The sequence below is a fragment of the Lygodium microphyllum genome, chromosome 13, assembly GCF_053477565.2.
Source record: "Lygodium microphyllum isolate KBCC chromosome 13, Lygodium_microphyllum_v1.1.10, whole genome shotgun sequence".
Taxonomy (NCBI): domain Eukaryota; kingdom Viridiplantae; phylum Streptophyta; class Polypodiopsida; order Schizaeales; family Lygodiaceae; genus Lygodium; species Lygodium microphyllum.
In genome coordinates, this window is record NC_141147.1 from 45,753,584 (window position 1) to 45,897,762 (window position 144,179).

Below are 144,179 nucleotides of genomic sequence, written 5' to 3' on the forward strand. Positions count from 1 at the left end.
CTCTCTCTCTCTCTCTCTCTCTCTCTCTCTCTCTCTCTAGGTTCTCCTTCCCTCTCTTTCCTTCTCTCTTCCTTTCCTTCACTACCTCTCCCTCTCCTTCTCTTTTCTCCAATTGGCAACAAGGGGGGGAAGAGAAGGATAATGATCCTGCTAAAAGGAAAGGGGGAAAATTATAAGGGAAGGGTGGTAATAGTAGGGGAGAAAGAAGAGGAATTGTCCACCCCCTTTAGGGGGGGGAGGGGCAATTTATATAGGGGGGCAGAAGGGTGTTATTGGGGAAGAAGGCACTATGATGAGGAGGCATTAACTCCACTCTCATGGCCATTATGATCATTGCCATGCAGCCGATCAAGAAGGGGTATTGGGGTTCTCATTATCATCATCATGTTGTTGTGATCATCAGCCTCCTGTGTTGCCATGTCACTCCTTGTGCCATCATGATCTCCTCCTCCACCCCCGTCGCATGCTAATTACCATTTCCCTTCTCCTTAGTTTTCTCCTAGTTTAACTCCCCCTCCCTCTGCCATACGACGGCGTTGACAGGGGGGAGGAGATGCATAATTAACTTAAAACATATTTCATTTTTATTTCAAAGTCCAAAAAAGGGGGGGAATTGACGGCGACGGCATTAGAATAAAAAGGGGGGCAACGTTATCTTGGTGGTGAGACGACATGATATTATAGTACTTGTGAATGTAGAGAATATTGAACAACCTAAAATGGCCTTAGATCGCCCTTTATTAAATAACCTTCTCATAGAGGAGGAATTGCACATTTCTAACCAATTGAGCCAAGGAAATATAGTACTCAACATCACTACATATATATAGTTATTTGAAAAAGGACTACAACTCATTGATGCTATTAGTACCATTTAAAACAATGTAGATCTCTATAAATGACTTGTCCCTAAGAAGAATAACACTATACCATAGTTTGTTACCTTGTATTAAAATCAATTCATTATTATACAGAATAGGATCAATCATATTAATTTAAATATTAAAGAACATCGTGCACACCAAAACAACAATACTCTTGCAATGCTCAATAGCAATTTTACATTTTCACATGGGGAGAGAGCACTTGACTACTAAATAAGTGAAAACCAACAAGTAGTACTACTAAAATAGGTAGCAAGTGATACGCTTGAGCTTCGAGTGAACATTAAGGAAGAACCTTTAAAGAGCTCATGAACATAAGATGGCTCAAGACAAGGATAATAGGGCAAAATCCACTTCGGCTCTGTTATCTCAAGTCTTCTATCACTCTAACATGAAGTGTAATGGCCCTCTAGGAATATTAATTATCTCTCAAACTAAAGTTCTTCCAACAACTAATTTTCCAACATTAAGGCTTGGTCATCACCAAGTAATTTTTTGCAACAAGAAGCCAATTTTTTTATCATGGTCACATTTCAAACTCTCAACTCTAAACCATTCTATTCTCTTTTGTGAGGCTAGAAGCCTCATTATATGGCATTGGAATCTTTCTTCAAAAATAAAAGAAGAAGAAAATAAAAGAAAAATAAATATGTATTCACAATCATGACATCGCACTTAGGGGTCATTAAGTTGGGTACACTTGGTAGCCTTAATTGGCAAGGTAACCCCCTAGCCTTCCTTTCAATTCCCCACATTTGCTTAGGGCACATTAAGGACATGACACAACTAGGGAGCTTGTATCGTCAATGGTTAGACATGTCATCATGAGTCATTTGCACTCTTTTCTCCCTAATTTTCAATCACTTTAGTACCATCAATCAAAAGCAAGACAAGAAGGTACTCAAAGAAGAAACCAACCCCTCTAACTACCACAAGCAACTACAACCATTGGAAACCTTGATTTTCAAAATCATTAAACTTCAATATCATGCCTTGTCCAACATACTAATGGTATCTCCATGATCTTCTTTAAATAGTTTTTTCCTCAACATTGATACTTCTACCCATCTATTGAGTCCTCTTACTTCATCAACTACACAACTAAAAAGAACTAGTGGAGCAATCTTCTAAGTAGTACCTAAGTATGTACATGCACTCACATAATATTTGCATAATAACCTATGCATGATTTGGACCTCAACTATGGGGCAATACTTCAAGATCATTTGGATTTTGACCAATCTCCCAAAACAACAATAGAAGTCCTATGCATAGAATAAAGATTGGCAATTCCCCCTAGGGAGAGTTTTCCAATTGTACGTACTCAAGATTGCAAGAATCGATACATCATCGGCTCTTTTTTAATCCTTCTCCAACCTTCAAATATGTTCTTTAAGTCACCATACTAGCACAGAATTCAAGAAGTATCTACCATCAACAACCAAAAGGACTCCTCCAATGATAGCACACGAATATTCCTAGCATCCATGTCTTTGGTGCAAACTAGAGCATGCCACCTAAGATAATGAGTGCTATGGGATTGGTACTTATCTAGGAAGGGGTTAATGTTAGCCACAAGAAGCAACACACAAAAGAAATAGTTGCTAAATCATGAAAAAGTGCAATAAATAATGGATTATATTTTTGCCAAAAACGGTGGCACTATTATTTTGTAAATCACAAAGTGGTTGCATCACTTACATTATTACCTTTAAATAATCATATAATAAGGGATGATCAATCATGTGACCACAAAAGTGGATTGGATACCCGAGAGGAATGGGGAAACCGTAACCCCAAAAATCATGTATAAAGAGGATAAGAAAGAATAGAACAAGCTATTCTTATATGTGCTAACTTTATTTCCTATCTCTCTTGTTGCTCTATTATCTAAGTGTAAGAGAGTGATGGAGAGGTAGCGAGGGAGAGTGTGAGTGGAGTAAGGGATGTGTAAATAATGAAGCTTATCTATTCTCTTCTTTCCTCTTCATCTCCATCCCTTCATGGTGAGTTGTGAGCTTGAGCTAGAGTGTTGGTGTTAGGCTTGTGAGAGAGTGAGGGACATGTAATATGAAGCTCCTCTCTATCTCTTTGTCTCCTCTTGTTCATGGCATCAACTTCTCTCACATGCATGGATAACAATGGAAGCTAGGAGACAAGCAAGCAAGTATGTGCACATGTCATGGACTGTAGCTTATTGATATAAATGGCAACAATTTGGTGAGTATTTGTAAGAGAGTTCAAATATGTTCATCAAGTCATTTAGATTTATCTAAGCATGTGAGTAGGTTAGATGAGAGGAAACCATGTACTTAGTGTATTGAAATCCTTAAAAAAATAAGGATATGTCTAATGGCCTTGACACACTTGTAGAGCTCAACAAATCCACTTTCAATGTCCAAGTAATGTAGACTCAATAAGCTGCTAAAGCACAAATGCTAGAATTTTTGTCATATCTCATGTGGGAGAAAAGGTCTCATCAAAGTCAATGCCCTTCTATTGAGCATAACATTTTTGCCACAATTCTAGCCTTATAGTAATCAGCATTACCATTTGGTTTATGTTGCAACTCATAAGTCCACTTAGTATCAATGTTTTGCTAGGAGGAAAGTCACACAAGAACCAAGTGCCATTTTTGGCAAAAGCATAATACTTAGATTGCATGGTAGCCATTGAATTTTTTAACTTTTGTCCCTCTTCAAAGGAAACACATTCATCCTCATCAGACATACTAGAAGCAACCATTGCATAGCAATATGATGTATAAGGGATACTATAAGAGCCAAAACAAGTAGAACTAGACAAAGATGCATCCAATTTACCATTGTGTAACATTTGCACCAACCACTTTGACATAGTCCCATATTTCTCAATCTCTGCTCTCTCATCGAGAAGTGCATCATTCACATTTTCATTAAAAATAGTTGATTGGTGAACTCATTAAAAACCTACATAGGTTGAAAAACTACCTCCTTTGGTGCTACATTTGATAGTTCACTCCTAAAAAGAGGTAACAAAGTGTCACACAAAGTGAGACATTGCAATGCTTTGATCAGACACCTATTTAGTGCATAAGATATGTATAAAATAGTTGCAAGCTAGAAAGCATGAGGTACAACTTAGCATTTGATTGCACATTGTCCCATATCAATGAGAGATCTATTCTTTATCTCAACTACACAATTTTGTTGTGGTATATACAACATTGTGCATTGGCATTTTATTCCATGTCTAGCTAGACATGCATTAAATTCGATAGACATATACTCCTCCCCTCGATCAAAATAGAGAGTCTCCACTTTAGGGATATACTCTACTCCCTCTATGAGAATGAAGTATTCACTTTAGATCTTGAAAGAGTCTCAACAATATACATTCACTATTTGAATCATGAAAACACTTTGACTTAGCTATATTTGAATATCATAATGTACAAGTTGCATTGGACTTCAAATATCATAATGTACAAGTTGTATTATGTGAATATCTCTCGTTGTGAACCATCATTTGGAAAGAATGAATGCTATATTATGACCCAATACAAACCCTCACAATTTTGTTTTGTAGGTGCCTTAAGAGTAGTTATTAATGAATCATGTTCCATTTCTATAGGTATAGCAAACTAGCAAATTTTAAATAACCAATATGTGCACACTAAAGTTTTGCATTTGAAACAATTTGCAAATCTGCAAGTGGATATCCCATATCTTCCACACACTTATGGCAACTGGTGCACAGATCGGGTGTCGTAAGCGCGCGTAGTGAACACCGGAAGGTCCCCAAGAACAAAATAACTCTACTTTTTGCACAAAACTCAAGGTAGAAAGCATGCACGACATGAACAAGAGACCAATTGGGTGCAATCTCCCCCCATGCCTTGCGTGAGCACTCCACAAATCATGTATTTTATGTATTAATCATCTTCAAGCTCAAATAATAGCCCTTGGCTTTTGAGTTTGCTTTAGTGCCAAATAGAAATAAAGCTAATGGGGGGGCGCCCAAAGAGTCAGGCATACCCAATACAATGTCCAAATACAAATATCATAATTGTGCGCCCATGAGCATACAAAAATAATAAATAAATATCCAACGCCTTAATAAATAGGCGCGACAAAATATAGGTGATAACTTGAATACATGCTATCCTCCAATGCTTTCCTCCGCCACTACTGCTATCTCTACACATCAACTGAAGCATTCACAATCGTTAGTAAAATAAAGGTTAGAAATCAATCCTAACCTTAATTTATCACGAGTGTGTACTCTAAACTCATAAATGTTTATTAATTTAATATGCATTTTGCGGAATCACCCGCTATGGAATCACCCATGTACACACTAAATTAACGAAACGCCCGAAAAGGATAGGCGTTCCCATCGACTTCTCGCACAAAGAATCCACTTTGTGTATGAGCCCCGGTAATCAAAGTTTACGGAATCCACCGTAAAACCTCACGAAATCCACGGTGAAATATGCCTCCTGGCATCATATCCCCGGGGTGGGATAGCAATTGTCCTCAATTGCTATTAGCTCAATGTGGAGCTAACAGAGTGGGAAAAGCATTTAGGTCTCTAGCGTGCATCCATTGGGCCTCTTCAATAGGATGGTTTTTAAACTTAACCAAATATCTAGAATATCTACAGCCAGTTCTAGTGGTCATAAAGTCAGTATCTATGATAGCTTCAGGCTCAAGGATTTCAGTCTCTTTATCTAGCAAAGGTGGGTTTTCATAAACAGGGTGTACAGGTAATTGGCCTCTAAAGGGTCGTAATAAACTAATGTGAAAGGTGTTGTGAATTTTTCAATGTGGTGGTAGTTCTAACTTAAATGCATTGTCATTGATTTTGTGAATGATTTTAAATGGTCCATAGAATCTAGGTGCTAATTTCACAACTGGGTGTTTAACTACACTTTGTAATCTACGTTTTTCTATTCTCAACCAAACATAGTCATCAACTTTAAAATTCATGGCCTGTCTTTTCTTATTGGCTTGTTTTGTATATGATTGCTGGACTTTGGCAATCATGTCTTTAACCTCATCAAAAATAGTAGCATGCATGTTAGCAATATCATTAGCACTTTGAATCTTATTTGATAAAGATGCAACAGGTGTAGACAATCTATAACCATAAATCACTTCAAACGGTACTTTCTTTGTAGCTGTGTGTGGTGTATTATTATATGCAAACTGAAGTAAATGTAGATGTGTATCCCATGTCTGTGGTTTTGAAATAGTGAAAGCACGTAAAAGATGTAAAATAGTACTGTTAGTTGCTTCTATTTGTCCATTTGTTTCAGGATGAAATGCAGATGAAAAATCAATATTTGTTTCTAAGTTAGCAAACAAAGTAATCCAAAAATTATTACAGAATCTAGAATCACGATCAGAAATAATAACTTCTCGTAAACCATGATTAGTGAAAATAATTTTCAAAAACAACTGAGCTGCTTGAGATGCTGTTAGAGTTTTCTTGCATGGAATGAAATATGCTTGTCTACTAAACCTGTCTACAATAGTCCAAATCATATCATGGTTAGCTTTAGTATTAGGTAAACCAGTAATAAATGTTCAAAGAGTAGAGAGAGAGAAAGGGAAAAAACTCCATATCCATGAGCCTTCAGGCTCTCAAGCTCATTCCTTCATTTCCACACACTCTACTGAAAAGCACACACTAAAACTACAAGATAAAGTAACCTAGTGTAAATGTAGACTAGACTGACTAACTCTAGTCAGGTCACTGACTGACTACTAACCCGACTTATTTAATGTAGTCACATGTAGACAGCTATACACACTAGCTGTCATAGATGTCGGTCATAGATGAAGACACATTGACGGTAAGCTTGATTTCTAACACTCCCCCTCAAGCTCAAAAACAAAACTCAAATCATCTGCATCACTCCAAGTAGCTATCTAAAGTGAATGAACTTATCTTTACCAAGTGATTTGGTAAAGATGTCCACTACCTGGTCTTCAGTCTTCACATGCTCCAAGTCAATCTGATCTGCTAAAACCATTTCCCTGATGAAATGGTAGTGAACCTCAATGTATTTTGATCTTGCATGATAAACATGATTGCTTGCTAACATAACACTGCTCAAATTGTCACAGTACAGCTTGACTTTGCTGTCCAAGTGTACTCCCAAGTCATTTAGTAACTTCTGTAACCACTTAGCTTCACAGGCCGCTAAGGCCGCACCACGATACTCTGCTTCCGTACTGGACAATGCAACTGTAGGCTGTTTCTTACTCTGCCAACTGATCATGCTACTACCCAATCCAAATGCATAGCCACTGGTTGACCTCCTGTCATATGTGCAACCAGCCCAGTCAGCATCAGTGTACCCCATCAAGTCAAGGGGTTTCCCATATGCATAAAACGACCCATGATCTGTGGTACCCTTTACATATCTCAGAATTCTTCTGACTGCATCCAAGTGTGGTTTGCGAGGCTTCTACATGAATTGACTAATCAGCCCCACAGCATAACTCAAGTCAAGTCTAGTGATCGTGAGATAGATCAAGCTGCCCACCATCTATCTGTACATAGTAACATTCTCAATCTCTGTCCCAACATCAATCTGTAGCTTGACATTCTGCTCCAAAGGTGTATCCATAGGCTTGCAATCAACCATACTATATTTTTGTAACATGTCATGAGCATACTGCTTCTGTAGCAGCAATATGCCTCGAGGTGTAGAGACAACCTCAATCCCCAAAAAATATTTCAACTCTCCAAGATCCTTGACCTTAAACTCAGCCTGTAAACATGTCTTTATTTCTGCAATCCCATTTTCATCATCTCCTGTAATGATTAAGTCATCAACATAGACAACTAGAAAAACATAGCCACTGTCTGTCTTCTTCGCAAACAGACTATGATCAGCATCTCCCAATCGGAAACCATGTTGCTGTAAATAACTGTTGATGCGAGCATTCCATGCTCTGGGTGCCTGTTTCAACCCATATAATGCCTTTTTCAGCCGACATACATGTGCTGGAAATTCTAGATGTACATAGCCTTCAAGCTGTTCCATGTAAACCTCTTCCTGTAATTCTCCATTGAGAAATGAATTCTTTACATCCATCTGCCATAGTTTCCAGCCTCTAACTGTTGCCAAAGCAATCACAGTTCTAACTGTAGCCATCTTTGCTACAGGGCTGAAAGTCTCCTCATAATCAAGACCATACTGCTGCGCATACCCTTTTGCAACCAGCCTGGCCTTATATCTTTCCAATTATCCATCTGATTTACATTTTACCTTATACACCCACTTGTATCCAATAGGTGTTTTGCCCTCAGGCAACTGTACCAAATCCCATGTACAAGTTTCAGCCAAAGCTGAATATTCCTCATCCATAGCAGCACGCCAATTCTCATCTAAAACTGCCTCATCAAACTTGGTTCTCTAAAACCTGTTACTTTCGTCATATAAGCATAATGACGGGCTGAATATCCAGTGTAAGTATACCTATCAGCAGGTCGTCTGACCCTGTCTGATCTCCTAAACTGTGGCTCACTGTGAGCTTGCCTCTCATGAGGTGGCACATAACGGCTCTGTCTAGCACCTGGCGTCATAACAGACGGAATCCCCAATTCACTATCTAAGCTGTCACTACTAGATGAATCATAACCTGCAGTGAGTGGACCTGTTACATCTTCAAAAACCTTTTCTTTTCCCTTATCTGTTCTCCCCCTCACTGACATATCCATGTAAGTGGATGCAGTAGTGCGACTTCGTAATCGTCCTGTCCAAGGACTCACTGTAGATGATACATAACCTGTGTGACCAGTCATGGAAGTACTCTCTGCAGGAGTATTTTCAGCATGACTCATACTGGGTGAGCCATCAGTAGGCACTGCAATAGGATTCCCATACCAAGATGCTAACTCATCAAATACCACATCTCTGCCTATGAGTGTCTCATGCATAGAAGGTATATAACACTTATAAGCTTTCCCTTCCTGTGCATATCCAATAAACACACTTTTCACTACCTTAGGATCCAATTTCTTCCTCTTCTCATCCGGTATATGCACATATGTAATGCTGCCAAATACCTTCAAGTGTGAAATATCAGGTTTATGGCCATACAGCCGTTCATACGGAGTGACATCATGAATCCTGCTGTAGGGGTTCGATTCAGCACATATACAGCAGTCACCACTGCTTCAGCCCAATAACCATTTGACAGACATTTTTCATTCAGCATAGCTCTAGCTGACTCCATCAAAACCCTGTTTTTCCTCTCTGCAACGCCGTTTTGCTGCGGTGTATAACTGCATGTGAGCTATCTTCTGATCCCATGTTTAGCAAGATACCTGTCAAAGTAGTTTGAGACATATTCACCTCCTCCATCTGATCTCAAACATGGTATGTAACAGCCCAATTCATTTTCAGCATGTTTCTTGAAGTCTTTGAATGCATCAAACACATCATCCTTATGTTTCAAGATATAAAGCCAAGTGTACCTGCTGAAATCATCAATAAATGAGACATAATATCGTGCACCGCCAAAGGAAGCATTATGTGAAGGACCCCAGACATCAGAGTGTACCAACTGTAAAGGCCTAGTGCTGTTTTTTACATGTCTCATGAAAGGAAACCGTGCTTGCTTCCCAAACTGACATAAAGGGCATACATGACCAAAATCATTATACTTGAATTTAGGTAATCCAAGTACTACTTCTTTCTGCTGCATAGATTTCAGCTTTTGTACATTGACATGTCCGATTCTCTTGTGCCAGATCTCTACATCTCTGATGGCACTCTCATCATGAGCAAACATAGCTGCTTTAAGTCCAGGAATGGTTGCTTCCAAAGTAAACATCCTGCCATCCCTTCTGCCTTTGGAAATTAGCTTGCAGCCATTTCCATACTCCTCAATGAAACATCCATCCTTGTTAAACCTCACTTGCAGATCTGTTCTGCCATTTGACCCACAGACAACAAATTCTTTGTTATGGTCGGTACATGTAAGACATCATGCAGGCCTTTCTTCTTGTCATCAGGCATCATCAATGGAACAATCCCTTTATGCTTTATGTCATGTTGGGTATCATCCCCAGTATATACATGACCATGTGTACCTGCAACCATCTCATCAAACCACTCTCCATGCGGGGTCATGTGGTTTGATGCTCCAGAGTCAATGTACCATCTGTCATCTCTATTCTACCTTAGCGCAGTCTTGGACACATGCTACATGGCAAAGAGTCTATCAACCTGATCATCTCGACCACCACTAGAGGATGCATAATGCCCATGCTGTTTCCCTTTTGTCTTCATGACATTCTGCTTTTTGTAACATTCCTTCACTATGTGCCCATACTTACCACAATAATGACAATCCTTGTCCTTGTTGGACTGATCAGTAGACTGCCAAGATCCAGATCCACCTCCTCTTCCTCGAGGTGATCTCCCCCTGCCTCTAAACCCACCAGATCCACGCTAGTTTTGTGTATTTGCACCATGCCAATTACTTTGCTGTTGCTGCTGTCCATAAGTATTACGAGTGTCACCACGACCTCGAAATGAACCACAACCTCTAGATCCTCTGCTACGCTGGCTAGAGTACAACACAGTGTCTCTACTCTGAGATGCACTAAAACCTATATTCAAACCAAGTTTGACTTCCTCATGCAGCAACAAAGCAACTAGCTCTTCCCAGCTAGGGGGCTCTTCTTTGACAGAAATAGAAGTGTCAAAAGCTTTGTACTCTTTGCCTAAGCCATTCAAAGCAACAGCAATCATATCATCTTCTAATACACTTGAGCCAATAGTAGCAAATTGATCAGCTATGGTCTTAATCTCCGTGGTATACGTCTGGATGCTCTTGCCATTCCTAGACATGTTGTTGAAATGCTGTTTCAACTGGATCTTTCTTGCATGTGTCATGGTTCCATAATTTTTCATCAGTATGTCCCAAGCATCCTTCGGAGTCTCACATCCATTGATTTGAATTACCATAGCATCAGATATACATAAGGAAAACTAATGCAGTACCTTGCATGCTCTTTCATTCCATAGCATGTAGGCTCTTTTCTGTTCATTTGTTGCATTGTGTGCAGGCAACTCAGGAACAACTTCATCTCCTGTACATAAATCCCAATAACCTCTACCATCCAGAAAGTTTTTCATTCTGAATTTCCATAATGTAAAGTTCTTATTATCCAACTTCTCTCCAACTATCTAAGTGATATTGTCAGTCCCATGTGCATTAAGGAATTCTTTATGCCTAGGGTGCATATGTTTTTCTTTAGCTTGAAGTTCATTCACCCAAATTAGATAAGATTTACTACTTTTACGTAATGCACGTTTAGCTTGAGTATGAGTAAGCAGTGGAAAATTATTAGATGTGTGTATACCATGCAATATAATCTGTTTTCCTTGAAAATGAATTTTAATTGAATGCGTAGAATAATCTATGTCAGGATTATATTAATGACGCCAAGGCATACCTAGAATAATATCACTGGACTGTAAAGGTACAACTAGGAAATTCCTTCTTTTAGTGTATTCACCAATTTTAATTTCTAAGTCATGCACCTCTTGTGTTCCATTATACCTTGTGCCTAAGAATGCTGTTTTAATGCGATAATGCGTAGAAATAGTTTGTAAATTCAATTCTTTCACTAACTTTGCAGAAATAAAATCATGTGTACTTCCATCATCATGCAAAATAATCTTTTCTTTTCCATGCACTAAACATTTCATTGTCAACAAAGAATGTGGAGTTGGCATACCTGGTAAAGTATCTGAAGGAGTAGCAATGTCGTCCTCATCTTCCATAAAGTCAAGCATTTCCTCACGTTCTTCATCTTCCATTGCTCCAAGATAATTGATATGGACAGGTGGTTTCTTCGATTGGCAATTGGCTGCTAGATGTCCAGGTTGATGGCATTTGATACATTGTTGGCAATGGCAGGAAGTCTAGGAATATTAGGATTTGGCTGTGAGGATGGCTTAGGATTTTGACTGGTATTTGATGGCAAAGCATGTGGTTTTGTCCAAGACTTACGGAAAGATTATGAAGGAAAACGACTTTGATTGAATCTTCTAAAATTTGAATTGAATTGCTTGGAACCATAGTTACCACTTGCTTGAAATTGTTGTGGACGCTTGTCTCTTCCTCGAATCTTGTGTTCAGTGTCATGAGCCAAAGAAATTGCATCTTCAAGAGTTGCAGGCTTGAACATATTGACTTCAGCGTAGTAATGTCCAAGTAATCCAGACATAAACTTGCACTTGTGAGTCGCTTCAGGTACGTCTTCAAGCATTCGAAGTTGCAGTAAGGCATTCCAAAAACGTTCGGTGTATTGGGAAATAGGCTCACGATCTCTTTGCTGAAGAAGATCCCATTGCTTTATGGCTTTTTCATGGAATTGAGGAGGAAGGAAATTCTACAAAAACTTCTTTTTGAAACTCTCCCAAGTAGTGGGACAATCTATGCTCTTACGAACCACGGTCCACCAAAGAGATACTCGATCGACTAAGTGATTAGTGACACATTTAATTTTGTCTTTTTCAGTGTATATCTCTTCATGAAGGTAATCATCAAACTGACTGATGAATGCAAGGACAGTCTTTCCATCTCGAGTTCCATTGAAAGTACGGAATTTGAAATTTCTTTTACTTATCTTTGTTTCTTTGCGAATGGATTGAGCTTCGAGAGTCGCATCGATGGTTCGTCGGATAAGATCTTCGAGTTGTGGTCCATCTTTGTCGGTGGTAGATCATTGTAAATTGGCCAATTGAACTTGCAAAGCTTGTCAGGCTCTTCGTTCTTCATCAAGCTGCATCATTATTAAATCCAATTTTTGTTCCATGGTAGGTTCAGGAAGATTGCCCTCAACAATTAAATCATCCATATTTTGTTCTGTCATCTTGTAAAAATTCAAAAGGCCATCTTGTAAAAATTCAAAAGGCCTCACTCTCTCAAAATCCAATTAGCGGGATGAGCATAGCTCAAAGTCGAGTATACAAGGCTTATAGATTTTTGTTTGGCTTTCACGGTCTTTGACTTTTGAGGTTGCGGGATTTGTAGTCTTCTTAGAAATTGTGTATGACCTTCTGCGTGTGCTAAAACTGGTTCAGTAAGTCTGTGTATGCGAACAGAGTCTTCCAGAGAACAACTTTGTAGTTCTGTACTTCTGCATAGGAACAGTCCTTATAGGAGTAATTGAGATAAGTCAGATTTGATCTCTGTGGACTTCGTGAACTTGCAGAAGATGTAGACTTGCAGAACTTGTATAATGAACTTTGGTGAAACTTGAATGACTTAGGCTTAAGAGAACTTAAGCCAACTAAATGAATCGTCGAAATTTGAGGGGGGGGGGGGGGGAGGGGGGGGGCAATTTTTCCGTCGCCGAATCCATTTTGAAGGTGCTGCAGCCACAGACATCGAAATTTATGGGCTTAAGCTCTTAAATAAGCTTTTTTAGGCTTACTTAAGCTTTTGAATTAAGCTTAAACCTTTGAAGTTATGGGAGCTTATCTGTTATTGTCTGTGGAAAAAGGACTTGCAAAGGGAGATATTGACGTGGTCCTCCGCTCCCTTAGGCTGGTCCTTCGCGATCAGAGACTGTAGACAGAGGTCCTTGACCACCAGGAGTCCACCCGTATCGACCGTTCGCGATGAAACTAACTGTAGAGCTCAATCGTTCTAGGAGCTCCGCCTTCGCACAAGGTGGGTAGCGATTGGAAGCTCTCGATTTCACCTTCACTTTGATACCACTGGTGCACATATCGGATGCCATAAGCGCACGTAGTGAATGTCGGAAGGTCCCCAAGAACAAAAGAACTCTACTTTTTGCACAAAACTCAAGGTAGAAAGCATGCACGACATGAACAAGAGACCAATTGGGTGCAATCTCCCCCCATGCCTTGTGTGAGCGCTCCACAAAGCATGTATTAATCATCTTCAAGCTCAAATAATAGCCCAAATTACAAAATAGCACGCTTTTGGCTTTTGAGTTTGCTTTAGTGCCAAATAGAAATAAAGCTAATGGGCGGGCGCCCAAAGAGTCAGGCATACCCAATACAATGTCCAAATACAAATATCATAATCATGCGCCCATGCGCATACAAAAATAATAAATAAATATCCAATGTCTTAATAAATAGGTGCGACAAAATATAGGTGATAACTCGAATACACACTATCCTCCAATGCTTTCCTCCACCACTGCTGCTATCTCTACACATCAACTGAAGCATTCACAATCGTTAGTAAAATAATACAATTAAACCAACAAAAGTGAATACCTAGCAGTCTTCAGCTACATAAATAAATCAATTGGTTAGAAATCAATTGTAACCTTAATTTATCACGAGTGCGCACTCTAAACTCATAAACGTTTATTAATTTAATATGTATTTTGCGGAATCACCCACTATGGAATCACCCATGTACACACTAAATTAACGAAACCCCCGAAAAGGATAGGCATCCCCATCGACTTCTCGCACAAAGAATCCACTTTGTGTATGAGCCCCGGTAATCAAAGTTTACGGAATCCACCGTAAAACCTCACGGAATCCATCATGAAATATGCCTCCTAGCATCAACAACCAAATATAATAATTATATCATGAATAGTAGATCTATCATCCACAAATTTGAAAATTAAGCTAATCTTGCACAGCATAGAAAATGACATCGAATTCTTTTTTATCTCTAGCATATACAAAGCTTTTAAAAGTGTGAAAGTATTGCAATTAGAAACAATACAATTTTACCCAACTCCTTTAATAGGATAAAAGGTGAGTTACTAGCACATATGATAGTACTTCAATAAATGAAAGCCAACAAGGAAGGAAAATAAAATGTGAGAATGTTCATTGATACCTTTGCTTCTTCACTATAGTCCAAATTCTAAAGGTGAAACTTTGATGATTGCCTAAGCTAAGATGCACAAAACAATCAAAACCTGCCTTACTATGCTCATTATTTTGATATCCTCCAAGTGGAAGAAGAAAAAGAAAAAGAAGAAGAAGAGATGAGGGAAAGGAAGGAAGATGAAACACACACACACACACACTCTCTCTCTCTCTCTCTCTCTCTCTCTCTCTCTCTCTCTCTCTCTCTCTCTCTCTCTCTCTCTCTCTCTCTCTCTCTCTCTCTCTCTCTCTCTCTCTCTCTCTCTCTCTCTCTCTCTAAGCTATGGATTTAGGAAGAAGTAGAAGAATATAAGAAAAGAAGGGCTCCCCAAAGTTTCCACAACCAAGAATCACATCTCTATTCATTTTATACAATATATACATAGGGTTTCTTTTTGGGCATGAATACTCAAACTGTTAGTCCCTCTTTTGTCTGGTTACGATGCTAGATTTGTGCAATTCGCCTACAAGATTTTGAAATGTATGCAAGGAATTCTCCTATTTAGACCGAGAAATATTTTAATACAATGAGCTTGATAGAATGTTTATTTCTAGTAGTGAGTTTATAAAATTAGTATGCAAATTAGTCTAATGCTCAAATTTTGTAATAAAATTTCTTTGCATACTGTGAATTTTCTAAACTAGCTCTAAAATATTGTGCACTAGTTACGAGACCAAAAATATGAGCTTTTTTCTTTTGTGGTGTGTGTGTGTGTGTGTGTGTGTGTGTGTGTGTGTGTGTGTGTGTGTGTGTGTGTGTGTGTGTGTGTGTGTGTGTGTGTGTGTGTGTGTGTGTGTGTGTGTGTGTGTGTGTGTGTGTGTGTGTGTGTGTGTGTGTGTGTGTGTGTGTGTGTGTGTGTGTGTGTGTGTGTGTGTGTGTGTGTGTGTGTGTGTGTGTGTGTGTGTGTGTGTGTGTGTGTGTGTGTGTGTGACTTAAGTTGTTACTTTTCTAGCTTCCTTATTAGTCCTTTCTTACTATTTCCAACTACCAACCCTCAATCAGTAGTCTTAATAGTTACTCTTTTGGTAACTTCTAAAAGTGGTGCTTTTATTGACTTATGATACCTTTGGTAGCTTCTTTAAAGTTTTGGCAATTTCTAACCTAGGTTATCAAGTTCTTTCAAGAGTAAAAATTAAGGCTAGAGCTTGTGAGCTAATATGTAACATACTCTTGAAATTTAAAGCTAGAGCTTGTCAACCATGTAATTTTGTGCTCTAGATGGTCACTTTTTGAGGGCTTATACTCTCAAATATTGTCATTTATAGCAAAATTGTTCTAGTGTAAAAATTGTGTCAAAATAATGAAATCATCTCATAATTCTCATATTAGTCTTACTTGCATCTCTTTAGATGCAATGGGTAGCTTGTGAAAAGCTTAAAACTTAATGGAGGAGAGTCAACCTCTTTCTCTTTATTCTTCTTTCATTGGTGATTCTAAAGTGAGAATTTCAATTCAACCTTCAACTACTTGGGATATATGTTATTTGAAAGTTATCTTACTCATAGCTCTTCTTAAAAATATAGATATGACTAGAAATCATTTTATAAAAATTGGGGGGAGTATAACATTTACCTCACATTCTCACATATTTGTGGTAATCCATCTTTATAAAAAAGAAAGAGAAAATTTTCTCAATAGAGGGCTTCTATTTAACATCAAGAATTTCTCCAAAGTTTTCATTCTCTAAAGGATTTGCAAGTGATGATTGTTGGAGAAAATGATAGGACAAATGTATCAATACAAGCATTATCCATTAGGAATGTAGTGTGATATCAATAGTACCAAACTAATGAAGACACCGTACACATTTATGATCTAGGATCAAAATAAAGGGAGATAGATGGTTCTTTCTTGTGAGTGGACTTAAAAAGTTCTTTCTATATATTAAGTCTCATTCTCAAGGAGAGATGGCCTTGGATGATTCTCCTTTGAGTGGAGAGTTGATGCTAACATTTGTCTTTTTGAAGAGTGACACTCGCTAGTGTGCACATCGGTGATACCACTAGTGGGTCATCCCAAAATACATATGGTTACTAGTATTACATTGGTGATACCACTAGTGGGTCATCCCAAAATACATATGGTGACTAGTATTAGCATTACATGTATTGAGAAGTTATGACCATAATACTCCTTTGATAGTCGAGTACTTACTAGTTATTTTTTGGCTATTCATTAATTATGGCCGACTTACTTTTTATTACCACATAATTTTAGTGACCATGAAAAGGATTTATTTTATATTGCTTCTCATACTAGGTTAAGTGAATTGTTTGATTGTGGATTTGAGTTGACCAATTAGCAAGTTTAGATTATCATATTGATACCTCTATTTTACATGCCACCAAAATTATTTATTTTGGACATGTGTTGATGTTTATTTTTTTAACAACATCACTAGATATTTATCCTTTTGACATCAACAATTATCTACATGCCTAAAGCACCAAGCCTTCGATATTTATTTAGATGTGAAAATATATATTAATAAAAAATGATTAATCAAACTAGTCCTTCTCTCACCTTTTTCTCTCTCAATCCAAAATACAAGTAAGAAGAGATAAAATCAAGAGAGCACAATATTGGATGCAATCTCTCCCCATAAATATCCAGTTTATTATTAGTAATAGTTAAGAGATAAGCATTCAACCATATTTTAAAATAACATGCACTGTTTTTATGTAAAATAGCTATTTTGGGCATAAGGATCAATAGACTAAATACATGCTAAAGGGAGAGGCCTCCTTCATTTATGGGGAGAGATTCCATCCAATATTTTGCTCTCTTGATTTTATCTCTTCTTACTTGTATTTTGGATTGAGAGAGAGAAAGGTGAAAGAAGGACTAGTTTGAAACTTTTGTTAAATGCTTGGTTGGATTTATAATTCTCTTGGTTCTAGAATAAATGCTTTTGGAATAAGGGATCCAAAGAAAACTTGCTATGTGCTCACAATCATATATTGTTCTTTGTCAATTTGAGGTAATGTCACATAGGCCTATTTTTTAGGTATAGTAACTTTTGACACATGCAAAATGTGAAATCATTGTAAATTAAAAGTTTTAGAAGAGTGATAACCTCTAGAATTTTATTATAGATGTGATTTGCTAGATGTTAGCATGTTTGAAAGCTATAATTAGTCATATATCACTTTTGATTGCAATTCTTGTAAATTGTGTAGGGTGTTGGTTTTTAGAATTGCTCAATTTCATGTTTAGGACAACTTTGATGATTAAATCATTAAATAAGATCTAGTTTGCCTTTGTTTTGAATTGACCCATGTACACACCATTAATATTCAAGGATCTTAATGGGGTGTCCTTTGACTATTTATCGATCATGGGTAATAAATTATTTAATATCTTTAATAATCCTATTGTTGATCAAAGTGATCTATCTATATTCATTCTAAACTAACTTTTTTTTTTTGTTTGGTTCAGTTCATGTATAGAGATAGGTGGTTTGACTTTATTCTAGAGTCAAGATGGCCATTTAACTAGTTTTTTGTAATTATATTTGATACTTCAATTTTAGAGCATTGTTAGGGTTATTTAATTTTAGAGGTGCATCAATGGTCTCATTTTTACACCATCACTCTATGTGTGTTTATGTAAGTGTGTTTGTATCCACACACACGCGCGCGCATGCACGCACGCACGCATACACACACACAATACACTTATACATATGTACATAAATACAAGTTGTTGGGAGTTGGATGTCGAATGGTTCAAATGTATAGTCTAAGATCGCAAGATCCAAATAGTCATATATTAATGGTTATGTCTTTTGGGATCTACTAATTGGTAATGCGGCTTTAACCACAATGCATTTTAATGTATTCATGAGTATTCAATATGGAAATGGATACAACAATGATGTTCTATCTCACTCTATCTTCCTTTCTGTTTTTCCAATAATGCAATATGGTGCTCTATTCTTTATGTTCTTATAATCATTATTTTGTATCAAATGGATATGGTATTTCATTGTGTTCTATCATGATATCTATACACTCGACAGCCAAGATGAGTTGTTCTCAAACCGTGAGTATGCATGTGTATGGGATCTCAAGGAGTTTCACCTTTACCACTTACTCCAATTTGTGGTTGGTGAACCTAGCATGAGTTGTAGTGTTTGGCATCTCCTAAGCATGTGACACCTTTGACTTCTTTTGGTGATGATGCTCACACTATTGATTCCAATGGTTTTTTTGGGTAATCGCATACTCTTTGATAATGTTTTCAACCTCTTGTTTTCAAGATGGGCCCAAAATCGGTGATCACTCCTTCTAAACCATTAAATCTTTCCCATCAGTTGTTTCCATCCTTCATTTCAACAATTCTTTTGCCTATCCCACCTTTACTGCCCTTGTTTTCTCTCCTCCTATCCCTTTGATGGCTACTGCATGTGTTTCTTTTCCAAATTTTGATGGTACCATAGTGCAAGATTTGAATGCTCACATCTGGCAATTCGGGGTGGTTTATGGGCCCAACTATTCAGATTAGGTGGATAAGGCTCAATAGGCCCTCTGTGTTCAAAACTATTGCACACAAGGATGCTACCACATGGTTGGAAAAGAAACAAGGATTGAACACCTATGCAAATGCTAAGAAACCTTTATTGAGTCAATTTTAGCAAGATTGTACTACGCATCAGAAATTGGAGTCTTTTCAGAGCTTGAGGCAAGGTGATTAGGATGTTCAAACCTATACATCTCGATTATGCATTTTGCTTCATGGGATTGTCAATAGTAAACCTATTGGTAAATGCTTCATTCTATTTGTATTCAAGGTTTGTCCTATACTTTGTGGATAGCTCTAGCTACTAAATAGATAGCGAGAGTCATGATTTGGATCATTTTCTAAAAGTAGCACTTCAAACAAAACACACCTTGATGGATCATTGTAACAAGAAGACTAAGGGATCTCCCAAATCCCTTAACAAAGCCCAAAATCTTGGGACAATGACTCAACTCATTTATGGACCCAGACGATGATAGCAATAGTGATGAGGAGGATTCGGATTTGGATTCAAATGGTGAAAAGAAGTCCTCGAAGTCCAAAAGGAAGGACAAAGGCACAAAATCCTCAAATGGTAGTTGCAAATTTGCTATGATGACCACTTGGTAGTAGCTTGTGGTCTCAATCAATAGTGGTATTGTATTTGTAAAACTACCACTTGTAATACGAACAAGCTTGTGGTCTCAATCAATAGTGGTATTGTATTTGTAAAACTACCACTTGTAATACGAACAAGTGCCAATACAATGTGCATAGTTTTGATGGCCCATACTAGGGGTTGGCAAGGCATGAGAATGAATGCACCTACCACCTAGAATTCACCAAAGCCATATAGGGTATCTACACAATTAGTCTCTTATGCACAACATGATTTCCCCACCTCAAGCCTACGAACATGGCCAAGGCAACCAATAAGCACATTGATTATCAAGAAAACAATGCTTCTTTTAGATGCAAGAAGGCCACTACTAGGCAGAATGTCTGAAGGCACAAGCATATGATTCTAAGAAGAAGAAAGAGCAAGAAAAGAAACCCATGCCTTTATTTATTACAATGGAATTGGAAGAACTTCTTGACCCTACTATGTGTTTATCCATTCTAGGAAAAGAGTGAAGTTAGTTCTAGACAAACTCACTGGAGCTTCCTGAGCTAATTAAGAAGCAGTTTGGTGTCAAGTGGTGGAGTGGCCCCCACATCAGCTTTGACTACCATGCTCAATCTGTAGAATATTTTGCTTCTAGAAGTAGAAGATAGGCTATATCGGTATGGGGAATTATGGCTTTCTGTGGAACGTCACATCCCACCAATAAAGCTGGCTATGATATCCTATTATATTGGTATTGTGTTGGGTCAACTCTTGGATTTGACTCAAACATTTTAAGATCGTATTCCCAATGTTTTGCAACCCAATTGGCCTACTTCTCTAATGCCTAAGGTGGCAACTATGACAAAAATAGTCTTGAAAAAAGAAGTAAATAAAGCTTAAGGTAAGCCAGTGTCACTTGGACATTCCATCCTACTATTCCAATGATTTCAATGCAGTACTAGGGTTGAGATGAAATGGAAACCATCTCCCTTTCTTGTCCAAATGGCTAATTAGAAATGGGTTCAACTACTTGGAAGTGCTTCATTCTGTGTTGATTGAGGTGGCAAGTATTCCTTTTTTTGTATCCTTGGTGGTTTTAAATATGGAGCAAGCATGTAACAATCGTCACCTCTTATTGGATTGTCCCTAGCTTCACAAGTCCATGTCACCCACAATTGGGATCAAGATTGCTCAACTCTAAGTTTAGGCCATCACAAAGTGTAGTTTGCCATCAACTATTTACATCCTCTACCATCTACATATTGACTAGTGACTGTAGAGATAGTGAACATGGTCCAGGGACTGGTGATGATAAAGAATCTAAATTTTTGTGGCCATTTCCAATTTGGTCTCCCTTTTCTTAATTGATGTATTTTAGATTGGCTGGTAGCACTAAAGCAAAGATTTGGATTTTCCCCTCCTTTTGTATTGAGAAAGTCAGGTACTATAGCTACATAACATTTGGAGGAAAATGTAGATGTAATGGACATTGTAGCGTTTGATGTGGTTGAAGTTCTCTACCAAAAGTGGGAGTTTGAGGTGCAATTACAAAAAGTAATGCATCTTGGTTTTAAGGAGACCAAGTCTATCAAAAAATCTTGGTTTGAGGTGCAATTGCAAAAAGTAATGCATCTTGGTTTTAAGGAGACCAAGTCTATCAAAAAATCTAAAAAAGTAGATTTAGCATTTCAAAGCTTTTGATTAATGATGTCCAAAGATCCCATATTTATTTCTCTTGATTGGTCTAAAGAGTTTCATGTTTTCATGGATGCATTGGATAGTACCATTGGGGGGGTTACCTAATGCAAGAGGATTCTAAGGGCTAGCTCTGGCCAATCTATTATGCTAGCCAACACTTATCTCTACTTGAGAAGAATGATTCTATAACCAAATGAGACTAGTTAGGCATGGCATACTTTATGACGAAATTTTAACACTACCTTTCGAGCCACCCTTTGTGTTTAATATTAATGATTCGGCCTTAGTGTACTTGATAAAGCAAAAAAATGTGGTAGACTTTTCGACTCAATGGATCTTGCTATTGCAAGAGTTTGATTTTTGGGTGGTATACAAGATAAGAGTCTAGCAAGTGGTGGCTTATTTTCTCTCACGTTGGATATGGGTGAAGTTCCGGGTGGGATGGAAGATGACTTCCCAGATGCACAATTGTTTATAGAAGCTACCTCCCTAGCTACTAACACCTCTCATTCTACTCTTGGCATGAAGAGGTCTTCATTTTTCCTTCTATGCTTTGTTGATGAGAATTCTAATCGTTTTTCCACAAGAGACAATTAATCCTTTAGATTCATAATTTTAGAGTCATTTTAGGGAAGCTTTATCATTCGACCTTGTTTGAAGTTTTGGAAAGGAGTAGTGCAACTATGGAGGATGAGGAAGCTATGATAATAGTTGAAGCTCATTAGGGATTCTTAGGAGGACTTTCCTGGGGAAGTTATTATTCCCAAAATCCAATAGCTAGGTTTGCGGTGGCCAACTACGTATGTTGATGTTCTAAACTGGGGTGATTCCTATCAAATATTGGGTCAACCACTTACTTCTTCATCCTATCCTAACCTTGGAGCTATTTCATAAGTTAGTTGGCTTAGACTTTATGGATCCAATTAAACACGTTGCAACTCGCACCTAAAGTTAGTATATCCTGATAGAAACTTATTATTTTACTAATAAGTGGGTCGAGGCATGGCCTCTTAAGGTCAACATTGGTCACTCTATGGTGGAAAAATGTCTTTCAAAAGATATTCTCACCTAGTAAGTCTATCTGGTGGAATTGTTCAAATGACTTGGGTGGTCACTTCTTCTTGAAATAATTAACAATGACCTTCTTCATGATCCTTCATAAGAAATCTTCATTGTACTATCCTTAGGCCAATGGTTTGGCCAAATCTACCAATAGAACCTTATGCAAAATTTTGATGAAGTTTGTGGAGCTCCATCATATAGACTTGGATATTAAGAGAGGTGATCATCATCCACATTGAAATGCAAACTGGCATGACCAATTTAACACAATATAGGACAAGTAAATAGCATGGAGGAGTCTTATCATGTTTGGCTTTTCCTCTCTTTCACTATTCAAATCCTATATGTTTTCCAAAATGGCATCGTTAAATATCCCTAGAGACATGGTGACCATTGATGCATGTTTAATAAAATCTTGGAATTTGTGGCCTCACTAACCAAATGCAATTAGATATGCAACCTTCTTGAAATGTATGCCACTCCACTTTTCTTAATAACATGACTTTCTCCAAGGAAATGTGGATACAATCCTCTTAACATAGTCTCAATGAAACTCCTTAATTGCTTAGCAAGACCATGATGACCTTTATGACATGAACTCCTTCGTGTTCTTAACAAATTTTTAACGTTAAACATTGTGATCATGATTCACTTTGATGTCATAATATGATATAGATATGCTATGCATCATACATGTGGCAATCATCAAAGTCTTGAAATCAGTCGCTCTCTTTCTCTCGCTTCCCCCTCCCTCCCTCCCTCCCTCCCTCCCTCTCTCTCTCTCTCTCTCTCTCTCTCTCTCTCTCTCTCTCTCTCTCTCTCTCTCTCTCTCTCTCTCTCTCTCTCTCTCTCTCTACCAATATGTGTACGAGTCTATGTTTTTAATTTGGTATAAATATCATCACAAAACACTATCAAATACCATATCCATACTCTACATGGAATGATGAGTATCAAAATACAAAGAAGAGTGCAAGATTAAGAAGAAGATAGCATAATCATTGCTATATTCATTACCACTTCTTATCAAAGGGCTTGATGTGATGAGATGAACACCGTTTCGAACTCTTGGAAGCTAGGACCCAATCAAAAGAACTAGAAGGGAGAATAGCTCGTGGAGATGTTTGCATGCAAGGAGCCAAATAATCTTGCATTGACTTCAAGTAGTGCTTAAATAAATACTTGATCTTTTCTTCAAAAACAGCATGATAGTAGAGCTCATCCACTTTGGGGACTTTAACCACTTATGTAGATTGGCATTCTATGCCTGCAAGACATGGCAATGCTAAAAAAGTAGCTCCATCTTAGCATTAGCTACAAAAGTACCTCCAAAAGTACTGCAAAGTAGCTCTATCTTAGGATTAGTTGAATTGCTTCCTAAAGTTGTGCATAGGACATCAAGATACACTATTGGAGTGTGTAGGGTTGAAGGTCTACCATAGGGATATGAGATAGAAGGGTGTAGGGAGATTTAGAGATGGAACAATGAGAGAGAGAAAAGATTTAGAAGATGGGGAAAATCAATTGAGACAAAGAGAGTGAATCTGGTGTTTTCATTCATATGCTCAGCAAAACAATCATCTTGCAATACATCTAATACATACACTAATTCATGAATAATCTCTATTGAACATAATCCAATATCTATAGGTTTCACCTCAAATTCTCGTACATACTTCAACCTTTTGTCTTGGTAGACAATAGGTAGCATCCATTGTTGATCAAACACATGAAGAAGAATGCATAAAACCCTGAAGATACGCTATAAAAGCCTTTAGTAGCACTTTAGCCTTGTAATTATTGATTTATTATAGCAACATATCATGGTACATATGATGCCCCAAATCCTAGAAAAACTTGGTCTTTATAACCTAAACTATATCTACCAATGATAGAGACCATGTATCTTGCTTTTGACATTCAAAGGAACCATGTAGGTGTTTCAAAACTCCATTTCTAGCATGTTGTCTTGCTTGTTACTGTTATGCACAATCCAAATATAGCCCACATAAAGAGCATAAACCCATCAAAACTCGTCTTTAATGTCCAAGGAAGCTTCCTTCCCCCACTAACCAAGACCAAGATTCAATGAATAGACCACATAAAGAGCTTGAAAGATATGAAGAAGTTGAAGGACAATGTGCTACCCTATTTTCCCCTATTTTCCCTACCATAGAATAGTCCATATAAAGCTCTTAAGCCACTCAAAGTATTCCTTTAGTGATCCACAAGATATTCCCCAATGATAGGGAGGACGAATCAAGTCATAGACCTCATGAAAAGCTCAAAGAGAGATGCAAGCCATAAGAAGATCTCATTGGCCTAATTTTTCCTGTCACAACCTATTTATACATCCCACTATAGACTCCACACCACCCTCCAATGCATGAACAAAAGTCACCTTTACCTTCCTGAGATGATCCTCTACTATTCCTTTTATTCTCACTTGAATTAGCATGTCGGGAACTTCCACTTTGATGATCGTGATTGCAATAGGTCCACACAACCAACATGGACCCCAAATCTTCTTGAACACTCCTTCTTAATCTTATACTTCATTCTCCACCACATAGCCCACAAAACAAGTCATTTAAGTGACTACTAATCACTACTCAAAGTCACATGGTCATTAACTCCCAAGATTCCACTTGACTAACTCATATTAACATGACGATGAGCAAGATGGAGAAGTCTACTAGCTTAGAAGCATGTCATTCACCATTCAGTAGACAAAGCATGAACTATTCCACACGATAGAGAATATCCCATTTTCACACTTTATGCCAAAAATTCCATGATATCCAGCCCCTCCAAACTTGCACATCCTCCAACATGTGCTAGAGTATTAGTGTTTAGCCAGATTCAAAATCCTCCTCATCCATATCCACATCATCCTCCTCCTCTTCTTCCACATTGTCAAGGACAATACATGTATCCAACTCATCTGTTGTAGATCTCCTTTTCTAAAAGAGTTTGATTCATTTACTTGTAATAGGAATGTTCAATGTTGCCCCATCCATCTCACTAAGTGAATAGGTAGCATTGTCATGTACTTGCCTTACAACATATGGACCAAACCACATCTTAGAGACCTTTTGACTGGTGCTATGCTAATTTTCCAAGCCACTATCATAAATCAACACCTAGTCCCCTTCCTATGCAGCTCTTGGCTGGAGTCTATGTCTCTTATCAAACCACTTCTTGTTCTGGAGCCTAATTGCCTTCAACTTTTCCACTGCTGCTTGAATGTCATTTGGCCTTCCTTCTAGTTGTCTTATGCATAAAACCAACAACTAATCTCTACTCATGTCCTCTTCCCGAGGCAATACACTCCAAGTAGTAGCCATATCCTCTATTGGCATGACGGGCTTGTGACCATACATCACTTCAATTGGCATACATCATGTGATAGCACTATGAGTTGTTCTATCAGCCCACAAAGCATATGGAAGCAACCATGGCCAATCTTTCATCTTTCCTCCACATGACTTGGCTAAGACCTTAATGGTATGTAGATGGCCACATTTAATTTTGCCATTGCCTTATGGATTGTACGCTGAAGTAAGAGCTAGCTTTATCCCTAATCGAGAGAAGAACTATTGTGCTTCATCTGCATCCAATTCTTTCCTTTCTATTGTAATCTTTCCCACACATGCATATCTACAATAGATCTCTTCTAAGAGAAATGTACACGTTGCTTGGTAGACTTCATCCTTAATCCTTCCACTTGATTTGGCAAGTACTCTTGTGCATGCACAAGGTACTGCATCTGCTAGAGACCTTGGTAAGCATAGTCACCAAATCCAATACCCACTTAAAATGAAGAAACTATGGATAAGTTAGCTGCAACCCATCTTGATGCCTCATTACCGAATACATCTAATAGGTAGTACAAGACTCCACAAATTGTGAAATATCTTTATTTATCCTTGCCACCAGTATCTCTCTTTTATCTTCTCAAAGGTGCCCCACACACCTCTATGACTAACCCACAAGCTCTCATGAAACTCTCGCATAGCATGTACCTATGTGGCTATATCTCCAAGTACTCGTAGTGGAGCTCCCCATTTCTTCTTAGCATACTTCCATATATAGCCATCTTTCATGAAGAATCCACATGTCTTCCTCTTTATCCTTTTGAACTCCTCTTCTATCCAATCTTTCCTCTTGGATAGAGTTCTAAGATATTGTCTTATATAGAAATCACACGATGCAATGGACACAATTTGAGAGCTAAAATTTAGAGTCGAATTTAAAGTTCAAAAATGGCCCAAGATCCATAAAAGAGGCGTTTTTGGTGAAAAATGTGTCAATCACAGATCAAGGAGTTGGAGTATTCCTAGGTGCATTTCGATGCTGAGAACCTAACGCAAGTGTTTGTTCGTCGAGATCAAAGTACATTTGACCCCCTTTTTAATGGCCATAAGGTTTGAAGATATGAAGCAACTACTTGATCCAGAAGCCAAAAATCAAGTGACGGAGGCCAATCAAGATAATAGATTTCGATGCCAGAAAGCCACCCGTCTAGTCGAATTGTGAGTTTGAGGTCGTTTGCCTCTCCGTTCAGCCCAAAACCACTTATTGCAAGAGAGTGTGAATGCAACAAGATGAACTAGTTATTTTAAAGGTTAAGTTTCAATGAGGCTTAAAATAAACCCAAAACCAAGAAATCATGTCATGAGGAGGGAGGGGGTGTAAAAAATGCACCCCTTTTTTTTGGGGATAATGGAGTTTTATAATTATTAGAATCATGCCTCCTCCTCCTGGTTGCCCATGGATTCATATAATTCTTGGTTGTAGACCACACGTGATTTGGTGCAGTAAATAAAAGTTCAAATTCCAATCTTTCTCTTTCCTATTTCTCTCCTATCATAATCGCTATTCATATGGGCTGAGAGGATAAGAGGAAATAGGTACCAATTCGTGACAAGATGTGAGGAATCAAATAAGGAAGCACAAAGGAGAACTCAACAAATGTAAAAGAGCATCAACATCTTCTTGTTTTTAAAATATAATGGGATGCGTATGTAGTTTATTAAGGGGTCTTTTATCAATTTTTATGACGAATCTTTCGTTCACGATGGAAAATGATTGTTGGAAATGTTTGAATATTTTTGAAATTATAGAATAATCAGTAATTTTCAACATTTCATGTAATAAAAAGTAAAATTGAAAAATCTATAATATGAGATTTAGTAGAAAAATGGAAACTTTATGGATTTTTATGGTTCAAATGGTATTCCTATGGAGTTAATTTGAATATAATGTTGAATCACAATCCACATAAGCTTTATAAATATAAAAGTTGTAAAAAATAGGAATTAATATTAAAATCAATAGAAAAGCCATTAAAATAATTTTTAAATAAGAAAATTTAGTTTTTATACATAAAAATTTACAATAAAGTATGTATATGTGTATGGATGTATGGTGAAGGTAGGGCATGGGGATTGGTCTCAACCTACCTCCATCTTTATGTGAAAGTGTGAAAAGCATGTGTGTGTTAAGATAAAGTTGTGGATAAGGATAAAAGTTGGATAAGATAAGGACAAGTCAATATGTGGACAAAAGGATCTCATAGATATCCACTTTGTAAATATCTCAGATATTTAGAGATAAGGCTCACCTACTTCATTTAATGTACCATGTATATATACAACCACTAGAAATGAAATCCTCAACTGCAGTTCACTACCTTTTCTATATTGTCTCTATCTCTATCTCTCATTGTGCACATTATCTTCTTATCTTCAAGTTCCTAGTTTTCACTACATGGTATCAGAGCACCAGGTCCTATCTTTCTACCTTATCATATTCTCCTAAAATTCACAAACTACTTGTCCTCCTTTACTCTCATTCTTCCAATGGCTCTCGTTAATGCCACCACTTCCTACAACCGACACATCAAGATCGACAAACTCAATGGCAACAACTATCAAGTGTGGAAGCTAAGGATGGAACTTTACCTATCTCAAGCAAATCTATGGAATATTATCTTTGGCAAGGAAGACTGCCATGAACAAGAAGGAGCAGATAAGGAAGATTGGATGCAAAGAGATGCAGCTACGAGAATGAAAATACTTGTCCATTGTGGAGATCATCAAGTACAACCAGTAATAACAATACCCACTGCAAAAGGTGTTACAATACATATGAACACACATATATTGTTTATCAAATGACCATGTTTAGAAAACTATCTACTGCTATTATGCATGAAGAGCAATCTGCCACTAAGTTCTTAGAACAGTGGCAATCTTTGCTAGATGACACCATAATATCTGGTCTAGTCATCTTAGAAGAATTACAAGCCATGTTTCTACTCTCTTCTTTGCCTCTATCTTGGAGAGCCTTTATTACTACTCAAACTTCCATTGATAAACTCAAGCTTCAGCCCCACTGATCAATAGAATCGAGCAAGAGCAAGTCATGAGAGATACCCTTTCTACTTCTTCAAATCAAGAATCCAAGGCTCTAGCTGTAACTGCTTATAACCCAAAACATTTTCACAAAAGAGGTCAATACTTTCAACAAAAGCCTAAGTTTTCTTCTCGGTCTAACTTCAAAGGGATTCTTGGCAATCCACAACATAAGCCCAACTCTTGTCAGTCTTCTCAATCCCTATCCTTAGCAAGAAACCCACATTATCATCTCATATGTAATGTTTGCAAAACACAAGGTCATATTGAAAAGGATTGTCGTCAAAAAAATAGATTCAATAAATATCAATCAAAAGGTCAGGCTCACTTTGTTAGTATCGGCAATTATGACATAGAAGAGGAACTTGAAACAATCATCAGCCTAGCCACCAGTGTTTGGGCAACTTCATCAAACTCCAAAGAGGAATATACATGGTTTCTAGATTCTGGAGCTACTCATCATATGACTTTTCATAAGGAATGTCTAGGCAACTTCAAAGAGATCTCTACTCCACTCTGTGTTGCCATGGGGGACAACAACATTCAACAAGCTCAGGGCTACGGCACAATTCAAGTGGAGCTTCCCTCCAATCACATCATCAAGGTACATAGAGTCTATTATGTTCCCAATCTCAAGAAAAATCTCTTAAGTATCAGTGAGCTCACTTCTCAATCCTCTCTAACTGCTCATGGTGCACAGATCGGATGTTGTATGCTCGCGTAGTAAGCACCGGAAGGTCCCCAAGAACAAAATAACTCTACTTTTTGCACAAAACTCAAGGTCGAAAGCATGCACGACATGAACAAGAGACCAATTGGGTGCAATCTCCCCCCATGCCTTGTGTGAGCGCTCCATAAAGCATGTATTTTTATGTATTAATCATCTTCAAGCTCAAATAATAGCCCAAATTACAAAATAGCATGCTTTTGGCTTTTGAGTTTGCTTTAGTACAAAATAGAAATAAAGCTAATGGGCGGGCACCCAAAGAGTCAGGCATACCCAATACAATGTCCAAATACAAATATCATAATCGTGCGCCCATGCGCATACAAAATAATAAATAAATATCCAACGCCTTAATAAATAGGCTCGATAAAATATAGGCGCCATGCCTAAGGTTGCCCCCATCAAAATATAAGTAATAACTCGAATACACGCTATCCTCCAATGCTTTCCTCTGCCATTGCGGCTATCTCTACACATCAACTGAAGCATTCACAATCGTTAGTAAAATAATACAATTAAACTGACAAAAATGAATACCTAGCATTCTTCAGCTACATAAATAAATCAACTGGTTAGAAATCAATCCTAACCTTAATTTATCACGAGTGCGCACTCTAAACTCATAAACGTTTATTAATTTAATATGTATTTTGCAGAATCACCCATGTACACACTAAATTAACAAAACGCCCGAAAAGGATAGACATCCCCATCGACTTCTCGCACAAAGAATCCACTTTGTGTATAAGCCCCGATCAACAAAGTTTACGGAATCCACCGTAAAACCTCACGGAATCCACCGTGTAATATGCCTCATGGCATCATACCCCCGAGGTGGAATAGCAATTGTCCTCCATTGCTATTAGCTCAATGTGGAGCTAACAGAGTGGGGAAAGCATTTAAGTCTCTAGCGTGCATCCATTGGGCCTCTTCAACAGGATGGTTTTTAAATTTAACCAAATATCTAGAATATCTACGGCCAATTCTAGTGGTCATAAAGTTAGTATCTATGATAGCTTCAGGCATAAGGATTTCAGTCTCTTCATCTACAAAGGTGGGTTTTCGTAAACAGGGTGTACAAGTAATTGGCCTCTAAAGGGTCGTAATAAACTAATATGAAAGGTGTTGTGAATTTTCCAATGTGGTGGTAGTTCTAACTTAAATGCATTGTCATTGATTTTGTGAATGATTTTAAATAGTCCATAGAATCTAGGTGCTAATTTCACAACTGGGTGTTTATCTGCACTTTGTAATCTACGTTTTTCTATTCTTAACCAAACATAGTCATCAACTTTGAAACTCATGGCCTATCTTTTCTTATTGGCTTGTTTTTTGCTAGGCTTTGGCAATCGTGTCTTTAACCTCATAAAAAATAGTAGCGTGCATGTTAGCAATATCATCAGCACTCTGAATTCTATTTGATAAAGATGCAACAGGTGTAGACAATCTATAACCATAAATCACTTCAAACGGTACTTTCTTTGTAGCTGTGTGTGGAGTATTGTTATATGCAAACTGCAGTAAATGTAAATGTGTATCCCATGTCTGTGGTTTAGAAATAGTGTAAGTACGTAAAAGATCTAAAATAGTACTATTAGTGGCTTCCGTTTGTCCATTAGTTTCAGGATGAAATACAAATGAGAAATCAATCTTTGTTCTTAGGTTAGCAAACAAAGTAATCCAAAAATTATTACAGAATCTAGAATCACGATTAGAAATAATAAATTTTGGTAAACTATGATTAGTGAAAACAGTTTTAAAAAATAATTGAGCTACTTGAGATGCAGTTAAAATTTTCTTGCATGGAATGAAATATGCTTGTTTACTAAACCTGTCTCTACAATAGTCCAAATCATGTCATGGTTAGCTTTAGTGTTAGGCAAACCAGTAATAAAATCCATAGAAATCTGTTCCCATGGTCATGATGGAATAGATAAAGGCATTAGTAAACCATACTGTTTACCATGATGTCTCTTAACTCTTTGACAAACCAAACATTCAGAAACAAAGTTAGATACATCAGTGTCCATATGTGGCCAATAAAAATCTTCAGTCAATGTACGCAAAGTAGATATGATACCTCTATGACCTTGATATGGAGGACAATGAATTTCATTCAAAACAAAAGATCTAAATGGAACTGCAACACATAATCTCTTTTCATAAAACATGAATCCATCATTGTAAGACAGTGAATCAATAGGAATCCAGTTATTTCCAACTAATTTATTCCAATCAGCATGAAAAGTAATGTCCTAATGATAAGTATCTTTCATATGAGTTAGAGAATCAAATGATATGATAGAGATATTATAAACAGTCGGTCTTCTACTTAAAGCATCGGCTACTATATTTTCGTTACCTGGTTGATGCTGTATAAGGGGATGAAAACTCTGAATAAAAGCTGCCCATTTGATATGTCGGTCAGATATTTGGGGTTGACTAAGAAGATTTCTAATACTTTGTTGGTCAGTCTTAATCATAAACTCAGAACCCATTAAGTAATGTTTACATTGTCTTAAAGCTTGTACAACAGCTAATAATTCTTTATCATATGTAGAATATTTAAGTTCGGATGGTTTCAGTTTACAGCTAGAGTAGGCTATGGGATGATTATCTTGCATAAGTACAGCTCCTATTCCAGATCCGCTAGCATCAGTAACTACTAAAAAGAATGGTCTATTGAAATCAGGTAGTTGTAATACAGGAGCATGGGTTAATGCATGTTTCAATAAATCAAAAGATTTTTGTTGATTATCATACCAACAATAAACAATACCTTTCTTTAAAAGTTTAGTCAAAGGCAAAGTAAATAATGAAAAATTCCGCACAAACTTCCTGTAAAAACTAGCAAGACCTAGAAAGGAACGTAACTCATGCATATTTTTAGGTATGGGCCAGTTCAATATTGCTTCTATCTTCTTAGGGTCAACCTTAATACCTTCTGATGATACAATATGACCTAGATATTCAATTTCTGTTTGAAAGAACTCATTCTTTTCCGGATTAGCATACAATTGATTATCTTTCAACAACTTGAAAACCAAAGATAGATGTTCATAATGTTCTTTCTCATTTTTACTGAATACCAATATATCGTTTAAAAATACTATAATACATTGTTGATATTTCAAAAATATGCGATTCATCATTCTACTAAATGTAGCAGATGCATTAGTCAATCCAAAAGGCATCACTAGAAATTCATAATGACCAAATTGTGTTCTAAATGCAGTTTTAAATGTATCAGATTTATCTAATCTAACTTAATGATAACCAGATTTAATATCTATTTTACTAAATATGGCAGAACCTTGAGGTTTATCCATAAGATCATCTACCTTAGGAATTGAATATCTATTCTTTACAGTAATCTTATTTAGGGCACAATAATCAATGCACATACGATAAGTACTATTATTCTTCTTTACCAACAAAACAGGTGCGCCAAATAGAGAACTACTAGGTCTAATTAATCCTCTGTTTAATAATTCCTCAATTTGATTTTGAATTTCTTTATGTTCAATCTGGTTATGCCTATATGGTGCTTTACAGGGTGGTTGTGTACCAGGAATTAAATCTATTTTATGATCTTCAGGTCGTGAAGGAGGTAGTCCAGGTGGTAAATCTTCAGCAAAACAATCTTTAAATTGTGCAATGAATTCTTTATGCCTAGGGTGCATATGTTTTTCTTTAGCTTGAAGTTCATTCACCCAAATTAGATAAGATTTACTACTTTTGCATAATGCATGTTTAGCTTGAGTATGAGTAAGCAGTGGAAAATTATTGGATGCGTGCATACCATACAATGTAATGTGTTTTCCTTGAAAATGAATTTTAATTGAATGCGTGGAATAATCTATGTCAGGATTATGCTGATGGCACCAAGGCATACCTAGGATAATATCACTAGACTATAATGGTACAACTAGGAAATTCCTTCTTTCAGTGTATTTACCAATTTTAATTTCTAAGTCATGCACCTCTTGTGTTCCATTATATCTTGTGCCTAAGAATGTTGCTTTAATGCGATAATGCGTAGTAAGAGTTTGTAATTTCAATTCTTTCACTAACTTTGCAGAAATAAAATCCTGTGTACTACCATCATCATGCAAAATAATCTTTTCTTTTCCATACACTAAACATTTCATTATCAACAAAGAATGTGGAGTTGGCATACCCGGTAAAGTATCCGAAGGAGTAGCAATGTCGTTCTCATCTTCCGTAAAGTCATGCATTTCCTCATGTTCTTCATCTTCCATTGCTCCAAGATAGTTAATATGGACAGGTGGTTTCTTCGATTGGCAATTGGCTGCTAGATATCCAGGTTGATGGCATTTGTAACACACTATAGGTTTGGCTTTAGATACATTGTTTGCAATGGCAGGAAGTCTAGGAATATTAGGATTTGGCTGTGAGGATGGCTTAGGGTTTTGATTGGTATTTGATGGCAAAGGAGGTGGTTTTGTCCAAGACTTATGGAAAGATGATGAAGGAAATCGACATTGATTGAATCTTCTAAAATTTGAATTGAATTGCTTGGAACCATAGTTACCATTTGCTTGAAATTGTTGTGGACGCTTGTCTCTTCCTCGAATCTTGTCTTCAGTGTCATGAACTAAAGAAATTGCATCTTCAAGGGTTGCAGGCTTGAACATATTGACTTCAGCGTAGTAATGCCCAAGTAATCCAGACATAAACTTGCGCTTGTGAGTCGCTTCAGGTGCGTCTTCAAGCATGCGTAGTTGCAGTAAGGCATTCCAAAAACGTTCGGTGTATTGGAAAATAGGCTCACGATCTCTTTGCTGAAGAAGGTCCCATTGCTTTATGGCTTTTTCATGGAATTGTGGAGGAAGGAAATTCTGCATAAACTTCTTTTTGAAACTCTCCCAGGTAGTGGGATAATCTATGCTCTTACGAACCACGGTCCATCAAAGAGATGCTCAATCCACTAAATGATTAGTGACACATTTAATTTTGTCTTTTTCAGCGTATATCTCTTCATGAAAGTAATCATCAAACAGCGTATATCTCTTCATGAAAGTAATCATCAAACTGACTGATGAATGCAAGAATAGTCTTTCCATCTCGAGTTCCATTGAAAGTACGGAATTTGAAATTTCTTTTACTTATCTTTGTTTCTTTGCGGATGGATTGAGCTTCGAGAGTCGCATCAATGGTTCGTTGGATAAGATCTTCGGGTTGTGGTCCATCTTTGTCGGTAGTCGATTGTTGTAAATTGGCCAATTGAACTTGCAAAGCTTGTCGGGCTCTTCGTTCTTCGTCCAGCTGCATCATAATTAAATCCAATTTTTGTTCCATCGTAGGTTCAGGAAGATCGCCTTCAGCCATTAAATCGTCCATATTTTGTTCCGTCATCCTGTAAAAATTCAAAAGACCTCACACTCTCAAAATCCAATTAGTGGGATGAGCGTAGCTCAAAGTCGGGTATACAAGGCTTATAGATTTTTGTTTGGCTTTTACGGTCTTCGACTTTTGCGGTTGCGGGATTTGAAGTCTTCGTAAAATCTGCGTATGACCTTTTGCATGTGCTGAAACTGGTTTAGCAAGTCTGCGAATGCGAACAGAGTCTTCTAGGGAACAACTTTGCAGTTCAGTGCTTCTACGCAGGAACAGTACTTATGGGAGTTTTTTGAATAAGTCAGTTTTGACGTCTGGCAACTTGATGGACCTTGGTGACTTGTAGAGTAACAAAAGTTACAGAACTTGACAGACTTTGTAAAGTAGTGACTTGTAGCTTAATCTGAACCTCACATCGAATTTTTTGGGGGGGGGGGGTATTTTCAACCGCGAAATTTACGGCGAGTATATACTCATGCCGCCGGATCAAAAATTTGATTAAGTAAGCTTTATTTACTCTTACTATTAAGCCTTTTAAACTTTCAAATAAGCTTTTTAAGCTTTTGGGCTATGGAGTTACTGTCAGACTGATTGAAAAGAAAATGACTTGTAGAAGGAGCTTTCCTTGTGGTCCTCTGCCTCCTCAGGCCAGTCCTTCGCGATCAGAGGTTGTAGATAGAGGTTCTTGATTGCCAGGAATCCACCCGTATCGACCATTCGCGATGAAATTGACTGTAGAGCTCGATCGTTCCAGGAGCTCCGCCTTCGTTCAAGATGGGTAGCGATTGGAAGCTCTCGATCTCAGCTTCGCTCTGATACCACTGGTGCACAAATCGGATGCTATATGCTCGCATAGTAAGCGCCGGAAGGTCCCTAAGAATAAAAGAACTCTACTTTTTGCACAAAACTCAAGGTAGAAAGCATGCACAACATGAACAAGAGACCAATTGGGTGCAATCTCCCCCCATGCCTTGTGTGAGCGCTCCACAAAGCATGTATTTTTATGTATTAATCATCTTTAAGCTTAAATAATAGCCCAAATTACAAAATAGCACACTTTTGGCTTTTGAGATTGCTTTAATACAAAATAGAAATAAAGCTAATGAGCGGGCGCCCAAAGAGTCAGGCATACCCAGTACAATGTCCAAATACAAATATCATAATCGTGCGCCCATGTGCATACAAAATAATAAATAAATATCCAACGCCTTAATAAATAGGTGTGACAAAATATAGGCGCCATGCCTAAGGTATGCGCCCATCAAAATATAAGTGATAACTCGAATACACGCTATCCTCCAATGCTTTCCTCCGCCATTGCTGCTATCTCTACACATCAACTGAAGCATTCACAATCGTTAGTAAATAATACAATTAAACCGACAAAAGTGAATACCTAGCAGTCTTCAGCTACATAAATAAATCAACTGGTTAGAAATCAATCCTAATCTTAATTTATCACGAGTGCGCATTCTAAACTCATAAACATTCATTAATTTAATATGTATTTTGCGAAATTACCCGCTATGGAATCACCCATGTACACACTAAATTAACGAAACGCCCGAAAAGGATAGGCGTCCCCATCGACTTTTCGCACAAAGAATCCACTTTGTGTATGAGCCTCGGTCAACAAAGTTTACGGAATCTACCGTAAAACCTCACGGAATCCACCGTGTAATATGCCTCTTGGCATCAGCTCACTTCTATAAAGACCACTGCATCTTACAGCTACTCTCAGCCTCTCTCAAACTTACCTGCCCCAAAGAAGGCCAGCTTTATACACGAGTATTCACTACTACAACCTTCTTCAAATGCTTCATCTAACTCCACTTCACTCACAAGTCTACCACAGAATGCTCTCCTATGGCACTCTAGGCTTGGTCATGCCTCTCAGAATGTTCTCCAATAACTTATTCACAAAAAGCTTGTCCGCAGCATTACACCTTCTCTCTCTCAACTTCCATTTTGTCAAGCTTGTGCTCTCAGTAAGGCCACAAATCTTCATTATCCCAAATCTTACACCATTACGACTCAACCACTTCAATTAGTACACTCAGACATTTGTGGTCCAATAAATCCTGTATCTCTCACTGTAGCAAAATACTTTATGGTACTTATTGATGATTATTCAAGATATACTGTTGTATATTTTCTCATGAGGAAGTTGCAAGTCTTCCCCAAGTTTCAAGAATATAAAGAAGCAATTGAAAATAAGCACGAGTTACAACTCAAAGCTCTTCGTACCTACAACTGAGGAGAATATACCTCAAATGACTTCGAAGATTATTGCAAGGCCTTTGGCATTCAACATGAGCTTACCATACCACATCACCCATAGCAAAATGGAGTTGCCGAAAGAAAGAATTGTACACTACTCAATCTGCAAGAGCTATGCTATCACTAGCTCGTCTGGGAAAAGACTACTGGGAGGAAGCAATTGCTACTGCAACATATCTCCAAAGCCAACTCCCTACAAAATAACACTCCTTACGGGTTGTGGTTTGGTCACTCTCTTGACTTATCACATCTTAACGTCTTTGGATGCATTGCATTTCTAGTGAATCAAGATCACAAATCCAAGTTTTCTCCTAGAGCCACACAACTGAACTTTACAGGATATGGAGAGCCACATGGCCCCAAGGCCTATCGCTTCTATGATCCAACTGATAAAGTCTTTATTTATGGCCGCAATGCCATCTTTTATGAAGAAAATCTTGTGACGTATAACACCAAAACATGTCCATCTCTCACACTTATTCTAGTTGTAGAATCTCCGACATTAGATACACCCTATCTAGATCCAAACTTTGCTTCTACAAACTCCTCTCCATCCAGTTCTAGTCACAATCACTCTTCACCACCTTCATCGGCTTCTACTTCTCATACAGAATGCAAACCTCTCAACACGTGTGAACATCCCTTATCTAAAAGGTATTCAAACCTTAAACCTTTGAAGCTTACAATGGATAAAGCTCAAAAGGCTGCAGATAATCCATCGACGCATTTTTCACTAGCTCACGACTCCATGTGTACCTCTGAATTTGGCGCAGTACAAACGACTGTAGCATTGTGTTTGATGGTTGCTGCTGCTCACGATAAAAGGTAGCCATTATCCATGGCTTTGAAGTCGATTGCAGCAGGCCATCACTCAGCACATTTGATGGCTGCTGCAAACGACAACCATCAATTCCCACCTCCTGCCACACAGCTGGCCCATGCTGCCCCTACAGATAATGCACTGCCCAATCATGGACCTGCAAACAAGGCCACCATTAATCAAAAGCAAACAACCATCATTGCCGATATTAGATCCAAATCTGATACTCTTAATACTCCACAATTTGAAAATTCCCAAGGCCATCTATATAAAGGTCAAGCTTCCATTCAATAGTTCTCATTTCCTCATGAACACTTGCCTCTTCTCCATGCCCCTACTCACAACTTAGCCCCATCCACCAATGAACAAAAACCTCGAAGGCCTGCTCGCATAGCCGCAATGTCGTCGACATTAAGTGATACTTCTTCTACGACTCTCATTGTTACGACTCTACGGCCTCCATCTCCAGTTTCTCCATCAATGCCAATTACTCTATTCAGTACATCTGACTCTGACAGTGAGAGGTACAATCACAATCACCTCCAATCACTATTCCCGAAGCTCCAATTTGTCCTACTATTACTCAAGTACTTCAAAGTACTGAAGCATCTCAATGACAAGCTATAATGCTTGAAGAATACAAAGCTCTACTTCAAAATAACACTTGGAAATTGGTAGTCCTTCCTCCTAGAGAGTCTACAATAAGTTGCAAATGGGTACTTCGCAAAAAGCTCAAACCAGACCTCTCCATCAACAAGTACAAAGATCGACTTGTGGCTCGTGGTTTTGAAGAAGTTGAAGGCCTCCATTACGCAAGTACATTCTCTCATGTATTTTCTTTGTCATCTTTACATGTATTACTCTCCATGGCAGCTCATTTTAAATTAATTCTTCATCACATTGATGTTAAGACTGCCTTCTTGCATGGCCACTTAGAAGAAAAAATCTATATGTCTCAACCACCAAACTTTGTTGATCCCAAATATCCTACACACGTCTATCTACTACATAAAGCTCTTTATGGTCTAAAATAATGCAACATTATCATTATCTTAGGTCTCTATGTTGATGGCATTCCTATTCTTGCCAACACTTCTCATGCAATGCCCAAAGCCAAATCTATCATATCTTCACAGTTTGCTATAACAGACTATGGTCCTATGCATAACTGTCTTGGCATAGAAATTGAACAATCAACTACATCCATCAAAATGCATAAGCATACCTACATTATGTCTATTCTCTCCCATTATTCCATGCTAAAATGTAATCCCATGGTCACTCCACTTGCCCAAAATCTACAATTGAATCCATCCTCCTCCCATTCTCTTTCTACTGATCAGGCTCATGAAATGGAGACTATTCCTTACATGGAAGCACTTGGATATCTCCGATATCTAATTACTTGTACTCGTCCAGACTTATCTTATGCAGGACACATTCTCTCCAAATCCATGCATCAACCCACTTATGAACATTGGAAGCAGCTCAAACGGGTCTTGCGATATCTAAAAGCAAGATCACATGTGGGAATTTGTTTTACAAAAGATAGCAATAATTTTCTCTTACGAGCCTATTTCGATGCAGATTGGGGTGGTGATCTTGTTACCCAAAAATCTCTCACTGGTTTTATCATTACTTTAGCAGGAGGTCCTATCTCTTGGAGTACCAAACAACAACACCCCGTTGCACTTTCTACTAATGAAACCAAATATGTGACATGTAGCATGGCCGCCCAGGAAATAATTTATCTAAAGAAACTCTTGGAAGACATCAGTTTTGGGTATCAGCCTCAGCAAATTCCAATCTTCACCGACAATAAAGCATCAATCTCTGTAATTCAAGGACCAAAATTAAGCATTAAACTCTGCCATATTGATATGAGATATCATTTTGTACGTGAATTAGTTGAAAGTTCCCATATCAACCTTCAATATGTTCCATCATGTGACAATGCTGCTGATTTCCTCACCAAATCATTTCCTCACTTGAAGCACCAAATTGCCATGCAAATCCTTTGCATGATTTGATCGAGAGGGAAAAACATTTAGCTGAATTGATGAATTGAATGTAATCTTTTTTTATTTCTCTACAGATACCTATGGAATCCTTTTCGAGGGGGGATGTTAAGATAAAGTTGTGGATAAGGATAAAAGTTGGATAATATAAGGACGATTCAATATGTGGACAAAAGGATATCATAGATATGCACTTTGTAAATATCTTAGATATTTAGAGATAAGGATCACCTACCTCATTTAATGTACCTTGTATATATACAACCGCTAGCAATGAAATGCTCAACTGCAGTTCACTACCTTTTCTATATTGTCTCTATCTCTATCTCTTATTGTGCACATTATCCTCTTATCTTCAAGTTCCTGGTTTTCACTACAGTGTGTTCAACAAGGTGTTAGTTACCTGTATGTGTGGAATACTCCCTCTATTGGAGTTGGGATGGAAAAATTCATTGGACTGCAAATCAATATAAGCGCATGATTTAGTTACATTAGTATATAGCCTCCACACGCTCCTAGTCACGAGACCGTGAGGGTGGTTTGGTGAGCATAGGAGTGTGGCCAGAGCCTGAGAGCTAATGCCAGGCCAACAGGTGGTGCATTTGCCGGGATCTCACTGATAAGTGGTAGTTTTTGAATCTTGGTTAATAGGAACCGGTTTTTCAGTGTATGCCAAAGAGCATTGAAGTAGATCCACTATGTCTTCATAGACAATGTCAAAGCTGAGATCCAACACCAAGAAAGAGATGAAAGGGCTAGATGGCGAGCTGAGATCCTTGAGAGATATTCTTTTTAGTGTGATAGTCTGATATCCTTCAGAAAGAGAGGTCTTATTAACCCTACTGTCCCAAATAGCCCATTAGGGGGAGGGAAAAGCTCTAGCATGCCTCTTACCCCGACAAGTTAGCTAACTTCGAGTGTGGGGGTATATCACCATCGATGTCGACCCCTATAGCAAATCCAGTCATCCTTATCACGCAACCCATTGCAATACCTATAGGAACACCAAATTTACCAACCCCAGATTTCCCTCTACCTATTTTTAATGGGTTAGTAGAAGAAGATGTGGAGCTCCACATTAGTGAGTTCTAGAAATTAATGTTCAATTACCGAATTCTAGATGAAGGATATCTTATGATGTTTTTCAACATGGCTCTGAAAGGAAGAGCTGCAATGCGGTATTATGGCTTAGAAGCCAGAACCATAACCACAATTGACCTATTCTTTATGGTCTTTCAAAGAGAGTTTGCCCCTGAGAGAGGTGGTCAGTATTGACTATGTATTCTAAATGTGGCACATCAAAAGCCCATGAGAATGCTTGAGTGTATGCCAAAAGAAACTGAAAGTGGTGTTTTGTAAATTGCAAACCTCTATTTCTATTTCACCTGATATCCAACTATAGTACTTTTTACATGGATTAGTCTTCAATATCCAAGTGTAGTTGAGTAGTGTTACTCTTACTAATATAGACACTGCTATTACATGAGTAAAGGAGGTAGAGTTGCGCTTACAAGTAGCCTATGCATCTAGGTCTAATCTAAAATCGAGTCTAAGTCCTTGAAATAATTTGTTATTAATAAGTGGAAATCAAGGTGTGACTAGTACACCTATGACCAATTCGAATAGAATAGAAGGCATATGTAGAACGTGCCCATGTTATTGGCTCCTCCTAATATTGTTATGCCAATGGGTAGCCAAATGACTCCACTAAATAATGGAAGCCAAATGAAACCCTAATGTCATGTCAACTAATCAACGGCCTAATTAGGTAGTTAGACTAGTTGAACGACAAGTGGATGATCATGACTATGAGTCTATGTGTCTCATTAGAACCATTGAGTAGCATGTCATTAACATAAACCATAATGATTAGAGACACATCACCCTCATGTCTAGCATAAAATGTGCTCTCAATAGGACTATTTTGAAAACCACATGCAATCTCAAGTATACATGTATCTTTTGAATACCAAGCCCGAAGTGCTTGCTTCACATCATACAAAGCCTTTTTCAATTTGCACACTTTGTTTTCTTGCCCCTTTCAACAAAACTGTGAGGTTGAAAATCATACACTTCCTCGTGTAAATCACCATTCAAAAATGCAGTTTCGATGTCCAAGTAATGTACAATCCAATCATTATGAGCTGCTAATGCGCAAATGCTATGAATAGTTGTTATACGCCAAGTGGGAGCAAAGGTCTCATCAAAATCAATGCCCTTTTGCTAAGTGTAACCCTTTGCTACAAGTCTAGCTTTGTAGTGATCAACACTACTATGTGGCTTACGTTTTTAGCTTGTAAACCCACATGGTACCAATGGCCTTCTTGGCAAGAGGCTAATTGCATAATAACGAAGTACCATTTTTAATAATAGCATCATGCTTGAATTGCATAGCAGCCATCCAAATTTTTGAATTTTGTGTCTCTTTGAAAATCATAGGATCATCCTCATCACACAAACTAGAAATAGTCAATGCATAATAATTTGATGCATAAGAGGCACTATGAGAGCCTAAATGAGTACAACCGAATCTCATCAAGATATGCAAGGGAAGTGAGCCTTTCTTGTAATGCTTCCTCTTCACCCAAAGGATAGTTTAGAGCAAACCTTAATGTAGGCAACTCAATCTCCAAAGGTAAAACACACTCTTCTCCATATACTAATTTAGACGGGGTGTGGCATGTAGCTCTCTTGAATGTCATATTGTAAAGCCAAACAGCCACATACAACTTCTTATCTCAATCACACTTACCTTCGAATACAGTCTTGGATAAAATTCCCACAAGCTACTTATTAGTACTCTCTACTTGCCCATTAGCTTGGGGGTTGTAAGGAATGGTCTTATTATGTTTAATACTCAAAGCTTCCATCAAAGCCTTAATCACTTTATTCAAAAAATGTGTCCTATGGTCAAACATAAGCTCCTTAGGTGAACCAAAACGGCAAACAATCTACTCCAAAATAAAACTAGCCGTTTCTTTAGCATTGTTTGTCATCGTAGCACAGGCTTCACACTCATTCGTATAACACTTTTGTATAGTTGACGAAGGATGTACAGGTCCAACGAAATCAGTGCCCCACCTCTCAAATGGTAATATAGACATTATAGGAGTCTTGGGCACTTTCTATTCTCCTCATTATCATGTCTCTGACATGTATCACATCTCTTGACATACTGCATCGTGAAAAATGGATGGCCACCAATATCTAGCTCTCAAAGATTTCTGTGCAGCCAACCATACAACAAAGTGCCCTCCGCAAGTGGATTCATGACACTCTTCTAAGATAAACAAAATCTCATCAAGCATGACATATCGGTGATAAATATCATTGACCCCTTAGTGATACAATATTCTTGAAATCAATGTAAATTTCAAGGCTTGCTCCCTAATTTTCCTCTTTTCAACCTTCAATAAAGCGGCTCTACCCTCTCATCTAGATAGAGTGTGTTATGGTAGTATATCAAGATGGAACGGAGTCTGTATTGATTTTGAATAGACCCTCAAGGTCGCTATCTTTAGCCACAAACTTCCTTCAACTCCTTGAAATCCACAATACATTCAATGATACCCTACAAGTTCAACGACTTACTCCTAATTTCATAGTCTAACTCCTGCAAAGTGATCAACCACTTCGCTAGGCGGTTAGGTGGCTGCAACTTATTCATCAATAGCCTCAATCCCTCTTCCTTCATATAAAATAGTAATTTTTCATACAAGATGTAGTGCCTGAATTTATTTGTTGCAAAGACCAATCCCAATGCAATATAATTTCTCCATATAGGTATAATTATTCTCGAGCACACATGTTCAAACCAGGCATATCCCACATTGGCTATTCCCAAGGGTTCGCCAATATATCTAGTGTGAAGGTTCTTCTTAAACTCTTTACGCACTCCTAGAGATAACTTGATCAGCTGGAAGGAGATTCACATCAGGCTTTACCTCACAAAGAGAATTGGCTAAGTCAAATTCATGATAATTAATAATGATTCCTTCTCCCACTGGACCATTCTTTCTCTTGGTCATCATAAACATGCTTAGGTGTCTCTTTCTTGGCTTTTATCATTTTCTTTGTTGGTAGCTCCATATTAGAGTTAGCTTTGCCATCAGTAGCTTTTAGAGGAATGGCTTCCACATCACGGTTAAGGACTTGCGTCCCCTTATCATCGTGTTTAGGGTTTGCCTCAACAAGTTTTACATTATCCCTATTGTCTTCTTTAACCTTCTATCCTCTTGTAATGGCTCGTAAATTGGAAGCCTCAGTGGTGTTAACACACATCTTTGATAAGGCTAACACCACTACCACTAAGTAGCTCTTCTATGATACCTTTTTCTCTCTGCAATATTTGATTTGGTGTCTCATCTTGTTTAAGGTTATTCCTTTGTGCTCGATGATTAATCAGACTTGGCTAGCTACTCCCTTGCTAAAAACAGTTGATTTTACTCTAGTAAGTACTAGCTAGATGAATGGATTTTCCACATATGTCACATTTGACATTTTGTTGAATTTAAGGCCGAGTTGAATTCAACTTTTAACATGTCAGATTTGGGCTTATTGCATCATTATTTGGGCATTTAGTTTAAGGAGTGTAATGGAGGTATTATTTAGTGTCAAACAAAGTATGTTGAGATATAACTAGAGGGATTTGGTTTAGAAGACTACAAACCCATTGCTAGTCCTTTGGAGATAGGTTTGAAGTTGAGCCTTCATGATGTTGAATATATTTGATGTCTTTCTCTAATAGTAGGCTATTGGATGCTTGATTTATGTATGCATTATGAGGCATGCCATTCAGTTTGCAGTCTCGTAGATGAGCACATTCATAAATAGCCTAGGCACTAATCATTTGATATAAGGTGAAGTGGATCTTTCACTACTTGAGTGTGGTACTCGGCACCTTAGACTATCTTATCACAATGGAAGATCATTACCACTATATTTATATACTTTTTCAATTTTAGATTGGGCCCGTTGCTATAATACTCATTTATCCCCAAGTGGTTTTTACTTCATGCTTGGCTACTCATGCATGTCATGGTTGGTCCATTGTGGTGGCCACTTCTAGTTGTGAAGCTTGAATATATGATAACTTTCACAACAACGGTTGCGTGTGTTTAGCTCAAACACCTCTTGGTGGTGGCTATTTTGGGTATTGAACAATTGCCTACCATTGACATCTTCATTGAACAATTAGAGTGTATTGGCACTTGCACCCAATCTAGCACATTGAGATGTGTTGTCATTATGTCAAGGAGAGACTCTCTACAAGAGAGATTAGCTTTGCCTATGTGTGAACATAAGACAACCTTATAGATCTTTTCACGAAGGCTTTGCCTTATGAGAAGTTTGAAGTTTTCCACAAAGCTTTAGGCTTCCTCCCCTTTGTGGATTGACCTAGTCCACTGGGCATGTCACTTTCTTATACGCGAGTGCCTGTTCTTATTCACTACATCACTTGCAAGGGGGATTTGTTATTATATTTTGGTAATAATGTGTTTCATTACACATAACATTGTTGGGGCACTTTTTTCTCTCTTCAAGAGGTTTTTTTCCCTTAACCTTGTATATATGCCTATTTCTTGCGATCCTAAATCCAATAGTTTTGACTCATGGTGAGTCTAATTCCAATTGGACATGCAAGATACTACATGATTTCTCTTGATCAAACCATCCTAACACCATAATCTTGCACCCAAGGCTCAAGGTCCTTTTAGGAGAGGAACAAGAGCTTGCTTGGGTTATCTTAGATGTTGAGAGAGGTACAAATTCATTGTAGACTTCTAGAAGACCATCTCTCAATTGCTTATTAGCAACCACGATGTCCACATTGTTTTGCAAAAAATTGTGTTGCCACCTGTGATCCATTAGTGAGTGGAAGTCGTGTAATCACCCCACCTTGGACCCTCTTGTCAATTTTCCAAAGCGGAGGATTTGTAATGGGTTCAGATGAGTGGGGGCAAATATATATCAAAGGGGCATGCTTTTGACATGGCATGCCCCAATTGGCTGAGAATTCCCTCCTCTTTCTTCCAAGCCCCCCCTCTTTTTATTGGCCCCCCTCCTTTGGAAGAGCCATGTCACTAAGAAAAAAGCTTTCTTACATTCTTATAGCACACATTGCCTATGGCTTCATAGTTCACAGAGAGGAAGTGGAAGGCTGGTCATGATTTACATTGCTACCGCCTCCATGTGAACCTAGCCTCCCTCAAGCTTCGACCAAACTATTTGAATTTTGCGATGGCACTTGTCTTGAATGCAAAATCTAGAAGGAAAACAGCCGTCAAATTTATTTTATTTATTGTTTTTGAGGGAAGCTTCAAATAAATTTACCCTCTTTATAATATACATAATACAGCCGCCAAATTTAGGCACGAGACTCGAGAGTTTGGACAGTTATGACGGCCGACCAACTTCCAAGGGTCTTAGGGTCGGCTGATCGTTGACCGTGGTCCCTTGTAGGTTGTCAGCGGACGCAAGCCCGGGAAAAGAATTGGATTAGAATTTAAATTTTAGCGCACGGGCTTGGGTCACGGTGTAAAACTGTAGATAATAATAATAATAATAATGCTGACAGAGTCTACAGACAGTGCGTACAATCATGTGCCAATTTTGTTGGTGGTGGGGCCCGGATTGTCACCTTACCGCACCTGACACTAAAATTACCGTCCTGACCTACCCTGCCTACGGAAAGAAGGGTGTCCTGTCTTTGTGGGTTCGGGAATCGGGCTCCTTACTGTCTAGACAGAGAAAGGCGGGCCTTGCATAATGCCTCGTGCGCAGCCACCCCATGAGCCTTTCCTTCCGAACTCCATATGGGAATGCTACAAAGTCCAAACCCATTCCTGGCCCGCTTCCCAGAACTGCTCTGCTTGGCAGCTTCTTCTCAGTAGGCACACCCTTGCTCGAGCCTCTGACGACCAGTTTCTGAGTTTAACCTGGCATGGAAGCTGAATCAGAAACACGCAGGGTCTAAATTTTGGCTCAAGCTGGGTTTTTTTCAGCTCGAGCTTAGCAGGTCTCCTCCATTGTTCCACTCGTCATGGACTGCAGGAGCCTGTGCTGGTGCCTTCCTCTCTGCACCGTCGTCCTCTGCCTCTGGCTCTGTCAAACTTCAACAACGAATGCCATTGCTCCTCCGGAAATAAACATTGGCGCCTTACTTGCTGAAAACACAATCATTGGAGGGATTGCAAAGTCTGCAATAGAGCTAGCGGTCTCTGAAATCAACAAGGACAGTAGATTGCTGAACCGATCAAAGATCGTCCTTCATATCCTGGACTCCAATTGCAGTGCCTTTTTAGGCGCTGCCGCCGGTAGATGCACAAACTTTTCTCTGTGAAGTCGGTTCAAGATTCCACGTGTACATGGAGAAATGCCGTGCAGATTTGTCTTAACCTACTGGTTAGAACATGGGTTTCATAGCCACGAGGTTTGGGTTTGGATTTCCCCAGCACCATTAGTAGGGATGTCTATGCTTCAGAGCTGCTTTTTGGGGTGTACATGGCTCATGGCTTCTGCCTCTTCAAGAAGAAGTTCTCTTTCAGTTGCTCTACTTCCTTGCTAGACTGCATGCACATCAGGCGGTTTTCAGACTGCTACATCCGCTTTTATCCAACATGGCTCTTGCCTGAGGATGGAGTTTTGGTGTGTGTGAGTGTCTTAGCTTTGCATACGATACTCGTGAAGCTTTGTGTAGTCTTCTAATAGAACACATCTGAGGCTACTACAATGGTCTCATGGCTATTTCTCATCTTGATCATTTAAGGTTGAGAAAATCGTTCTACCACATAGCAAAGGAAGCAAAGATGTGCAATTATGCTACGTTAAGTTCAGTGCATCAATCTGACATAAAAGATGAATACATCCAACACCATTTATGGTGTGTGAGAGCAATACACTGCTAAGGGGCATTGAAAGAAAAAAAAACCTGTTCTAGCTAAACGTCTAAGAATTCTGTAACGTGGATAGTCTTCTGATAGAACAGTCTATTCATGTTTAATGATTGGGGAAGTTTCACCATATTGCCTCACTGCAAGATAAGGCTATAGAAGGAATGTGCAATCATGCAATGCTATAAGATCCAGGAGTGCAGCACCAGCTATGGATAGACTGTGTATTTGTGTGAGTGTATTTGTGTGACTGTATGTGTTCCACTTTTCTGTTGCTTCATTTAACCATCTAGTTAGATTGCATCCAGTTTTCACATTGTTTCATAAATCAGTCCCTTTATTACTTCAGATGTAGGTAGGATTCAGTAGGTTCCTCGTGGAAAATGAGCATATCATTCTTTTATGTGTTTGCAGCAATGGAACTTCTGCAACAAGAGGTGGTGGCGGTTGTTGGCCCACAATCCACATCAGTTTCACATTTTGTTGCACATATAGGTGGTTCCACACAAATCCCTCTGCTGTCATTTGCTGCAACAGATCCAGCTCTTTCAGAGTTTCAGTATCCATATTTTTTCCGAATAGCTCATACAGATTCTGTACAAATGGAAGCAATAGCAGCATTCATAGGAAATTATGGCTGGAGGGAGGTGGTTGCTTTGTACATAGATGATGACTTTGGAACAAATGGAGCTGCAGCTTTGAGTGATGCACTTGAGTCTGTAGGAGCTAGGCTAGTGCAAAAGGAAGCTTTTCCTCCAGATATCAACAGCACAGGTATTGGTAGCATTCTCATAGAGTTGGCTGCTATGCAGACACGGATTTTTGTCGTTCATATGCCACAGTATCTTGGATTCATGCTCTTTTCTGAGGCCAAATATCTTGGTATGATGACTGCTGGCTATGTGTGGATTATAACGGACTCAATAGCTGGCACCTTGGGTTCTACAGAGCTTGATACTGATGCTCTCAACACTTTAGAGGGTGTTATTGGGACAAGGGCCTATTATTCTGAGTCACCTGAATTCCTATCGTTTCTTTCCAAGTGGAAGAATTGGAGCAACAATTCTAATGGGCCCCATATATATGGTCTGTATGCTTATGATGCAACTTGGATGATTGCTCATGCCTTAAATAGCTTTCTTAATGATGGTTTCAACTTCACTTTCAAAGATTTTGCCATCCTAAGGACAGAGTCAGGGGGTACTTCAGAGCTTGGAAGGCTGAAAATCCTAAGTGAAGGACCACTGCTACGCACAAAAATCCTGCAAACAAAGTTTCCTGGAACTTCAGGCCTTATAGAAGTAGGTGTGAAAGGTGACCTTGTGCGGTCTGAATTTGAGATTGTTAATGTGGTAGGACGGAAATTAAATGTGATTGGCCATTGGAACAATGCAACACAGCTGTCTGTCTCCTCTGCTGGTCACAGTAGAAATGCAAGTTTGGACGTCCTTGTATCCACAGCTTTTCAAAATGGGACATTTAACATCATCTGGCCTGGAAATACTGTTGCAAATCCTCGTGGTTGGGTACTTCCAAAGAATGGCAGGCCTTTGAATATAGCTGTTCCCAACAGGTCTGGGTTTAAGCAGTTTGTAAGCTGGTCCGGTAACTACAGCAATGCAACTTCAGTCCATGGCTTCTGCATTGATGTCTTTGAACAGGCTCTGAGTTATCTGCCATATGGTGTCCCTCATAATTTCGTGGTGTTTGGAAACAGTACACCTGTTTATGACGACATGATCAATGGATTAGCTGAGAAGGTATGCAAAACTGCAAATCCTTGACTATCTATTAGCTTTATCATTGTATACGTATTTATGCTTTAGGGAACTCTCATAAGATGTGCTTGCTAGATTCAAGAGAGCTAAGCTAGGTTTACTTAGGAAGCTCAAGGTGATCCAAGTGAGGGCTTTGACATCTTGGTTGCAGGAGAGAGCGGAAATTAAGACATGCAAGTCAATAGAGGTTGTAACAAATGCCCGCTCAGCATAATATGAGTTGTGTCATAGCTCACATGAATTAAAATGAAGCTTCAAAGGAGAATCACGTTGCATTCAGTTGCTTTAAGGAAGTTTTGAAGTTGTGCTGAAGTGAAAAGAGACTCGGGGTAGTGGTATTTGTTTTTGCAGCGTGTCATTCCCAAGGCCACCGCTATAAATATGCCTTGATAACCTGCACAAGACTCAATCACCCCACAAGACACAAGAACGGTGCAGCAAGAGCAAACGAACTGACTTGGGTTTACTGCACAAAGGGGAAACTACTGGTACAAGAATGCGATGGTATTGCTAGGGCTAAGGCTACCATCATACACGAGTATGTGGATGCACGATGTTATCAGGCTATTGACACACCTGCAGTAAAAGATTACTAGTCAATACCACTATACCTTGTCCAATTTGAGTGCTTCCTTGGTTTTCTGGCTTTTGCTGCTGCCATTCGAGTGGATCTAGTGCCCAACATCTGATGCATATTTCCTTTGTTGAGCCACTAACATTAGGATTTGCACTAATCATTAATTATAGTGCAGTGATCCAAATTAGTTCTCCTTAAAACAGCCCCAAAAAACAATTAATGCTGATTACAAAAAATAAATGGCTTTATTTTTGAACAGTAGCATAGTTGCCAGGAAACACGTTTCCTAACTGTAGGAAATGTAGGAAATGCCAGCCTGTTTCTGAAGCGCTAGAAATGTCTGAATTGACTGAGTACTTTTTTTCTTTTGGGCGAGGGGTTTTTATGGGTGGGTTGACAAGTCATTATTTGTAAGGTCAATTGTTGATGATTGGGCTATTTAAGGCTTTGCTTACCTTGGCCTAGTTGCTATCCAATGATCAATCATGGATGCTTTGTGTACTATATATGTATTATACTATTATGTGAATTGTTGGTCTATTGATTGTAGTATACAATGTTGAATCGTGTCCAACATATGTTTCGTTGTGGTCCATGGGACTTCAGGTAAATTTTTATGTATATAAAATTTCCATACTTTTCATCTTGAAAGAAACCCATTTCTTACGTTTTAGGAAACTCGTATGAAACTTTGGAAACCCGTTTCATACCTCCCATTTTTGAAAACCCTAGCAACTATGAACAATAGGACAATTGCACCAAAATCTTCTATACATAGAGTTAAGTGTTTGTGCATCCCTTTATCCGAGATAATTCACACTTGACCCTTAGCCATCAGCCCTTTGCCTTCACACTGCTGCCCACTCCTCATCTGGAGCTGTTGCTGTTGCATCTCAGCTTGCTGCCCATCTGGAGGAAAATGCCATCAATGGAGGATTATTGTCAGCCTGCTGCCATGACCAGCATACTTTGCGTTTTGGAGCCTATCTTCTGCACATGACCCGTATCAGCTTGTCGACATCATTGCTGACCTAGGTGATGTCCTAGCGACCTGATCTGGAGCACCTCTAACCTGGCTTTAGCTGCCCATACTATCGTCTAGCAGCTGGCCTCATCAGAGTAGCATTCCTGCCTACATTTTACTGTACAGCAGGCCACTCTGCTGTCGTTTTCATCTTAGCTGCCCACATGTGCTGCTGATGTCATCAGGTTCATCATACACCTTTGTTTTCCTGCTGGTCTCTGCATTTACAAATGCCATCTTCATTAGGGTTGGCAGAGATTGTGGAGTACTGCAAATTGCTCCTTCTACTGCATAGACATTCATCTCAGCCTGGTGTACTGCTGCTGCTGCATGTACCGTGAGTGTGGGTTACTTTCTGAACATTTTGATAGAAGTGTTCTTGCTTAGTGGGCTTGCAGTGGTCCACAAGAAGTGAAGGATCCTGGTATTGGGTTAGGACTTGCATGGTAGGTAATTTGATACTTTGAATCGCACTCGATCATTCCTAAACAGCACATTGGAAAGGAAACTGTCCAAACAGTAGAGATATTCAACACTTTGGCGTAAATGGCCTACATAGTCATAGGAAGAAATATTGTTGCCTCTCTACCATGTGATGTTAGGGTCATTGACCTAGAAAGGTCCCTTCCAGCCTTGCATGGCAACTCCCAAAGTGTGCCAAGTGGAAAATTGGCCCATACATAGACCATAATGCCTCAACATGCCTGCCATTGAAAGAGGAGCTTGAGAACATCAGAGGATTTGAAGATGGAGTTGTTTGAGCCATCATGAATCAACACGTGATGCAGATTCTAATCAAGAACAAACCAAGCAATCAATGAAAGCCTTAGGTAACTCTTTAGAAGAGCATTGGTGGCTACAAAAAACTCAGATACAAACATAAAATGCAAAACCCAAAAGTGCAAAACACCAAAAATTCAAACAAAGAAGAGAGAGAACTTTAAAGTAAATAAATGAATGTTATAAATAAAGAAAAGAGTGTATAAGATGCTCAAGAGAAGAGCTATTCAGTAGTTAGTGGCTCTCACGGAAGCAGGTTGAGGGAGGGATTGATGTGTGGTCCATGGAAGATGGATCATCTCGAGTGTAGTCACTGTCAGTTAAAGTAGAGGTTGGTGAAGAAAGGTACAAAAGGCAAAAACAACCTAATGTAGATGCAAATATAGATTAGGCCGATGTTGATACGTGGTCTAGATGATGAACAACAGCAAGGTATCTTGCAGGGGTGAAAATGTAGTAGTCCACTAGGTTCTAATGATTAGGGCAGTGGTTGGGAATACTCAAATAGGGATTGTAGTAGTTGAATAGAGGGGTAGAGTGATATTGGCAACAAACAACTGGAATCAAATGTAGATATGGGTAGCCTTCTGATGTTCATGGCAACAATTGGAGATGATGAGAAATTTGTCACGATGATGTGGAATTTTATTGCTTTGCTTAGCATTTAATTAAAAGTTAATCAAATGTACAAATGTAACTTGCACATGTGAGGTGCATACCAATTACTTTATGGCATGGAACAATGACCCCTAGATATTAGTTGGTATCAAAGGCAAAAGTTATAATAAGTTATGCTTGACAAGTGCTAGGTGATACTTGGTGTCAGATTTGGGTTTAGATCTATGTATTGGCCACTAATGTTGGTGGTGATATTAGAGACTAGGCAATAATTAATTAATTAATGCCAGTCTAAGTGTTAATCCTCAGACGAACAAGGTGGAAAATTTGAAAAATCTAAAGCAGAAGACAAGGCCAAGGTAAAAGTGAAATGGAAGACGAAGGCGTGTCAAGAAAAATCTAGAAATATAAGAAGTGCAAAAAAGTCCTAAATCAAGGAGAGGCGTGCAAGAAAAAGTGCAAGTCAATACTTTTGTAAAAGAGCGCAAGATGCACCATGATTTATTTTGTAAAAGAGCTTCGGGCTTTCACTTATGCAAATTGTAAATGGTTAGAGGTACGGGTTGAGACCATGCCAATAAGGAAGAGAAGAAGGATTAGGGGCCAAGCTCGAACCCAAAAGGGGATGACCGCCCAAAGGGAATTAGGGTTAGGGTTTTGTATAAAATGCAAAAAGTGAATGAAAAAGCTCAGTTTTGTGTGTGGCCAAAAGTAGCTCTCTTTTTCTTCTTGTTCTTGCTTGCACGAGCTTGTGCTTGAGAGAGGGAGTGTGAGAGTGCGAGGGAGTGAGTGTAAGGGTGAGGGACTGTGGTGGAGAAGCTCTCTATCTTCTCCTCTTTTCTCTTATCTTGTCTTGCTTGTGGCAATGGAGCTTGGAGCGTGGAGCTTGAGAATTGAGCATGCTTAAAGCTTGCACTTGGATTGTGGAGCTACCGGAGTGCTCGGGAGAGGATACAACTCGATCGGGCGTGGAGGTAAGCTCACTACACTCATAGAGAGAGCGCGTGTCGGCTATGTGAGACGTAGCCATTAGTGCTCGGTGTGAAACACTTGAAAGAACAAGCGGTCCGTGGGTCTTGGCGGTTGAGCTTAAGCTTGCCTTTACATTTTGGTTTTGTTGTTGGGACCAACGGATTCAAGCTTCGAGTGCTTGTGCGCTTCAAATTGAGCATTGAAGTAGGATTTTCCTTGAATAAGTGCTTGAGATAGATAGATAGGAAGTGAGGGAGTTTGAAGAGGTATTCAATATCCTTAGCAAGTAAGTTTTTGGTTTTTTGGATTTGGAAAAGCAAGTTGGAGTAGTGTAGGTGTTTGCTTTGTGATTTGGATGCATTAGGGTAGGAAAAAAAAGAAAAAAAAGAGAGGAAAACAAGCATTAGGGTTTTTGTTGTGAACATACTTAAGTAGGAAAAAAATGGAAAAAAAGAGTGCTTAGAGGTGTTAGAATCGCACGGGGAGTGATCAAGAAGAGTAAGGTTGAGCCCTACAAGGGTTTAAGACCTTGGGAAGCAAAGGGTTCTTCAATAAAGAGAGAGAGATAGAGAGTTTGAGAGCTTGTGAAAGACTTGGAGCTTTCAGCTAATTGATTGAAGGTCACATGAGTTGGATCAAGTGTGTAGAAACATTTTTGTACATCCAACCTTGGATCCCAGTGAATCTTGCTAGCATGCGTGGTAAAAAATCGTTGTCCCAAAGCGATTTTTGTTGCCGTTGTTTGTGTGTCAGCAGAATCGGACATGGTCTACAAGGGTCCGATTCCCAAAATCGGATACTCAGACCAACCCATCCTGTCTGATTTTAAAAATCGGACATCCCATAATTGGATACGAAAATTAGACCATTCAGAATCAAACATGTGTCAAATCGGACATCTGATTTTAAGAATTGGACTTTCAAAATCGGATGCATGAAAATTGGACACACAAAAATCAGACCAACCCATAATCAGACCACTAGAATTAGACCAACCAAAATCGACCACTCAAACTTGGACTGTCCGATCAGTTGATCGGACTAATCCAAGATTCAACGTCCAATTCCGATAATCAGACTCCTAATAATCGAATCTTTGAGAATCGGACAGAAAACACATGTGAATAGAATCCAAATTTGACACATCCAACCCTTGAAACTGACCCAAAGACCGTATAGAGTCGAAAGCATATCATAGATCTATCATTGGGCTAAAATCTAGAGCAAGTAGTTCAAAACTTGGCTATGAATGGGGTTATTCAAATCGCGCATGGTGTTTAGTGTAACAACCCTGTGGGCCAAGGGGGACTGCCTCCCCCGGACCCTCGCAGAGGGGGCTCTACTCTCTCTGCACCTCCCCCAAGTAGGCTGAAGAGAAAATGTGCACCATGACATGTCCTCCAAATTAGATTCTAATGTAGTAATGTCTTTGCACAAGCATAGATTCTCACTTACAAAATAACAACCAAAAGTCCATATCCAAATAAAGACAAACAAAGATCCTAAAACTTTAATGGGCCAATCTAGCCAATAAGGACAAAAGGGCCATGCCACAAAAACATGTATATGTTGCATTTGGATTGCATCTAGTCAAAGCAGAATGCAACAACATCGAGCTACAATTGCGAGGATAACTAGACATGACAATCCTGGCGATAGATATATCTTGAATGCCGTTGCGTAAACGACTCAAGATTGCTAGAGATTGTCATTTCTTGGACAACTAGGAGAGTTTCAGTAGATCAGAGCAGGATAGTGTAGCAGGTAGGACTCGTTAGTAGCCAGCGCAGATGCCATGTGGCAGTTTGCAGTCAGCCAGGTTGAGCAATCAGACAGTTTTTATGCAGATAGCTGCATTAAATGCAGCTAACTTGATGTTGGTCATTGTCTTAGTATTTTCTTTTGGTATTTATAGCAATCCTTTCCAACACTTGCTCATCACTTGTATCTGATAGAGACAGCTTGCTAGTGATAGATAGCACTCAGGTTGACGGAGATCGAGGTCCTCAAGGCAGAGACATATGTTGATATTCTTTCTACACTTATGTATAATTCTACATCCCTATATTGCATTCTTCATTACAAATTTTTTGCATTTCATTGTCTCTTTTTTTCTCTCTCTCTGTGTTTACTCTCTCTCAGTCTTAGCCCACACTTCCACAATTTGGTTGTGCAATTGGGGACTCAAAGGCATGTATTAGAAGACTTGAATTTATAAGCCAAGACTTGGAAGATGATGACATAGTATCGCCTGCTTATCTTAGGGTCAACAAACTCACCGCAAAAAGAGAGCACAAGGTCGATGCTCTCATCGATGAAGGAGCATATTTTAATATCTTGATCTATGAAGCATGGACTCGAGTAGGCTAACCAGAGCTCATATCGACTAATGTAACTCTTAATCTCTATGGGGGACACCCACAAGTACTTATAGGGAAGTGCAAGTTCCTTGTAACTATTGAAATTGAAAGCTTGCCTATCCTATTTCATATTTCTCCAAATAGTGCAAATTGTGGAAAGGAAACTCTCTTAGGAAGATCCTTCAAAAGGGCCATGAAGTGTGAGGTCGATTATGCAGCACAGAGTATATACTTGGCACTACTGGGTGTGAGGATAATCACAATCTTTAGCAAGGGTGACTTCATCAAACCTCGAGAGAAAGATAAGAAATATTTTGACATACCAGGCAAGCCCAGTAACGAGAGCAAGGACTTGTTGAAAGAGTTGATACAAGCGCATGTTAAACAGAGAGAACTAGTGAGTGAGGCCATGCTTGAAACAAGAAGGTTAGGAGTCAATGCCAAGGATAGGATTTGGACTTACAAATATCGTAGAAGACCACAAAAGAAGCCCAAGCCTTATAGATGAAGGTATCGATGGAGAGCCAGTACAATGCCGTGATGGATATCCAAAATGTCGCTACGTGCTCGAGGGTATTACGCATGTAATTGATGGATTTTGGTACCAAAACCCCTTGCTAAACTACCTCTGTCAACTAAAGGCTAGATCGTATTAAATGCGAAGAAGTGCAGGAGGAAATCTAAAGGAAAATCCAAGTCTTGAGTCAAAAACATTGGAGTGATTGAGCCCTTTATGATTGAAATCAAGAAACCAAACATGACTATTCGAAAGGTAGATTCTCAATCTAGCATGCTTAATAAGCAGATATCGGAGGTAACTATCGAGTGTGTACAAAGACCACTAGTGCCCAAGGAGCCTTTGACTTCCCAAGAGGATAATGAGCACCATAGGCACAATATTGCTCATGATAAGGTTGATTGCTCAATAAAGCAAATGGCAGAATCATCTAACAGCCACGAGCAAGTCTTTCAGCCAGTACTAAGTCTACCTAGGAGTCCCAAATCTCCTACATCCTCTTTTCCTAAACGGACATGAGAAGCACAACAGCAGTCGTCAAGTGCAGTTGCTTAATCCCAATCTCTATCTCCATTTGAGCTTTCAAATGTCCAAGATTTGGGACATGATACTACCCTTAATTCTCAACCTAAGGATATGCTTATGTAATCCACTGTGACTAGCTCAATTAATGCTTGATTTGCACAAGTGAATGCACAAAGGGCAACAAAAGACATGACCACTTTTGATATGCCTAAGGACTTGACACCGCAATCTACCAGTCCACTAAACTAGCCGCTACTACTTCTAATCAGGAATCACAACAGTCATCGCCTTTGGTCGTGACGATGCCCCTTGCAGAACGTGTCCTTATAGCAATTCACCTGCGGAAGAGATTTCACAACCAACATCCTTGATACCTCCAACACTTTCGAAGCACCTAAAGCCTAGGCTTGAGGAGAAATCTCTTGAAGATTTTGGCCAAAGAGATAGTGCTTCTGACCAATGAACCAAAGCTGAAGTACATAATGAAGCTTGATCACAAGCTGATAGCCATCACATGTGTGTACATTTTTGTGGACATTGGAAGGCTAGCACTAGAGTACACAAAACTCATAGCCAAGCCCTTGACTTGGGACGAGAAATAACATGTTTGCTCTCGCTATATAGCTATCGTTGAAGAAGTCATAAAGGACATCCCAAAAGCCACAACTATAGAATTACGCTTGATACCCTTACTCTATACTGCTCAATGTGAGACAAAAAAAGAAAAGCTTAAAGCAATCAAACGAAAAAGGAAAAGGACAAGGTAACTTTGTGCAGAAATGGTACTCCAATCAAAGTTTGACAGCCAAAATTGGCCATCGACTAATGAGACTTGTTGAGCAAAGGAAAGCCCTTTGGATATCAATACATGATCCCACGTACGTTGCCTTGATCTCATTAAGAGTGTTGGCAACAGTCCATGAGGTCTAGCTTTTTGCCACTTTCCAAAAACATTTCTTGTACGATAAACTACTTCTAGAAGATCTACACATGGCTAGCAGGCTAGGAGTAGGAAGTATGGTACTTGATGTTAGCGTATATGTTTTCTGCCTCACTCAAGTCCTTACAATCCTAGATCTCTATGCTTCCCATCAATACAACCCTGACTTCTTCAAGTGGTTTCGTCCAAGCCTATATAATATGAACCCTAAACCATCTCTTGGTTTTACACTAGTCACCTGAACCTCTAGAGCAAGAGAAAAACAACTCTAAACACAATCCTCGCTCTGATAAGAGGTAATGGAGATATGTTTCAATGGGTAAGGACAAGTGTCCAGAGCAAATACCCGACCAGGAGCAACTGCCAATGCAATCGGATGAGGGGGTAAATGGAGGGGGATTAGTTGAAGAGCTAGACTCTTCAAAAAGAGGGGCAGTTGTACCCTCACAACCTAGCGAGGCTATTTAGCAGGCCGCAGCTATGTCCCATGAGGACACACCAGAAACAGAGAATGTTGAGGCCCAACGAAGCACATGAACGACTGACCTAGTTCAAGGTCTTGAGCCTTTAAATGATACATCTCTATTACCCAAGAAAAAGAGTAGAAAACAACAAAAACAACGGTAATTGCAAGTGTCTGTAGATGCCAAGAAGATTGAGACTAAGAGTGTTGAAAGCTGAGGAATAAAGCATCGAGTCCACCCACGAATGAACCCATTGCCATCTCTCTTAACGGTGGTGAAACCTTAGACACATCTGTGTATTCTGATAAACCATTACTATCAATGGTTGCTTGCAACGCTCAATCCACCGACATTAGAACCTACATTGACCAATCAAGAGTGGATACAACACTGTCACAACAAGTTGATGAAACTATATCAGTCACATCCGAGAACCATGACACAATAGCAGCAAAGCCTCATGAGAAACATGAAAACCGGAGGACGAGCAATCCTAGCATTGACCAATCTTGCTCATCTAGGCTTGAGCTCCCAGTTATGCTAAAGCCTAGGAAAACTCCCAGATTATTGTATGAGATAGTAACCGAGCAAGCCCTCATCGAATATAGAAGTGTCATAAAGTGCTTGACCGAGTCGGACGCTAAACTCAAATTATTCGCACGTGTCTACGTCCTCGAAATATAACCTATTGTAGAGCATCAAGATGATGTGTAGTATGTCCCCTCCCAATGCATCTAAAAAAAAAAAAGAGAAAGAAAAAGAAAAAGAAAAGAGAAAACAGACAAAAGACCCATACAAAGCAAAAGGAATGGAACAATGAGCTTTCCCATATATATCAGAGTGTCACAAACATTGCACCTAAGGGTCCTCAAGTTAGGCATGTCCGGTGGTCTTGGTCAGTCGTCTCCATGCCTAACCTCCTAGTCCATCCTGTTTCCCCACTTCACACTTAGGGCATATCAAGGGCAGGATACACCTAACAAGTTTGTGCTCACCTATAGTTAGATTTGTCTCCCTAAGTGACATCTATAGTACCTCTCCTCCTGTACACAAACTGGGTCCTCAAGTGTGGGACAACACCACAGGCTTCCTTGAGGTTCGAACCAACTCTCAGTTTCATTAGCACCAACACTGCACACAGTGAGATAGACACACCTCCAGGTAGTGCACTTTCTTTTTCTTTTTTCAAGTATACTCAATAAAGTCGATCAACCATTGATATTGAAGGCTCCCCACTACCCGATCAAATCTAATCTCGGCTTTCGCAATCTAATTTCGACGTCAATGAGCTTAATTATGCTACATCGTGTTGTCAAAATCACAATTGATGTCTCAAGAAGCCTTCAAGTGTACTTCTCAACATCGATAAAATTTTTCACTCCATTGAACCCCTCGCTTCATCCACACATTGCTACGAGAAACCACTAATTACGTAATATCTAAGCATGCATGTGCACTCACATAATATCTGCACCACAATCTATACATAGTTTGGGTCTTCAAATGTAGGACAATACTCTCGGCTTGCTTAGAGTTCGACTTGTCTTCCAAACTAATCAAACTACGTCTTGTACACGATAAGACTAGCACTAACCCCTAGGGAGAGACCATATGAGAGATTTTCAATTGTAGGTATTGAAGACTTCAACGAAAGTACCGTCAGCTCTTCATCAACACTCAACTCTGAACTCTTGTCCTTTATCATTATACAAGTCCACTAAAGAATCGTCTCGTGCAAAATCCCCAGAGCACCAACACATGTGCTAGCCATGAGTGCAACTCCCAACAAAGAACAACCCTATCACTAACTACAACAACCCTATCACTAGCCAATCAGGCCAATCAAGTGCCACCAACGACCTTTATTCATACCACCACAAAAACTCCTCCATGGCAAATCACAGTAGTCTCTTTCACCCACGTTTTCAGTGCATGCCAAAGCTTGCTACCTACGATGGAGAGTGCCATGGGATTGACACTCGTCTAGGAGGGGGTAATGTTAACTCTCAGACGAACAAGGTGAAAAATCTGGAAAATCTAAAGTAGAAGACAAGGCCAAGGAAAAAGTGAAATGGAAGACAAAGGCGCATGCCAAGAAAAATCTGGAAACACAAGAAGTGTAAAAAAGTCCTAAATCAAGGAGAGAGGCGTACAAGAAAAAATGCAAGTCGATACTTTTGTAAAAGAGCGCAAGGTGCACCATGATTTATTTTGTAAAAGAGCGTCGGGACTCTCACCCGTGCAAATTGTAAATGGTTAGAGACACAGGTTGAGGCCATGCCAATAAGGAAGAGGAGAACAAGCTCAGACAAAAAAGGGGATAACCGCCCAAAGGGAATTAGAATTAGGGTTTTGTATAAAAGGCAAAAAGGGAATGAAGAAGCTCATTCTTGTGTGTGGCCAAAAGTAGCTCTCTTCTTCTTCTTCTTGTTCTTGCTTCCTTGCGCTTGTACTTGAGAGAGGGAGTGAGTGTGTGAGGGTGAGGGACTGTGGTGGATAAGTTCTCCATATTCTCCTTTTTTATTCTTTTATCTTTTCTTCTCTTGTCTTGCTTGCGGCAATGGAGCTTGGAGCGTGGAGCTTGAGGATCGAGCTCACTTGAAGCTTATACTTGGATCGTGGAGCTATCAAAGTGCTCGGGAGAGAAGGCAACTCGATCAGGCATGGAGGTAAGCTCTACACGCTTGTAAAGAGAGAGAGCACATTGGCTATGTGAGAGATAGCCATTAGTACTCGGCTTGAAATGCTTGAAAGAATAAGCGGTCTGTGGGTCTCGATGGTTGAGCTTGAGCTCTCGCCTCTACACAGAGGGTCAATACTTGCTTAAGGATGCTTGGGAGACAAACTTGGTCTAGCTAATTTAATTATTGGATGGTGAAATAAAATTTTTGAGCATTAGAATAATAAATAAATTATCTTTAATAATTAAGATTTCAAAAATTAACTTAATAAGTTGGATAATGCTAGAAAATGGGATTAGAAGGTTACCAAACTTGCCCATCTAAGTGGGAAAAACGTTTTTGAGGTTGGAAGAGATAAAAAGAGAGTCATTACAGCCTTTGTAAGCTGGAAGCAAAAGAGAAAGAAGATTGATATTGTTGCTATAATAGTTGACAAGCCATTTCTAGTTAGTAGGAGACCCTTCAAGAGCTGGTAACATGCCCAAAAGGAGAGTACAACAGTAGATGGTAGCAGTTTGAGGGCTATTTTAGCTAAGAAAGACTATATACGGGGTGTTCCATCAATGAAGATAAGCTTGCATGGTTGTTTGAATAGAATAGTAGCAGATTTCAGCACTTTCTCGTGATGAAACTCTGAAATTCTCTCTTTAACATTCTGTCTCATCCTCTAGCCATCTGTCAAGTTATCTTAGCAAAATCCAACTATTTGAGTCATCAGAGGGGATTTTGGTTAATCTTTGCTGTGAACCTTGATTTGAAGTAAAAATTAGGATTTGATAGTTGCCTTAGGATGAGTGCTCAGAATTGAGGGCTTAGGATTTGAATTCCAACAGTTGAAATTGAAGAATTTCAGGGAGATTTAAGAGGCCAGCCAGCTACTAGCGAATTTATGGCTAAATCTGTCTTGCAAGGAGTAGGGTGAAGGTCAATCCTTGAGCAAACCAAGGGACAAATTGGTTTGGAGGCTTGCTGGTTAGTTTTGGCAACAAGTGGCACTTGGATTAGTGGAGGAGGTTAGAGGATCTCGGTTGTACTCCATCCATTTGCAATACAAGTTAAAGGAATATTGCAAGGGGCGTTAGTTTTGGGGCCAACATGTTATAAATTGTCCAAGATTAAAGTGGTAAAGTGTGCATTTTAGTTTATGTGATTTATTTACTTGTAATTATTGTTAAATCAGGTTATTATCACCCTCTCTAAGGAGGAAGGTTGTTTTCATGGTTCCATTGCCGAGATACCATCAAATTCCTTGACTTGGTGGGGCTAAGGCACTTGATTGAAGGTCAAAAGTTTTGCTCTAGTGCTGAAACTGTGTTCAGCTGAGCATTTGCAACATATAGTGAGATGGGATTAAGCAGTGATGGTGCATCTTATCTAAAAAATGCACATAATGAAGGGAAAAATGCAATGCTTAATCTTGGTAGAGACTTATAGTATGGACAACAAGGAGAAAATGTGGTTATTGACCAAGAAGTAGGCTCTTCAAGGCAAGAAGATGCTGATGACCAGCAAGGAGATGAAGAATATGATGATCAGTTCAAGGCTCGGTTGAAGGCAACAATTGATATCTTTGTTTAATTGGCTAGGGATCCATAGTTTGAGAGATTTTTGAATTGCTCCAAAAAGGACAGCAAGGGCAAGAAGAATGTCACCTTGAAGGGCTTTTGGGCAATAAGAAGCTTTTAAAGGACAGCCACCGCAGCCTAAAGATGCACCAAAGGTTGGGGATGAATAAAAGAAAATGGTACCAGTGGGATTGGATACCCAAATGCAAGGCCATCTTGGTAGTGCCAATCCAATGGGTTTTGGACAGTTGGGCATGGATGCAATGATAGGGCAGCTAGGATACTTTGGTGGTACTATTTTCCATGGTATGGTGAGTTAGGGACCACATACAACACATTGGTGGATATACAATGCCTTTCATGTGAGTGTGTTGAGGTCTTTTCATGGTGATATATCGAAGGATGTATCTTTTCATGGTGATGTATTTGAGGATGTATTTGTTGAAAGATAGTCAGAGATTGAGGAGCTAGATAAGATTTTGATACTTGAGTAGATTTTGGCACATGAAGAGAGAAAGATCAGAGATAAAGTTTCCAAAAGGTATTCGGTGAAGTTTTAGAATTATTAACCAATGGATGCTAAGTGGATGGAAGAGGATGAATTGATAGACCATCCTTGGTTATTGTTGGTTTACCTCGAGGCTTTTTAGTTAGAGTTGCGGGCTTGGTCAGGTTTAGCAGAGGAGAGGCCCAGAGCATTGCTTGCTGCTCAAGGGGGAGGCTCCCATCACTTCCACTCCTCTAGTGATGGACAACTGTAGTATATAGTGGATCTTGGATATATTCAGCATGCATCCAAGGTACTGTGTTGATTGTATGTTAAAGAAAAACCACTATTACCAATGTTGTCAGAAGGTTGTCCCATTTTGACGACGAATGTTGATAAAATACTAGGGATACACAACTAAAACAAAAGACTTAGATCCTTGACTCTTACTTGGGTAGCCCCTAGTAGGGGAGACAGGGTGGTGGCAACCAAAATTAGGGACATTGGTAAGGCCAAACCCACATTGCTACTAGTTAGCCATCATAGCTAGTATTCATTCTTAACTCCAGATGGCATGTTTGGTTGGCTTGTTAAAGATGAGGCTCATTGTGTCTTGATGGAGACATTAGAGGCTTTGAACTTTGTCCACATTGTAAGTTATGTCTTGATGAGATGATCATTGAGGTCTACTCTATCCGACTGAGCACATCATTTCTTGTTTGGATCGTGGATGGTGAAGTTGTCCATCACATGTCCCCTATTTAGGATATTTTTGTCTCTTGAGCCTTTGTAGTTGAGAGAGATTGTTGTGGGAGTAACTCCTTCATCAAGATTCGTGGTCTTGGTTATGCCAAGTTTGATATTGATGAGGTTTGGGATCTCGCTTTGTTGGATGATTTATATTATGTCCCTCAGCTTAGAGTAAACTTATTGTTCATTCAATAGCTTTGCTGATTGGGGCGAGTAGTCTTCTTTACAATGATTATAGATATTAAGGCCCGGCTTTGTTCCACCTTCGAGATGACAGACCTTGGTCAGTTGTCCTACTTGGGGATTGTGATAGTTCAATTTGGAGATAGTATTTTTACCTCACAGTAGAAGTATGCCTTTCATGTAGTGAAATAGTATTATATTGATCAAACATGGCCCATGGCCATGGCACTTGACCCCGTTGTCCACTTATCTAAGGATTCCCTAGGTCAGCCCTTCGATGAGCATTATTATAGATCTATTACAGATAAACTTCTTTGGTTGATTCATACTAGACCAAATCTTACATACTTTGTTTCTTTACTTAGTCAATATTTTAATGCACATAAAATGTCACATTGGATTGCTTGTATGCGTGTGTTGAGATATGTTCAGTATACTTTCTCTTATGGTTTGACATATGATCATAGTTTACTTATGTAGGGATAGATTAATTTATATTGGCTTGGAGATCTTGATACTCGATGGCGCCACAGTTGCGGCTACATGTTTTCTTGGGCAAGGCTCCCATTGCTTAGTCAAGTTGTAAGTCGTAAGGCATTGCTTCCCTAGAGTTGGGGCACATTATTAAGCCCTCTTTGATGATATCACAAAGGTTGTCTACTTGAGGGGATTAGTGGCGGCTCTTCATTTCCTGTGTGACTTTCCGATTGTCATCTATTGCAGCAATCAGCATGCCATAGCACTTGCTACTTACTAATCCAATCATCATACTAGAGATACGCCATGTAAGAGTCCACTTTCATTTCACCAAAGAGTAGGTTGAGCTAGATTTCATATTCTTGGACTTTGTGTTTTTATTGAACACTTTTGCAAACACTTTGATCAAGGTGGTTAGTGACCGATTCTTTGCTATCCAAGATCGGCATGGGTGCGCTCTTCCCTATTGTTTCAGATTGATTGAGAGAGGATGATTCCCTCTAGCTTTTCCTTTCGCATTGAGAGAGGATGGCATTCTTTTGTTGAAGGTGACAAGATTTTGGTTTATTTATTGCTTCAGACACATTTATTATTTCGTACATTATATCATTATCCACATCCTTTGAATCACCATGATTATAAAAGGGCGTTCGAGCTAGGTGAACAATTTTTTTGTGAGGGGATTGTCCAAGTGGCACTGTTGCATAGCATTTTGCATGAGCATGATCATCTGGATTGTCTCTTGCATAAATCCAGTGCATTGGCATTTTGTTTCTGTAAACATACATGTTATGTCCTTAGATATCCAGATGGGCGCTAGTAGCATTGGTCGCGGTTATACAGTGACTTAATACGAATGCACTAAGGACACTTCGGATTAGGGCAATTGTGTTTTATTTATAGGACTTAAGGCCCTATTGAGAGCATTCATTGTGTGATCACCACTCTTGGACTCTTGGCTTGTTGGTTGATGCATCTATACATTGAGATTGTGTGGGCTAGTGGTATGGGATGCCAACCCTTGGCACATGTGGTCGTGACTTGGAGCTTGCTAGCCTAGAGGCTTGGGGGTAAGCTCATTTGTTTGTATGGCTCGGATGTGAGTTTGATGTCCAATTGTTGGGTATGAAGTTGGCATACGTGACCAATAGGCTATGATGGATGGAACTCCATGGAGAGGGAAAGAAGAAGAAAGAAAGAAAGTTATATTAACGTCTACAATAGGCCAAGTTGGCCTATGAGACCAAAATTTTGCATACAAATGTCTGGGAGATTTCAAAAGTCCCAGTGAAGCTAACATTTATGCTATGTTGAACTAAATTGAGTAGGTACAAAATGATATCTGGACTAGATACAATCTAGAGGTACTCCCAGTGTGGTGTGGAACTGCTCCTGGGGTGTTCATCCTAAGATATCCTGCATGGGTCGGTCTAGCATGGAGAGGCTAAAGCGGCGGGGCAGGGCCCTCCGATGGCGGCGTAGTCTCCCTTGTATCTTCGACCAGTGTCTTTTGCGGGGACGGGGACCGGCGGGGCGTGGTTGCCGGGCTTTACCTCTCGCTATGGCTATTTCTAAGGTGGTCCCCGGGGGTCGGGAGGCCGGTTGGGCTGGTGGGGCCTCGGTGGTGGGGAGGGTAGCTGGTATTTGGTAGAAGTCGTTGAGTGTGCGTTGGTTGGTGGCTCCTTGTCTTTGCTCCGTGGTTCGTAGGAGCTGGTCTCTGTGGCGTCGTATTTCCAGTAGAAAGAGCCCCAGGCATCTCTGGTCTTTGAATTCCATCACCTTGGAGAGTGGTTCGAATCCTTCGCTGAATAGGCAGTGGAAGCGTCCCCAGATTTCGTAGTACACTGGGCATCTACAGATATAGTGTTCCTCTGTCTCTGGCTCGAGATGGCAGAGCTGACAGATTCGGTCTTCTGGGGGGAGGGGGTTGGCCCCGTATCTGCTCGTTTCGACCCGTAGTTGGTGTGAGGACGTGCGGATCTGTCTGATGGCACTTCTGACCCCGTGAGACAGGTGTGTATCCATGTAGCTTGGGCGGGTGATGAAGTCGTCCGGGGAGATATGCAGGAAGTGTTCTCGGTAGAAAGCCTTCTTGGTTCCTTGTTCCGATGTGGGGGTCACCCATGTCCTGGCGGTGTCTGTCTGGATGATATCCATTCTGGTGATGCGATTTACCTCCTCTCGGCTGAGCTCCAGGTGTGGGCAGTCTAGGCTGTATTGTAGTGGGGGGAGGTGGTCCATGTGCAGGCCATGGAGCCGTAGCCAGGTCTCTGTTCGGGCATATCAGCACTCAGTGTCCCCTTGTGTTGCTAGTTGTTTGGATGACTTCAGGGCGAGTCTGGGGTACTGGTGTCGGGGCAGGTCCCATATTCGGCGCAAGAAGGTCACGGTCTGGAAGAGGGCCTCAGCCACGAGGGGCAGTGCCCCCAGCTCTGCGCGGATGATCTCGTGTGGTACGGAGGGCTTGCTTCGGATCATCCGTGAGATCATAAGTATTAGGGGTCTCTCCATTCGGTCCCATCCCTCATAGGTGGCCTCCTCCTTAGGCAGTGGCTGATCCTGTGGGGCCCTCCGCGTGTGGTAGAGATTGGACCCCCATATGGGAGTTCCGTACAGGAGGGCTGGTGTGACCAAGGTGTCAAAAAGCCAGAGCTTTGTCCGGGGTTCCTGGAACTGTATGCGGGCACGTTGGTTCTCCATTGACCCGAGGGCTGCATAGCCTCGGGTTAGTCTATCTTCCGCGGCTTTTCTCAGGGTAAATCTCGGTCCAAAGAATGTAATCCCCAGATAGACATATCTTTGGACCACGTCCACGGTTTCTCCACCGTATGTGAAGGGGGGTACCGACCGTCGGAGCCATTGGGTTGACGTGTTGAACACCATGACCTTGGTTTTCCCCAGGTTCACAGTTACGTCTTTGTCTTGGCAGAAGGCCTGTAGTGCGTCCAGTTGGCGCTGCAGCCCTTTGGGTGTGCTGGGGATGAGGACTATGTCGTCCGCATATAGTAAGATAGGTATCAGTTTCCCTCCTAGGCTCGATCCCTCCTCGCCCAATCTATCTATGTACTCAGAGATCTCATCAATGTAGAGGCCAAATAGGGTGGACGAGAGTGGGCATCCCTGCTTGACTCCGATGGTGTTGGTGATCTCCTTTGATAGCCCTCCCGGTGCTCGAACTCGGCCCGTTACCGATTCGTATAGTGCCAGTATCCCCCATCGTATTTCGGTTGGTAACTTCAGTTCCTTTAGTCTCTGCGTGAGCCTCGCTTGTGGGACTGTGTCAAAGGCCTTGCGGAAGTCCACGAAGCAGCAGTACACCCGTCTTCCATGTGCTCTGCTCTCCTCTATGATGGCTCTCAGTGTGGGGATATGGTCAAGGGTGCAGAACCCCCTCCTAAACCCTGCTTATCTTGTTGCTCGGTGTTGGTGTTGCTCTGCCCACTTGCTCAGCTCGTGGTCCAGTATGGATCCATAGAGCTTGGCTAGTACATGGCCAACCATGACTGTTCGGTAGTTCGTGGGAACCATGGGGTCTCCGGCCTTCAGGATAGGTATTATGGTGTTGGCTGGCCAACTGGCAGGGAAGCCTTCGCATAGGGCTCTGTTGAACATGTGTGCTAGGAGAGGTGCCAGTATGTCTCTGGCATGGGTCAAATGCTCTGCTACCAAGCCTTTGTGGTCTTGGGCACGGCCATTTTGGAGTCTATCAATGGCGTCCCGAACCCGCCCCGTGCTGAAGAATGTGGATGATCCGGGTCTGCTCCTTGGGGGCCGGGGTAGCTGGGGCTGCTTGGGTACTTGGTAGAGTGAGGTTGCATATGCGTGCCAAGTGTCCGGGAAGGTGATGGGCGTCTGGGCTCGGGGTTCCTGAAACGCCTTCCATGCCTCTTTGCTGTCCTGTACTAAGAATAGCTGGTAGAATTCGTGTTCCACTTTGGAGAGGTAGGCTTGTTTCTTCCGTCGCACTAGACGACGGAAGATCAAGCGTGCCTGTTTATGCGTGTGTACTCCCCGTGCTTCGTCCTGTTGAAGACGGAGCTGGGTTTCTCTGCACTCTGCGTTGTACCAGCTATTCTGTGGGACATTCTTGTTCGGAGGGGTAGGGTGGGGGGAGGGGGATGTGTGGGGGAAGTATTCGGCAGTTGAGGTGTGTAGTGTGCCCGCCAACTGTGCTGTGACCTCCTCCAAGGGTGCGTGGGGGTTCATTTCTTGTAGGCTCCACTAGAGATGGTTGGAGTATGCGCTCGCAGTTAGCTTGGTAAAGTGGTACCTGGGGAATCTTGGGGGGTTGCTTGCTGGGGGGGTTAGGTCATACCTGCAGGTTATGTCAAATTGTAGGTATGCATGGTCGGCAGCCATTGCGAGTGGGCGAGGTGATATTTTAAAGGATTGGACGTCGGGGATAAGTGATAGAGGGCCGAGGATATAGTCCACTGTGCTTGCTCCCAGTTTCTGTGTGGGTGTTCCATGTGCCCCCCGTCCGATGCAGTTGGCCGCGTGCTTGTGTGGGAAGCATGTGAGGGCATCCGACCCGGGCCATCTGTCGAGGCCGTTGAGGACGGCCAGTCCGTGTGCCCCCCCTAATGCCAGTAGGTGTTCGCCATATTCGGTGCACTCAGCTGTGTCCTGTGACGCCCGGTTGAGTCCTATCTCCTCTGGTGCAATCTCTTTGTACATGTGGACTTCGCTCTCGAAGAAGGGGGTCTCCAGCCAACATGACATCCCCCAAGCTGGAGTAGTGCATGATATCTTCGTACAGTGGTAGGTATGGTGACTCGCCCTTTTGTGGTGCGTATGGGGAGAGTGCTGGTGGGAAATAGCACACCGCCATGTATATGTCTTGGGGGCGATCTATGTGTATCCGGATCCACATGAACTGGGCTTCCTCATCTTTCCGCATGACTTGCACCATGGGCTGTAGCTCCTCCCTGTACAACACAGCCACCCCTCCGGACCCTCGGGTCCCTCCTTTTGTTCGGGCTCTAGGGCGGCATGCCGTCTCCCATCTGTATCCCCTCACTTTTGGTAAGTAGGTGCTTGGGCTTTGGTGGGTTTCTCTGTAGAGGACGATGTCCTTGCCGGTGAAGGTCTCCTGGAATAATCCTGCGTTTGTCTTCATAGCTCCGTTGCAGTTCCACACTGCAAAACTCAGGTTGGTCTCATAGGTTGCGCCCCGTCATTGGCGCTTATTTGTGATGATGACCCGACCATCTCTGTATACTGCCCATTTTCTCGCTTTGCGAGCCTCTAGGATCTGTGGCATGCATTCTTTACGGTGTGCCACCTGTGCGGGTGTGAGGTCATCCTCCAGGTAGACTTTTTCCCCTTTTAGAGCTGTCCTTTTAGAGGGGAAGGCTCGTCTGGATTCTAAGTTGGCAAATTTGAGGATAAGAGGCCTTCCCTTGGTGAGGTCTTTCCCTACACACCATGCATTATCCACTATTTGAGGGTCCTCTACTCCCAGCTTTCCACATATCTGTTGGGCATCTGCCAGGGGGCTATCCCCTTCCTTCCATCCGACCACCCGGATGTGGAGCGCTCTAAGCTTTCTCCTTTTCTCCTCCTCCAGTGCTGCATTCACAAACTCCTCCTTCTTTGTTGCCGACTTCTTGGCTACCTCAATCCATTTGGAGTTCTCGGTCACTTCGGCTTGTGCTTGTTTCACCATATTCGCCCACGTGTTGAGCTCCTTTGTTACTTGTGTCTTCAGCTCGTTGATCTCGGATTGCACCTTGGTGGGCGTTGTTTCGGTGATTTCTCCTTCCTCCTTCTTGAGTAGGTCTAGCTGGTTTCTATATTCATCGAGCTTGTGCCTCAATTCTTCGATCACCCTGTTTCTCTCCTGGAGGGACGTTTCAATGTCCACCTTCCATGAGGTGAAGTGTGATGTGATCTTGGCGTAGATTTCGTTCTTCCATTCTTGCACTTTCGTGCTTATTTCCTCCTTGATTTGGTGTGCAGTTTCCGCGCACATTGCTGCCATGATTTCCTTGATGTTGCTGATGTCTTGGTCATGCGCCTTGCATACATCTCGGAGGGCCTCTATGCCTTTCCTTGTGTGGTAGTCTGTCACCTTGTCAATGCTGCTTCAAATCGCTGAGTAATTCTCATTCTTCTTCCCCCTTGTGCGGCTGCTTGGTGATGGGGATGTCTTGTTCGAGCCCATCCCTTCCTCACGGTTCCGGGGCTTGCTCAGGGGATGTGGGCATCCAGCCTCATTGTGGTTGCGGATGCGTGATGGGCGGTGGTGGGAGGTGGCGGAAAAGTCGGGTATGGGCAGGGCTAGTGGCGGTGGGGTGATATGGGTGCCGAGGCCGGGGTCTGCGAAGAGAGGAGAGATGGCGACTGCTCTTGTCGAGGGAGCAGGGAGGGCGATGGCCGGGGCGAGCTGGCGTGCGTGGTCCGGCGACTCGGACGGTATGGTCCGGTCGTCGACTTGGATGAGGCGCGTGGTCATGTGGAGAGGGGGCATCCGATTGTGCGACTCGGACGAGGGATTGGTGTCCGAGTCGGATGAGGGCGGAGACTTGGACGAGCGTCGTTCGATTGTGGAGACTCGGACAGTTTAGTCCACATGGCAGTGTCCGAGTCGGGCGAGAGAGCGTCCGATTTTCAGTGGACTCGGACGGGGAGTGTTGGGGATTTTGGGGATCCAGAAGAGAGGTTTGGGTACTCGGACGGAGCGTGGCGTGATGTCGGGAGCAGGTGAGTAGAGCGATGGCGGGAGCGAGAGGAGCAGTGGCGGGGGCGAGTCGGTGGCGGGAGGGCCTGAGCACGTTGGTGGCAGGAGCAAGTCGGTGGCAGAGGGGGGCTTTGGGGAATCGGAGCGTGGCGTGACGGTTCCCTCCGACGGATCGAGACGGCGAGAGAGACGGACGGACGGGGAGAGAGAGAGAGAGAGAGAGAGAGAGAGAGAGAGAGAGAGAGAGAGAGAGAGAGAGAGAGAGAGAGAGAGAGAGAGGCTTCTGCATAAACAACAGAGGCAAAACAGGACGGACGAGGCGAGAGAGAGAGAGAGAGAGAGAGAGAGAGAGAGAGAGAGAGAGAGAGAGAGAGAGAGAGAGAGAGAGAGAGAGAGAGAGAGAGAGAGAGAGGCTTCTGCGTAAACAACAGAGGCAAAACAGGACGGACGAGGCGAGAGAGAGAGAGAGAGAGAGAGAGAGAGAGAGAGAGAGAGAGAGAGAGAGAGAGAGAGAGAGAGAGAGAGAGAGTATATTAACGTCTCTAAAAGGCCAATGTGGCCTATGAGACCAAAGCAGTACATACAATGATGGTGTGTTTCTCATCTGGAACGAGAAAAAGGATGAAAAACATGCCTATAAGACTGAAAAAGAAATGAAATAGTGTTCTATAAAAGGGAAACATGTTAGTGATCTGAAAGTGAGAGTAGAGAAATGAAAACTCTCCATCAATGATATGTCTGTTCTCTAGGCAGGTGTATCTCTGCATGGCTGAGGCGTCTCGGCATCTGTCTCCTGTGGCGCTCAATGATGGCTTTAATTTGTCTGTGGTGTGGATGTCTAGGCTTTCATCCGGGTGGACGTGGGCGCCTAGACCGGCTAAGTGCCATTGCTCTATCCAAAGGGACACCTACAGAAGATGAGGTCCAATGATGTACTCCTGTAGGTTGTGTGGCAGTAGTAGTGGTATCTGCCATACTCTGTCGTGTATCAGTGAAAAAGTCAGCGATTGCTCTCTGTCTATGTGAGCCGAGCTGTGGGGGCCTCCTACTCCATAGCATTGTTGCTCTGCGCCTTTGGAGCTCCAAGAGGAAAAATCCCAAGCATCTCTGATCCTCAAACTACATGATCCGTCTCAGGAGTCCAAAACCCTCTCGAAACAGACAGTGATATCTACCTCGTATGTCATAATATACAGTGCATCGGCAGAAGATGTAGTGTTCCTTTGTCTCTGGCTCTTTGTCGCATAGTGGGCATATGCGTTCTTCTGTTTGTATACCCTCTCATCTGCCTGTCTCAATCCTCAGGTGGTGGGATGAGGTGCAGATCTGACCAATAATTGTGCGTAGTCTATGAGGCAGTTGTGTGTCCATGTAATTGGGTCGGGTGATGAAACCATCCTTAGATACCTGAAGGAAGTGGGTCTGGTAGTGTGCCATCCTCGTGCCATGGGGGGAGGGGGGTCGGATCTGTTAGCAGAGTATTTGTCAGCTCATGTGTGAGTCTGAGCTTGATCTGGGCTGGGCATTTTTATTAGGTATTTTAGGTATTTTTCTGGTGTGGCATTTTATGCCATTGGGGCATTTTTATGCATCAGTCGGCCAGCATTAATGCTGTCCGACCAGCATTATTGCTCCCCACTTTTTCAGTCTATTTATACTCAATGGCTCCTCCTCAGTCAGTCACTTCATCTTCACCATCTGCAGACTCTGTGGAGAGAGGAGCCAATGCCAGTGCCCACGCAGCCAGTGACTCACTGTTGTATGCGACTGTCTCGTGTTCAGATATATGGATTCCATTTCCCGTGCATACATTTGAGTTCTCATCTGTATCGTGTTCTTTCTTTTCTCTTTTTGTCTTGTGTTTCAGCAGTTTATTTCAGCACATGTTTATGCTTTCACCGCTGCTCCACTTCTGACATGGTATCAGTTTTCAGGACTTGTGTTTCTTGCTGATTTCAGGACTGTTTTGTACCCTTGCTGATCAGACGACTGCTGTCGCAGCCAGGCGACCTGTTTTGGGGCTGTTTTCAGCCTGCGTTTTTTGCAGTTTTGCCATCGCCTGCTGCCTCCGCACCCTCTGCTGCCTACGCACCCTCTGTTGCCTGCGTTTTTCATATGCAGCTGCTGGCGACAGTTTTCTACCTGTTTTTCTCCAGTTTACAGCCTGCGTTTTGCTGATTCAGCATCTCTCGTGGCTGGGTGACTGTTACTTCAGGCCGTTTTCTCTGTTTTTGGCAGTTTTTGACTGATTTTTTGACTTTCTGCAGCAGATTTTGTCTTCTATTGATCAGATTTTGGGTTATGTTGCATGTGAACTCCCATTTTCTGCAGTCTGTGCTTGTGTTTTGGCTGTGTTTCCTCTCTAAATTCCATCTCTTCTCTACTTCTCTTCTTATCCTCTCCTTATGGCTCCTCCGTGCACTTCCACTGATGATAAGTTACATGGACCTGATTATCTCACATGGAGTGCTGTCATGAAAGCTTGGTTTGTGCAGAAGCGGCTATGGTACATCGTCTGTGGAGCTATTGCTCGACCTCTCCGTCCTTTTCCTCTTCCTGAAGATTTTGATGAGGACAACCATGCGACATCCTTGAGATTACAGGGGCGGCTTCCGGCACATCATGGAGGTGAGGCTTATGTAGCTTCAGAGAGGGGTGACGGGAAGAAGAAGTCGAAGGCCCAGTGTTACCACTGTGGCAAGAAGGGACATTTGCGGAAGGACTGCAAGAAGTTAGCAGCTTCCAGGAAGGAGCAGAAGACGAAGCGGGATGCTGACTCTACCGATGAGTCCTCTCCTTCATCAGACTCCGACTCCGATCCTCCGACCAAGGTGAAGTCCAAGGCGCGGAAGGGATCCTCTTCTTTGGATCGCGAGAAGGGCTTGGTGGCCTCTTCCTCGGCTGCTTTCTAGTGGTGGTGATGAGGTCATCCCTCGCGACTCTCTTGTGCCAGAGAGGGAGTGTGAGCGGGTGTTCAGATGGGGCAGCCGCGCCTCATCTATACTTTTATACAGGTGCACAGGTTCCAGAGAGGGACGTTCTTGACGCATCGACTTCAGTCTGGTGGTATCAAATCCTGGAGCTGGGATTGACATCCAGGTTCATGATGAGCTGGTCATCTGACAGAGAGCGGGAGGCTTTCGTCTGGAGCTCACATGAGGGGACACTTTGGCGGTCTGGCCAAAGACGGGGACTCCATGGTCACCTATGTTCAGAGGCATTTTTGACAAGATGGTCTTGTATGCTCCTGCGAGACATTGATGATGGACACAGAGACATGCTATGATCTTCTCTCTTTTCAGGTGTTTGGTACGCTCGACATCGACATCAGGTTCTCTCCGAGGCACCTTGGTGGTGGCTTGAGCACCCACTGCTTGGGTATCCATGGTTCTACTTGGTGGTTCTATGTTGTATAGTTTCTGATCCCTTTTCATTGTACTATTGTATTGTATCAGATCACTCATAATCTGAGAGAGGGTGTTAGCAGAGTATTTGTCAGCTCATGTGTGAGTCTGAGCTTGATCTGGGCTGGGCATTTTTATTAGGTATTTTAGGTATTTTTCTGGTGTGGCATTTTATGCCATTGGGGCATTTTTATGCATCAATCGGCCAGCATTAATGCTGTCCGACCAGCATTATTGCTCCCCACTTTTTCAGTCTATTTATACTCAATGGCTCCTCCTCAGTCAGTCACTTCATCTTCACCATCTGCAGACTCTGTGGAGAGAGGAGCCAATGCCAGTGCCCACGCAGCCAGTGACTCACTGTTGTATGCGACTGTCTCGTGTTCAGATATATGGATTCCATTTCCCGTGCATACATCTGAGTTCTCATCTGTATCGTGTTCTTTCTTTTCTCTTTTTGTCTTGTGTTTCAGCAGTTTATTTCAGCACATGTTTATGCTTTCACCGCTGCTCCACTTCTGACAGGATCCAGGTCTTCTCCGTATCTAACTTCAGTATGTTTGCTCTGATCACATGGTTTAGCTCCGATCGGCTTAGGTCAAGTGTAGGGCAAACCAGGCTATAGTCAAAGGGGGGTGGTTTGTCAATCTGCAGCCCATGTAGACTCATCCATGTACTCATCTGGGCTATAGTCAAAGGGGGGTGGTTTGTCAATCTGCAGCCCATGTAGACTCATCCATGTACTCATCTGAGCATACCAACAGTGTCTGTCACCGAATGTTGCTAGTTGTCTAGAAGAGGCCAGGGCTAGCCGCGTGGGTATCTATCTTGGGGGAGCTCCCATAGTCTATGTATGAAAGTCACTACCTGGACCAAGGCCTCAGCCACCATGGGTGATGCTCCCAACTCAGCTCTGATAATCTCATGTGGGGTCGAGCTCTTTGCTCGTATCATGCGTGAGATCATCATGACCAGTGGTCTTTCCATATGCTCCCATCCGTCATAGTATTCCTTCTCTGGTCCATCCTGGTCTCCCAAAGTCTGTCTCCTCATGTGAAAGAGACTTGGACCCCAAATAGCTGCCCCATATAGGAGTGTGGGTGTAACCAAGGTGTCAAAAAGCCATAGTTTGGTGCGCGGCTCATGAAATTGTATGTGAGCACATTGCCTCTCCAATGCACCTAAGGCTGCATATGCTTTTGCCAAACGAGCCTCTGATGTCTCTCTCCAAGAGAACTATGGTCCCTTCAATGTGACCCCCAAATAAACATACTGCCTAACAATCTCCACTGGGTCTCCGTCAAAAGTAAACTGGTGCTCAGCTCTTGTCACCCAAGTAGCTGAAGTGTTAAATACCATAACTTGAGTTTTCCCAAGGTTCACCTTAAGATCTCTATCTCTGCAAAAAGCTGATAATGCATCCAAGTGGCTATTTAGTCCCTCAGGTGAGTCAGATATAAGTACAATATCATCGGCATAAAGCAGTAATGGTATCAGCACTCCAGCTAGGTTGGCTCCGGCCCCACCAGTCCTATCCACATATTTTGAAATTTCATCTATATACAGCCCAAAAAGTGTCGGTGAAAGTGGACAGCCTTGTTTCACCCCAATGGTGCTATTGACTGTATCTGAGATGCCCTCAGGTGTTCGTACTTTGCCTGTCACTGTCTCATACAGGGCATAGATACTCCACTGTATCTCTACAGGCACATCAATGTTTTACATTCTTCTCATGAGTCTAGCACGTGGCACTGTATCAAAGGCCTTGCGAAAGTCCACAAAACAGCAATAGATCTTTTTCTTGAATGCCTTGCCTTCTTCAATGATTGCCCTCAACGTAAAGATATGGTCTAGAGTTGTATATCCCCTCCTGAAGCCAACCTGGCCTTTTGACCTCAGGCCATGCATCTCGGCCCATTCACTCAATGCTTGTTCCATGATAGAGCCATATATCTTGGCCAGCATGTGTCCAATCATGATAGTTCGGTAGTTACTAGGTAGCGCGGGGTCTCCACTCTTAAAGAGCGGCACAATAATATGGTCTGACCAACAGGTTGGAAATCCCTCACAAACTGCCCTATTAAAGATGTGAGCCAGCGTTGGTGCCAGAATATCACAGGCATGCGTGAAGTGTTCAGCCACTAAACCCTCATGGTCTTGGGCTCTTCCATTTTTCAGTTTACATATGGCATTCCTCACTTTTTTTTCTGTGAAAAATTTGCAATTTGCTGGTCTTGAGGTTGAGGGGAGTGGCATAGGCTCTTGGCCAGGAATATCATAGAGTGTGCAAGCATATCCATGCCAATCATCCAGTCTAGTAATTTGTAGGGGTGGCTGGTTCTCGTGCATCTTTTTCCATGCTCTCTTGCTAATTTGCCCCAAGAACATGGATTCTAGTTTGCTCAGGTATTCCCGCTTCTTTTTGTGTATCAACCATCTGAAGAGTGTTCGAGCATGCTTATGTGTACATATGCCAAGTGCCATATCTTGCTGAAAACGTGCTTGCGTCTCTCTGCACTCATCATCATACCAGCCATTCTGTGGAGCATTACCTCGTGGAGGTTTATCTGACGGTGTAGTGTGTGGGAAAGCGTATGTTGCTAAAGTGTGTATTATCTCGGCCAACTGTCTTGTAAACTCATCCCGTCAGAGCATACTTGTCCGACTCGTCAGAGAGACCCGCTAGGCGTCAGAGAGACCCGTTAGAGCATCCCCGTCAGTGACCCGTCAGAGAGAGAGAGAAAGAAAGAAAGAAAGTTATATTAACGTCTACAACAGGCCAAGTTGGCCTATGAGACCAAAATGTTGCATACAAAATGTTTGGAAGGTTTCAAAAGTCCCAGTGAAGCTAATGTTTATGCTATGTTTAACTAAATTGAGTAGGTACAAAATGATATCTAGACTAAATACAATCTAGAGGTACTCCCAATGCGGTGTGGAACTGCTCCTGGGGTGTTCATCCTAGGATGTCCCGCATGGGTCGGTCTAGCATGGAGAGACTAAAGCGGCGGGGCAGGGCCCTTCGATGGCGGCGTAGTATCCCTTGTATCTTCGACATGTGTCTTCTGTGGGGACGGGGGCCGGTAGGGCGCCGGGCTTTGCATCTTGCTGTGGCTATTTCTAAGGTGGTCCCCCGGGGTCGGGAGGCTGGTTGGGCTGGTGGGGGCTCGGTGGTGGGGAGGGTAGCTGGTATTTGGTAGAATTCGTTGAGTGTGCATTGGTCGTTGAGAGAGAGAGAGAGAGAGAGAGAGAGAGAGAGAGAGAGAGAGAGAGAGAGAGAGAGAGAGAGAGAGAGAGAGAGAGAGAGAGAGAGAGAGAGAGAGAGAGAGAGGGAGGGAGGGAGGGAGGGAGGGAGGGAGGGAGGGAGGGGAAGAAGAAGAAGAAGAAGAAGAAGAAAGAAAGAAAGAAAGAAAGAAAGAAAGAAAGTTATATTAACAACGTCTACAACAGGCCAAGTTGGCCTATGAGACCAAAATGTTGCATACAAAATGTCTGGGAGATTTCAAAAGTCCCAGTGAAGCTAACATTTATGCTATGTTGAACTAAATTGAGTAGGTATAAAATGATATCTAGACTAGATACAATCTAGAGGTACTCCCAGTGCGGTTTGGAACTGTTCCTGGAGTGTTCATCCTAGGATGTCCCGCATGGGTCGGTCTAACATGGAGAGACTAAAGCGGCGGGGCAAGGTCCTCCGATGGTAGCGTAGTATCCCTTGTATTTTCGACATGTGTCTTTTGTGGGAACGGGGGCCGGCGGGGTGTGGGCATCGAGCTTTGCCTCTCGCTGTGGCTATTTCTAAGGTGGTCCCCTGGGGTCAGGAGGCCGTTTGGGATGGTGGGGGCTCGGTGGTGGGGAGGGTAGCTGGTATTTGGTAGAATTCTTGAGTGCGCGTTGGTTGGTGGCTCCTTGTCTTTGCTCTGTGGTTCGTAGGAGCTGGTCTCTGTGGCGTCGTATTTCCAATAGAAAGAGCACCATGCATCTCTGGTCTTTGAATTCCATCACCTTGGAGAGTGGTCCAAATCCTTCGCTGAATAGGCAGTGGAAGCGTCCCCAGATTTCGTAGTACACTGGGCATCTACAGATATAGTGTTCCTCTGTCTCTGGCTCGAGATGGCAGAGCTGACAGATTCGGTCTTCTGGGGGGAGGGGGTTGGCCCCGTATCTGCCCGTTTCGACCCGTAGTTGGTGTGAGGACGTGCGGATCTGTCCGATGTCACTTCTGACCCTGTGAGATAGGTGTGTATCCATGTAGCTTGGGCGGGTGATGAAGCCATCCGAGGAGATGTGCAGGAGTGCTCTTGGTAGAAAGCCTTCCTGGTTCCTAGTTTCGACGTGGGGGTCACCCATGTCCTGGCTGTGTCTGTCTGGATGATATCCATTCTGATGATGCGATTCACCTCCTCTCGGCTGAGCTCCAAGTGTGGGCAGTCTAGGCTGTATTGTAGTGGGGGGAGGTGGTCCATGTGCAGGCCATGGAGCCGTAGCTAGGTCTCTGTTCGGACATACCAGCACTCAGTGTTCTCTTGTGTTGCTAGCTATTTGGATGACTCCAGGGTGAGTCTGGGGTACTGGTGTCGGGGCAGGTCCCATATTCGGTGCAAGAAGGTCACGGTCTGAAAGAGGGCCTCAGCCACGAGGGGCGGTGCCCCCAGCTCTGCGCGGATGATCTCGTGTGGTACGGAGGGCTTGCTTCGGATCATCCGTGAGATCATAAGTATTAGGGGTCTCTCCATTTGCTCCCATCCCTCATAGGTGGCCTCCTCCTTAGGCAATGGCTGATCCTGTGGGGCCCTCCGCGTGTGGTAGAGACTGGACCCCCATATGGGAGCCTCGTACAGGAGGGATGGTGTGACCAAGGTGTCAAAAAGCCAGAGCTTTGTCCGGGATTCTTGGAACTGTATGCGGGCACATTGGTTCTCCATTGACCCGACGGCTGCATAGCCTCGGGTTAGTCTATCTTCTGCTGCTTTTCTCAGGGTAAAACTCGGTCTAGAGAATGTAATCCCCAGATAGACGTATCTTTGGACCACGTCCACGGTCTCTTCGCCATATGTGAAGGGGGGTACCGACCGTTGGAGCCATTGGGTTGACGTGTTGAACACCATGACCTTGTTTTCCCCAGCTTCACAGTTAGGTCTTTGTCTTGGCAGAAGGCCTATAGTGTGTCCAGTTGGTGCTGTAGCCCTTCGGGTGTGTTGGAGATAAGGACTATGTCGTTCGCATATAGTAAGATGGGTATCACTTTCCCTCCTAGGCTCGATCCCTCCTCGCCCAATCTATCTATGTACTCAGAGATCTCATCAATGTAGAGGCCAAATAGGGTGGGTGAGAGTGGGCATCCTTGCTTGACTCCGATGCTGTTGGTTATCTCCTTTGACAGCCCTCCTGGTGCCCGAACTCGGCCCGTTACCGATTCGTATAGTGCCAGTATCCCCCATCGCATTTCTGTTGGGACCTCCAGTTCCTGTAGTCTCTGCGTGAGCCTTGCTCGTGGGACTGTGTCAAAGGCCTTGCGGAAGTCCACGAAGCAGCAGTACACCCGTCTTCCATGTGCTCTATGGTAGCTCTCAGTGTGAGGATATGGTCAAGGGTGTAGAACCCCCTCCTAAACCTTGCTTGTCCCGCCGCTCGATGTTGTTGTTGCTCTGCCCACTTGCTCAGCTCGTGGTCCAGTATGGATCCATAGAGCTTGGCTAGTACATGGCCAACCATGACTGTTCGGTAGTTCGTGGGAACCATGGGGTCTCCGGCCTTCATGATAGGTATTATGGTGTTGGCTGACCAACTGGCAGGGAAGCCTTCGCATAGGTCTCTGTTGAACATGTGTGCTAGGAGAGGTGCCAGTATGTCTCTGGCATGGGTCAAATGCTCTGCTACCAAGCCTTTGTGGTCTTGGGCACGGCTATTTTGGAGTCTATCAATGGCGTCCCGAACCCGCCCCGTGCTGAAGAATGTGGATGATCCGGGTCTGCTCCCTGGGGGCCGGGGTAGCTGGGGCTGCTTGGGTACTTGGTAGAGTGAGGTTGCATATGCGTGCCAAGTGTCCGGGAAGGTGATGGGCGTCTGGGCTCGGGGTTCCTGAAACGCCTTCCATGCCTCTTTGCTGTCTTGTACTAAGAATAGTTGGCAGAATTCGTGTTCCACTTTGGAGAGGTAGGCTTATTTCTTCCGTCGCACTAGACGACGGAAGATCAAGCGTGCCTGTTTATGCGTGTGTACTCCCCGTGCTTCGTCCTGTTGAAGACGGAGCCGGGTTTCTCTGCACTCTGCGTTGTACCAGCTATTCTGTGGGACATTCTTGTTCAGAGGGATGGAGTGGGGGGATGTGTGGGGGAAGTATTCGGCAGCCGAGGTGTGTAGTGTGCCCGCCAACTGTGCTGTGACCTCCTCTAGGGGTGCGTGGGGGTCCATTTCTTGCAGGCTCCAGTAGAGATGGTTGGAGTATGCGCTCGCAGTTAGCCTGGTAAAGTGGTACCCGTGGAATCTTGGGGGGTTGCTTGCTGGGGAGGTTAGGTCATACCTGCAGGTTATGTCAAATTGCAGGTAGGCATGGTTGGCAGCCACTGCGAGTAGGCGAGGTGATATTTTAAAGGACTGGATGTTGGGGATAAGTGATAGAGGGCCGAGGATATAGTCCATTGTGCTTGCTCCCAGTTTCTGTGTGGGTGCTCCATGTGCCCCCCGTCCGGTGCAATTGGCCGCGTGCTTGTGTGGGAAGCATGTGAGGGCATCCGACCCGAGCCATCTGTCGAGACCGTTGAGGATGGCTAGTCCGTGTGCCCTCCCTAACGCCAGTAGGTGTTCACCATATTCGGTGCATTGAGCCGTGTCCTGTGATGCCCGGTTGAGTCCTATCTCCTCCAGTGCGATCTCTTTGTACATGTGGTCTTTGCTCTCGAAGAAGGGGATCTACCTCTGTGTTGTGCGTGTGTTGAAGTCTCCGGCCAACATGACATCCCCCAAGCTGGAGTAGTGCATGATATCCTCGTACAGTGGTAGGTATGGTGACTCGCCCTTCGGTGATGCATATGGGGAGTGTGCTGGTGGGAAATAGCACACTGCCATGTATATGTCTTGGGGGCGATCTGTGTCTATCCGGATCCACATGAACCGGGCTTCCTCATCTTTCCGCATGACTTGCATCATGGGCTGTAACTCCTTCCTGTACAGCACAGCCACCCCTCCGGACCCTCGGGTCCCTCCTGTTCGGGCTCTAGGGCGGCATGCCGTCTCCCATCTATATCCCCTCACTTCTGGTAAGTAGGTGCCTGGGCATTGAAAGATAGACTGATAATAATTCATGGAACATTTGTGATGAAAGTACAAGTGATAGGGTCTAAGTATATAGGCTAAGATGTCCACCTGTCCCTTTAACCTTTATTTAATGGTAAGTGGTGTAAAAGGTGTTCACACCTAAATACACACTTTTGCACACAATAATGTATGTTTACACACGTGGATAAATAAATCTAACAAATTTTTTTTCAGGTCATTGGCAATTAAATATGTGACACAAAACATATGGAAAAGGAAAAGAGAGGGCCTTACCTCGAAGAGACAATGTTTAATCTCGTACAATGATTTCGGAAAAGGAGATATACATAAGTAAGAGAGATACAACATGAGGTAGGTCATGACATGATCTATCAAAATGCTTAGGGATGCGAAATAAGGTATGATTTAGAGGTGCATGTGCATTGCTCACAGGCTGATTAAAAGCTAGCGTGGCTTAGAGACACTAAGCACATGACCAGAGGCCAAATACATGGGTATAGCTTTCGAGATCAACTTAGAAGTTATGTGCAAAGTGGTTAGATTTACCCTTGAAACATAACTTCTTTGTGAATCAGATGGAAACGAAGTAAAAAGAAATATAACTCCTTTTGGATTAAAATTTGGGTAGAGGGAGGACCTTGTACAATTATTTAATAAGTGATGGAAAAATCTTAGCACATGCATGAGCATGGCCAACGTCTAATTTTAATCACACATTTTTAATATTTTAATTTTTAATTTTACGTTTTTAAAAATTTTAGTTTAATTTTTTAAATCGTGACTAAACCCCTTGATGTTAATATGGAGGACATCACGATCAATGTTGATTGCTTGTGATAGCATTGCCAAACATTGGATGCTTGGCAGGTCACTTTTTGCTCGATGTTGAAGGCGTGAGCACTCTGGTGGCCTTCAAGGTGTTATCGTAAGTCTCAATTTGATGTAGATAGGTTTCAATGTGAAAAGACCCAATGTTTGGAGAAGAAATTTTGAGAATTTGGGTTCATATTTAAAAAGCCCCAAATTTTGTCCATGAAATTTGGAGGAGTTTGAAAGAAAGTCAAGAGTCCCAAATGCGGGTGAAGAAATTCGAGAATTTTTTATTAATATTAAATCCACCCTTTTTTCTTTGAAGAGATTTGGGGATTTTAGAAGAAAGCCCCCAAATTCCACGTGAATCGCCCCCAACATTTTGATATTGATTAATAAGGTTGAATTAAAATCCTTATCTGTACGGTCGGTGGACGGCGTGAAGATCGCTCACTCGAGAGTCGACAGGATGCGACGTGCACGTGAGATTGTTGGGCATTGGGCAGGCGACATATGCATTCAGCACCGTGAGTCAATGGGGGCAGGCGGCAGTCTCGATATGGGAGATTCGAGGGCAGGAGACGACGCAGGTCGCGGGACAGGAAATCGCACAACCCCACTAGGCGGTTGTTAGCTGCCACGCTTGCAGTGCCAAGCAGGAGATTCTCTCACTCCTCTTGCTCCTCTTCTTTTTGCTGGCCTGGGATAGGAGCCTGGGCTGCTCTCAGGATGAGGAGGCAACAACACCACTTCTCAAGGCCTGAGTCGTTGAACATTGACGATGGCAACTTTAGCAAGTAGACGGTGCCACAATCGGCTCAGGTGGCTTGTTGAGGTGATTTTCAGGGCAGTATACATCACGATGGCTCTGATACCATTGTTGGGTATGGAGCTTGCATGCATGACAAGGAGACTATGGGGTGGATTGAACTCCATGGGGAGAGAGAGAGAGAGAGCTCTTGCAAGTACACACAGAAAGATAGATTGGTAATAATAAGTGGGATGTGTGATAAAAGTACAAGTGATATAGACTAAATATATAGGTTAATGTATCCATCCACAGCTTTGACCCTTATTTAATGCTAAGTGGTATAAAAGGTATTTAAACTTAAATACACGCTTTTACACACAATAGTATGTATTCATATACGAGGATAAATAAATTTAATACCAGTCCCTTTTATGATGAGTTTAGCTTGCATTGTGTCTCGTGTATAGGTTGGATCCTATGGGAACGTTTCATTGGCATCAAAGCATCAACTTGCAATTGGATGCGAGATTCGATGATGTGCACAAAATCACTTTTGCTCACGGAACCGTGATGATTCATGCTTGATAAGTATGCCCTTATCTCACTAAGGGTGGTATGAGACGTTGGTTGGAGGGGCATGCATGGGAGCACGTGTTGTGGGTGGTGAATATGAAAGCAAAAGTATGTTTCTTGTTTTCAACTTGCACTTGGGTTTTGTATTGAGGTGATGCTTATTATTGAAAATTGGACCAGCTATGGAGGAGAGAGAAACGAGAGAGTGAGAGTAGACAGTGTGAGCTGAAAATGATATATTGTACTTGCCAAACTAAAAGTGAGAGTGAAAGTAAAACTTAGATCTAAGGTAGACCAAACCCCTAACTTAATTGAAGTTACCTAACTCTAGAACTAACTCTAAATGTGGTGACACAACTTATTAATGTAGTTACGTTCACATTACAAACCAACCTACTAAAACATTGGGCATTGTCCATAGAACTAATAAATTGTAACATCCCCCTGCAATGCCAATGTGGTGGAAGTACAAGAAGATCAATCACCAAAGGATAGCATGTTCAAGGGCTTTCGAAAAGCCTCAAACTTCTCATATAGAAGTGCTTTGGTGAAAATGTCTTCAACATTCTTCTATGTAGGGACATATATCAGATTAATCTTGCATGCATAGTGTCTCTCTTTGACATAAAGGTAATATACCTCAATGTGTTTCGTGCGAGCAGGAAACACAAGATTTTGTGCCACTGCATTAGCACTTTGACAGAAAGAATGGGTATAGGATTTTGCAAGGAAATCTATAGATTAGCTAACAATCTATGTTGCCATACACTTTTCACAATTGCAGTGAAGGCTGCTCTGTCCCCAGACTAGCAAGACGAGGTAGCCATTGTAGGTTCTTCTTACTTAGCCATGAAATGCATGAGCAGCCTAGAAAGAAACAATGTCTACTAGTTGATTGCTTAGTGTTTGAATTACTAGCCCAATTTAAATCGTTGTAAGCTTATAAATGCCAGTCTCTCCCCGGGAAATAATAAGGCAGATGATTGAGTACATTGCAAATATTTAAAGATCTACTTGATAGTGTTGCTCGTGGTCTGCGCATAAACCTACTTACTTGAGCTACTACGTATTATATGTTAGGGAATGTGTTGCAAAGGTAAATAAGACAGTTTACAGCTTGGCTGTAAATTGCAACTTTAGATATCTCTTCACCATCATGCATGGATAGCTTGAGTGTTGGCTCCATAGGAGTGTACATAGGCTTGCAATCTTGTATATTAAATCTATGCAAAATCTTATCCACATATTGGGATTGCAACATGATGATGCCATGCTGATTTTGGATGAATTGAATCCCTAAATAGTAGTGTAAACAGCCTATAGTTGACATAGCAAAAGTATATTTCAGTTCAGCCTTGAAATTTGTAGTTTTATGCTCTTTTGGTCCGGTGAGCAACATATCATTTACATATAGGATGATAACTAGCATGTCACCCCCTTCATTCTTAGTACAGAGAGTGGGTGTAGTTGGACTATTTGTGAATCCAATGTTGGCCAAATGAGCATCAATCTTAGCATACCATGCACGAGGAGCTTGTTTTAAATCTTAAAGAGTTTTATGCAACTTGTAAACCATACCCTCTTGTTGAGATATCGAGCTCCACTCGTGATATGCCAGGGTGACCGTTGTGCATTTATGTCACCGACTTGTCAGTTGCAGATGCGGTTGGTACACCGCCCATGAATACTAGCTAGATGACAGCTATCCTTATCTACTCTAGTTCGTGGCTCAGTTAGTATGTCACCTTAGTTAGTTGAGTTTGGTTTGAGACCCATATATAGGGTTCTTCTATTCTTATGTACTTGAGTTCTTTTGGCTTACACAACTAAGAAGAGGAAAACTGTTTTCAGTCTCTACCTTTGTGTGTATTCTTCCATTGTGCAAGCAAGAAAGCTACAAGTGAGACTATTTCCTTCTCTCCCACAATCTTGACATGGTATCAGAGCCTTGTTCGTGGTAAGGAGCTCAAGAAAGCAAACCAAGCTCGCGGTGTTCTGGTAAGAGGATCAGTGTTGCTTTCATTTTTTCTGTTTTGGGAGCAAGTCTCTGCAGGTAGCACAGTCGGAAAGTGTAAGAGTGCGTTGTCTCAGATTGAGATGCCCTTCGCGGTGTAGCAAGAGGGCAGTATGTGCTGCGGGGTAGAGCTTTAGCCCTTGGTTGCTCAGTTTTTTTGATTTGAGGCCATTTCGGAGCCTGTTTTGGAGGCGGAAGTTTTTTGTATGCACTCAGAAAAAGACTCTATTTTATGCTATGCGACCACTGTTCTACATGTTGGTGAAAAGTTACTGTAGAAATTGCATTGTATGCTTGTGCGCAGAGACATTGGGAGTTACAAAATCATCCTTGTTACCTGTTGATGCAAAATCGTCACTAGGAAGTGATTGTGTGGTCAAATACCACTTTTGTCAGTTTTGCAGATTTGTACTTGGAAGATTGAAGTTGTGTTTTTTACAGCGACAGAACTTTTTGCAGTGTTCTGTAATGACGTCTGATTCTCTTTCACAGATTATCATTGAAAAGCTTGACAAGAACAACTTCCAAGCATAGAAGTTTAGAATAATGAATTTCCTTATGGGAAAAGGATATTGGGAATTCGTTGCAGGAAATAAAGAAGAACCAGTTCTTCCTGATGTTCCTAATTAACAGCAAATGCAAGCATTTAAAGCATGGCATGAGAGAGCCAGGAAAGTTATGTACTGGTTGTCTATCAGCATTTCAGACTCTATAATTGTGCATATTCAAGATGCAAGTACGCCAAAGGAGGCATGGGATACTTTGTCAAAAATATATAGCACAAATACGCAAGCCAGGAAAATGCAGCTCAAGCAAGAGTTGCACAATGTGCAAAGAGAAAGTATGAGCATCAATGACTACCACATGAAGGTGAAGAAGATTGCAGATGCACTTGCTTTCATTGGGTCGCCAGTGGAAGATGATGATTTAGTTTCAGTGACCTTGAATGGTCTAGGAAAATATTATGCACAGTTCCGAACATCCATTTTCGTCCTTGAAAGATTTTCTGATTTTGAGGAGTTGATTGCTCTTCTAATTTTTGAGGAGCAGAGAAATGGCGGTGTATCTTCTTCAGGAGGAACTCCAAAAGAAGCTGTCTTCTACTCAAATGCTGGAAGAGGTAGAGGCAGAGGTAGAGGAGGCCGATCTGGAGGCCGTGGTAGAAATCAGAATATGCAGCAAACTCAAGAAAACCAATCCTTTGGAGGAGGACGTGGTAACTCTAGAGGTAGGGGGAGCCAAAGAGGTCGTGGTGGATGGCAAAGAGGCCAAAATACAAACAACAATGTTGAATGCTACTACTGTGGTAAAATGGTTTATATGGCTAAAGACTGCTATAAAAAGTAGAATGACATCATGAATGGAAAATTGCAACAAGGGAATTATGTATCTTTTAGTAGACAGGGTGATGACAGAAATGAGCACTTGTTTATGGTGCAACACATGATTAATTTTATGACAAGTGCAGAAGAAAGCAACGATGTGTGGTATGTTGACTCAAGTGCATCAAACCACATGACACATCATGTAGAATGGATGCAAGATGCAAGGAAAAAAAAAAACCAGGATTTGTAGAGATTGATGATGATACTGCACATCCTATTGTGCAGATTGGAAATATTCCTTTGTCTATGCAGGATGGGAAAAAGAAATACTTGTCGGATGTATTTCATGTCCCCAATATCACCAATAACCTGGTTTCTGTTGGTCAAATGGTTGAGCAGGGCTTGCAGGTCAGATTTAATTCTCATGGATGCTTTGTTGAGGATATGAAAAATAAAGATCACTTGATAGCAAAAGGAAAGAAGAAGGGCAAAATGTTTACGTTGGATGCAGACATGCTTGAATTGAGTGCAGCAATGTTTGCACATGGGACCGATGTAGTTGCAGATATTGATATTTGGCATAAACGCATTGGTCATGTTAATGTACAACGACTTAAATTAATGCAAGCCCAAAATATTGTTGCAGGATTGCCTAAATTCAAGATTGCAGAAATGCATAAGGTATGTGAAGCCTGTCAGTTTGGAAAACATGCAAGGAAACCATTTTCTAGACATGTTCAAGAGAGTAAAAAGCCATTGGAATTAATCCACTCTGATGTGTGGACTACTAAAGCTGCATCTCTTGGAGGCTGTCATTATTTTGTCACTTTTATTGATGACTATAGCAGAAAAACTTGGGTGTATTTTATGAAAAAGAAAAGTGAAGTTTTTTGGCATTTCAAAACTCTTAAAGCTATGGTTGAAGAAGAAACAGACCTGCAAATAAAATGCTAAGGTCAGATGGAGGGGAAAAGTACCTCTCAAATGAGTTTGCAAGGTTCTTGCAGGAGCATGGCATAAAGCAGGAATATTCATGCAGTCATATCTCACAATAAAATGGAATTGCAGAAAGGAAAAACAGGCATATTGGAGAGGTATCTCGTGTCAGCTCAACGAAAAAGATTTGTCAGATTTTTACTGGGCTGGTAGTATTTCTGATAGAGGATCTACCAGTGGATATGTGTTCTCTTTTGGGAGTGCCGCAGTCACTTGGAGTAGCAAGAAACAACCTACAGTTGCCTTGTCGAGCACAAAGGCTGAGTACAGGGGCGTAACAATGGCTGCATGTGAGGTAGCTTGGTTGCATAAGCTACTTTATGATATGCATCAGCCTACAGATGGGCCAGTTGTCATTTATTGTGACAACATGAGTAGTATACACTTGGCGAATAACCCAGTCTATCATGCTAGAACAAAGCACATTGAGATGCATTATTACTATGTGCGGGAGAGGGTTTTACTAGGTCTTATTGATCTAGTTTATGTCAACACAGAGGATTAGGTAGTTGACATATTTACGAAGGCATTGGGCGCAGAGAAGCTGCGCAAGTTCAGAGACTTGCTTGGTGTGCAGGAATTGGGATTGAGCTCGAGGGGAATATTGAGATATCGATCTCCACTCGTGATATGCCAGGGTGACCGTTGTGCATTTATGTCATCGACTTGTCAGTTGCAGATGCGGTTGGTACACCGCCCATGAATAATAGCTAGATGACAGCTATCCTTATCTACTCTAGTTCGTGGCTCAGTTAGTATGCCACCTTAGTTAGTTGAGTTTGGTTTGAGACCCATATATAGGGTTCTTCTATTTCTATGTACTTCTTCTTTTGGCTTACATAACTAAGAAGAGAAAAATTGTTTTCAGTCTTTACCTTTGTGTGTATTTCCCCATTGTGCAAGCAAGAAAGCTACAAGTGAGACTCTTTCCTTCTCTCCCACAATCTTAACACCTCTTTGTTTTTCACCACAAACTTTAGAGGTTGTGACACATAAACATCCTTATGTAGGTCACCATTAAGAATGTTGTCATGATGTTCAGTTGATGTACCCTGTAACCATAATTTGCAGCCATTGCAATAACACACCACATATGCTCATATGGGATGTAGGAGCAAATGTCTCCTCATAATTAATGCTCTTTTTGTGTGCATATCCCTTGGCTACCAAACATGCTTTGTATTTGTCTATAGTACCATCAGCCTTACGCTTTAGTTTATAGAACCATTTGGTTCAAATAGATTTTTTTTCCATGGGGCAACTCAACAAGCAATAGAATCCAATTATTCTTGCATGGCTTGCATGCAATGTATATCTTACTAGGTTTCTCCAAAGGAAGTAGATTCATCATATCTAATAGTGAGCTCATAAATGCATATTTGTAACATGAATCTACTTTGGAAAAATTAGCCAAATGAGCCTCTCTGCACGATGTGTTGCATGTCTAGCAGCCCTTCTAGTGCATGAGGCAAGGGAGTATCCATTTTACTCTCTTCGAGAGTCTGTAACAGCTATCTTGGGACTGTTTTCGTTGTATTTACAGCAGTCCTTTTTTGTTGTACTACATGTTTCACTATTGAAGGCAAAGCATTATCAAATCGTTGCTGTTTGGAAGCATGTGTTGCAGCAACATCTTACTGTAATAAATCTGTCCAGCCATTTTTGGTATACTCGGATTCCAAACACTTACAATCTTGGACAATGGACAACCTGTTGGTCCTAAAATTGGTGCCCCTTTTAGTATTTCTTTAACTTAATTGAAGAAGAAGTTGATGTATAATGGGATTTCCCAATCCCTTTCGGTATTCCAACTTCTCTTGTTCAAAATGACCAACAAGTATTCAATTTGATTTAGCCCTTGATTCGAGCAGTCAGTTGGTATTCACCTACTTTGATGGAGATAGAAAATGCCTTAAATTCATTGATTTGCTGGTCCCTTCACTTGAATTTCATTGAAAACAAGTTTAGTCCTATTGAATCGAAGTCTTGGAGCTTTCAATTTTTGGTACGCTTTTCGAGATTGCTGTCCTGATTTTTGTTGTAGATTAGGGTTTATAGTAGAAAAAGTTGAAATTTCTTAGCCTTTGGTGATCTCAATGTTGTAATCTTGGGAGCCTTTGGTGATCTCAATGCTGTCATCTTCGTAGCAAGGCTATAGAAAGTTTAGGAGATGAGAGAGAATGCTGAGGAGAGAAAATTTAGACTTTTTTCATGAAAAAGTTAAAAAAATCAGTCATTTATTATTGTTGCCATGTCTCAACAGCTTGTAGATGCTGTCACTTGCTATTGATTGGTCTTTTCTTGTCTCTAGCTGTCTCAGAAGGTCCTCCAATAGTTGTAAATTAGACCAACATAATCTCCTCTCTCTTTCTCTCTCTTGCAGGCTAAATGCACTAAAATGCCTCTCTCTAGCCTCTAAAGACGTTTTTCAGATTTGCATAATCATTTTTGACAAGTGGCAACCTTCTCAAATGTTTTTTAAAATTATTATTCATAATTAAATATTAATTTTCAGTCTTTAAATATTAAAAATTAATCTAATAATTATTTTGGTACATTGACAAATAATCTGACTAGCAAATAATTAAATTGGTCATGCAACTTTCATTCTCGAGTGTCTTTGCACCATCTTTGATCATTAGATTGACGTTAGGTATCATTAAATGCTACTTCTCTAGTGTCACCAAATGACATTTATGGTCAAATGAATGACGTAGACCAATAGCTGACACTAGATACCACCAAGCACTCGTGCGGCATAGCTTATAGCAACTTTTGCCTTTGATATCTCGTGATTTTTTGGAGTCTCGGGCTCGTAAATTTGATCTAATCCTAGTTACATCTCACATGTGCAATATTTATTTAACCATGTGATTAAAAATTAATCCATATGTTAAGTGAGATTTCAAAAATACATGTTCTCATGACGGAAATCCTTGGATAGGAGTGGTCCATGGAGTGTGTGATGATGCATACGTAGAGGATAGAAATTCCTATGTTTGGAAGGTTGATGAATGGGAGGTCAATGACTCAGGGTTGTGAGAGGGATGCTCATCATAGCTAGCCTAGCGTAAAAAGAAGTGCCCATCGGTGAGAATGTGAAAGTCACAATGTTAAGAGTGGCATTCTCCTTGATGATGTACTAGGGTGCAAAAGGGTAGTGAAGCAAGGGTAGGTAGAATATGGTATGGAGAAAGAGAGTGCTAGGAGCAGAGATGGAGGATCCAACTTCTAGTGTGTTGGATACAGAAGTGGAGTATAGTTTGAGATTTTGAAATAAGGAAGAGAGAAAATCGAGGTTTGGATAAGAAGTGGGTGGGATGGGACGGATTTAAGAAGAGTAGTTTACATACTTAAATGAATTAGAATATGGAGATATACCTAATGAAGGATGTTTGCTTTGAGAGTCTCTCTTTTGAAATTTACATATTGAAAATGATTTCAATCATGTACATCAAAAGGAGAGATAGGAGAGGGTTTTGATGGATATGACTCCAAGGGGTTGTACGAACTTGACACTAGGTCTGGTTGAGGTGAAGAAGATGGGTTGTTAGTCATCCCAAATGTCATGTGTCCTCCATGATTGAAGAGGTGGCTAGTCTCACCAACTAGTCTGGATGAAGTAGCAAAGTTGGTAGGAGGGGAATAAGCTTGGACTATATGTAATGTGCAAGTACTCTTCAAACTCCTCTACCATGAGACAAAAATTTGGAACAAGAGAAGAAAAAGAGGAAGAAGGTGAAGGTGGGGTGTCATCTTCCTTGTCAAGTCCATAATGTCTTCTCAGGGCCTCGAATGATGGAGAATTCTAATAAGACATCATGGGATCCCAAGAAGGAGGTGACTTAGAGATTATAAGTCAGTTACGTGTGGTTCGTATACCTCACACAAAACCAAGTCTCCACAATATTTGCATGATGCTCTTTACAAGAGCATCATCTCTAATACCATGTGAAGATATGTTAGGGTTTGCACTGAGGGAGCATAGAAAGTATGACCATGATTGAAATACAAAAACTCAGATAGTGACACCAAAACTCAAACGCAAAATGCAATATGCAAAAACACAAACACAAATAGAGAAGAAAGAAAGAGAACTCTCAAGTGAACGAATCAATGTTGTAAGTGAAGGAAAGAATGTACAAGATGCTCAAGGGCAGAGCTCTCCAACAATCGGTGGCTCTTGCGGGAGTGGGTTGACGGAGGTATCGATGTGTGTTGTACATTGGAGATGGATCCTGAGTGTAGTAACCACTAGTCGGAGCAGAGATTGATGGAGAGAAGTGTTGAAAACACAAAACCGACTTGATGTAGATGATGGAAGCTAATCACCAGAAGGAGTGGGAGGTCGGGCAAGGACTGTAGACCACCTAGCGGTAGTCACTAGGGGTTGGATAACTATTGGAAGAGGGCTAATGGCTGAAACTTGCAAGACAATGATGGGATTGAATCGTGGGTAGCTTGTCTATTTATAGAGGTAAAAGGATCCTCCCAAATTAGGGTTTGCATATGGGACATAGAAACTCTCTCGAATCACTCCTTGTTTAATGAAACTTCTAGTAATTTACTATTTTGGGGATGTTTTAAAAAGCTAATTAGTGGATGATGAATTTTCAGCTCAACATTGGCGGCCTAGCTCACACACCCCTTCTGCAGATTGTTGCCTTCATCTACAGGTCTTGCATTTGCTGCCAACAGCTTGTGAGGATTGCGTTTCATTCCCTCAGCTGAAATAGAAAACCCAACATGAAAGGATCAAAAAAGAAACTTGCATACCAAATGTTTCATATTGAGATGCTTTGGGTATTGTGTTGAGTGCAAAAGAAAGCCAAGTGAGTGTAGAATGCAACGGAAGTAAATGAGAAAGTGACTAAGTGTGTAGATGAAGACTTGAAAGGTAAAAGTATGGTTAAGGCTAAAGGAATTGGAGTCTAACTAGCATAAGGTTCTTAAGGATGACCTAGGACTTGTAAGAGACTAGCCTAGTAGGCGGTAATGATCGAACCAATTAGTGATGCGATAAGGCATTGATTGAGGGGGAGATCCAAGATTCATTCCACTAGTGGCAAGCCACTCATAAAAGTGGATACTAGGGGATGGAGAAACTATGCTATGCCTTTGGGTAAGACCATCTCTCAACCTCTTTGGGTTGGCACTACCATTGTCAAAAGGGCTGAGGTTTGTTTGGGAATGGGGATTGAAGTCGGCTTTGGTGTGGGTAAAATATCCTTAGCTATGGAGGATATGATTTTGGATGTGGGCCTAATAACCTTGGCCTTTGAGTGACAATTGTTATCTACATAGTCGGGTTTGTGACAATGTATGAAACCTATTATTTTTATGTAAGTAATGCTAGGAAGATCTTTGTGAGGTTTGGATTTTACCACTCTCTTTCTCCTTCAAAGAAGGAGAGCTAGCATCGGCATCAAAGTATGGTTCGTGGGTCTAAGTGGCTAGGTGATTCGTGTCTACTCCTCGATGAGTACAAAAGGGGGATTTCTTGCATAATAGGATAGAGAGTGATGCACTTGCAGATATGGGGGAGGTGAATACTACATAGGTGGCATTTGTGACAATAAAGCATCAAAGTGCAAAGTGGTACATCTGTACATCTTTGAGTATCTAGTGATGGCCTAAAACCAAAATGTGCATCAAAGACAATGTGAGCTAAAGGGGGATTTCTTGCATAATAGGATAGAGAGTGATGCACTTGCAGATATGGGGGAGGTGAATACTATATAGGTGGCATTTGTGACAATAAAGCATCAAAGTGCAAAGTGGTACATCTGTACATCTTTGAGTATCTAGTGATGGCCTAAAACCTAAATGTGCATCAAAGACAATGTGAGCTATGTGGAGATATACTAGGGGTTACAAAAGAAAACTCTTGAGTATACGTCCACAATTGAAATACAAAGAACTCAAAGATAAACTCAAAAACACAAAATGCAAAACACAAAACGCAAACACAAACACAAACAGAGAAGAAACATAAACTCAAAAGCACAAAATGCAAACACAAACATAAATAGAGAAGAAATATAACCTTGAACCGAATGAATGAATTTTGTAAATGAAGGAAAGAGTGTACAAGATACTCAAGGACAAAGTTGTCCAACACCCTCATGGGAGCAGGCTAAGGGAGTAGTCGGTGTCATGGGGATGTGAAATTTTGAGGTGCTTTAATCTTATTGATAATATTTGATTAAGTTATTAATCAAATGTGCAAGGTTGTTTAGCACATATGATGCACATGCCGATTATTTTATGGTAACAAGCCAAGGATCTCGAGGGTGCAATGGGTATCAAAGGCAAAAGTTGTGATAATTATGCTAGTTGGGCTTTGGGGGTCAGTTGGTGTTAGTTTTGACCCTAGGATAGTTGTTTGGTCAATAAGTGTTAGTGGTGACACTAGAGACTAGCATTAATTTATTAATTAATGCCAATCTCTAAGGGTCAATAGAGGTTGGGGCCACTCCAGGTTGCAAATGGCCTAGCCAATTTAATTATGGATGGGCATATTTAATTTTGGGTAGGGTCAAAAGGGTTGAAATTAATTTTCAAGGGTAATGCTGAAAAATGAGTTTCGAAGGTTGCCACTTGACAAAAATGCCCATGCAAATTGAGGAAACATCTTTGGAGGCTAGGTCTTAGCCATTCAGTCAGTTTATAACTTGGGAGAGAGAGAGAGGGAGCTGCAGGTCCATTTTTTGATAAGAGAATAGCAATTTGCTATAGAAGACAGCCATCTAGATGCCTCAATAGGTAGGGGACAACATGGAGACACCTTCCAGGGGCTGACAATTGCATTGTTGATCAGGTGACAACATTTTGGAGGTGCTTGGCAGTAGTAGGTGATTGCATTAAATGCAAGCTGAAGCATGCAGTAGGCAGATTTTAGGGTTCTCACGAAGAAAATCAGATTTCTCTCTCATCTTGACTTTCTCTCACCTTCTCCAATCCATTTCCAAGAGATCTCAGCATTTCTTAGCCATTTTGAGCAAATCTCAATTTGGTAGACAATAGAGGGATTTGTGTTGCAAACCCTAAATTTTTGCAGAAATTAGGGTTCAACAGCCATCTCAAGACTCGTGCCAACAGGATAAGGCATTGTACATTGAAATTAACACCTGCAATTTGTTGTATTGTCAGAGATTTCAGATGCCCAGTCATCCATTTTAAATTTGAGGCATCATTTGACTAGTTAGGGTCTAGTTAGGCAAGTCCTATGTAAAAATTAAGGGGCAAATTGCCCAATTTATTTGTTGATTGTTGGATCAGCAAGGGGCTTTTGGATCAGCCAAGGAGATTGTGGAATCTTGACTTGTAATTGATCCATTGGCAATTAAAGTTAAAGAAACCTTGAAAGGGATGCTAGTTTTGGGGCCAACAAGGTGTCTATTGTCCAAGATTGTTAAGGTAATGTGTGCATTTCAGTTTATGCTCAATTATTAATTGCTATAATTAAGTGCATGATCAGATTTTACAACCCTTTCTGAGAACGAAGGCTGGTTTTATGGTTCTATTGTCGGGATACCACTCAATCCCTTGATTTTGTGGGCTTGAGGCACCCGCTTGTAAGCCAAAGCTTTGTGCTAGTGCTGATTTTTGTTCTTAGCTGAGAAATTTCAGCAATATGTCTTCATACAGTGAGATGGAATTAAGTAGTGATGATGCCTCAAGGCATGATGAGGCTGATGATCCGCAAAGTGAAGAGGAATTTGATGACTAGTTCAAGAATCAGATGAAGACATTAGCAAATCTCATTGCTGAATTGGCAAATGATTCTCGGTTCTTCTGATTTTTGAATACTTTGAAGAAGGGCAGCAAGGGCAAGAAGAAGAAGTCATCTTCTACACTTTGGGACAGCAAGGTGCATCGAAGGTAATGCCAAAGCCTTCACTTGAAGCTCCCAAAGATGCTAATGATGTAGAACAGTTGGTACCTACGGGGTAAGGAATGCAAATGCAAGGCTATCATGGAAGTGCTAATCCAATGGATTTTGGACATCTGGGCATGCATGCTATGATGGAGCAGCTAGGATGCTTTGGTTGGATAGGGATCGTATACGGGAATGCATGACAAAAATCCCTATGATATGCAACAGTAAATGGAAATGTGTAAAACCCTATGTATAGCAGCATAGGTTGATGCTTGGAGCACAAAGTAGCATGTTCGATAATGCGTCTACACCCTCGAATGTTTTCGGGGCTCAAGAAATGAGCATTGGTCATAAAACTGCTTTGTTTGATATTGGTTTTGATGTAAATTCAATAAATGCACCCTTTTGGCAGCGGCCAGTGTATGACAACTTGACATCCAAAGGGTAGCAAAAGATTATGATGAGGGTGGAAAGCGGTGAAGTTTGAGTCATTTAGTGGTGTATAAGATAGGTTGAAAACTTTGACTTTAATTCAGCAGTTTGTAGCCTATTTAGGGGGACTCTTCATCCTCAAAGATTCAAAAGGCAACCTCTTTCTTAAAGGGGAATGCATTGCAGTGGTGGTCCACTCTTTTGATGAAAGGTAAAGCATTGCCAATGTGGGTACAAATCAAGTAAATGTTTGCATTGAATTGGTTGACAAGTATCTTTGAGGTGGACATCATGATAGTTTGGAATAAGTTGGATACTAAGGAATGCAAGAATTTGGAGCAATAGAATAAAAAGTTTTGGGATGCACTGCTGCTCATCACTTCTTATCGACCAGTAGCCTTTCATGAGCAAGTGGAAAAATATGTTTGTGGACTGTCTAAAGGAATCAAGGATTTTTGTATTAAATCCATTGTCTCTAGCATATCGCAGCTTATAGAGATTGCTACTACAGAAGATGCTTTGCTGTGTGGGAAGGATTCAGGCTTTTTAGAGAGTGGGGAGAAGCTGAATAAAAAGTTGTTTAAGGTTAAGAAAAGGGGAAGATTTGAAAATCGGCTTGAAAAGAGGCTAAAACAACAAAAAAAGGGCTTGAAAACATTGGCATAATGTAGAAAACTTAATGGCTGTAAATAAATGTTTAATTTGTGAACAGGAGGGTCTGATTGCAAGGGATTATCCCAATAGACAACAAGCTGGAAAATCTGGGAGATCTAAGGAAAAGAAGCCCAAAACATTAGTAGGATTCGTGCCTAATGTTGTTAGTAACTAGGTCAATGATGATGCTACTTAGTTGTATAGAGCATGGGGTGAAATTAGGGATCCTCATGCATTGATTTTCTTTGATAATAATGCACGAGCCAACATAATCTCTATTGACATGGTAGGTAGCCCGTCTAGAAATCAGAGAGGATGAGATGGGACCCATGGGGGAAGTTGGAAAGCTGCGTGGCAACTTGTAGTACATTTGCAACCTAAAGGATTGATAGCAATGACGCTTTTAGAGGCATAAGTAATAATGTCATATGCAAAATGGCATGTAAAGGCCATGCAGAGCCTATCACACCACTCATTGGAAAACTTCGGTTGCATATACAGGAATACATGGATAGCGAAGAGTTTTTCATTGCTCCACTTGAGGGTTGTGATGTATTGCTTGGAAGGCCATGGTGTCACTATATGCATGTAATGGTATTATTAGTGGTGGTAGTAGTCGTAGTAGTAGTGGATAGTGGTAGTCATAGTGGTTGTGGTTGTGGTTGCATATAGTGGTATTCTTAGTGGTGGCAGTAGTCATAGTAGTAGTGGATAGTGGTAGTCATAGTGGTCATGGTTGTGGTTGTAGTAGTGGTAGGAGAAAGCTGTTGTAATGTCTACTGTTATGACAGAGAGCGCAAGGATCGAGACACGCAATGCTTTCTCACAATAGAGATAGAGAGAGAGTGGAGAGTAGAGAGGAGAGTGAGCGGAACGTTCTTGCGTACAATGACGAGTATATCTCTTTAGGTTTGTATCTCTCTCTCTCTCTCTCTCTATATATATATATATATATATATATATATATTATATGAAAGTACAAATGTGCTAAGGGCGTGTTAACACCCGTGCGCACGATGGCCCTTTATTCCCAACAACTCCCACCTAAAGGCAATGTGCCTTAAGGGGAGAAAAGAATCAACTAAGTCTAGGTATGTACAAAGCTGAAATACATATATCTATCCAACTCCCTTCATCTGTCGACAATGAGCAAACCACTTTGTTGGAAGACCCTTCGTAAGAAGATTCGCAGGATTATCATTTGTATGCACTTTGACAAGCTCAATGCTCTTGTTGTCAAGTACATCTTTAATGAAGTGATACTTTACTTGTATGTGCTTCATCTTTGCATGAAAGACGGGATTCTGCGCTAGCATGATAGCACTCTGACTATCACAATGGAGAACAGGTAACTTTGTAATCCTAAGCTCTCCCACCAAACGTGAAACCCATAAAGTCTCCTTGTATGTCTCAGTGGCAGTTACATACTCTACCTCTGAACTAGACAATGCAACACACTTTTGTAGTTTGGAGATCCAAGAGACTGCTCCTCCTGTGAAGGTAAACACATACCCAAAAGTGTACTTTTTGCAGTCCGCATGACCAGCATAGTTTGCATCCGTAAAGCCAACAACAGATGCCTTTTGCTTTTCAAAGTAGATGCACAACTTCTTTGTGCCTTTGAGGTATCTCATAATACCTTTCATTGGTTCCCAATGTTTTTTACCAAGGTTTGCCATGTATCTGCTAACCACTCCCACTACAAGGGCAATGTCAAGACGTGTAGCAACCATAGTATACATCAAACTGCCAACAACTGAAGCATATGGTATCTTGGCCATTTCAGCCTTCTCATCATTAGATGTAGGGCTGTCCTCTACATTGAGTTTCACATATGGAGGCAATGGAACCCCAATTGTTTTTCCTTCCTTCATATTGAAACGCTCCAAAACCTTGGAGATATACTCCTCTTGAGATAGACAGAGTAATCCTTTTAACCTATCTCTGAGTATTCGCATGCCAAGAATGTGATTTGCATCATCAAGATCCTTCATGTCAAAGCTGCCATGAATGAAGACTTTACTTTAGTGAGTCCAAGGCATGAGTATCCCTGCCAGCAATCAGCATGTCATCAACATACAAAACCAAGATAATCAGGCTGCTATCTACTTGACTTCTATAAAAACCTTGAGATTGCATAAATGTATCAAACTTATGATACCATTCTCTTGGTGCTTGTTTCAGCCCATACAAACTCCTTTTAAGTTTACATACCATCTTCTCTTTCCCTTGTGCCACAAATCCTTTATGTTGTTGTATATATACGTCTTCATGTAGATCACCATGTAAGAATAGTCTTTACATCCATCTGTATGAGCTCCATATCTTTTGCTACTCAGATCGCAAATCTCATGGTTCCGTCGGCTTCAAAAGGGGGGTAAAACATTGGAATATCTGGTTAGAACTCTCCCAAGTCACTCCTTCCCCTAGTTCAGAGTGCTATTTGCTGCTTGTCAACTGCGATCACGATACGTGCAATTTTGTCAATCCTTTTTTTTTTCATGACATCTTCCAAACTGGTTGAAAAAGCCACTTGCTTTTTGAGTGCCATCCTATTCTAGAAGTTTTCATAGATTTTTAGGATATTTACAAGAAATAATATACAAAATATCAAAAATAGTCAAAACTTCTCCAAAAATCTAGTATTTATGAACTATCCATGCCACGGACTCTAGCACTAATGACTAAGATGACATTGACTCTTTAGATCAATAAGAAAGTCGGATGATGATGCATTCCATGTTTTTTCACATTGTGTTGCGTAGTATCATGATATCTTCTTTGCCACCTTGATCCATTAGGAGTTTTTAGCCACCTCTACTCGTGCTTGTTTCGCTATGGTTGCCCATGTATTTATCTCCTTTGTCATGTGTGTCTTCTGTTCATCTATTTCAGTTTGCACATTGTTGGTCGGTGATTTTCCCTTCCTTCTTCTTAAGGAGATCAACTTGGTTCTGATATTGAGTGATCTCATTTCGGTGTTCTTCAATCACCCTATATATCTCTCTTGGAGAGACGATTCAATATTAGTCTTCCAAGAGGTGAAATGTACTGCAATTTCCTTGTATATTTTGCTCTTATACTCTTGCACCTTCTTAGCCATCTCCTCACATTGATTTGTTGTATGGCTTCATCACACATTGTTGCCATTATCTGTTTGATATTTTCCATATCTTGGTCTTGCATTTTGCACACGTCCATGAAGCGCTTCCAGGCCCTTCTTCATATGGAAGTCTGCCATCTTATCAATGGTGCTTCAAATGGTGGAGTATTTCTTGCTTTTCTACCCTCTTGTATGGCTGTTGGATGTTGGGGATACTCGGCTTTGCTTGGGGGACTCCATTGTATCTCAAAGACTTGTTGTCAGCTCTAGGGCAGTCATCGAAATGCCATGGTGTTTGAACTCAAACCAGCAATGCTGAGCTGGCGGGGGAAGGCAAACCTATCCAGGGTATTGAGATGTGGAGCTCTACATGAGTTGGCATCCACTATGTACCTTGGTGATGTGACATGATATTTTTCATTGCCGCGTTAGGTGACTATTATGAGGATATGGTAGTGATTCTACAGTTGAACTACACCCACGTAGTACATCCTTGGTTATGGCACACTCATTATGCCACCTCTTTTTTTCTAGCGGGTTCACACCTAGTGACCACATATATGTATATTGTGGTACTTTCATATTAGTCTTTTATCATGTTGTAGACTAAGTTTTTTAGTGTGAAGTAGAAGAAGAAAGAAGAAGAAGATTTCAACCCTATCTTTGTGTATTCTCAAGTCTCCATTGCTTTTGTGTATGTGCACTCTTGGGTGCTTTACCTCTCCCTCCTCTTATCTGTTTTCATGGTATCAGAGCCGTCCCATGGCTGTGCGGAGCTTGATTGAAGATTTAGGTGAAGGTGTGGGAGCACAGAAGCAAGCAATCAATGGGTAAGAAGCTTTTTCACCTTGCTCGATTCGCTTTAGCTTATAGCCGTAGGGGGCTCTTGAGATTGGCAGGGTTGCAGTCTCTGATTGTAGTGAAATTGGGTAAGCATGAAGAACAGTGTATATATTGTAGATAAGTCATTTAGGGCTTTTTGCATTGTGATTTTTGGCATTTGAGGTAATTTCAGCCTCCATTCTAGATCTGCAAGTAGTTCCAACGATAATTTTTGGGTATATTATAGTTTTGACTGTGTCCGCACTTTACAGATGCATAGGTCACAAACTTTGAATTTGTAAGGTTTCAGGTGTTTGCTAGGCTGCAAACACAAAAGGCATTTGCATACACATTGTAGATTGCAGTTATTGTTGTGTAATCAGTGAAAAAAACCGTGTTTAGTTGTGGTGCACCTAGTATCAGCTTGGTTGCAAATTTCAGGTTTTTGTAAGGTTTTTCTCGTTTTATTATAACAACTGACAACTTCAATCAAAATGTCAATGAGAAGCTTGATAAGAACAATCATCTTGTGTATGGAAGTTTAGGATGATAAATTTCTTGAAGAGCAAAGGTGTTTGGGATTGCATTGAAGGAGACATGGCAGTAGCACTTAAGTTTTTGTACGAAATACTTTTGTAGAACAGTTAAAGGCTAAGAAAGATTGGGAGCAGACACAGAGAGACACTTGAAGAGAAGTTTACGGGTAGAAAGCCAAATCTATCCCATCTGAAAGTATTTGGATGTATTACTTATGTGCATATTCTTGATGAGTTGCATAGTAAATTGGATCCCAAAACAAAAAAATGTGTATTTGTTGGATATTCTCTTGTGAGCAGAAGAAAGATGGATGTTATAACCTTGGTACACGTGAGCTGAGAGTTAGAAGGGATATTGTTTTTGATGAAATGAGTAGTTGGTATAGTAATGTGCAGAATGTAGTTGGGCTTGATAAGCATGAGAGTGCGACTGTGTAGAAAATAGGTCAGCAGTCATAGACATTGAGTGGACCACAAGAGTCTCCTAGTCATGGTTTTGTTGATAGATCTTGAAGTAGTAGATTGAGGTCACATGTTACTCCACTAAGTACATCATAGATGCCACGAAAAGGTAAAGAGAAAGTTGGGGACTTAGCTATTGTGCTGATGTATCATTAGGTTTCTCTCATGTTGATGTTGATTCAGATGGCTTTGAGCAGAGCTTGGATGAGGAGTTTGAGATTGTTAGCAGTCTAGTGAGTTCATGTGTGAGTCTATGCTTGATATTATTGGGTAATTTAGGCATTTTATAGTGGTCATTTTAGTGATTATTTAGGTATTTATTGTTGCTCGACTAGCTATCATATTTAGCATATTTTGGGTCTATTTATTTAGTGGCCCCTTCTTCTCTCATTCAGTTATCGTCATTCTTCAAGCGGTCTTCCCATTGGAGAGAGGAGCCAGTGCTGGTGCCCACACAATTAGTAACTCATTGTTGTACGTGTCATTCTCGCATTTGGTATATGTATTCCATTTCTTGAGCACATCTTTGAGTTCTCTTTCTTTGCGGTGTTCTTTTGTTCTTTTGTTCTTTTGTCTTGTGTTCAACAATTTATTTCAGCACTCGTTTATACTTCCATTGTTGCACCACTTCTAACATGGTATTAGATTGTAGGATCTAGGTATAGCAATCTGGGTTTTCAGCCTACGTTTGGATTTCAGCTTGCAATTGTTATTTTGCTGCATTCAATGCTCCACCAGATTGCGTTTTTGGTTTTCTGTCCCAAACCGTGGCTGGGTGACTATCTATACATGCCATTTTTATTGTTTTTGCAGTTTTTGACTCTTATTTCTTCATTTTGCAGCAGTTGGCCTTCATTTTTTATCAGATTTTTGGTTACATTGGATGTGAGCTCTCATTTTGTGAAGTCTTTGTTGTTGGTTTGACTGTATTATCTCTCTGTATACCCTCTATTCTCTATCTTCTCTTCTTCTCCTTTCTAGATGGCTCCTCTGTGCACTTCTACAGATGATAAGTTACATGGAACTATCTTACATTGAGTACTGTAATGAAAGCTTGGTTTGTGCAGAAGTGGCTTTGGTACATTGTATGTGGAGCTATTTCTCGGCCTCAATTTCCTTTTTCTCTTCTCGAAAATTTTGATGAGAACAACCATGAGAAAGTTGTGCTTACATGGGATTTGGACGATGCCGTGTGTATTTTGCACTGCTTCGATATATTTCTAAAGAAGTTATATCAACAGTTACCTCCTATAGGACATCCCCAGAGATATGGTCGAAACTTCAGATGTTATACGAGGCACCTTTCCCTATGCGTGCGCTAACATTTATGAACAACTTCAATAGATGAAGTTTGAGTCCAAGGACACCATTTAGTCATTTTTGCTATGTGTTACATGGGTCTAGGACTAACTTGGACATATGCAGTATGCTCTTCTAGATGTACATCTAGTGGGTACGATACTTTACAAGCTTCCCTCGGAGTTTGATGGAGTGGCAAATGCTTTGAGGATGTAAACATCCTTTACATCTGTGAGCTTTACATATATATTCTCAATGTTGCTTGAGCATGAGACATCTTTGCGTTTATAGGGGAGGCTCTCAACTCATTACGGCGGTTTCAGTGAGGTTGAAACTGGTCTATGTCTCACATAAAGCGGTAGTCTCTTCAATTAATACCTGGTCTTTTCACATACACACACAAACAGAGATCTCACTCCCTCGCTCATCAACACCAAATTGGCCTTGAAGATCGATGTCCCTTTTGATATTTCTTTATCAACTAAAAGATGCAAAGTTACAAAAAAAAAAAGAAATGTTCCAAAGTACAAAACTTGTGAACAGTTGGCTTTCATATTTTCTGAGTAAATTTTAGTTGCATAAGGATAGTACAACATATCCAAAACAACATCCCAAGCAGGAAAACACTTTCTGTGACCATAACTCAATAATTCAAGTGTAGAATTGCAATCTGCAGAACTCTGTATTTACTGTTTTTCACTTGTTTCTTGACTTGTTCTCAGTCTTATTTCATTCCAGATCTATTTCATACCAGTTGGACTACAAACCCTTTGACCTTGGTATCATTCCAGTAGTAAAATTGTTCTTGTGTGGCATGGTCATTACTTTCTTTAGTTCCTGTATTGGAGAAGTAATGAGCTGTTCTTGAACCTGGACAGTGAGGCTCTTGCCTCAGCAGAAGAGCAAAGAAAACACAGAACTGTACATTTGATGGAATCAGTCCATCATGCAGAGCATTTCCTCTGAGAAAAGAGAGAGAGTTGACCAAAGAGAGCAAGCTCTACCTCCGAACATGAAGTACCCTCCATAGCTGATGTACTTGCAACAATCTGCCCTCGACCCTAAAAAACTTCACTCTCAGAATTGCCCCTCTTGCCTATTACGTTTAAAAAAAAAAAGCTCTCCCTCTCTTTTGGAAATTTGTGTCCAAATTGTGACACATGGCGTAGATGTAACAATTTTTCCGTTTAAACCTTTCGGTCTAAAATTATCCATGATCGGTGCAAAATTTAACCTCGGCACAGACCAGAGAATTAATCTTGAAAAAACAAAGATAATGACGCGAATAGATTTTAGGGTCCAAAAATATTAACCCCTAAATTTTAGGGATGGTGACCTTTACATTCCTTAAGTTGTTTTGAGCAATTCTTATTATTGCAACCACATCAAAAAGTGTAATGTGGCTCAGTTACGGTGACTTTTATTCCGTGAGCATTCTTACATGTGCATCTTTTGTCTTGGCCAGACTCATTGTCCTACACCATCTCCAGTGGCTAAGCACATAATCCTAAACCATTGGCATTCTATTCTTCAGTGACCATTTAATATGGAACCTTTCCCAAGGCTTAGACAAACCATTAGTCCAATTTGTTCCAATGGTTGTCTCTTCTGGCTATGTTAAGATCTCGGCTTAATCCAAGAGAACTTTGGGGGTAAAATGCAACAACTAAAGAAAGAAAAATAAAATATTTATATAAGTAAATAAGAAAAGCAATTGTAAAAAGTATCACCACCAGGTGAAGAGTTAGCAGCCTCACGGAAGAAGAAGCGAAATGCGGCCTTCTCCGACACGTCATTCTCTTTTCGAACTCTAACGTCGATCCTCCGGCCAAGGAGTAGTCCACGGCACAGAAGGGATCCACTTCTTGAAATCGCGGGAAGAGCTTGATTGCCCCTTCCTCAATTACTCTCTAGTCTAGGTTATGCAGTCATCCCTCACAACTCTTTGATGCCAGAGAGTGTGAGATGGTGGTGAGATGGGATAGGCGAGTCTCATCTATATAGGCATATAGGTAAACAAGCTCCAAAGAGGGACGTTCATGATGCATTGATCAAAGTCTGGCAGGTGTAATTTTGGAGTTGAGAATAACATCGAAGTTCATGATGAGTTGTTTCTTTGATAGAGAGTGGGATTGGCTCCTAGTCTTGAGCTTACATGAGGGGATACTTTGAGCTCACATGATAGAGAGTGGGATTGGCTCCTAGTCTTGAGCTCACATGAGGGGACACTTTGGCGGTCTTAGCCAAAGGCGGGAAATCTATGGTTCTAGTCTTGAGCTCACATGGGGGGACACTTTGGAGGTCTTAGCCAAAGGTGGGAAATCTATGGTCACATATGTTCAGAGGCATTTTTGATAGGATAGTCTTGTATGCTATTGTGAGATATTGTTGACATGGAGATCTATGTAATTTTATGAGTTGTCATCATCATTTTTGTACTTATTTTATGAGTTATCAATCTTGTGGTTTTATGTAGTTTTTACACTTGTCTTGATGATAATTGCATATTCAATATGTAATTGCTTTGAAAAATATTATTCAGCACATGGTACTATGGTCAGATTTTTTTTCTTTGTAACCGTCTTTCTAATTTACTATTTGAGTTGGTACTAGGTTTTTTTCTCCTTGCGTGAAACTATTTGACTTTTTGTTGAAATCTATTCGAGGGGATTTTAATCATATTAAAATCCCTTATAAGGATTATTGGACATTTAATAAATTTTAATGAGTCCCAAATAACCACCCTTTGAACCATGGGGTAGTTGGCATAAACAAAAACCAAGGTGAATTCTTCATTGCCCTTAAAGAAAATAGCAACCCATTAACAGAGTGGATCAATACAAACTTGGGGCACTTCATCATATAATTTGTGAAGGTAGGGCGGGGCTTTGGTGGGAGGGGAATCAATGGCTGGTGTGGTACATCAATTAGTCTCTCTGCATAGAAGTGCCATGTCTTCGGGCCACGGATGGGTGTGGCTCTCGCAACCTGTGCCATGCTGTGGCTACACCTTTGCTCATGAATAAATGGTATAGATCCCAATACTATGCCTCCTCATACGTTCATCGTTTACGAGGAGTTAAGTTCTTCACCTGCATGCGGGCTTCTCTCTCTGTAATGGTCCCTAATCCTTTTTGAATCTAGAGATGCGTATATAACTCTCTGCACTCGTCATTGTACAATCTGTTTTGAGGCATGTTGCTTGATTGGGTGGATTTGCTAGTGTGTGTGCGTAATATCTTCTCCAATATTAGCGAAAATCCTACTTGTGCTTGCCTTCTCTATATCCATCGCTTGGAGCCTCCTTGGATTCTCAAAATCATGTGTCACACTGTCTGCTTTGCATCATGGCATTAAAATCTCCTACCAAGAGGATCTCTCCCTATTTGGAATAGTGTACAATCTCACTTGATAAGTCTATGAAAGGGGACTCTCCTCCTCCATCCCCCTCTCCCTCTTGTTGCTAGGGCTCCTTGGTGGCATATCTTGACCCCTTGCGGGGCAAAGTAGCAAAGGGCAATATATAGTATTTGACTGTGGGGCATCTCTACCCTGATTCACATGAATCGTGTGTCAGGATCTTGTGCCATGATGTGAACTCTATCATGTAGATCCTTCTTGATCAATACCGCCACTCCTCTTGATCCTCGAGTGGTGCCATGATGTCTTGTGCAACTCCTATATGTGGATTCCCACACATATCTTGTACTCTAGGTAATCCCCTCTCGGGACTCTGGTATTTCTCTGTGATCATAATTAACTCATGATCTTCCATCACCTTCTCCATCCCCCTTGGGTGTGTCCATAATGAGCTGTTACGGTTTCATACTGTCATTCATATCTTTGAAGTGTTTCTTTCGTAGGCTATGTATCCCTCTTCAATTGCCTTGCCATCAATGATGACTTGACTATCTCTATACACCGCCTTTTTGCCCTCCTTCCTAGCTTGGATTATTTTGGGCATGTTTGCGTGCCTATGTTCCACCTACATCTTGGTAAGGTCATTGTCAAGGTAGATAGGATCCCTTAGGAGTCCGTGCAATATGGTGAAAGCCATCCTCTCCATTTCATCTTGAAATCTCAAGATGAGTGTGTGCTTTTGCAAGTTCTTCCCAACTCTCTTTGTATGCGAGGCGTATGCACATGGTCTTAACATCCTCCTCGTGCGATGAACCCTCTCTGTCGGATATGCCATTTATCCATATGTTTAGTCGCCTCGCTTGTCTCATCCTCTCTTCTTCTAATTTGGCATTCACAATGTGTATCTCCTCCTTTTGATTGTCTTTTTCCATCTCCTTTTTTTATGTTCCTCTTCACTACCTATCCTTGTTGCGTGGCCTCAAGCTTTACATCCACCACTTCAGAGATTTTCTCCTTTATGGTGGTGATTGTGTTCTTTTGGATCTCTCCTTTTTGTCTGGTGCGCTTCAATGTTACAATCTCCTCTTCTAGTTGCCACATTTCGGTTAGCATCGTTGCCTTCTCATTTCTCCATTCCTTGGCTTCACTTTCAACTTTTGCGATTTTGTCTAGTAGGCCTCATTGTACTTGAATAATGCTATTGTATAGAGCCTTTTTTTGTATTGCTGATGATGAGCGCTTTCAATGCTTTTTCTAGCGTATCTAGCTTCGTGTCCACACTCGCCATCTGTTGTGCTAATCTCTGTTGCAAGTTTGGGTGGCTATACGGAACCCCCCCAACCAAACCAAATGGCACAGCGAGGGATGAAGTAAGTTGGGGCACAAACACGGATAGGGATGGGGCGGGTAGGCAGGGCGAGGGCGGAAGAGATAGTGCAGTGGAGGAGTCTAGAAATTGGGTGGGGGCCCTTGTATCTTCCCTTTCTAGGAGGTCTCCCATCCCAATATTTTTCATACCAGTGTGTGTTTAATTGGAAGTTTCCCATCATTGGACTAGCCATCTAGTCCCCAAAACCTTAAGGTGATGGATGGTCTCCGGTCTATCCAGTTATGGAAATCTTTCTTCATTTGGCCTAGGATTTAAACCTAGTCTCAATTCATTGCTGCTACATCGATAGTGAGCTAGTTTTCTCTAGCAAGTGTGGATTGCATTTCATGTTTGTAGGCGGCAGGCCATGCAAGTGCCATGTGGCACAGCAGGATAGGTCGGACAATTTTCTGCAATCAGACAGTTGTTGTGCAGCTGACCTGCATTATTTATGGCATTTCTTTTATGCTATTTTTTTCAGCCGAGTCTCCACACACTTGGACAGTTCAAATCTCAGGTTTCCAGGTTGTTGATCGTGGAGACTGCCCTCAGAGTTCATAGAGAGTGAGATCTTCGAGGTGGAGACATACGCAGACATACACTCTGTGCTTGTGGTACATATCTGCATCCTTTTACAACATCCTTCATTGCAGATTTTCTTTGTTCCATTGTCTCTCTCTCTCTCTCTCTCTCTCTCTCTCTCTCTATTCACTCTTTGTCTTGGTCATATGTGTTGGGATGTAAAGGTTCTTTATTCATCTCCGTGTATCGTACATGTGTATTATTATGTTGTACATGTGAATGCACCCTTACGTGCCCCAAGTATAAATACATTTTATTCTTTGTGTACCAATACATTGTTGGTACACCCAAATTAGATCGTACTCTCTCTTTGTCTCTCTCACTCACTTGCACATTTCTCTTGCTGCAAATCTTCACGCTTCTTGATCACTGCACTCGCAACAATTGGTATTAGAGAGAAGGTTTTGCGTGCTTTCCGAGACCAAGGCGTAGACATTTGACATGTGATCAGGTCTAGTTGACAGGATTGACGAGACTAGCGGAGAGTGAACGGCACTTGTGACCAGACCAGCACGCGACAATCGGCTGGTTGGCGACCAGCGTGCGAGTGACGGGGTTGAGCGGGTAGGCGATAGATCGTGACTGGACGGGTAGGTCAATGGCCCATTTTTTTAAAAAACTAGAAATTTCATTTCGGGCGTTCACATGCATAAGGATAGATTATAAATTTGTGCAAATTTGCTTCGGGAAATTTGGGGCTTTTCCTAGATTTGATGCTGTTTATGCTACAAGACTGATGTGATTGATGCACTTTTATCAGTTGATGATGGTGTCACTTAGACTTGGATTGTAGACTCTAGTGTGTCTTTCCATGTAACTCCTTGCTTGGAGTGTTTTGCTATGTTCAATGCAGGTAGTTATGAAAAAAGTATATCTTGGAAATAGCCATGCTTGTAGCATTGATGGGATAGGCACTGTACACTTATCCTTGGATAATGGGCAAGAGCTTGTGTTGAAAGATGTCAGATATATGCTTGGCATCAAGAAGAGTTCACTATCTGTTGGACAGCTTGACTTGCATGGCTACGCTACATTGTTTGGTGGTGGTTTGTGAAAATTGAAAAAGGGTTCCATGTTGATTGCAAAAGGAACCAAGAAGGGCACTTTGTATTGTTTGCATTGTAAAGCTTTGAATGGCAAGTTTTTTGCAGTTGCTAAAATTGGTTGTCATTTGGAGTGGTGGCACAAGATATTAGGCTATATGAGCCAGAAAGGACTTGATGTCCTTACGTCTTTGAAGAGGGTTGATGGAAAAGACTCTAAACTTGATTTTTGTAATGACTGTCAGTTTGGAAAGCAAATGAAAAGTTCCTTTTACTTTGGTGTCTCCCGTAAGTCCAATGTCTTGGACTTAGTGCATTGTGATGTATATAGTATGCCCGTGAAATCGTTGGGTGGTGTTGCATATTTTGTCTATTTTATTCATGATTGCTCTAGGAAGGTTTGGATTTATCTGTTGAAAAAGAAAAGTAAAGTGTTTGCTGTTTTTAAAAATTTTCATGCATTTGTGACCACTCAAACAGATAGAAGTTGAAATGCTTGAGAACTGATAATGGGGGTGAGTTCACATCTAGTGAGTTTAAGTCTTTCTGTGACTTGCATGGAATAAAGAGGGAGCTTATAGCTCCTTACAACCCTTCTTCAAATGGGGTGGTTGAAAGATACAATAGGTCTTTATGTGAGAGTGTGGTGCATGCTGTCCACTTCTAATCTCCCTCATGAATTTTGGGAAGAGGCACTCAAAACCGTGGTTCACATTTGCAATCGCTCTCCAAATAGGTCCTTAAATAATGGCATCCCTGAGGAGGTTTGGTTTGGTAAATCGGCCTCATATGACCATTTACGGATATTCAGTTGTGATGCTTTTGTGCATGTTAGAGATGAGTTGAGGAGTGAACTTGACCCGAAATCATCCACATACAAAACAAGTATGATGGGGTTGCCATCTCTATCCTTTTTTATGTACCAACAATGATCTGCATGGCTGCGTGTAAATCCATGAGAGAGCATAAAAGTGTCAAACTTTTTGTACCATTGCCGTGGTGCTTGCTTTAGCCCATACAAGCTGCGTTTTGGTTTACATCCTTGTTTCATTCACATAATTCACTCCAAGGGGGTTTGTTAAATACACTTTGTATTTTCATTTGAATCTTTTTGGTGGGAATGTACCCTATTCATGGGCACTTGTGTGGGAGGGGTGTGAACACACTTGAGTGTGTAGGTCTATATGACCTCAAGGTTGCATCTTGTACTTTCATTCTTGTGATTCATTATCGTGAAGGTACTCTTGCAACATTCTTTGTGTGTTTGCTCTCACTCTCTACTTCATGTTGTATCTATTGAGCTGCACATTTGATTCAACAATGAGCACATAGATACACAAGAGAATTGATGAATTGGGAAAGGGAGCCAAGTAACAAGGATCAATGAGGCACAACTGATGCATGACAAGATGCCACATGGAACACGCTCAAGTCTCTTAATCCCATCGTATATGTGCAAACCAGTCATTCACTGAGGTGATCAGTGTGTCCCATCACCATGTCCCACCCCTCTATACACAGAGATACACTATCATGAAGTGTGCACTGATAGCCACAGATTGGTGCATAAGTGGAACATAAATGAGCACATATGGTATACCCAAATGACAACTAGTAGCAGGCCTTGAATGGATAACACTTCCAGTTTGAGCTTAATTACAACCATGCTTAGTTTGTTAGCTCCTTTCCAATTCCAGTTTTATCAATTAGTACATTGAAACAGCCCAATCTCATTCAATCCTAATCATATTCATTTGTTGTTATGTATATGTCACTCTGGGTCTGATTTCTCAGTATTGTTGTGGAAACAGTTGAGAAGGCTGGGAAAGTTGCATGTTTTTGGCCAATGTGGTATCAATAGTGCATGCTAATGTCATATCACTCAAAATCTGTAAGTTGGGACTTGGTAGTATCACTGTAACTTCTGTAGTCCATGGCCTTCTCAGCACGTGTCATTATTGAAAATTTTAAACTTTAGTGTCTAATCCAAGTGTCAATTTTCTCAATGTTAGACATCATATGGCAGTCTGATGTGCTTTTGAGGCTTGTTTGAAGGTAAGACTTCTTAAGTCACTTCCTAACTGTAGTTATGGTCATCAACCTGCAGGTATTTGATGCAGTGGTTGGTGACATTGCAATAACAACAAAGCGAATGGAAGAAGTGGACTTTACACAACCTTTCATAGAATCTGGGCTTGTTGTGCTTGTATCAGTGAAGAATGGACATCAAAACTATGCTTGGGCCTTCCTGCGACCCTTCACTCCAACCATGTGGCTTGTCACACTAGCATTCTTTGTTTTTACTGGTGTTGTCATCTGGATGCTTGAACACAAGATAAATAATGATTTTAGAGGCCATCCAAAAAAGCAAGTTATAACTGTCCTTTGGTATGTGTTTGCATTCTTGGAAGTTTTATTGGAGACCATTCATGGGCATAAAACACTTGAATTGTTCAATATGGTTTATAGCATCTATAACCTTTGAGTTGTCTAAACTGAGTTGATCCTACAACTGAGACATCCTAAAGAGCTGAGGTTTTTTTGTAGTATGGTTGTATAAGTGACTAAAGCACAACCGGATGTCTCATAATTTTTTCCATGTCAAAAGTAGCTTCTTAGAATTTAAAGAATTCAAAACTAGCTGCATGTGATGAATTAATAAAGGGCATAGTGGTTGTTTCTAGCATGATTAATCTCGTGAGATTTAGAAGAAGTTGGAAACCTTCCAGCAGCATGGTCAAGTGAAACAAGTTGCTTGCAGTGTGAGATCAGTGGGACATCAGATCAGCACTTGGTGAAGCCCCCACGAACTAGTGGTGTCCTGTGGGAAGGGGTGTGGGCAGCAATGTGAGGGGAAGAGCTGAAGGCTGGCTGGTAGAATGAGGGATTAGAGATGCACTAATGTAGACTCCTATTTATGAGGATTGGGTGTCAAAAATAAGCCATTTATTTTTGATAATTTAGCATTAATTACTTTTTGGGGCTGTTTTGAGGAGACTAGATTAGAGGTTAATGCACGATAATTATGGCTCAATACCCCCGCTCTGGTCCAGAAAGGACCTTGCCTTTCAATTGATGAGGAGAGGGCACATACTTTGGTACTTTGGGCTCCAAGTAGGCCTAGATATAATTATACGACTCCCTTACAATGACACTAAACCAGTTACTTCTGACCAACTTATGATTCCCTTCTGGGTTGTATTAATTGAGGTAAGACCACAGAAGCATAAATATGTTGGCTGAGAATTGAAGTGCAAAAGATATGCAGTTCCCCGGGGATTGGGGCAGTGATGTAGGCTGTAAACAACGAGTTCCCCTGATAAGCAATTGCTATTTATGATTGGTGACAAAAAGAAAAACAGTCGTGCAATGGCCAAAGTGCCCACACATGTACAATTTATACATTCATGCAAAGAATATGGGCAACAATCTGCCCTAACACACAGCTACCTAAAAACATAAACAAAAAAAGCCCTAGACAAAGTCCAGTCAGAGATTCTTGGGATTACACAACCTTTCAACATCTTTGCACACAATCACAAAGGAGAATCAGGTTGGAGCACTAGAAGGGGAGGAGAGAACAACTACAGGAAAAGAAAACATATAGCTGACATTGGTAAACAACAAGTCTTTTCTTCTCTTGACAAGCCTTAAGCCTAGAAACACTTTCTGGCTGTTCAAAACTCAGGGCAATGTATGGTGTACCTATATGGGGAGTTGAAGCCAGGTTACGCTAAAGGAGGACACTAGAAGCTAGCCACAGAAGAGGAGGTATAGAATAGTTGGAAGGCTGGTGGAGGAACCGTTTCCAGTACGAATTGCTAGAAGTTATAACGATCACATGATATGTATTGGTGGTTCCAGGAGCAGTCTTTGTAATGTCCGAAACCTTCCCATATAGATTATGGGTTTCTTGGTAGAGCTACTCCTGGCTGGCATTGAAGTCATCATGGTGGTGGCACAAGATGCTGGTATACACAGGCCAGCACATGGCTTGGTAGTATGCAGTTAACCCTTTCCAGTTGCCCATTGTTGTAGGGTACATGACCATTTTCAAAAGCTGGGTTAGCTTCAAGAAGGAAACTCAAGATTCCGTCGGTCCTGACTTTGATGTACAGCTCTTGGGCTCACAGCAACTGCAAAAGCTGTTGCGAATCCTTCTCATCCAGCTCTTCAGGAGTTGAAAAAGGCTTGCATGTTGCTCAGTAAGATAAACAATACAGGCTGGTTAAATCCTAATACCCTCATTATCATGTTACTAGGTTGTGATGCATTAAAGAATCCAAATAACATTACATAATTAATCAGGGGCACTGTCTCAGTAAAGGCCTTTTGAATAATCTTTATCTCAGGCCAGTTTCCTCCTGTTTGGCTGTTCGGTGTGTATATGTTCAAAGTTTGTTCATGATTAAGTGTTGTATTTGAAGGAAGAATTTTCAGATAATAACTTCGCTTTTTGGTACATATCTAATGATCAGTTTTAAGAAGAGGATCTTAAAGTTTTGTCGATCAGAAACTAATTTTTGTCTTTTTATTTTTCTTGTAGGTTTACTTTCTCAACTCTTTTCTTCTCTCAAAGTGAGTGTAATTTATTAGTATTTTTATTAAATGATATCTATCTCTCCATATTGGTTATGCATTCAGCAGCCAAAGTCGTTTGTGTATGCAGGAGAGAAAACAAAAAGCACACTGGGAAGGTTTGTCCTTATACTTTGGTTATTTGTAGTGCTTATTATCACTTCAAGTTACACAGCAAATTTGACCTCGATTTTGACAGTCCAACAACTTACGCCTACTATTCAAGGCATTAGTAGCTTACAAGCAAGCAATGTTCCTGTCGGTTATCAAACTGGTTCCTTTGCGAGAGAGTACTTGATAGGTTTGAGCATAGCAAAGGAGAGGCTCAAGCCCCTCTCTACAATGGCTGCTTATGCAAATGCTCTTAACTTGGGTCCAAGCAGAGGAGTTGCAGCCATTGTAGATGAGCTTCCTTATGTGCAACTGTTTTTGAGCACTCATTGTGGCTACACAATAGCTGGTCAAGTGTTCACCAAAGCAGGCTGGGGATTTGTAAGTGTCACTGATGCCTCCCTTATAGACAACGGTTTTGAACAATGATGAGAATTTGCTAAACACCCCACCATTTCTAGTGGATATTCTGTTTTAGACTAAACACTATCTAATTGGAGACCTGTGCTGCTGCTATGAGCCTACCACCAAATACAAATGTGCTTTAGCAGAGGTGATGCTTATACATGCTAATGAGGATATGGCTAGAGAGACAATGTACAATGTCTTGTGAAGAAAAAAAGATGAAAATAATCGGAGCATCTATTTGTAACTCCAATATATGCTAGAGCCCACCCCATGGATGGACTAAACAGGGTCTCATATGTTGCCTGCAAAATCTAACAGAACCATAGGTCACTACAGTTATGGGCACATCCAATATATGCTAGAGTCCACCCCATGGATGAACTAAACAGGGTTTCATATGTTGCCTGCATAATCTAACAGAACCATAGGTCACTATGGTTATGGGCACATTCAAATTATTAGCATTGAGTCACACTGCTCATAATTCAAAACTGAAATGCATGTGTGGAGGTGAATGAACTGTTCCCTACATCTTAACGAGTCTCCTTTTGTGTTAGTAATCCTCTTGGTTATTGTGGTTCTTGCTACAGTAGTAACATCAGTACAGCCCTATTTTGGTGTAGTTTACCATGACATTGATCCACTGCTGGTCTTGCTGATGTAGATCAAACCAAGTCCCTTGTGTTTATGGTTTTTTATCAAGCTGTTAGCTTCACATCTTACATTTATCTTCTGTACGATTGTTTTTATACTTCATTCTCATTGTTGGAATCTCTCTCTGATTCAATTGTAAAGTTGCATGTTCTTCTTTTCTCCCTAATATTTACTAACAAGGTGCAGGAAATACATTCAGGCTTTTCCAAAGGATTCAGAATTGGCTATAGACATGTCAACAGCTATTCTTAGCATGTCAGAGAAAGGTCAGCTACAAAGGATTCATGATGCATGGCTTTCAGCAGACCAATGCAATTCTGCAAGTCCTCAAGCTGATTCCAGCCAACTGTCTCTATCCAGTTTTTGGGGTCTCTTCCTGGTGACTGGGTTGGCATCAGTTACAAGCCTTCTCATTTATTTGATCAGGTTACTAAGGCAGTTCTCACGAAGAAGTGACGTGATAACATCTGACTCAAGCAGATCTATGTCCCGTAGTGCAAAGCTGATCAAATCCTTTGCTTCATATGTGGATGAGCCCAGGGATGCTTCAGTGAACAAGAAAGGGTCTAGGGGCAAAGAGAAAAGGAAGAAAGAGGAGGCTCAAAGGCCAGATCAAAACTTGCCCGGACATTGTCAAAGCCCAGGTGAAGACTCCCTTCAAAATGAGACTGTAAATCTGAGCTCTATACAGTTTTAAGCAAAAGATTTTGGACTTATTGGCAAGACTTAACTATGTTCAACCACTTGTAATACTCTCATGGCAAGTAGAGGAACTTAATCTCTGTTCCAGATAATGATGGATATCCTCCAGATGTAAATATAAGATCACTACACACAAGGTCTAAAGCTTTTCAAAGCTGCAGGGTATGTACATTTCTCACATGATGGAATACTGGCAGATATAAGCATGTGACACTGAGCAGAAAAGATTGACAATATGATGAATATGATATCATTTTTTGGCAGGTGGCAACTGTCATTACACTGAATATACATAGGAGAATGTCAAGTTGCTGTAAAGTGGCTTGGGATCTTGTCTTATTGTGATGTATATTCTCTGTTTGGTCGGCATTTTTACATCTGGAAGGAGGATCATTGCATTTGATGCACCCACACCTCCTTAATCACTTTGTAACTAAAGAAGGGACTTACAGATTCTATATGAACTGGGCCGAGATTTTGGCCAGTGGACTATGGGCATCTCGTGTTATTCCAGGGTGCCGATGCACACATGTTATTGTCTTTGTAAAGTGATGTGAAGAATGTAGGCCCTTGAGGTTAAAAAAACATGTGTGGCATGATGAGAGTGTTCTCGTGTTTGGCAAGCTTGCAACCATACACATCTTTTGACTGCTACATCTTTGAAGATCACTTCAGCAGTCTCTGTTTTGTATCACCTCTCTCTTCATGAGATTGGCCACCAAGTGCATTCACTTTTGTCCTCAGTGCCTTCGATGGGTGTTATGTTCCCACTAAACATAATACATATTGGACATCAGTATAATGCAGTCACCAAGAGCATTCACTTTTGTCCTCAGTGCCTTTGATGGGTGTTATGCTCCCCACTAAACATAGCACGTAATAGTACATTACTATAATACATGCAACTCGTTTCACGCAAAAAAATGCGTGTTTGGAATTCCAACTGTGATCTCTGTGTGAGATCATGATAATCTGGACGTGTTTTGCAAGACCCAAGTGCCATTGGATCGTTGTTAGGAGTCTCAATGGTGGCTGGAGGAATCTCAATCAGGTACGGATATGGTGGCAGGTCATTTTGTGCATTGTTTGATTGTGCTTAAGTTTGCTATGTTTGAAGTTACGGTGCTCAATCCTGTTTATGAGCTGAAAATCATAGAGATATTCGGGTCAATCTAAACAGAGTGGTTTTGTCTGCATCAGGGTTGGCGGCATGTGAGTGTTTGCTGTCTCAAGGAAGACGACGAGATTATGACGTGAAGTAGGCAGGACTTTCCATGTCATAGACAGTAGATTACAACAACGTTAGATTGGGCAGGACTTCTGTGTCGTAAATAGTAGATCAGGAAACAACAAAGGATGATTGTTAGGGCCTGTTCCCACCAGGGCCCGGTTCGCAACCGCGACGGGAACTGGTTCGCAAATTTGCAGGCTTCGATGGCAACTTCACCCACAACTAACCTTGATAGCACAATTATGGATGCTTTAAAACTTATGCATGTGCAACAAGTTTGTATGGATTCTCAACCAAAAGCTTAAATTGGTTGGGAACCACTATGGGGGTGGGAACAAGTCCTTAGTCAGCTGAGGTTTGTGCCTTATGGTGGAAATGGCTCTAGCATGCTTTTGGTCTTGAAGCTTGTTGCTTTATTAGGGATATGTTCCAAGGTCTTTGTGGGATTCACTCATAGCTACTTGGTCTTCTACGAACGTAGTCTTAAATGGGGCCTTTTGCAGGTGCGAGGAAAAGATATTTGGAGCTAGGAATAAGCAAAGTAAAGGGGTCGCTCATGTTATACCTTTGATTTTTGTTTACATGTGGGAAAATATGTTTTGCAATTTAAGATATTTGCAAGTCAAAATGAAAATTCTCTTCACTTGGACTAGATTGGACTAAACTACAAGTTTTTTATTATGACAACCAGCCAACCAATATCATTGGGGTGTATAGATGTTCTTTTGAAAGATAGGAACAATAGGAAAGTTTTTGGTTGTCCTAAGTGATGTTTGAGTTGTGCCCTAGTTAATGTTTGTAGTTCTTATTGATGATTCTTGATAGTGAGAGAGTATATCTTCCATAAGTTAAGTTTATGTGAGAGAATGGACGAGTTATTTATGAGAGAGGGAGAGTTTGCTTTCATGGGTAAAGTTTCCATAAGAGATTGAAGACAAGGTCATTTGATGTGTTTCTTGAAATGGTATGATGGCCAAAATTTGGGATTGAAAACACACACACACACACACACACACACACACACACACACCCACACACGTATTATATGTTTTTTCTCTAAGGAGATTGTTAGATGTGTAAATAGTGAAAAAAATGTCTAGGGTGTTGCATGATTACCTTATAAAATATGAAGTGGCACGAATGCATTGATGCCAAATTGGGGCTAAAAGTAGTCTAGATATACACTATGACATCAACTCTTCCACCAACAAGACATCTCGAACTTCTTATCAATGGTGAGAGCTTGCTTTTGGGAGAGAGTGTAGATGATAAAGAGGAGCATCAAGATGGGATTATTAAGAGTCGTGATAAAGATCCTAGACAATGTTATCACTATTTAGGCAAATTGTTAGAGTTTAAGCATGTTTTGGACCAAAGTTACAAAATATCGTGCGTGTGTACATCAACACACACACACACGCACATGCATACACTTGCTCACATGCACGCACACACACGCACTTGCATCAAGCAACTATCCAACCTTCTCATTACAAAAAACAACTTTCGAACTATATGCATTGTCTTGTGGCATGTACACTATCTACCTTTATTAAGATGTTATGGTTGTCGAAGACTTAGTTTTGCTCCTTGAACTAGGGAAGAGGCAAACTATACATCATGTGTTCTAAGGTGCAAAACAAACTCCAAAAACAATATATCTTTCTCATGTGTAATAAAGGGTTCACATGGTGGCCTAGCCTTCCTAAATGGAGTAAATGACAATGATTTCACAAAGAGAAATTTCTAATGGTAACTATCCCAAAAGTAAACAATTGCCATACTTAATCTTTTGTAGCATCATATGACTAAGGGGAGCTCTACTAAGAGTTAAAGTATGTTATTGGAATGGAATATCTACATGTTCATACCAAAGCTTGGTCTTCTATCAAAGAAAGTGACATCCACTCCTAGAAATGATATTGCAAGAAGCTTTACCAAGAAATATTACAATGTTAGCTACTTAATCTTTCTTTACCTAATTTAGATGTAGACTAAAACAAAGTATGACCTAAAGTCTTGTTATACACTCCCAAGATTTGAATTTACATGCTTCTAAACCACTTGAAAATTGGAATTCTTATAACTCTCAAACAAGACCTAAATGCAATATTATGATATGAAATCATGACTACAACTTTTGACATCAAACTAGAGGTTTTAATAAACATATTAAATGTGAATATATTTATATCAATAGATTGCTACTATAAGGTTAAAGAGAGAGTGTGAATGTACTTCAAGGAAAAAAGTCTAATTAGAGATATTTCTCTCTTTTTTATCTGAGAGGAAAAAAAAAACTATGCAAAAAATGTAGCTTTAGTGCAGTGTAAGTAGTCAAGACTAACTACAAGATGGATTGAAGTTGCCCAAGTTTTGATTAAGAGATACAAATTGAATATTAATCTTTTTCTTTAAGCAAACATGCTACCAAATTGATTGGGAGAATGATTAAAATCTCGATATATGGATGGATTTTTTGGGGGGGGGGGGGGGGATAATATTGGATTCTTGTTTGAACTACAAGAATCAATTTATTGAATCTTGTAGTCAAATGTGGAAGAAAGCTCAATGTATTTATCTTTTCTTAAGATAATGTAAGGAATTTGAATTAGAGTTCTTGAAGTGGTTGTGTAGGGAAAAATGATTATCTTTGTCTTATCACAACATCCCAAGGGGCTATTGTAGCATTGACTACTAGCTTGCAAAACAATTTAGCTTGTTTTGTTTTATTTGCATAATATGGTCACTTACGAAATAATTAAGGTTTTAAATCCTTAAACCTTAGCATATAAAAATAGATTTAAACCTTGGAACTAGTCAAACTTGGTATATTCATATTGGTAAATGTGTGATCTAGTTCAAGAGGATTTTTGTTCACACTGCAATGGAGCTAAATTAGTTTTTACACACACTCAGTCCAGATTATTTGAATTTACACTACAACAAGCACGAGAGGGCTATTTGAATGCAGTGTTTGAAGATGGTTTTGATCAATGTAATTCGACTATCGTAAAGTGACAAAAGTAGTAGGTTTTGGGAGACTTTAGCATTATATTCACTCGTAGGCATTACATATTTTTGTAATATTTTGGACATATATTTGATAGTTTTGAAGATATATTCTAAAGCTTTGAGCAATAATTTCATATCATGCTTTAATTCAACATTGACGAATGGTTGACATATCCCTGTATGGTCATGTGGTTATTTTGGCTATGTATTGGGCTCATACTTTCATTTGGATGCTCCTTGTTGCATACATGTTGGACCTTTTGATGTGTGTGTGCTCTCTTTACTTAGCATACTTATGGATGTATTTTGATCTCTTTTGCCTTTGCAATTGAGGCATCATTTACTTGGTTTTGGAATGTCATTTGGTGTTGAGACAAATATAGTGTATGATCTTATAGATAGATAATTTTTTGATAGGAAAAGGCTTATGAGAGCTTATCACAAGCGAAGATCCATGTCCAGCACTACCACAAACTATGTCTACTAAATAATAGAAGAAGGCCAACCAAAGATGGCACACAAGAATTGGATTGGAAAGATAGGGAATGCATTGCATTCGATATCCATATGTATTTCAGAGACTTTGACCACTCATATTAAGAAGGCTAGCATAAGTAAAAAAGATTGAGATATTGTGGAGAAGATGTATGATACATGCATTGCAGAAAGGAAGACTAAGGTTAAGCAACATTTTGCATGGTGCTTGAAGAGGCAACATAGGATCGACAATTTTGAGTGGAGATTAAGTAGATTGTAGAAGACTTGATGCCCATTGATGCACTGTTTGATTATGATAATCTTGTATTGATTGCCTTGAATGGTTTGGCACTGCAATTCAAGTGCTTGGATATAGGTACCTTAGATTGTGGGGGTTCTATGCTTGAATTTGAGAAGTTGATCTCCCTATGCATTACAAACGACACTAGTGATGTAGCCTTTATCATTAGCATGGATATGGTAATATCTCTAGAGGTGAACATTCACAATCATTTGATAGAGGAAATGACTATGGATGTGATTGTGGAAATAAATGTCATGGGGATTATGCCTAGAGCAACATGGAGGTCCTAATTTAGAGAAAGAGGGATAAGCTTGAATGGTTTGGCACTGCAATTAAAGTGTTTGGATACTGGTACCTTAGATTGTGGGGGTTCTATGCTTGATTTTGAGAAGTTGATCTCCCTATGCATTACAAATGATACTAGTGATGTAGTCTAATGATGTACCCTTTATTATTAGCATGGATATGGTAATATCTCTAGAGGTGAAGATTCACAATCACTTGATAAAGAAAATGACTATGGATGTGATTGTGGAAATAAATGTGACAGAGATTATGTCTAGAGCAATAGGGAGATCCTAATTTAGAGAAAGAGGGTGTATAGGTACACCTCCAAGAGATGGAAATTGCAACTAATTTGGACACTATTGTCCATTTAAGGGGGAGTGCTTTAACAAGATGAGTGGTTGAGCTCCTAAGAAATGCCAACTTAGCTTAGAGAGTAATAATCCAAAAAGTTCAAAAATTATAATGAAACGTTTTTTTTAATATTTTGATTTTGCTCGCCTGCACGCATGCACACACACGCAGGCAGGCACGCACGCACACACATGCACACATGAACACACTTGTGCGTGCGCACGCGCACACACACACACGAAGGAGAATAGACAGTTGAAGCATGCTATGAATGAATGTTTGAAGAAGCTAGAAAGTAGTAAGGAGACCATTTGAATATTACAAAAAGACAGAACGGTTACAACTTAAGAAAATAACATTGGATCTTTGCAAAATAGAAAAATTACTTGGTATATTGCTCAAATAAAGGTAGAAAGTGGTGATATAAAAAAGGGAGTACATGCAATTGGATGAGGAGCTCTCCAAGCTACTCCTATGTAGTCACAAAATAAGTTGTTATGGTATAAAATGTTAACAAGCTCAATCTAATTGTTATTATACGAATCTTAACAAGCTCAATCTACTTGTCCTTAGGCACCTCCTTGATGAAGTGGTACTTCACCTCAATGTGCTTTGTCTTTGCATGAAAGAGAGAATTCTCTGCCAATTGGATGGTACTTTGACTATCATAATACAAAATGAGCACCTATAGGTGACTTGAAGACCTTGAACTATATGCACAATATATTAAAGGGTGTTGATTCTAACTCTATGTTATATTGCATGAGCTCTCGATAAATGGAACTGCATGAAAGCTCTAGATAGACACATGAATGACTCTAATTTCAAATTAATACTTGATATTTCACTATGTAAAGTTCACATTTTTATAATACATGCTCTTTGTAGAATCATCGAAAAACTCTTATTTTGGTAGACATTCTTTGCACGAAATTTACATCTTGGAGTAATAAACAAAAAGTTTATAAAAGCACTCAAAAAAGTTCTATCTGAAATTGGCTTGCATGGAAAAAATGTAAGGCTAGAGAGTGACAAGAAAAGATCAAACAATAGAAAAGATGTATCCATAAAGCCCTTCGTAAGAGGTATTAAAGTAAGAAGATTTCTATCTATATAACCCTTGGATAATGACCCTCTACCACATCAATAAGACATGGCTATCAATGTCAACATCATAGGATATAAAGTTTATTAATTATACCATACAACAAATAGAAATGCCTTCATACCCATGCAAACTAGGGATGTGCTAGAATGCAAAAAGTGAATTCTTGGAAATATTTAGATGCAGTGTCCAAATAATGGAATAAGTAGTATTAACATTGATTGATCACAACTCTTTTCAAACAACACTTGATAATTATAAGATGTTGATGATTGAAGCCTAGATATAACCCACTATATGGTAATGAAAATCTTGGTTCAAATGACTTATTATATTATGTAATAAATTTGGCAAATATCTGTACCATGGGTGCTATGTATGTTGTAGCACATGACCTTCGCTCACACTACATGGTGTGCAAAAAAACATGGTAGTCTCTGAATATGGTCAACCCAAGGAATGGAAACAACATATTATAGTATGGTCAACTACTTTAAAGATACAAGACATAATGGAGGGGGCAAGAGAGAGCTAATAGCCTAGAATAATTATAGCAATGGATGTACAAGAATCTTATCCATAGAGTGGAGAGGAAGGCCCAAATTAGAAAATCTAGCATCCATCAAACATTGGACATATAAACAAAGAAAAGAGAAGAGCTACTTGGTAGCGATATAATGGATGAGCTAAACATGTGAAGTGGTGATGCACGAATAGATGATGTGAAAAAATCTTGATAGCTATGACTTGTACATAAACCCTTCTTTAGAAACTTATTTTGTGCCTACACAAGAGTAGCTTGGAGAACTAAGATATGGACAAATTGGATATTCTCAATCAAGAAAATAGTTGGGAGAGAAATATGTGTGAGGAATTCTTGAAGATTTAAGCTTGTTATTGAGAACATGTGAGAGATTGAGCAAACATGTATTCTCAATTGAGAAAATAGATTGAAGAGAAATATAATCGAATTTCTCTTGTATCTCCTTGATGAATGAATTTGCATGTGTGAGGTGTCTTCAAAGATTTAAGCTTGTTGAGAACATACAAGAGATTTCACGTTGTTGATGATGCTGTTATATCTTTTAGAGGAACTCAAGCAGTTTCTCAGTAAGTGTATCTCTTTACACATTAGCTTGGGTTTCTCTTCTATGTCTGAAAAATCAATCTCTAGGCCTACACGAAAGACCACAAGAAACACCATTTTATATAAGGAATTTTCTCTCAAAACATTGAAATTTACACTATAGAGTGTGACTTAAATATCACATGGTGAACCTCATCTTGTGCTAGAAAGGGTCCCCTCACATTATTTAGAACATGATCCTAACATCTTCAATTTTTGTTTTTATGCACCTAAGATGACACAATTTAAAATGAGTTTACATGCTATACGTTGAAAGATTAAAGAGTGTGAGTTCAGGCATTGCGAGGTGACCCCCATCTTGCATTTGAAAGGTTCCCCCTTGTGTTGCTTAGGACATGACCCTATAATTTTTTAAAGAATAGAGTCCATTCTTTTGCACTCCATGAGCTCAACAATGGGTCTTTGGACACCCTGTTATTTGTTCAAGAGGCTCTATTTGCAAAGTTATGATGACTATCTCTCACCTAGCCTCTCATATGCATCATGAACACCAATATTAGGTTGTACTAAGATTACATGGCCTTCCTTCAAGCATGAAGGATGCATTTGCAAAGCTCCATGACCCACGAGTGCACTCCTTTTGTTCTCAACCCTCTACCTCCTTAGCATGCAAGGAAGAAGCATGAGTGTAGATATGAAATAGTGTAAAGAAAAAGAAGGAGACTTCACCTGCATGGTCCCTCACTCTCACTCACTCACTCACCCTTTCTTTTATATGCCTTTTTCTTTTTCTTCTTCTTGCAATTAACATTTATCCCCCCTCCTAGATGAGTGCCAGTCCCATGGCACTTTCACTAAACGAATAATGTCGCTACTAGTGAAATACTCTTGTATGTTTGATGAGAGAAATGGCAAGGGTGGATGGTGTGGTGTGGTAGATGAGATGTGCGTGGCCCATGTGAGAGTTGGTTACCATCTACAAGAAAAAAGAAAAATTTGTGATTCTTTTCTATTAACATTTAATTTGCATAACTCTTACTTTTTCTTACTATAATTGAAAAATTGAATCTGAATAGCATGGAGTCCCAAGCCTTACCAATCTTTTACTTTTACTGCATAACTAAAGTTACTTGGATGTGGTCACCTTCTTGGTTTCTCGATTGCTCTTGAATTCTTGAAGGTCTTTGAAGGCCTAACTTTCTAATTTTTTATCCCACCGTCACCGTCAAAATTTTCCTTTCTTTTTTCTGCCGCCGTCACCGTCAATTTTTCCCTCCCTTTTATTAGAAAAATAATTTTTTTAATAATAAAACAAAATTTATCTTTCGTCACCTCTCCTTGTCGACGCCATTTGGTTGGAGGAGGCAGAGGGAGTTCATCTGCACGTTGAAGAGGGCAGGAAGAGTTGAATGGAGGAGGAGTCAAACTATGAGATGAGGGAGGGAGCTCGACATAACTGGAAATTGCATGGTAGAACGACTGTACTGGCCATCTGAACGGAGGAAGGGGGCCTCGTGTCACACCCCCTCCCTATAATACCCTCCTCCCCCTCCCTATAAAATCCCCCCCCCCCCCCCCTTGACAAGGGGGATAATCCTCTTCTTTCGCCCCCTTAACCAACACCCCCCTCCATTATAACTCGTTTTCCTTCCCTTTTCCTTCATGAGACCCGTTATTCCTCTTTTTTCCCCCTTTTGTCACCAAAATTTTGAGAAAGAGAAGGAGAGGGGAAGATAGTGAAGGAGAGAATGAGAGATAGAGGAGAGGGAAGGGAAATCTAGAGTAAAGAAGGGCGAGAGAGGGAGAGATGTGGTTCAAGAGTAACTCCCTATTGGGCAAAGGCTTGAAAACTGCTTCTCCTCACTGCAAGTCCTGTAGCGACTCCATCGACTACCTCTAGAGACCGCGAGAGTCAAGGCGAGCACATGGAACTCCGACACCAAGGAGTCCTTCGAAGGAAGTGAAGGTCACTTCCAACTCCAAAATGGCCCCAAAGCGTGAGCTCTCCCAAGTAACTGCAACAGCCGTGACTACAGGAGAAGGGTTGAGAAAAGATGCCACTATCAACACGAACGGTTTATCAGGCGGAAACACTAACTCGACTCTCCAGAACCAGGTACCGCTACTCTTCTAGAAAACTGAAATTGAATATTTAAGCATAGGCACTATTAGGACAAAAGCCATGCCTCACATCAGGTAATTTGCATATTTTGAAAGGTAGCCGAAAAGGTAGCCGAAAAGGCATTATTAGGACAAAAGCCATGCCTCACATTAGGTAATTTGCATATTTTGAAAGGTAGCCGAAAAGGATTTAATAATCATGAGTTGTCAAAAATAGATTGAGTATCTACGGGTATAGAGGAAACAAGTCAAGTAATAGGATCTAACTTCTGCAGATGCATTATAGATTGTCGAGGTACATAAATATTCCGTATAGGTAAATTGTACTCCATAGACCATCATAAAGAATTAACTTGCATTTTCAATGAATGCATGTACACTCGCATTTGAGTAATTAGGTCATGCCTTTTGAGTTGCATAAATGTAATGGAAGGGATTTCTATGAATAGGGACCTCGCATCACATCGACAACTTAGGGAGGACTTACATTGGGACTTGCGTATGGCATCGTGAATAGCCTCAATTGCACCACATAATGGGATATGCATCTAGAAAGGTAGATTAAGGTGCGCATGTAAAGTGTTGAGCTTATTTGAAAGGAATAGTTTGGTAAATGAAGTCCTGGCCGATGAGGGAAGCCAAGATTTAGCTTGACCCAGCTAAGACCTTAGTCGCAAAGAAATCGAATTGTCCTTACGACCCTATTTTGACTTGGAGTCAACACGCTCTTTGGTCTCTAACCCAATAGCCAACCACGATGAATCCAAAACACGCTTAGGTATATCATTTTCAGAATATTGAACATCCCGAAGCTAATACAAGGAAGCTCCAATGTAGTACCCACAAGGAGAATGACTATTCGCCAAGCTACACTCAATACTTGTAACTATTCGGAATGGTAAATAGACTTAGTTTACGCTTGACTTGCAAGAGGAGTAAATATAAGTTCCTGTTATCTTGAAGGGAGGAGACCCTAGGGAGAACTTAGAACTAGATAGAGCTCTAAGGTGGAAAAGATGATTATCAAATTGACCAAACAAAGCCCTAGACCAAGATCTTAAGATAGGTGACCAAAGGATATAACCTAGGGGAGCCGTGATTTGAAACTATAGTGTAATTTCTCTACCCTAATACATAGTAGTGAGGCCAGAAAGAGGGTATTCTCTATCCCTTAGAAAATAATGGAAAATGACGTCTAGGTAGTAAAGACCAAGAAGAGCGATGCGAGCGTCAAAGATGAGGACTCCACCTTAGCATATGTCCTAAGTACTCGCATTCATTGATTGTTTGTGCCTGTAAATCTAGCTCAATGTCTGCAAAAGGAATGTATGACTCAAGCTCACAAAAGAAAATTTAATTAATGATTGAGGTTGAATTCAAGGAGGGCACGCCAAGCTATCCCCAATGGGCTGCCAAACCTAGCCAAGGGGGTTCAAAATAATTGTGACGGGAACGTGGACCGAACCCGCCATAAGAGGTCTCTTGGTGGGTTAGTTTGAATGTAGGAGGACGCTTGGATACAAGGTGGGGCTTTGGCTATAAATTCCCTGCCTCCGGGTCCTACTCAAACTACCTACGTAACTCGAGATGGATTCTCAATGCCTTATTACTAGTGCAAGGGTGGAAACTTGGAGGAAATAAGATACATCCCGACAGATTGTGAAATCCGTCCTTTTTGGATGAGACTTGTATTTTAGTTAAGATGATAATATAAAGTTTACTTCCAAAGAACTTGTCTGGATTGTTTTTGTGTCAGTGCCATAAGTTACGTAAACGAACCCTGTTTCCTAAAATGCTTAATTGAAGAAGTTGTTTTTAAATGTCCCACATAAATGTGGTAGGACCTAATTAGGTAACTAAAGAACACCCATTGAGGGAAGTAGGTGGGCAGAACTCTAATGGGTCCGTCCTACGGCAGGGTGGTCCTAGAGAATTGGGAGGCTTCTCACAGGTTTTTATCGGCATTCGACCTTTAGGAATTGTTAAGTTAAAACCGGACTCATATCGTTTTAGGGGACCGGAATGGGACTGTGCCCTTTGGGCAAGGAGATTGAGCGACACATCTCTCTCGTTTTCCATTCTCTTTGAACCAAGTGCGGCATGGGTCTACTTTGGCTTGTGTATCTCTGCGTAAAGTAGGATGTCTAGGATTCGATGCCAGAATGCTATTAGGAGACCTTGGCCTCTAGGAACCTAGATTTCAGGTCGATCCTAGTGGGCTCGGCCGCGAACATTCCGTTGCAAAGTGGACTCGGGAAACCCTAGGTGACAGACCCCAGAACATTCCATGGGAGTGCCGGGCAACAACGTTTAGATTCGTTTCCCAATGGACCTCTAAGAAGGTGCTTGGACATCCATTAGACGGGCACATTATAGTTGGTATCAAAGCCAACCAATGAAATAAAAAAACAAGACAGGAATAAATCGAGAAGGGAGAAGTGATGTTTTTCACTAGGGCAATAATTTTTATGTTACTCATTCGTGGTTTGATGCCACTTCTGACGTACAAGGAATGGAGCATGTTCCTCGTATTTCACATCATGTTCAAGAGGGCTATGAACTCTTCAAGTTATTGCCGATGATTCGGCCGACGATCTGACATGATGGCGATCCTGGTTCAAATCTACAACCCTTCACCATTGTATGAGGAAAGGCGTTGGACTTGGAGTGTGGGATACTGCTATATAGATGCCAACCAACTTGCCTATGTTTAAAACAACCTGAAGAGGCTAAAATGGTTGGAAGGCTTGAAGATTGTCAAGTTATTCATCTTCCATAAGGCTCATGTAAATTTTATCCAACACATCGGATGCTGGCAAGTAGAAAAGAATCGCTACATCTATGATGAGGTGGTCAAAGTTTTGCCAGCTGATAGAATTAAAGTAATGGGGCGAAACGAATATCATGGCTATCAAAAACGGGGATTTCCCAAACTTCCCATGACTTATCGCTTCATGAGAATCAATTCTTCCAACCCATATTACCATTCTATGCCTGTAGCCGAATCCAATAGGGAATTATTAACTTGGCATTGATGTATCTATTGAAAAGAAAAGCATCCCAGCCAATGTCTATCTATTCGCAAATAATTGTACTCGAGGCTTATGCTTCTTTATGGGTAAATAATAATTTTATGGTCATTTGAATTGTTGTATAATATCAATGAAAAATATTTTTGTGCATTGATTCAAGATGTGTAGAGAAATATAAATGTTATGTTAACACGAAGGTTTTAATGTAAAGCCAGATACAACCCTAAGTGCCAAACCAGACCCCATGGGTTAGAGAAGGGGAAAACCACCCCTACTTTTTGTTGAAGACATTCTCTCTCTTCTTCTAAATTTCAAGATGCCATAGAATCCTAGGAAGTTTTCTTACTTTTACTCCCTTGATCTTCACTCTCAAGGACAAATGACTCCATAGAAGCATTCTATAGGAGATGGGGAGCAATATGACAACCATCATGGAATAGTAGAAACCCATGTGGCCCCTACACGACTTGCCCAAAATTTGCGATGCAAGTTTCACTACCTATCTAGCTCATTTCCTACTATTGCTCCCATCTAATTGCTCTCAAGGCTCTATTTCTCAACTATTGGTACTTTCTTGGCTCAAGGTTGAGACCCTTCTTCACCTTTCTTGACAATTGTTGCTCTTTGAAAGTAAACCCTATAGTGGATAGCTAGCCACATAGTCCAAAGGTTGAGACCCTAAGATTACTTCAGTGCAATAGGAACAACAACTGTGAACCAGGTCATGATTGCCAAGCTCAAACTTACAAGAGAAGCTAGGCTTTGGTGGAAGCAATGGTGTAAGGACCAAGCCGTCTCTGAAAACACAATGACTTGGGACAAGCTAAAGGAATCTGTGTAGAAAAGATGCATGCCACTTGCATACAGAACTCAGAAGATGAATGAGTTTTTCAAATTGAAATAGATGGGCTTGTCACCTGAGGCATACTACTCGAGATTTGTCTCTTGTTGAAATACGCTCCGACCATGAGCATTCCCCAATAAGTTTCGAAGTTCTATGATGGGCTGAACCCACCATTGAATGCTCGGTTGGAATCAATGTGCCCTTCTTCAGATTTGCAAGATGCATTGATAAGAGCGGTACATATTGCCCAAGAAGTCCAACCAAAGCCCAGAGATAATAGACGATGGTCTTACAAGGACCAGAATCTAGGAATGTTGAAAGCTCAATTCAAGAGGGCTCAAGGACAAAGTCAAAGCCAACGGAAGAAGCCAAGGTGCAAATGCAATCAGTGACTTTGTCCCCACTCAAAGAAGTGATCAAAGCATGAGATGTTTCCACTCTAATGAACATGGAAACTTCAAAAGGGAATGCCTCAAACTTGGCGGAGAGCATCACCAAGGAAAATTCAATGGCCAAGCCAGAGCCACCCATGGCCGCGGTCGTGCAGTAATGCAAAGGGCAAAAAATTCCAATATCTCCACTAAGGGAATCAATGAAGAAGAAGACCCATCCATGGAAGCTGAGATTGAGAGGGCATCCGTTCATGCCGCTCTCCACAAAAAGGGACCAAACTGCCAATTCTTAGTAATCCAAACACCATCAGATTACCAAGGTAAGAAATTAAAAACCTTGATTGATTGTGGCAGCACTCATTCCTTCATTTCACCAGCTTGTGTAAGAAGGTTAGAAATAGCCACTATAGCTGCACCTACCTTGCTTGTTGAACTAACAGCTGGGTGAGAAATCACTTGCACTAGACAAACTGCTAAGGTGGAATTCCTACTTGGAAACGAGCCCACATATGTTAAATTTAGGGTAATGAGTCTAGGAGTCCATAAGTGCCTACTAGGAATGGATTAGCTAATTCCCAATGATGCTCACACTCATTGTGGAAAAGGAAAAGTCTCCTTTCATAATCCTAAAGGTGAGAAAGTGACAACACAAGGAGAAGCGGGTAAATCAAAAATCCAGCTAGCTAAGGCGACGCAAATATTTCTGGGTATAAGGAAAGGATTACTCGTCTACCTGATAAAGCTAAACAAATCGGAACAGGTGGAGGATACCTATGAAGAATCATCATGGCTAAAAGAGTATGTGGATGTGTTTCCATAGAAGTTGACTGAATTACCACCACCAAGGGAAGTGGATCATGAGATTAAGCTAACACCAGGAGCTGCATCGGTCACAAAAAGGCCCTACAAGATGTCTATTCCTGAAGCTATTGAGTTAAAGGAACAACTCAAATAGCTATTGGACCAAGGCTACATATGGCCCAACAGTTCTTCTTAGGGAGCTCCAGTCCTGTTCCAAAAAGAAGAAGTATGGTACACCTCGCCTTTGCATTGATGATAGAGGCCTGAACCAAGTAATCATAAAAAATAAATATCCTATCCCAAGGGTAGATGAGTTACTTGATCGATTGCAGGGAGCAAAAATCTTCTCCAAGATCTATTTGACGTCAGGATACTACTAGATCTGCATCAAAGAAGAAGATATCCCTAAGATGGCATTCAACACAAGATATGGTCATTTCAAATTTACAGTAATGTCTTTCAAATTGAGTAATGCCCCTGCCACCTTTAATAGGCTAATGCAAGACATTTTTAGACCATATCTTGATGATTTTGTGCTTGTCTTCTTTGATGATACCTTGGTTTATTCCAAGGAAGAGGAGGACCATGAATCCCAAGTTCGTATCATCCTTGAGACCATGAGAACTCATAAGCTCTATGCTAAGAAGAAAAAGTGTGCCTTCCTCAAAGAGGCAGATTGAATACCTTGGATTTGTTGTGTTAAATGAGGGAATCTCTGTAGATCCTACAAAGGTCAAGGATGTCCAAGAGTGGCCTCCACCAACTACTGTTAAAGAAGTGCGTAGCTTTCTTGGATTAACAGGTTGGTACAGGATATTCATTAAGGACTATGCCTTAATCACAGCACCCCTTACAAATTTGCTAAGGAAGAAGGTTGCCATAGCGTGGATGCCCACAGAACAATCAAGTTTTGATCAACTCAAGCATAGCCTAGTGGCAGCACCGATTCTATAGCTCCTTACCTTGAGCAAGGAATTTGAAGTTGTCATAGATGCTAGTTCACTTACACTAGGCTGTGTACAAATGCAAGGAGGTCATCCTATAGCATATTCTTCATGGAAGCTAAAGACCCATGAAAGGAATTATGCTACCCATGACCTGGAGCTATTAGAAGTTATTCATGCTCTCAAGATTTGGTGACACTATCTGCTGGGCAACAAATTCTATTTGGTCAAGGACCATAAGAGTCTTAAATGGATCTTCACCTAGACCAACCTCAATATGAGGCAATGCCGTTGGATTGAGGTTCTGTGTAGGAATATGATTTTGAGATCAGTTATCGACCTGGCAAGGAGAACATAGTTGCTAATGCCTTATGTTGCAAAGCGTTCCTCAAGTCTATTATTATGGAGGAACCCTCGATGGGAGAATCATTGGCAACTATGGTATCAATGCCTAGAAGCCCTATCCTTGAATTAGCAAAGGAAGAAGCTAGCCACGACCCATAATATCTAAAGATGATGAAAGAGATTTTGGAAAAGGACCAAAACCCCAACCTTAAGGTCAAATATCAAGAATTTTCTGTCAATGAGGTACTTGTCTACTTTAGGATAAGATTTTGCATACCCTCAAGCAGGAAACTCAAACAAAGAATATTTTGGGAAGCACATGATTCCCCCTTTTCAAGCCATCCTGGATATGTCAAGACCCTCAACATGGTCAGGAAAAGCTACTATTGGGAAAGTCTTAAGGGAGATGTGCTCAAATATGTCGTGGAATGTTTGTCTTGCCAACGCATTAAGGCGGAACATGTCAAAATGCCTGGAAAGCTACAACTTGTTGACATTCCCCAGTTGAAGTGGGAATTTATTAGCATGGACTTGGTTGTTGGATTACCTTCAATCCAAGGAGGATACAACTCAATTATGGTCATAGTAGACATGCTCACTAAGGTTGCACACCTCATTCTAGTCAAGATAAACTATAAAGCTTCAGATATTGCTAGATTATTCATCAAGGAGATATTCAGACTCCACGGGTTGCCTAGAAGGATCATTAGTGACTGCGATTTCCTCTTCACATCTCATTTCCAGAGAGGGATATTTGAGGCCATTGGGACTCAAATCTGCTTGAGTACAACTTATCACCCTCAAACTGATGGCCAAATAGAGAGGGTCAACCATGTCATTGAAGATATCCTTAGTATATATTGTTGTTGCGAACCCAACAAATGGATCCAATATCTACCATTGGTAGAGTTTGCCTATAATGCTTCCTACCAACAAAGCATTCAAATGCCATTTTCAAGCATTGTATGGGCATGACTGCCGTACTCCATTGAACTTCTTAGATGCTACCTTGAGGGTAGAAGCTTCCAAGAAAATGCTTGAGGAGATGAATGAGCATGTCAAGGCCATTAGACAAGACATTAGAGCTACCAAGGATAGGCAGAAAGCCTATGCAGATCTAAATAGACACAGAAGCGAGTCTTCAAAAAGAAGGGGATATGGTCTTTATTTGGGTACACCCCAAGAAGATCTCCTTATCAGTGGGAGAATTTAAGAAACTAAGTCCAACATATTGCGGACCATACAAGATCCTCAAGTATCTAGGGCCCAATGCTTACAAACTCAAACTCCTTGAGAACGTAAGGGTTCCTTAGGGGAGCCACTCATGAATATATGTATATATAACGTGAGTTCAAAATAAGGGGTTTTTAAAAGACCATTTTTATACATTTTTTACATACAGAAGGGTGTCATATAGAGGGGTTACTTACAGATCGAATAGAAAAGGATTGTGTTTTATTCAAGAAAATTTCACAGATTAGGATATTTATAAATAGGCTATGAACACATGTTATATAGAGAATATATATATAGTGAACTCCCCGAGAAGGGTTCACAATGTATTCCATGTTAGCCTACTAAAGAATTATGTATGCAATCCTAGCCATGTACTCAATGATAAACAAGTTGTAATGCCAAGCCAAGGAGTCCTTGAGCTCTGGCTAGATAGAATCCTAGACACTCGGGAAAAGAGATTGAGGAATAGAACCCTCAAATAATACCTTATCCAGTGGAAGGACTATCTAGAAGAAGATGCCACATGGGTTGAGGAGAGTACTCTCAACCAACAATACCCCCAATTCCTTTCGAGATGAGGACATCTTGATTCCTTAAGGGGGGAAGGATGTAACAGGTCGCTGTCGCTGTCATAATGACATGCCCCCCCCTTATTTTATCCCATCGTTGTCGTAAAAAAATTTCTTTGTTTTTTCGCCATCGCCGTTAATTCTCCCCTTCCTTTTATTAGAAAAAAAATAAAATCTTTCGTCACCTCTCACTGTCGATACCATCTGGTTGGCGAAGGGACAGGGAGTTCATCTGCATGCCGACGAGGGTAGGAAGAGTTAAATGGAGGAGGAGTCGAACTACAAGATGAGGGAGGGAGCTTGACATAACTAGAAATTGCATGGAAGACAGCCGTTCTGGCCATCTGAATGGAGGAAGAGGAAGGGGGCCTCGTGTCACACCCCTTCCCCGTAATACCCTCCTCCCCCTCCTTATAAAAATCCCCCCCTTGACAAGGGGGTTAATCCTCTTCTTTCGCCCCCTTAACCAACACCCCTCTCCATTATAACTCATTTTCCTCTTTTTTCCCCCCTTTTGTCACAAAGAGAAGGAGAGGGGGAGATAGTGAAGGAGAGAATGAGAGATAGAGGAGAGGGAAGGGAAATCTAGAGAAAAGAAGGGCGAGAGAGGGAGAGAAGTGGTTCAAGAGTAACTTCCTATTGGGCAAAGGCCTGAGTACTGATTCTCCTCACTGCGAGTCCCGTAGCCACTCCATCGACTGCCTCCAGAGACTGCGAGAGTCAAGGCGAGCACAAGAAACTCCAGCACCAAGGAGTCCTTCGAAGGAAGTGAAGGTCGCTTCCAAACTCCAAAATGGCCCCAAAGCATAAGCTCTCCCAAGTAATTGCAAAAGCCGGTACCATGGAAGAAGAGTCGGGAAAAGACGCCACTATCAGCACGAACGGTTTATCAGGCGAAAACGCCAACTCAACTCTCGAAAACCAGGTACCGCTACCGTGTCTAGAAAATTGTAATCAAATATTTAAGCATAGGCATTATTAGGAAAAAAGTCATGCCTCCCATCGGGTAATTTGCATACTTTGAAAGGTAGCCGAAAAGGGTTTAATAATCATGAGTTGTTGGAAATAGATTGAGTATCTACGGGTATAGCAAAGACAAGTCAAGTAATAGGATCTAACTCCTGCAGATGCATCATAGATTGTCAGGGTACATAAATATTATGTATAGGTCAATTGTTCTCCATAGACCTTCGTAGAGAATTAACTTGCATTTTCAATGAATGCATGTACACTCACATTTGAGTAATTAGGTCATGCCTTTTGAGTTGCATAAATGTACTAGAAGGGATTTCTATGAATAGGGACCTTGCATCGCATCGACAACTTAGGGAAGACTTGCATTGGGACTTGCACGGCATCATGAATAGCCTCAATTGCACCACATAATGGGATATGCATCTAAAAAGGTAGATTAAGGTGCGCATGTGAAGTGTTGAGCTTATTTGAAAGGAATAGTTTGGTAAATGAAGTCCTGGCCGATGAGGGAAGCCATGATTTAGCTTGACCCAACTAGGATATTAGTCACAAAGAAATTGAATTGTCCTTACGACCATATTTTAACTTTGAGTCAACACACTCTTTGGTCTCTAACCCTATAGCCAGCCATGATGAATCCAAAACACGCTTAGGTATATCATTTTCAAAATATGAAACATCCCAAAGCTAATACAAGGAAGCTCCAATGTAGTACCCACAAGGAGAATGACTATTTGCCAAGCTACACTCCATACTCGTAACTATTTCGGAATGGTAAATAGACTTGGTTTACACTTGACTTGCAAGATGAGTAAATATAAGTTCCTGTTATCTTGAAGGGAGGAGACCCTAGGGAAAACTTAGAACCAGATAGACTTCTAAGGTGGAAAAGATGATTATCAAATTGACCAAACAAAGCCCTAGACTAAGATCTTAAGATAGGTGACCAAAGGATAGTAACCTAGGGGAGCCGCAACATCTGAAACTATAGTGTAATTGCTCTACCCTAATACATAGTAGTGAGGCCAGAAGGAGGGTATTCTCTATCCCTTAGAAAATAATGGAAAATGATGCCTAGGCAAGAAAGACCAAGAAGGGCGATGCCATCGTCAAAGATGAGGACTCCACCTTAGCAGATGTCCTGAGTACTCACCTTCATTGATTATTTGTGCCTGTAAATCTTGACTCAATGTCTGCAAAAGGAATGTATGACTCAAGCTCACAAAAGAAAATTTGATTAATGATTGAGGTTGAATTCAAGGAGGGCATGCCAAGCTACCCCTAGCTGGCTGCCAACCCTAGCCAAGGGGGTTTAAAATAATCATGACGGGAACGTGGACCGAACTTGCCATGAGAGGTCTCTCCGTGGGTTAGTTTGAATGTAGGAGGACGCTTGGATGCAAGGTGGGGCTCTGGCTGTAAATTCCTTGCCTCCGAGTTCTACTCAAACTACCTACGTGATTCGAGATGGATTCTCGAGGCCCTGTTACTAGTGCAAGGGTGGAAACTTAGAGGAAAGAAGATACATCCCCACGGATTGCGGAATCCGTCTTTTTTGGATGAGACTTGTATTTAAGTTAAGATGATAATATAAAGTCTACTTCCAAAGAACTTGCATGGATTGTTTTTGTGTCAGTGCCATAAGTTACGCAAACGAACCCTGTTTCCTAAAAGGCTTAATTAAGGAAGCTGTTTTTAAATGCCCCACATAAATGTGATAGGACCTAAGTAGGTAACTAAAGAACGCGCATTGAGGGAAGCGGGTGGGCGGAACCCCAACGGGTCCATCCTACGGCAGGGTGGTCCTAGAGAACTGGGAGGCTTCTCACATGTTTTTATCGACATTCAACCTTTAGGAATTGTTAAGGTAGAACCCGACTCATACCGTTTTAGGGGATCGGAGTGGGACTGTGTCCTACAGGTAGAGAGGTTGAGCGACGCATTCCTCTCGTTTTCCATTCTCTTTGAACCAAGTGCGACATTCTGCTTCGGCTTGGGTATCTCTGCGTAAAGTAGGATGTCCACGATCTGATGCTAGAATGTTGCTAGGAGACAGTAATAAATCGGGAAGGGAGAAGTGATGTTTTTCACTAGGGCAATAATTTTTTTGTTACTCATTTGTGCTTTGTTGCTGCTTCAGACTTACGAGGTATGGAGCAGGTTCCTCGTATTTCACATTATGTTCAAGATGGCTATGAACTCTTCAAGTTATCGACGCGACGATCCGACATGATGGGGATCTTGGATTGAATCTACAACCCTTCACCATTGTATGTGGAAAGGCATTGGACTTGGAGCACGGGATACTACTATATAGATGCCAACCGACTGGCCTATCTTCAAAACAACCTAAAGAGGCTAAAATGGTTGGAAGACTTGAAGATTATCAAGTTAGTCATCTTCCATGAGGCTCCTATAAATTCCATCCTACACATCGGATGCCGACAAGTAGAACATAATTACTATATCTATGACGAGGTGGTCAAAGTCTTGCCAGCTGACATAATTAAAGTAATGGGGAGAAATAAACATCATGGCTATAAAAAATGGGGACTTCTCGAATTGCCATGACTTATCGCTTCTTGAGAATCCATTCTCCCAACCCATATTACTATTCTGTCCTTGTAGTCTAATTGATTAGGGACTTATTAACTTGGCGTTGATGTATCTATTGAAAAGAAAAGCATCCCAGCCAATGTCTATCTATTCCGGAATTCTCGAGGCCTATGCTTCGTTATGGATAAATAAGAATTTTATGTTCATTTGAATTGTTGTATAGTATCAATGAAAAATAGTTTTGTGCATTGATTCAATATGTGTAGAGAAATGTAAATGCTATCTTAAAATGAAGGTTTTAATGTAAAACCAGATATAACCCCAAGCGCAGAACCAGAGTCTTGTGTCCACACTAAGCGCAATGAAGGCACAAGAGAAGAAGTTTCTCCTAAAATAGATTAAACAACCAAAATTCGACGGAAAGGGGAAGACTATTGAAGTTGATGCCAAAGTATGGATTGAATCAATGGAAGATTACTTCAGTGCAGCAGGAATAGCACGTGTGAACCAGTCCATGATTGCCAAGCTCAAACTTACCCGAGAAGCTAGGATTTTGTGGAAGCAATGGTGTAAGGACCAAGCAGTCTCTGAAAACACAATAACTTGGGACAAGCTAAAGGAAGCCGTGCATGGAAGATACATGCCACGTGCATACAAAACTCAAAAGATGAATAAGTTCTTCAAATTGAAATAGTTGGGCCTGTCATTAGAGGCGTACTACTCGAGATTTGTCTCCTTATTGAAATACGCTCCGACCATGAGCATTCCCCAACAAGTTTCGAAGTTTTGTGATGGGTTGAACCCACCATTGAACACTCGGTTGGAATCAATGTATCCTTCGAATTTGCAAGACGCATTGATAAGAGCGGGACCTATTGCCTAAGAAGTCCAACCAAAGCCCAAGGATAATAGACGATGGTGTTATAAGGACCAGAATCTAGGAATGCTGAAAGCTCAATTCAAGAGGGCTCAAGGACAAATCAAGGCCAATGGAAGAAGCCAAGGTGCAAATGCAATCAATGACTTTTTCCCACTCAAAGAAGTGATCAAAGCATGCGATGTTTCCACTGTAATGAATATGGACACTTCAAAAGGGAACGTTCCAAACTTGGCAGAGAGCATTGCCAAGGAAAATTCAGTGGCCAAGCCAGAGGTACCCGTGGCCGTGGTTGTGCAGTAATGTGAAGGGCAAAAACTTCCAATATCTCCACTAAGGGAATCAATGAAGAAGAAGACTCGTCCATGGAAGCTGAGATTGATAGGGCATCCGTTCATGCCACTCTCCACAAAAAGGGGACAAACTGCCAGTTCTTAGTAATCCAAACACCATCAAACTACCAAGGTAAGAAATTCAAAACGTTGATTGACTGTGGCTGCACTCATTCCTTCATTTCACCAGCTTGTGCAAGAAGGTTAGGAATAGCCATTGTAGCTGCACCTACCCTACTTGTTGAACTAGCAAATGGGTGAAAAATCACTTGCACTAGACAAACTGTTAAGGTTGAATTCCTACTCGGAAACAAGCCCACATATGTTAAATTCAGGGTAATGAGTCTAGGATTCCATGAATGCCTACTCGGGATGGATTGGATAATTCTCAATGATGCTCATATTCATTGTGGAAAAGGGAAAGTCTCCTTTCGTAATCCTAAAGGTGAGAAAGTGACAACACAAGGAGAAGCAGGTAGACCAAAAATCCAGCTAGCTAAGGCGACACGAATAGTTCAGGGGATAAGGAAAGGATTACTCATCTACCTGATCAAGCTAAACAAACCAGAATAGATGGAGGATATCAACAAAGAACCATCATGGCTAAAATAGTATGTGGATGTGTTTCCAGAGGAGTTGATTGACTTACCACCACCAAGGGAAGTGGATAATGAGATTAAGCTAACACCAGGAGCTGCACCGGTCACAAAAAGGCCCTACAAGATGTCCATTCCTGAAGCTATTGAGTTAAAGGAACAACTCAAACAACTATTGGACCAAGGTACATATGGACCAAGGGTACATATGTGCTCCAGTCCTGTTCCAAAAGAAGAAGGATGATACACTTCACCTTTGCATCGATTATAGAGGCTTGAACCAAGTAACCATAAAAAATAAATATCCTATCCCAACGATAGATGAGTTACTTGATTGATTGCAGGGAGCAAAAATCTTCTCCAAGATGATCGATTTGAGGTCAGAATACTACCAGATCCACGTCAAGGAAGAAGATATTCCTAAGATGACATTCAACACAAGATATGGTCATTTCGAGTTTACAATAATGTCTTTCAGATTGAGTAATTCCCCTGCCACCTTTAACATGCTAATGTATGACATTTTTAGGCCATATCTGGATGATTTTGTGCTTGTCTTCTTTGTTGATATCTTGATTTATTCCAAGGAAGAGGAGGACCATGAATCCCAAGTTCGCATTGTCCTTAAGACCATGAGAACTCATAAGCTCTATGCTAAGAAGAAAAAGTGTGCCTTTCTCAAGAGGCAGATTGAATACCTTGGATTTATTGTGTCAAATGAGGGAATCTCTGTAGATCCTATAAAGGTCAAGGATGTCCAAGAGTGGCCTCCACCAACTACTATTAAAGAAGTGCGTAGCTTTCTTGGATTAACTGGTTGGTACAGAATCTTCATTAAGGACTACGCCTTAATCGCAACACCCCTTACAAATTTGCGGAAGAAGCAGGTTGCCATAGCGTGGATGTCCACTGAACAATTAAGTTTTAATCAGCTCAAGAATAGCCTAGTGATAGCACCGATTCTAAAGCTTTGCGACTTGAGCAAGGAATTTGAATTTGTCATGGATGCTAGTTCACCTGCACTAGGGTGTGTACTAATGCAAGGAGGTCATCCTATAGCATATTCTTTGTGGAAGCTAAAGACCCATGGAAGGAATTATGCTACCCATGACTTGGAGCTATTAGCAATTATTCATGCTCTCAAGCTTTGGTGACACTATATGCTTGGCAACAAATTCTATTTGGTCACGGACCATAAGAGCCTTAAATGGATCTGCACCTAGACCGACCTCAATATGAGGCAATGTCGTTGGATTGAGGTTCTGCAGGAATATGATTTTGAGATCAGGTATTGACATGGCAAGGAGAACATAGTTGCTGATGCCTTAAGTTGCAAATCATTACTCAACTCTCTTATTATGGAGGAACCCTCGATGGTAGAATCATTGGCAACTATGGTATCAATGCCTAGCAACCCTATCCTTGAATTAGCAAAGGAGGAAGCTAGCCAGGACCCATAATATCTAAAGATGATGAAAGAGATTTTGGAAAAGGACTAAAACCCCAAACTTAAGGTCAAATATCAAGAATTTTCTGTCAGTGGGAGACTTGTCTACTTTAGGACTAGATTGTGCATACCCTCAAGCAAGAAACTCAAACAAAGAATACTTTGGGAAGCACATGATTCCCCCTTTTCAGGCCATCCTGGATATATCAGGACCCTCAACACGGTCAGGAAAAGCTATCATTGGGAAAGGCTTAAGGGAGATATGCTCAAATATGTCACGGAATGTTTGTCTTACCAACGCATTAAGGCGAAACATGTCAAAATGTCTAGAAAGCTGCAACCTCTTGACATTCCCTAGATAAAGCCAGATTATTCATCAAGGAGATATTCAGACTCCACGGGTTGCCTAGAAGGATCATTAGTGACCGCGATTCCCTCTTCACATCTCATTTTCGGAGAGGGATATTTGAGGCCATTGGGGCTCAAATCTACTTAAGTACAGCTTATCACCCTCAAACTGATGGCCAAATAGAGAGGGTCAACTAGGTCATTGAAGATATCCTTAGTACATATTGCTGTCGTGAACCTAGGAAATGGATCCAATATCTACCATTGGTAGAGTTTGCCTATAATGCTTCCTACCAACAAAGCATTCAAATGACACATTTTCAAGCATTGTATGGGCATGACTGCCGTACTCCATTGAACTTCTCAGATCCTACCTTGAGGGTAGAAGCTTCCAAGAAAATGCTTGAGGAGATGGATGAGCAGGTCAAGGCCATCAGACAAGACATTAGAGTTGCCAAAGATAGGCAAAAAGCCTATGCATATCTAAATAGACATGAGCGACTCTTCAAAGAAGGGGCTATGGTCTTTATTCGGGTACGTCCTAAGAAGAGCTCCTTATCACTGGGAGAATTTAAGAAACTAAGTCCAAGGTATTGTGGACCCTACATGATCCTCAAGTGTCTAGGGCTCAATGCTTACAAACTCCAACTCCTTGAGAACGTAAGGGTTCACAATGTATTCCATGTTAGCCTACTAAATAAATATGTATCCAAACCTAGAAATGTACTCAATGATCAATAAGTTGTAATGCCAAGCCAAGGAGTCCTTGAGCTCTGGCCAGATAGAATCCTAGACACTCGGGAAAAGAGATTGAGGAATAGAACCCTGAAAGAATACCTCATCTAGTGGAAGGACTATCCAGCAGAAGATGCCACATGGGTTGAGGAGAGTACTCTCAACCAACAATACCCCCAATTCCTTTCGAGATGAGGACATACAAATTGCTTAAGGGGGAAAGGATGTAACAGGCTACCATCACTGCTGTAATGACGTCGCCCCCCTTTTTTATCCCTACTATTGCCGTCAAAAATTTCCTTTCTTTTTTCCGCCACCATCGCCATAATTCCCCCTCCCTTTTATTAGAAAAATAAGAAGAAGAATAATAAAACAAAATTTATCTTTCGTCACCTCTCCTTGTCAATGCCATCTGGTTGGCGGAGGGAGAGGGAGTTCATCTGCACGTTAACGAGGGCAGGAAGAGTTGAATGGAGGAGGAGTCGAACTACGAGATGAGGGGAGAGCTTGACATAACATGCAATTGCATCGCAGAATGGCCATTCTGGCCATCTGAACGGAGGAAGAGGAAGGGGGCCTCGTGTCACACCCCCTCCTGGTAATACCGTCCTCCCCCTCCTTATAAAAATCCCCCCCTTGACAAGGGGGATAATCCTCTTCCTTCGCCCCCTTAACCAACACCCCCCTCCATTATAACTCGTTTTTCTCCCCTTTTCCTTCACGAGACCTGTTATTCCTCTTTTTCCCCCCTTTTGTCACCAAAATTTTGAGAAAGAGAAGGAGAGGGGGAGTGTGGGAGCTTTCGCTCTACCGCCAAGACCCATGGACCGCTTATTGTTTCAAGCGTTCCAAGTGAGCTCTAATGGCTATCTCTCACCTAGCCAACGCGCCGTCGATCCTACAAGTGTAGTGAGCTTACCTTAGTGCCGATATGAGTTACCTCCTCTCTTCCACACACCGGTAGCTCCACGATCCTAGATGCTAGCTCAAGCATCCTCAAGCCTCCTCCACCTCCAAGCTCCATCCTCCATAGCCGCGCACGCAAGAAGAGAGAAGGGAAGAGAATAAGAAGGAGAGGAGATGGTGAAGAGCTTCACCCTCTTGATCCCTCACTCTCTCACACACTCACTCCCTCACACTCTCACACTCCCTCTCTCAAGAGCACACACAAGCAAGAAGGAGAGAAGGAGAGAAAAAGAAGAAGACTCCTTTTGCCACACACCAAAGAATGATCTCTTGTTCACTTTTTGGACTTTATATATACAAACCCTGAAATCCCATGGGCACCCATCCCTTTTTTACATGACCAGCCATTGTGGCAAGGTCATTTTTCAATTTTTCTCTTTTAGCCCCGTGCCTCTAGCCTACACCCGTCTAATATTTTACAATGGGCACAAGAGGGAGCCTGGATCTCTTTTACAAAGATTTTTCAAGTTTTTTGAGGTGCCTTTTCTTTTATGGTTGTGCTTTTTGCCCCGGTCCATCTTTA

General features: G+C 40.9%; 1 protein-coding gene across 7 annotated transcripts; it reads left to right on the forward strand.

Moving 5' to 3' along the window:
* The first annotated feature begins 46,997 nt into the window (after window positions 1-46,997).
* On the forward strand, window positions 46,998-117,492 carry LOC148026583 (glutamate receptor 3.3-like). Of its 7 annotated transcripts, XR_015692848.1 has the most exons (7): window positions 47,005-47,578; window positions 48,569-49,914; window positions 112,337-112,617; window positions 114,776-114,807; window positions 114,899-115,299; window positions 116,180-116,844; window positions 116,947-117,492. XR_015692848.1 is itself a non-coding variant. In XM_087691034.1 (6 exons), exons 1-6 carry the CDS (start codon window positions 47,305-47,307, stop codon window positions 115,038-115,040), a joined length of 1,995 nt encoding a protein of 664 aa, XP_087547160.1. In that variant the 5' UTR covers window positions 46,998-47,304; the 3' UTR covers window positions 115,041-115,181. The 7 variants fall into 7 exon arrangements, 6 of the variants coding, with proteins under 6 accessions (XP_087547160.1, XP_087547159.1, XP_087547155.1 ...); XM_087691034.1 differs by lacking the exons at window positions 116,180-116,844; window positions 116,947-117,492 and having other exon boundaries at window positions 46,998-47,578; window positions 114,899-114,926; window positions 115,007-115,181; XM_087691033.1 differs by lacking the exon at window positions 116,947-117,492 and having other exon boundaries at window positions 46,999-47,578; window positions 116,167-116,383.
* Window positions 117,493-144,179: the final 26,687 nt, after the last annotated feature.

What these genes read in the sequence shown, in the direction of transcription:
- LOC148026583 (XM_087691028.1), top strand. Translation starts at nt 47,305, where the DNA reads ATGGACTGCAGGAGCCTGTGCTGGTGCCTTCCTCTCTGCACCGTCGTC. An exon ending in AACTCTTTTCTTCTCTCAAA is followed by an intron (nt 114,808 to 114,898) that starts GTGAGTGTAATT and finishes TTGTGTATGCAG; the next exon opens with GAGAGAAAACAAAAAGCACA. An exon ending in CCAAAGCAGGCTGGGGATTT is followed by an intron (nt 115,300 to 116,179) that starts GTAAGTGTCACT and finishes AAATACATTCAG; the next exon opens with GCTTTTCCAAAGGATTCAGA.